Genomic DNA, 126051 nt, shown 5'->3' on the forward strand with positions numbered 1-126051 from the left:
CCCCACAATCCGGGTCCTCATTTTACCCACCTCGACCCTGAAATAAACATTTGGCCTTATGGCCATGCATTCCAAAGCCTGATTTGGCGTATTATTAGGGGATATTTTATTTTGGGGAAAACAGGGTAAAATACATATAGCATGTGAAATCCATAGAGTGAGCTTGACACTCTATAAGCAATCACTTTCTTCTTGTTCTCTCATTCTGATTGTCATTTGATCAAGTTCAGTCTTCCATTGTTTTCCTTGCTTACAGACACCTTACAGTTTAGAAAGTTCAGCATCAATCCTTAAAGAATTGGTTTTTTTATGCTTTACTTGGTTGTGAATCACCAAATAAAGGAGCTTCAAGAGTAATTAGAACAATGCAGAGCATTTGCATTAATTACATGGAAACCAACTTAAAATTGTTTAAATCTGTTCTGTATCTGGATATGTCAATATTTTTTAATATTTTCATTTGATTCTTATGGGAGAAAATGCGAGTTTATTTAACTCAGAATAAAAATCACTGTAATTAGAGCAGAATAACACCAAGGAACAAGATGAAACGTCATCGTATCTGTTCCTGAGATAGAAGAGATGAACAAGAGACACCAAGGAGATTTCAGGGCTCAATGGATTTGTTGGCATTTTATGTATGATTAAATTTAACTTTAAGGGGGGAAAACCCCATAATCCTAGGACTTTTATCTTTCTGTTTACATCGCTAGTTCTATTTAAACATCCAAAACATTACTTTGGATGGCAAGCCAATTTTCTTTGGCAATACCATGCTTCAGAATTTCTTAGAGGCAGGCAATGAGTGATATTGAAAGATGTGTATGGTTTTATCAAGGTTTTAATTTTAAACATTTTAAATTGTTTTTAATGTTTTTTTGTTGGAAGCTGCCACGAGTCCTTTGGGAGTTGGACGGCATAGAAGTTCGATTAATAATAATAATAATAATAATAATAATAATAATAATAATAATAATAATTTATTAGACTTGTATGCCGCCCCTCTTAGAAGACTCGGGGAGGCTCACAACATAAATAAATAAACAAACAAACAAACAAACAAGTAGGTAAGTAAGTAAGTAAGTAAGTAAGAATACCTGATTCCCAAATATTATACCATATTTCTGGAAACAGAATGAGAGATAAGAAATAGCAACATTCACCCCTTAACTGTGCAGAAAGATAGCTCTCAGCACATAGTAACGTAAGTCCAGTGCCAAAAATGCATCCTGTGTAAAACAATACTCTTATATCAACTATCTTGGTTGTAATAAATGATCAGGGCAGAAGATATCCAAAAAAACTATTGACCCTCAGAAAAGAAAACAGAGCCTCTTCTTTCAGTCTAATTTATTTAGACCACTCAGCGTATTTCCAACCTGCTTCTTTTAAACTTTGCACTTTGAGTAACTCTGTAACTAAATGGCCTTCTTATTAGGAATCACAGGCTTGTATAAACAAAACAAAGTCCAGAGAGGGGAGAAAATGTCATTAGGACTGAGCAAAGGCCCTTCGGCAGAAGCAACGATTATCAGGAAACACAGAGACATGAAGACGGTGGTTTGGTAGGCCTATATTTTTTTTTTTTTTTAAACCTGCTTGTGTTTGCTAGGCCATGGGATATATTCTAGGAGTGTTTCTGAGCAGGGTGCCTGGCTGGTTTCTTTTCACTGGAATCTTCCTGCCCGTAACTTTACTTCTGTTACTGCTCATTGCCTACTTCCGGATCAAGCTGAAAGAAGGTAAGTTAATCACTATTGCGGGAGTCTGCTAAGCGAGCAGCAATATCATAATATAGAAGGCTTGGCTATAAAATTAGATATAATTTAGGACCAAATAGTTCAAAGTGCCTGTTAGAAATGCTAAATGTCCACTATCTTATTTGTAGTTATGCTGAATACTCTCCAACATAGAGTAGCCGTTCTGATAGGGCATATATACAATGCCTTCTTATCTGACTGCTGGTACTGGTGATTGGAATTGATGGACCTTGGAAGAGAAGAGGTGAATTTTTTTTTAATCCATCCTCAAACCAGAGGTTGGACCAGATCTATAGAACCGGTAGCAACTTAGCGACCTGGGTTGCTGGAACCAGAAGTGACCCAGGCCTACCACGCCCCCGAGAAAATTCTCTTGCCGCCATAGATGCCGTCATCTTGTTTTTTTATACCCTATTTTCCCCCAAAATAAGACATCCCCTGATAATAAGCCCAATTGGGCTTTTGAGTGCATAGCAATAAGGCCAAGTTCAGGGTTCAAAAAAATTTAAGATGGAGTCTTATTTTGGGGAAAACGTGGTAGTACTGTGCATCTGCAGAGCGTCATTTGTGGGAAGTGACACATATACGCAAAACATGCACTTCCATCATAATGCAGACCGATGGGGAATGTAAGTAGAACCCAGCTCTGCCTCAAACTATATTTTTGAACCCTTCACTTCAAGTCCACTTTCTGTTTCGAGATCTACCATAAGAATTTGACTGTTGTATTTTTCTGTTTTTCTGAGAAGTGAAAGTCATTATTTCTCTTATTTATTTATTTCGAATCATCTTAGAAACCAGACTATCTCAGGGACCGCCTTCTGCTGCACGAATCCCAGCGACCACTTAGGTCCCACAGAGTGGGTCTTCTCCGGGTCCCATCAACTAAACAATGTCGCTTGGCGGGACCCAGGGGAAGAGCCTTCTCTGTGGCAGCCCCGGCCCTCTGGAACCAACTCCCCCCGGAGATTAGAATTGCTCCCACCCTCCTTGCCTTTCGTAAGCTTCTTAAAACCCACCTCTGCCGTCAGGCATGGGGGAATTGAGATACTCTTTCCCCCTAGGCCTTTACAATTTTATGCATGGTATGTCTGTATGTATGTTTGGTTTTACAATAAGGGTTTTTAACTGTTTTAATATTGGATTGTCATATGCTGTTTACTACTGTTGTTAGGCGCCCCGAGTCTACGGAGAGGGGCGGCATACAAATCCAATAAAATCAAATCAAAATCAAATCTTGGCCCCAAAAACCAAAAAGTAATCTAATCACAACTGTTCTCATTGTTTGAGATAGAAATAAGATAGATATAGTATAATTCTATTTAGCATAGGCATTGTGGAACTTTTATCTAAGCTGCCTCTGATGCACAATTTTTTTTTCTTTAATAAGTTAAATATTCAAATTAGTCCCTTATTTTATCAAAAGGGTTCTCTACTTAATTGTGTCTAATTGGCCTTCTTGGTACCTGTAAATGTTTTTATTCTTTTCAGTGAACAGGCAATTGTTTCTAGCTAATAATCCCACAGATGTTGTACTCCAGTATTATGCGAAATGCAGCAAATTGAGGAATTCGAAAAGAAAGCAAGATCATCGCTAAGAAGATGACAGTGTCTTTAGAGAATATCACTTTGGACGACAGGTTCAGCTTCAGCTATTTACTGGGAAAATTGAACTGCAGCTTACTGTTATTTAAAACCCGGCAAAGATATTCTGTTGATGTGGGATAAAAAAGAAACCATTATTTCAAATGACTTTTAGTTATTTTTCTTCTTCTGATGGGGCCACAGCTTTTTGAACCTAATTCAGAAAATAGCTTCATGTTCTCGGGGGCGGGGGAGGGGGAATAAACGTCTCTCACAAGATAGAAGCGTTCGAGTTTTATTCTGTTTTTCTGTATTTTGAAATATTTGCAATTGTGGCAAGAAATAGAAATAAATGAAATGTTTTTATACAGCATAAAGTGCTCTTATATTAAATGCTAAGAGATGACAATAAAAAAAATAAATACATCAAACACTGTTGCTTTCTTCTGTCTGATGCTTTAGTCTTTATTTTGCTTAGGTCTAAGGAATTGATTTTGGCTTTTGTTGCAAAGTACAGTATTGTCTTTCCTGGTTACATGGATTTTGTGGTGGAGCTTTTTAAGCACAAATACTTAGAAACATAGAAACAGAAACATAGAAGTCTGACGGCAGAAAAAGACCTCATGGTCCATCTAGTCTGCCCTTATACTGTTTTCTGTATTTTATCTTAGGATGGATATATGTTTATCCCAGGCATGTTTAAATTCAGTTACTGTGGATTTATCTACCACGTCTGCTGGAAGTTTGTTCCAAGGATCTACTACTCTTTCAGTAAAATAATATTTTCTCATGTTGCTTTTGATCTTTCCCCCAACTAACTTCAGATTGTGTCCCCTTGTTCTTGTGTTCACTTTCCTGTTAAAAACACTTCCCTCCTGGACTTTATTTAACCCTTTAACATATTTAAATGTTTCAATCATGTCCCCCCTTTTCCTTCTGTCCTCCAGACTATACAGATTGAGTTCATTAAGTCTTTCCTGATACGTTTTATGCTTAAAACTTCCATCATTTTTGTAGCCCGTCTTTGGACCCGTTCAATTTTGTCAATATCTTTTTGTAGGCGAGGTCTCCAGAACTGCACACAGTATTCCAAATGTGGTCTCACCAGCACTCTATATAGCGGGATCATAATCTCCCTCTTCCTGCTTGTTATACCTCTAGCTATGCAGCCAAGCATCCTACTTGCTTTCCCTACTGCCTGACTGCACTGTTCACCCATTTTGAGACTGTCTGAAATCACTACTTGCTGTCATTGGGGAAGAAAGCAAATATTTCTCCTCCAAATCAGTTCTTGCATCTCAGGTAGTTGTGACTCGGTTGGATACTTCTGATAAATAAGAAACTATACAAGCTCATGATTTACAGAATTATTGAATCTATATAAACTACAGAAAAGTTATGAGAGTCAATGTAACGTATTAGCCCAAAAATTGGAGTAGTAAGAAGTCTGGGTTTAAAATCTCATAAACTAGCAGCCAAAGGGACTATCGCATGATGAGAAGGGCAAGTCACAAACTGTTAACCCTGCTGTTCTGTTCGGGTCATATGTGACCCGAAGCCAAGTTTGAGTCCCTGTAAAAAAATTTCCCTGCATATCTGAAACTTGAAATTTCATGTAGGTTCATCATTTCAGGGGTTCTCTCTATGAGAATTTTTTTGGGGGGGTGGGGGGCTTAGTTTTTGCTGGGCAAAAAAAGTTACAAATCTTCTGTTCCCGGGTCACCCTGACCCGGACCGAAAACTCTTCATTTGCAGTGCTTATGTTTGGTCTTTTTGAAAGCTTTTTTCACTTGGAAAGTAGTCTGAACATTTCTGCACACAATGATATGAAAATTGAAATGAAAAAAGTAAATCTTATTGGTTTATTTTGCGGATATAATGCACGCCCCCCCCCCCCGTTTTTGTGAAATTTTTTTCAATTTATGGATAGTTTTGCTTGCAAAATGCATTCTATTTTACTAAAGTTGGTGTGGGATTGGTAGCTTGAACATTTCTGAATATAAGAAAAATATAAAGGAACTGAAAAAAATGATTCTTATTGGTTGCAACCATTTTCACTTTTTATTTTTTTATGCTCCAAATCCGAAATATTCTTTAAAATCTTAGGCATTCATTTACTCAATTTAACAATACTGATCATCAAAAAAATATTTGTGGGGGTGGGGGGAAATTTTTTTTCTGGGCAAAAAAAAAGTCACGTTTAGTCTGTTCGGGTCATATAGACCCGGACCAAAATGATTTTTTTTAGGTACTTGAATTTGGTCTTTTTGAAAACTTTTTCAACTGGAAAACTAGTTTGAACATTTATGAACATAATGATATGAAAATTGAACTGGAAAAATTGAGACTTATATTTTTATTTTGATCAAAAAGCCCCTCCCCCCATCCTTTTTAAATTTCGTGTCAATTTCTATTTTTTAAGGCTACAAATCCCTAAGGAATTTTCCCCCAAAAGGTTTGATATACTAAATTAAACATTTCTGAATATAAGAAAAATATAAATGAACTGAAAAAAATGGTTCTTATTGGTTTATTTTTGCCACAAAAGCCCCCCCCCCTCGGCCTTGCTGTGTGCCATTATTGTCACTGTTTATACATATTTGTCTAGAAATATTTGGAATATCCTTTTGAAAATCAACCACATTGTAGCCAGAGAACTAATTTTATGAAACAAATCCATTTTACTAAAAAAAAGTATGTAAGTTTGAAATTAACAGCATAATTTTTATATAAATTGAAATAATTGAGGCATACTTTATGTGCAAAATAAACCAATATGCATCAATTTTTCCAGTTCAATTTTCATATCATTATGTTCAGAAATGTTCAAGCTACCAATCCCACACCAACTTTAGTAAAATAGAATGTATTTTTCTAGCAAAACTATCCATAAAGTGAAGACTATTTAAAAAAAACGGGGGGGGCGTGCATTTCATCAACAAAATAAACCCATATGCATCAATTTTTCCAGTTCAATTTTCATATCATTATGTTCAGAAATGTTCAAGCTACCAATCCCATACCAACTTTAGTAAAATAGAATGTATTTTGCAGGCATAATTATCAATAAACCTAAAGAAAATTCACAAAAACGGGGGGGGAGGCATATTTATGTGCAAAATAAACCAATAAGGATTAATTTCTTCAGTTCAATTTTCATATCATTGTGTGCAGAAATGTTCAGACTACTTTCCAAGTGAAAAAAGTATTCAAATTGACCAAACATAAGCACTGCAAATGAAGAGTTTTTGGTCCGGGTCAGGGTGACCCGGGAACATAAGATTTGTTACTTTTCTTAAACAGAACAGCAGGGTTTTAAAAGGAGAAATTCTTGATTACTTTACATCAGGCATGTCAAACCGGCGGTCCGCAGGCTGGATACATTATGTAGAGGCCGCGCCCACCCCAGCCGCGCAAAGGCATAAAATGTCACGAAATACCATTTGATGCAAATGAATTTGACACCCGTGCTTTAATTGAAAGACTTACCGTTAGATAGGGTGAATGAAAGAGGCAGACAGAAGGGGCTTCAAAACAACAGCTACAAAACAACTACAAAACAATAACTATTTACAATCTTTTATAGAGAGTTGCCAGACAGTCTAACCCAGTGATGGCGAACCACAGGTGGCACATGGAGCCATATCTGCTGGCATGTGAGCCATTGCCCTAGCTGAGCTCCAATATGCATGTGTGTGCCACCCAGCAGATTTTTGGCTCACACAGAGGCTCTGGGAGGGTCTTTTTGGCTTCCAGAGAGCCTCCTGGGGGATGGAGGAAGGCGTCTTTACCCTCCCCCGGCTCCATGGAAGCCTTTGGAACTTGGAGAGGTAGAAACATTAGCCTACTGGGTCGACCAGAAGTTGGGAAAAAGGCTGTTTCCAGCCTCCAGAGGGCCTCTGGGGGGGCATTGAATTATGGGTGTGGGCATTTACGCATGCACGATAGCATGCACACATGTTCTTTCGGCACCCAAGGGGGAAAAGGTTCGCCATCACTAGTCTAGCCAATCAGCAATCAGTATTTTTCCTCCGGAATGGAGGACCTGACTGAAGACTATGTGCTTCAGTCTGAGAATGTAACACTTACTCCCAGAGGAAGTGGCTCACAAAAGCAACTCAGCTGCTAACCTTAACTTAAATTATGAGAACCAAGAAAATAATGGTCAATGGGTTTTACATTTTTTGCTAAATACATAACTAAGGGCACTAATTTTTCAAGCCAAAGCATCTGAAATTAAAAATAAGGGATTTCAACAGCAGGAGCATCCATAGGATCTACTACATTCATCAAAATGATGAAAGCCATTTTCTGCTGTCACCATACAAGCTGCTTCACTTTTCCCCATGTGACAACATGACAAAGTGTTCACACAGAAGCACTGTATCAGCATAGCATTGTTCTCATCATTTGCATACCATGCTTTGGTTGCCAGCAAGTAATAGTTAAGGCATCAGCAAGGAAGAGTTGGAATACAGTATGGATATGTAGAGAATCAGGGCCTATTTTTTTGTTTTAGAGCACAGGTATCAAACTCACAGTATCACATTACCATCATGTGACTTTTTGAGATTTTTTTTTCCTTCATGGGCATGGCCTGTATGTGATGCATCCCACCCGTGAGCTGCCAGTTTGACACACCTGTCTTAGGGGGAATTCTTACCAATCTTAAGTGGGCTTGCTTTCTAATCAGGGAATGTGTTGCTTAACCCAGTAAACTCAATAAACTCACATAAGGTAGACACCAAGACCTTTTTGCAGCTCAAGACCACCTCCAAGAGTTAACCTGAGATAAGAAGGCAGCCTACAAATTTTATAAATAAGTAAGTTACTACTAGCAAATATTGATGATGTTTTTCCCCATCATTTTGAGGATGTAGATACACAGAAATTCTGGTCTGAAAATAAACTTCATTTTTAAAAAGATACTTATTTGTTGTTATAGTTCGTTTTGTTTTGTTTTTAAAATCCAGTAATTACTGAAAAATAGGAAAAATGATTTTACCACCTTTGCATTATCATTCCAACAACTGCAGCTCTTAGATCCACAAAAATGTTACATTTATCACAAAACCGAACAAATGATGTATAGCCTTGAGGGTTTTTTTGAAAGACATCCTTTTCAATCTGGGTTATGGTCTGTCTTGGGATTGGCTAGCCTGATGGAATGATTTATTGTTGGAGAGAAAGGAGGAAGAAAGGTAATTTTATTCCACTCAATTGCTTTGTATCTCAGCAGCTTTTGATAGTGTATATTACACTATTTCCTGGACCACCTATGTGAGTTGGGAATTGTGAAAGAACTGTGCTAGATGGATTCCAATCCTATTTGAAAGGAAATTTTCAGAGAAGAGCATTTATTGACCGTGTTTCTGCTCCTTCAGATGCCACAATGCTCTATTTTACTCTCAGTGCAGTTTAATATCTACATGAAGTGTAAGGGAGCCAACATCATCAGTAGAATTCAGCAGTAGCATCCTATACACAGAATGTTTGGCATGTAAGTTGAACTATTTTGAAGCAAGAGCATTGGCTAACAATTAGCTACCAAACCAGGTTTACTTTGGGCATGTAAACAGTCTGAGACACTTTCCCTCCTCCCTAGAGTCCTACACAATCAGTAAGATTAACAACAGACAATCTGCTACATTTGCTGTGATTTACGGTCTACAATCTTGTAGTCTCTTGCCCTCTCTGTAGTAGTACCATCTGTATAGATTACTTTCCTTGGTATCTGTGAAGTGCTTATTACTATTTAATAATTTTAATTCTAGTATTTGTACATTGCTGTAAAACTAGAGATTACAGATTATTAAAATCCACCTAATCCACAAAATCTCATTTGAGTACTGTAAATGCAAGAATGCAGGACATAGGGTTACAGAATTTATCAAAGTAAATTCATGGTTCACTGCAGCCTGTTTTAAGCAATCAAAACACAGGCTATATCTCTGAGTGTGACTGGTTGGAAAACATTGGAATACAATTGATAATATACTAGAAAGCAAGATGGAGAAATAGAGGCCAATCAGTATGTGGACCAGTTCATGAATTATTGGTATCATATGTACATGTACATGTTAGACTAAAAAAAATAAAGGGGATAAATATTTGATAGGACAATTAAGAGATTTTAAAACATTTTGTTTTGTTTTATTGATAACAGCAAGTTTGTTTTGAAGGCAGCTCATGTCTGAATTTGAAAATAAAGCCAATGGATGTGCTAGAGCTAGAACATTTGGTTTTTCTTTGGAGGAGTCTTTACAATGAGTACGAAGCTACTGGGTTTTTTTTTCTTTTTACAAGAAATGCTTTTATTATAAACATACATAAACAAATATAAACAAAACATTATCAAAACATTGGACAATATGTGGCAGTCCTGTTTCTTATTTTCTATAATGATTTTTCTATATTACCATCATTTGATGTGTCTAATATTATATACATTTTATTTTACATAGGACTTACATCGGCATCTCTTTTATTCGTATATTCAACCAATCCTCTTTTCTTTCCCTATTTAAATTAGTTGACTATTTAATTGGTTGTCTTCATTTTATTTTTCGTTTTTCTCAACTTTCTAACCAAAGATAAAATTTATTCCAGCTTTGGTAACATTCCGACAAGAAGCTACTGTTAAGAACAATGTTTAGAGAAACCCATGGCTCAGAATAATGTAGGGCAGTGTTTCCCAACCTTGGCAACTTGAAGATATCTGGACTTCAACTCCCAGAATTCCCCAGCCAGCGGATGCTGGCTGGGGAATTCTGGGAGTTGAAGTCCAAATATCTTCAAGTTGCCAAGGTTGGGAAATACTGATGTAGAGTAAGAGAAGGACCCATACTGTCCCTGAACTTGTTTAACTTGCACTGATTGTAAGAACAGCAGTGTGGGCCAGCGGGATGTTTTCAATAGCAATAATCATAATAGGTAGGAGTAGTAGCACCAATAAGAGTGGGGAAGCGTGAGTAGTGACTAATAATATGTGAGAATGCTTATGTGTTTCGTCTAGGGCTCTGTGCTTGTTGTTGGCTCTTTTGTGCCTTGAGCACACCTAATTATGTATAGTGGTTTTTTTAAAAATCCTATGACAAAGTGGTGGCACTGGTGGTATATCCCAAAAGGAATGGGGTTGGGTGGGATAAACAAACCTTAGCTGAAAAAGGAAGTGAATTTGAACCTCGCAAGAGGCCAGACTTTACAGGCAACAATCCTGGCTGTGGAAACTCACTAGAGCAGTGGTTCTCAACCTGGGGGTCGGGACCCCTTTGGGGGTCGAACAACCATTTCACAGGGCTCGCCTAAGACTGTGGGAAAAGACAAATTTCCCATGGTGTTAGGAACTAAAGCTTATACAGTAGTACCTCTAGATACGAGCTGCTCCACATGCGAGTATTCCAAGATACGAGCCACAAGGGGAGAGAAATTTATTTTCAAGACCCGAGCTCAAATTCGGGATACGAGCCGAGCGTCCACTAGGTGGCGCAAGAATCCTTGCTTCTGGTTATCTCGGCAGGGAAAAACAAAGGCTAAAGGCATTTGTTCCAGATACAAGTTGTTCAACATACAAGCTCCCTTCTGGAACGAATTAAACTCGTATCTAGAGGTAGTATTGTATTCTGGTACCTTGGAATACATTTTTACAATCCGACCAATCAGGAGTTTAGCAAAGGTAAGTAGAACCTACTACTGCCCTAGAGTGTCCCTCTGACCTTCCTGCCAATCAGCCTAAAGCTCTGTTTGGAGAATTGGCGCTAGACTTATGGTTGGGGGTCACCACAACATGAGGAATTTTATTAAGGGGTCGCGGCATTAGAAAGATTGAGAACCACTGCACCAAACAGGAATTGAAAAAGAAGGTGCAGATTTTCCCATAATAATATTTTGATAGAGACAGGTATCTCTCCTAGCCAAAGAAAAGGCAGAGCAGGCAGAAAAGCAGCTGACCTCAGATATCGTTATAGAAATGTTGAGCCAACAGCAAGCAGAAAGACCGTTTTAAAAAGAAAGGTTTTGAAGGGAGTGTGGAAATACAGGATAGAATGGGAAGAGAGGGAGGCAAGGAGGGAAGAATGTCCAATCAGCAGGAGGGGGGCACATTGACCTCACCTCTAGGGCAGTAGTAGGTTCTACTTACCTTTGCTACTGGTTTGGGAATGGGAGGCATGTGGACACTTTGCGCGTGTGCAACGCTTCTGTGCATGTGTAGTGTTTTTTGATGATGTCCATGTGGGTGGGCAGAGCCTCCCGCCACCGCTACCGATTCGCCATATCAGGTCGAACTGGTAGCAATCCACCACTGCTCTAGGGTTTACAGAACATACAAAGAGGAGACATGGTCCCCAAGAACTCAAAATCCCTAGGTTTGATTATTTGTGTTATTCGATTTTTATGCCGCCCTTCTCCTTAGACTCAGGGCAGCTTACAACATGTTAGCAATACCACTTTTTAACAGAGCAAGCATATTGCCCCCACAATGCGGCTCCTCATTTCACCCATCTCGAAGGATGGAAGGCTGAGTGATGAGATTTGAACCACTGACCTACAGATCTATAGTCAGCTTCAGTGGCCTGCAGTACAGCACTCTACCTGCTGTGCCACCAAGGCTCATAACAGAAGAGGAAGACATTTATTTACTTATTTATTGGATTTATATGCTGCCCCTCTCCAAGGGGAAGCTTTGTCAAGTTACTACATCTTATAAATGGACTGTGAAAAAATGGTTGGCCAGATTAGCCCTATGTCAGTGATGGCGAATCTTTTTTACTTCGGGTGCCAAAAGAGCATGGGCGTGCACTATCATGCATGCGTGAGTGCCCACACCCATAATTCAATGCATGGGGAGGGCGAAAACTGCTTCCCCTGCCCCCTGGAGGCCCTCTGAAGTCCAGAAATGGCCTGTTTCCCAACTTCTGGTGGGCCTAGTAGGCTTGTGTTTTTCCCTCCACTGGATCCAAAGGCTTCCCTGGAGCTGGGGGAGGGTAAACACGCCCTCCCCCATCCTCCTGGAGGCTCTTTGGAAGCCAAAAACGCCCTCCCAGAGGTTCTGTGAAAGCCAAAAATCAGCTGGCCGGCACACACATGCACATTAAAGCTGATCTAGGGCAACAGCTCGCGTGCCAGCAGATATGGCTCCGCGTGCCACCTGTGGCACCCGTGCCATAGGTTTGCCATCTATGTTTATCAGGAAATGCTCTAAAGGGCTTTTAACAGTCTTTCAACCAGGGGAATAATGTATAGGATTACTTCTTGAATATGATGATCCAAGTACTATATAACTCCTTACACTTATAGACACAGAATTAGGAGCTACTTAGATAACTAAGAGGAAGGGATTCACCCATTGTGGGGAAGATGGGAACACCTAGGTAGGAAATACTTGAGGCCAGTGGAAGGAAGCAAAGAAAAAATGGAGAGAAGTCATTTTAGAACAGTTTCTAAAATGAGATTTTGAGTGCAAGACCGCCACCCAGAAACAGGCCAAAGGTCAGTAAAAGGATCAGATGAGGTTTGGAAGACATAGAAAGAATAAGAAAACCTGATTTAGAAAGTAGGAAGCATTAAGATCTGGAAAGGTAAAAGGCGAAAGGTCTAAAAGAAGCCTTTAGCCCTTACTCAAATGAAAGCAAGGGCTTTGCTAAAAGACACACACTGTGTGTGAAGCCAATATTGAAATGGCTGAATTTTAACCAACCTTTTGTCCTACAAATAGACATAGCTAACGGGCTTAGGCACAATGCTCACCATGAAGGGATTGGCAACTCTATAATTTATCGCTCAAAGAAGCTCCTCCCAAGAGAACAAAAATATAGCACCATTGAAAAAGAAGCTCGTGCATTAAAATGGGCAATCAATGTTCTACGTGTATATTTATGGGGTTGGGAAGTCATTGTAATACCCATCAAGCACTTTACTTGGCTGCAACAAATGAAATATACCAATTCAGAGTTAACCCAAATGTGACTCACATTACAACCTTGCCAATTCAATATTGTGTATCAAGATATGGACAGGAAAATGTCATTGCTGATTTGCTGCCATGGTGCGGGAAAGACATGGAAATAAATGGCAGCTCATGAAAAACACAGGGTTGATTTTTTTATTATTATTATTATTATTATTATTATTATTATTATTATTATTATTATTATTATTATTAAAAAAGATGAGGTGTGTGTCAGGGTGCTTAAACAATTTCTGTGCTGCTTCTGTCTCTTCTCATTAAGCCCCCTCCCCAGTGTCAGCACAACAGATGTCTAAAAAAGCTGTGTTGTGAAACAGCTGAGAATGTTGGGAAGAAGAGTTTGTGGGAAGAGACATTTTCTCTAGCAGTATTTGTAAGGTGTAGGAAGAACAGGAGAAGTGGAGACACCATTGGCGTCCTTCAGTCTCCCAAAATTATGGTATTGTGCTATATAGAGTTCCTAGAACAGCATCTAATGTAGCTCAAAAGGCCAATCCGAGTGGCAATCCCTTCCACACTCAGGGCATATTCATTCTGTCCCCAGCCCAGCCCCTAGATTTTGTTGGTTCCGAGGTTGTCTCTTTACTTCGAAAAGTGTCTCCTTGAAATGGAGAGAAGGCCATGCTGTGTCTTTAGCCTCCAAGCTGAACTCAGAGGTCAAGGTTTTCCAGCTGTTAATGCCCATTACCAAGGCCTTTAGATCTCTCTTACATATATATTTATATAGCAGCTGTGGTCTTCCTCTAATTCTCCAAAATAGCAGAAGTAGAGAAGAGTGAGTAGTATCAAGTAATATTATGTGCTTTGTCTAGGGGCTGATTGGTTGTTTGTGCCTTGAGCCCATCAAGCTAGGTATGGTTTAAAAGAACCTGACAGGAGGTTAGATACTAACGAAATGTGCAGAGTATGCTATTTTATTATGTGAAAATAAAAATGATTGCAGAAGAGCTCATTGTGAAAGTAAAAATGGGAAATGAAACATCTGAGCTGATGCTAAATAAAAAGACAACAAATATTAAACCAGCATGGTTAATGAATCCACAATGAAGAAAACAGATACTTGGGGGGGGGGGGTGTTCAGCAATAAAAATGGGTGTAAAACATTAAAAATGAGATTAGTCCTAGGGAAGGAAATAATTTACAAATTTAAACAAGATAATTGTTGTGGTTGGCTCTGGCCCAGCTCCTGCCCCAAGGAATGTGGAGGTGGATGCAGGGGAAAATCAACATGTCATAGGCCTGTTTTATTGCCGACAGAGGCAGATAGTGCAGTTTCCTCGGACGAAGAAGGTGGGAGTGATTTGGAAGAAGGGGGCTTGGCACACAGCCCAGGAAGCCAATCTCCATTATCTTCGGTCGATTCGGATGCGGAAGTCTTGGACCCACGCAGGCGCAGAGTTATGCGTAGAAGAGACCAATTGAGGACATATTACAGGAGATAAAGAGGCCACCTGTGTTTGGGTGGGGCTCTAGTAATTAGAGCTGCAGATAGAAATAGCAGTATACTGGTTTGGCCGTTGTGGAAGATTATCTGATCGCAGTTCTTCAGGACCGTGCCTTACTGTTTTCCGGACTTTGTTTCTTGATTTTTCACGCCTTTGAAACCAAAGCGGAGCAAAGTGTGTGTCTCCCTTCGTTGGAAGGAGGGCTGTGACGTTTCTTCACAGCTGCTAGCTAAGTACTTAAGGACTGATTAAGGAATTGTACAGTCTATAAAGTTGTTTTGGGACAAGTGCTCTTTGCAATACAAAAAGGGTGCTTTGTTTCTTTTGAATTTTGTGATAAAGAACATTGTTTTGAATTTTCAGACGTGTGTCTGAAATTTGTACCCTTGAATTTTCAAGAGGCTCATGCCAGAGAGCCCGGCAGAATAGTAATGAAGGCTAAGGACATTGCCATGACAACAAAAACCATTAATTAAAGCAATGGCTTTTGCAGTAGCCATATATGTTGAGTAATAAAATACCTGTCTTTAAATTATGGATTTTAGAGTCTGTTAAGTCAGTTGCAATGAAATGGGAGAAACATAAATATGTCCTGGATGAAATAAAAAATTGACTATTCGCTTAAGAGAATTATGAGCAAAGATATTTTGGTCATGTGACATGAGCAGGTGATCATTAAAAAATGATATTTTCTAAATATCCTTTGAGTGAAGCAAAAAAAGAGAAAGAAAATAGATAAAATTTGAGTGGACTAAAGACATTATTGGAATGTCATTGAAAAAGCTGTGTATCACATGGGACAGGGTGACATGATTGGCAATCACCAAGTTCTGTCTTAAAAGTTTATAACTCATAAACAAGCCATGTTCTTTCATTATTCCACTATTTCAATTTGTGGTTCTTAATTTTTTTTACAATTGCTCCCACCTATAATCTGAATTAATGTAGCCCACTTGTTTCAATCAACTAATAAATTCTTCATAGTTCTCCTTTAGTCACTAAGTTATTTTATTTATAAAAATAAGACCTTTCATGGAAAAAAATAGTATAAATACTACCTAACACTAACTGTAAAACATCAATACAGTATTTTCAACAGGTCCACTGCATGCTTGAGATCTGAGTATGGAAATCAGAAGTAGAGTGCCGCCAACATACTAGTAACATTTCAGTCCAAATCTTTTGGTTTAATGTACCTGCTGGAAAAAACAAGAACCACAAAAGAAGTTTAGGGAATCCAAATTATCAAAGGTGATAGAGGGGGCCACAACTCCATTTTGTCATTTCAAAGTGATTCTCTGAGAATCAGAAAAATGTTTTCTCTAAATATTAGAAAGAACAAAAGCAAAGCACTTGAGATATGTGTTTAAGTATGTAAGAATGTGTTCCCATGAAGCTTTTTTTTAACCCTGCTGTTGTGTTCGCATTTACTATATACACTTGTACTGTTTTGGGTGTAACTAAATGTAACAATCAGCATGTAGCAAAAAGTAAACAAAACGGAAAAAGCCCACATTCATAGTAAGAACTCTTTATATGATGAAAAGTCAGTTAATCACAAATTTCAGGTCCGCATGACAAATAATCTATAGGGTCTCAAATTTCATTTCGGGTCATATAGAGGTGAGAATAGGAGCAGGGTTAAACCCAACACAATATAAACATTAAGTTTGTTGACAGGTTTACATTATTTTAATGTCAAATATTAAAAGCAGAGAAACATTTAGAGAATAAAGAAACTTTATTTTATAACAGTATTATGCAAGCAAAATATCACTTAATACAACTTCAAGCTGCTATAAATTTAATATGGCATCTTAACTATACAGTTCGTATGGTGAACAATGAAGAAAAATTGATATAGTCAACAGGTTTTCATAGAGACCTCCTCAATAGCAGGCACCACTGACAATGGGCCTAAGGCCATACCCTTGGTTCCTTCTGGTCCTCAAAACCTGTTCCTATTATTAGGCAAGCTACTTAAACAATAACTGCTCAACAAATGTCAATTATAACAGGAGTTAATGAGTTTTTATTAGGGCTGGGCAGCACTTAAGATTTAAAGACAAAAAGGCACTTCAAAGAGTCCAAGAGAGAGAACATCTGCGGTGCTGGACTGCAACTCTTTAAGTGAGATATGTCTATTTCTGGAATCGCACAGACAAATCTATGGAAAAATCCTGCTTTGTTGAAAGAGTTGCAGAGAGATACTCTGCATGCTGTTTTCAGTGTGTGCTCTGAAACACTTTCTGCATTTGAATCAGAAGCGCTGCCAGCCCTGTGTTTTTTAGGCAAAGCAAGCTTTTTCTGTAGATGCATTTATATAATGGGAGTCATCTGAGATTTAGCATAGTAAGAGAAGAGCCTTAAGTTTTAAGCTGCCTAAATTTGCTGCAAGGACAGAGCAAAGTCCTTCCAATTCTGGAATGTTGCAGACCCCTATAGGTCTCTCTGAAGGGGACTGGCTGAGGAACAGTGAAGTGCAAACAAAAGGCTACTTGAACAGTGGTTGGTCAGTAGAAATGTTTTTTTAAATAACTAAAACATCGCTTCTATATGATATCAGCACCAATTCCCTCAAAAAATAGAAGATCATCCTAATAAACAGAATTGTTTTTTATATAGGAATCTATATAAAATCATACAGGTTTTCAGTTTACTTTCCCTGCCAAGCTATAAGAACATTTTGTATTTTTAAAAAATAAAAAGAATATTTTTCTTGTATTGTTTGATATTTATCTGAAAAAGTAAAATTTCTCCAGTTAAGTCTTTGAGACATTTTTGAAAAGGCTGTATCTAAATTAGTCAGGGTTCCTTTTCCCTGCATATTAAATCTGCTTAAGTAAACAGTGCTTACTAAATAGTTTGCTTACTTTAATGCAAACAAGAAATCTGTTATAAAAAAATAGCAGGGAATTGGAAAAAAAAATCTCTATACCTCATTAAAAAAATCCAAAAATGTTAAAAATTGGTTATAAAAACAAAGACATATATGAAAAACTGTAAGGTTGGTAATTCGGTCTAGAGAAGTTTGGTCCCTGTGGTGAGGCTTGGTGCATTCAGTGAAAGACTGGCTGGGACGTCAACTTGGAATTATTTAAATTCTTCATAGTCTCAAAGCATTCTTCATAAATCTAAAGAAGCAAGCAATTTAATACAATTATTTTATAAATCTTAAACTATATTGAAACATTTTTTACTAAATTGCCTTTTTTCTTCTTTTGAAAAGTTTTCCTTTCCAAGGCCTCAGGCTATATTTTTCCAATAAATTTCAGACTCTAATTGATCCAACCACCATTAAGCTGGAGATGGACAGAACCTGCTACTTTATTCTATAATTTATAAAAAGCAGTATTATACTTAGAGTGTAGAACCTAAAATCCAGCTATTCTTAAGTATCCTCTTTAGATAAACATAACTCCTACTTTTGGGAATATCTCCTGTTTGCTTTATTTATTTTTAAAATTATTTGCTGCCCATCTGGCTTCAAGTTATTAAAGCAATCGCTAGTCAAATTGTAAAATTCTTCTCATCACCAATATATCACAAAATACAATGTAGGATATAAAAATTAAAATCAATAGATGTAACATAATTTTAAGGTAGGCATGCCCAATTCTTTATGGCTTAAAGTCAGATACAAAGTCAAGTATTACATGTTACTACCTCTTCCCCACATCTGGGTAACTTTGGAAAAGTTATGGTGGAAACAGAGAGACTTGATTTCTGCCGATCTAGACCACAAATTGCTTTGAAATCCAAGAATCTCTCAAGATGCTATCATACTAATCCACAACTCTAAGGGCAAGAATGTAATACAGTGATCCCCCGGTTATTGCGTCCCCGACCATTGCGAACAGGCTAATTTGCGATTTTTCAACCCGGAAGTCAAAACACCATCTGCGCATGCGCGCCCTTTTTTTTTCTATGGGCACGCATGCGTAGATGGCGCCGGGCAGATCAGCTGCTGGGCAGCTTCCCTAGGTCTTCCCCCTCTTGGCGGGCATCAGCGAGGAGTTTCCCCACCGCCCACGCAAACTCCTCGCTGCTGCCGCTTCGCTCGGGCCGCTTCCCAGCTGAGTACTCAGCTGGGAAGCGGCCCCAGCGAACGGCTTGTCCGCAGCCTGCCTGCCCGCGTGCCCGCGCGCCCTTCTCCCGCCCACGCCGTTCGCTGGGGCCGCTTCCCAGCTGAGTACTCAGCTGGGAAGCGGCCCGAGCAAACGGCTTATCCGCAGCCTGCCTGCCCGCGCGCCCGCGGCTCGCGCGCCCTTCTCCCGCCCACGCCGTTTGCTGGGGCCGCTTCCCAGCTGAGTACTCAGCTGGGAAGCGGCCCCAGCGAACGGCTTGTCCGCAGCCTGCCTGCCCGTGCGCCCGCGGCTCACGCGCCCTTCTCCCGCCCACGCCGTTCGCTGGGGCCGCTTCCCAGCTGAGAATTCGCTTCAGGACTCAGCTGGGAAGCGGTGCAAGCGAGCGGGGTGGGCGGGCGAAGGGCGGGCGAGCGGCAGCAAGGAGTTTGCGTGGGCGGTGGGGAAACCCCAGCGCCGCTTCCCAGCTGAGTCCGGCTCCTCGCTAGCGCTGCGGAAGTAAAAATACCATCTGCGCATGCGCAGATGGTGTTTTTACTTCCGCAGCGCTACTTCGCGAAAACCCGATCATTGCTAGGGGTCCTGGAACGGAACCCTCGCAATGATCGGGGGATCACTGTAGATACTTCCCTGACATGCAAATATAGTTGTGACTTCAAGACAGGATCAAGAGCTATTTACTATCCTGTTTCCCCCCAAATAAGACATCCCCTGATAATAAGCCTAATTGGGTTTCTGAGTGCATGGCAATAAGGCCAAGTGCTTATTTCAGGGTTCAAAAAATATAAGACAGGGTCTTATTTTCGGGGAAACACGGTATTAATTTACAAAGTCCTAATTTATAAAGTCATTAATCAAAATAGATGCTTTGCCTCCATTATGCAGAAAATTGGTATTATCTACATTAAAATTCAAGTCTTGCAATTTAGAAAACACAGGGTTAGCATAAAGCTCCACATTTATATCAAGATCACTGATAACGCTGGAATACAGTATACTTTTCTTATGCTGTTCTAGGTTATGAGTATTCAGTTTGATATGTCAAAATTATTTGAAAATCCATATTGTTATTAATGTAACTAAAGCACATGCCATTTTAAAAAAGCATGTTGTTGAATGTAACAATGCAAAAAAAAATTACCACACTTCTGATTTTTTTCTAAAATGTTGAATACCATTTGGAGGTCAGTTCAAAAAGTTTACAAGCTGTGTGACAAATAGTAATATACAGGAAAACCTACCTACTTATGATTAAAAGGGTCTGTGTGGCTTTCATATGAAGGATAATGCTAAGAGCTGTGTTATTTAGGATGATGGTAAAAACATAATTCTTCACCAGATATTTGTTAATTATTCTAAGGATCATTTTAAACTGATTATTTTTACATTTTTTATATTTTCTTTTTTGCTGTGAATGTTGGAGTATTGTGATACATATAATGTGTCTACAACACACACATATATAGCTTAAGTAGGAAACAAAAAATACTATATGTTGGAACAGAAGATAGCATGAACAAATATTTAATATACCACCAGGTGGCATCATATACTCTGACAGTATTCTCAATAGACAGGTATCCTTTTTGACGTTTATTCATGTTTTGAAACGGCAAACTGCCTCCATATCTTGTCCCTTTTGTCTCTCCTGTACTGTTGTTTCCTGAACCATTCTTTTTTTTAAAAAAATTAATGGAAAAATAAAATTGCTGCAAAATCAGAATATCCGTCTACCTACCATAAAGAATATTCAAGTTGAGCTTTTCATATGACTAGTATCAACAATCAGCACTTCTAAAGCTATTATGAAGACATTATCTTACAAGCGTTGTACCAATGATTGCTGTATACATTATGGGCTGAAGATTCATACCTTAATGGCCTTCTTCTTCAACTTCACTCTCCTTATGCACCACTACTCTTGTTACAGACATATCAGGGTGCTGCTCTTTGGCTTCCTTAATGGCTTGTGCCAATGCCTGCAATGCCAGAAAAATAAACTAACTATGTAGCAAATTAAAATTAACAGAGTTTAATGTGTAATGGCTATCAAAGTTCTTAATGCTTACCTTCCTGTAACGATTTAAATTTAAATATTAAACTAAGTACTGTATATCATTCCCATAATAAAACAAACAACTGTAGAAGAAAAAAACTTTTAAAGGGTTATATTGAAAGTTATAAATACATTTACAAATTTGTTCAATGATATCAAATGTTTTAAAGTATTAAAATTTGTAGAAGCATTTTAAAGTACGATTTCTTTTTTATATTTTATTTGTAAAGAACTGAAGGGTACTCCATAGCGTATGTATACTAAAGCAATTGTTTTCTTCTGTTAGTTTCCAATATGCCTTATTCTAATGTTTATCTTATTTTTCCCTACTTGAGATGATCAACAATCTCTGACTAATGAAATACTGTTTAGCAAACAAATGGCAATCGAAAGTATTACTTTTTTTTTCTTGTTCATCATTTCTACTCTACAATTTTGTCCTTTGCTCTCCAATTTGTGCTAATGTGGTTAACTGCAGAATTTTGAAAATGTGTTCAAGAACACTTAGTAATTTTACTCTGAATTTTTACTTGTTGATGTGGAAAAGGTCAGCAATCTCCATATAAACCCTAACCCTAAACCAAAATTAATAACTGCTTTCTATTTATAGTTATCCTAAATTTCAGCTTTAAAAAATGCAAAAACAAACCTAAGGAACAGCACAAAGAAATATAAAAACAGATTTTCCCCCCTCTGCCTGACATTTCTTTAGCAGTAAGTTTTTCATAATGGAATGTTGGTCCTACCTGATACATCCATTCTCGTAGGTGTGGAGTTATCATCCAGGATGGGTTGATCTTGTCCTGGATGATAACTCCACCTACTATGGAGAATATATGGAAACAAAAAAAAATCCAACTATAAGAATAATTATTCCTTTTTAAAGGTCTATCATAGAAACAATGACCGGCATGCTACTGAAAAAAGCACCCATGTATTTTATACACACAAACAAACATTTATGGATTAAATTCATATAATTGCATAGGTCCCATTTAAGATTATTTTAGGAGGTCATAATTTTATAGACCCCTAAATAGAGATGATAATTTTAAATTTTATTAAAACATTCTGACTTTTTCAAATTCCCCATTTATTATTAAATAAATGGGAAATTTTGCAGGATATCATGGGAAAGATATCCCTCAAATCTAATGCTAAGCAGCTGTGCCATTTTATTTCAAGCTTCGAGGAGAGATGGAACTTGTCACATACATCCAAATCTCAGATTAATTTATTAGGAGGCCTTGATAAATTACCATTAAGAAATTAAAATTAAATCCTGGTTACATTTATTTATGAAGTGTTTAATAAGGACATGCTATGAGTTTAATGAACATTCATGATTTTTTTTTGCTTTTCTTTTATCTACAATAATACTTATACAATACAATATTTTTGTAAACAAAGCATTTTGCAAGTTAAATATTTTAACTATTGTTCATATTATCATATTCCAATATACTTATATGTACAGTGTTCCCTCGCTTTTCGCGGGGGATGCGTTCCAAGAATGCCCGCGAAAGTTGAATTTCCGCGAAGTAGAGATGCGGAAGTAAATACACTATTTTTGGCTATGAACAGTATCACAAGCCTTCCCTTAACACTTTAAACCTCTAATAGCAACCATTCAGATTATTACTCACCATGTTTATTTATTAAAGTTTATTAAAAAAAATATTTATTAAAGGCAGACGAAAGTTTGGCGATGACATATGATGTCATCAGGTGGGAAAAACCGTGGTATAGGGAAAAAACCCGCAAAATATTTTTTTATTAATATGTTTGAAAAACCGTGGTATAGACTTTCCGCGAAGTTCGAACCCGCGAAAATCGAGGGAACACTGTATTCTTAAATCTTCCTTTCCTCACTATATAATTCCCTCATTATAAGCATTCATTTTGTCTCACCTGATCATGATCAAGATCTGCATCTCCTGAGATAACTATCCGCTTTTCAATTCTTGTTTCTGACACACCACCTTTTACCATCTACAGGTTTCACCAAAAAAAGGTGAAAAATGTATAATGCTGTGAATTTACTTGACAAACATTGCAATGAAAAATATATTCAACAGAAATATATATGTGCAAAATTAGAAGAGCTACAACACAACACTTCAAATGCCATTGGAGTAAAGAGAAAAAAGGTAATGCATTGTCATTTCTAAATTAATATTCCTGCTAACTAGAACTGTTTCTGCTAGAAGTGCATTTATTGATAACTGCAATCATTCATAATCTCTCGTAAGCACACCCTCCTCTAAATGCATCATTTTAGGGGAAAATATGGCTAGAGAATTGTTAATGGTACAAAAAAGAAAATAATAACTGGAAACACCATTCTTAAAAAATATGTCCAGATGAAAAAGGGTTCGAAACCACTTTGATATTTTATGGGCCTATCATTTAAAAAACAGAATTCAAGATGCAAATTAAAAGAGTTCTTGCCTAGAAAATTTAATTGTGCCAAAATCAGGGCATCCAACACTTCACTGTTTTCATTAGCCAAATAAAAATAGGCTTCACAGATGAAGAGATAAAACTAGGTTTTTGCCACTATCCCATCAATTTGTGGCCATTTGTTTGATTGCTGGCTTCATTTGATTCATATTTTTTATCAAGGAGAGAGGAGGGAAGGGGAAACTCTTTCTGAGATGAAAACCCATAAAGGAGGGGCAGATTGGGCCTTTCTATTCCCTATGTCAGGTTAGAAAAAACTTTTCTTCTACCAGTTGCCTACCTTTTATTAAGTTATTTTGAAATTAACATTTTCTAGAAAATTCAGAACAATAAAATAGGAGGGAGGGGGGAGGCAAAAAAATTAATCTACTCTACTTTAAAATACTCAGCAAAGCTCCACCATTGCAGAGCTTTTGGAATATTCTTCTGTAAAATTCTTGATTGACTGCAACTTTTACAGTATTTTGTCAAGTGCTCTATGAGCATGGTAGCTCACATGGCTAGGATGCTGGGTTGGAGATTAGCAAGCCTGAGGTCAAGAGCTGTGTGCTGTTGTGGGGCAGATGAGCTCTTGTCTTTCGCTCCAGTTCCTGCCTGGGACCGGAAAGGAGCCTCCAATTGGGCATCCCCCAGACAATGGTGATGTCATTGGCTAGTACTTTCAACCCCACCTTCCTGCTTCTGATATGAGTGTGATGCAATTAACTTGCTCTGTGCTCATTAAATATTATTTCACTTTTTATTTTTGATACAGGTCCATACTTTTATTAAATTAATATATTATTTTGTATGTTACTTGAATAATTTTATTATGCAGTACCTATAAAAGTATTTGCTAAAATACTAAAAAAGCAAGAACTACACTGCTCAAAAAAATAAAGGGAACACTCAAATACCGCATCCTAGATCTGAATGAAATATTCTCACTGAATACAAAGTTCTGTACAAAGTTGAATGTGATGACAACAAAATGAAACTGATTGTCAATCAATGTTGCTGTGGACAGTTTGATTTCACAGAAGTTTGATTTACTTGGTTTGATTCTTTTGTTTAAGTATTCCCTTTATTTTTTTGAGCAGTACAGTGGTACCTCATCAAACGAACTTAATTGGTTCCAGGAGGAGGTTCGTAAGGTGAAAAGTTTGTAAGACGAAACAATGTTTCCCATAGGAATCAATGTAAAAGCAAATAGTGCGTGCAAATCCTTCAGGAAAATCCCAAACTTTAGAAGGGAGGCGAACAGAGGGCAGGGAGGAGCAGCTAAAGGGGGCGGGTGGAAGAAGCAAGGCTAGGCTAAAGGGTGAGTGGGAAGGAAGAAAGGCAAGGTGGGCACCCCTCCCTTTTCTTTCTTAAAAAGACACCCTTTCAATTCCTTTGCAAGCACCTTGTTCTCGGCGAAATTTTCCTACTCCAAGCAGCCCCTCCCTCCTCGCTTTTCTTTCTTAAAAAGACACCCTTTCAATTCCTTTGCAAGCACCTTGTTCTCAGCGAAATTTTCCTACTCCAAGCAGCCCCTCCCTCCTCGCTTTTCTTTCTTAAAAAGACACCCTTTCAATTCCTTTGCAAGCACCTTGTTCTCGGTGAAATTTTCCTACTCCAAGCAGCCCCTCCCTCCTCCCTTTTCTTTCTTAAAAAGACACCCTTTCAATTCCTTTGCAAGCACCTTCTTCTCGGCAAAATTTTCCTACTCCAAGCAGCCCCTCCCTTTTCTTTCTTCAAAAAAGGGGGAAAAAAGAAACCCCTTCATCCCAGCAGCAGCTGCTTGGGTTCGTAAGGTGAAAATAGTTCGGAAGAAGAGGCAAAAAAATCTTAAACACCGGGTTCGTATCTTGAAAAGTTCGTTAGAAGAGATGTTCGTAAGATGAGGTACCACTGTATATGTTTCTTAGCATGAAATAATATACAAAACTATAAGGAACCTTACAAAGCTAGTATTCATGCATGAGAAGCCAACTACAAAACCCATCTCTTAATCAAGCCAATTACTACTAAAATAAATATTCTTAAAGGAAGCATGAACGTATCAGAGTGAGCAAAAATGCTTATGTACATGATTACTTTGGCTTCATGCATTCTCTTCATGCATATTAAAGAACAAGAAGCTTCAAACTCTAAATTACCGATATTTCTTTTCTCCTACCTTAGTAATATGTGTGGTTGTGGTAGTAGAGACAGATTCTGATGTGATTGTCTGCGCACCCAACAACATACCAGCATCACCACCATCATCAAACTACATACACAAGAAAAGCACACACTGATTAAAAATGAAATAAAAGCATAAATTTATGATGTTTTTAAAGAAGAACCATTCTGGTAAGGAATCAAATGATGTCATCAACTAGATTGTATTCAAGCACAGTGTCTGCTTATATCCTGATTATGAAAGCAATGCCATTTCTTCTTTGTGGCCTGAGTAGTAAACAGTATGATCTTTGGATATGAAAATATATAATTCCAATCCTTTTCAATTTGCTGATGCCTAAGATATCAATATGTAGTTGATTTCTTTCATATTTCATTATGTTGAGCTTTCCCATGTTTGTGCTTCTTCTATTTTATGATTGCTCAATAATTCTCTTTGCAGAGAATTCAGGTATTATTTCCTGTTAGGCAAAATCAGTGATTGGGTATCCTGAAGACTTAAATCTATCAGTGTCAATGAACAACACAAATGCTCCAAAATACCATCAACAAATACTCTTGGCATATACTCTGGACATTTTTTGTGCATGGTTTACCAGGAACATCCCACCAATACCACTACCCACTACCACTACAATGAAACAGCATAGCAGGAACTTGAGGAATGATTCTATAGAAGAATTCAATTTATCCAAGGAACAGAACAATATTGTCTTGTGCTGAGGATATAGGAAGAAGGAAGTGTGTAATGGCATTAGAATTGTAAAGACATAGTGGTTACAGGGCTTCCGGACAGGGCAGTAACTTACTTATATTGCAAATGTACTCATATTGCAAGTGCATCCTAAGGCACCGTGTATGGAAGAAATCAGTAAATGTGATGTAATGTATTCTGTCATCTATATAGAATCAAAAGCAATTATTTCAAACATTTGGGAAGCATATGGAAAGAAAGCCATGATTGTTGTGATCACGATTGTTGTGATTCTTATCTTCTTAAATTCTTATCTCGATAGGCAGCATGATCACTTTCATTAAATGTAGCTATTTTAATTTAAACATCTGTACCTGAGGAGATTCATAGGTGATCGTTTTAGTCTCTGTCTGAACAATTGGGACTTCTTTGGTGGATATTTCAGTTCTTTGTGAAGCATCTGAAATTGTCACCATCTCAGTTTTAATAAGTGGAGGCTAGTGTTCAGAAAATAAAGAAGACTATATTGAAAAGTCATGAAAAAGTGAGGTATACAGTATATATAGACTACAATCAAGTTTAACATGAGAAAATAATGGCTATGGTAAAGATATCTTCATTTTTTTAAAGTCAAATCGTAATACCGGGGGCCAATCCTGACAAACAATAGCATCAATAACCTGCCTATAAAGTTCATTTTCAAACTATATTAGTAGATATTCCATTCTGTATTAATGGATAATGTTAACTTGTTAAGGAAAAAAGATGTCCAAGTCCTTTAAATATCCAAGTCCAAAAATATTTTAAACAAGTATGAAGAACAGAATAAATCAGGTATTGTTCAGTTTCTCAATATACCAGTGATGCCTGATTAAGGAATGGTCAAGTAAAATCTACTAAAGATAACGCTCAGTTATGAATCTATGCTGTTTAATCCCTGCCCCTCCATATACTCAGATTTAGCTAATTGCCACTATTATTTTTTTGACAAGAATGCTCACTAAACCTTTCATGTGCGATGGAATACTTTAGTTGTTTTACTCCCACTATAATTTGACTGTATATTTTGGACTGAGAAAACTTAGATTTATCATCTATCATAATGTCTTTATGGATCTGCCTATATGATATAAAATAATGAGGAGTGTAATTTCAAACAGCAATAATCTAATAATTATCACATCCAATTATACTTTATGAAGCACAAGTATCCATGTATAAATGAAGTTATATTGTGCCAAGCTCTAAACAGTAACTTTTCACAAAGATTTTGTGTTTTAAGAGATAATTGTCATTATAAAGCTTCATATTTTGTCTTGAAAGATTAATCAGCTAAATGCTTGAAGACTCATAAAGCATGCAAACAGAAGAGGAACATGAGAAACTTAAAAAATAAAAATGATATAATCCCAAACAAATTCCTTTTGAGAAATGAAAATTTTGACTCTCCCAATATGCAATACTATGAAATCTGAATAAGATAGAGAAGAAGAAAGGCAGAAATATTTGACCCTATGATGAAGACACCTCTGGGGTCACTTCCTCTTCTACCATTTACCTCTGAGCAACAAATTAATTGTGGTGAAACATCAATGTCAATATGCAATGCTTCTCCATTTAGTTTGGGTAGATCTTCCTCCTTTTCTTCTTTCAGGCCTTCATCATCCAATCTTCTTAACTTTGTATTTTCTGATGTGTTTATGGAAGCTTCATTTGTTTGGACCAGATCTTCAGTCAACTGCTTGTGCTCAACTGCTATTTGATTCAGACTGACTTCTTCTGAAAAGTTAACACAAACTTCTGTGGTTGAACTCTGTTCGTCTTCTTTGGTAATTTCATTTTCTTCCAATTCTTCTTTTATAGTATCTTGTATAATCGGCTGGTGTGGCTGATACTCTCCTACTTCATCTTCACTCTCACTACTGCTGCTATTGGATGACAGTGATGAAGAGTCTTTTTTTGCTAGATGCTCCAGCTTCTGACTTTCCCCACTACCACAGACAAATGGCATTTTCCCCCTGTTGGTATCATCTGTGACTATTGTTTCTGCTATCCCAACCTCTGCCTGCTTCTTCTCCACTATGTCCAGAGTCTCATGAGAACTCTGCACAAAACAAATGGGTGAGAAAAAACAAAAAGTAGAACATATGAATAAACAAAATAACGAACATAAAACTAAAGGATAGGTGGGTCAGGTCATATAAGGAGCAAGGATGACTTGCAATTGTTAAATGAAAAAACACAACAATAACAAACAAATAAAAGACAAAAGAAGATTTTGAAATGTAAAAGCTCAATGGACTACGACAATATATTAGAACCTTAATAGTCCTGCTGGTTCCAATGGAAGGCTCTTCCGTTTGGAAAGAAAATTTCTGTGAAACAAAAAAGCAATTGGAAGAGATATAAATATCTTTTTGACACTCGACTGACACAAACATCTGACTTTACATTTTACAACAGTACAGAGGGACTGACTATACACTCATACATTTATGGGGTAATATTGTTAGATTACAAACAAGAACATTGAAAATATATTTTTTTAAAATGGGCTGGTGATCCTGCCAGGTCTTTATTATGGATTATGTTAAACACCAATATGAAATCTCTCTCTCTCACACATATACACACACACACACACACACACACACACACACACACACTCACATAGTGGTATTAAAATACTATTTCTCTCATAAATAACAAAAGCCACCATCCAAGCTAATGCTAACCAGTACAGACTTCCTTCAATCAAATCATAAATTTTATACATGTACATGCAGCACTAGTTTGTAGTTAACTGATAGAGACTTCTGATTATCCTGCTACACCTTCCAAAATATTCATATTTCAGTGAAGACTTCCTAAGTTATTATAATGTAGGAACTATAGAGCTATAGAGCTCTAAAGAAATGTGAAATTTGTCCGTAACAATATTACATCAGGTGAAGGAGTTTATTTAATCATGGAAGTATAAAACAATATGACTAGAACATAATAATGATTACTTGCTATATAGATACTGGCATTAACTGTTAACATTTAGCATCTTTTATGACTTATGGCCAAGGTCCTACGGTATAGACAAATTAATTAACAGAGCTTAAAGCTAAATGATAGAGATATGAGCAAACAGGAAAATGTTTGTTTTGTTCAATTAACTCTAGCACAGCATGTGTGACATAATAGGAAAATTTGGTTTTAGCAATTATAAAGTTTGATGTAATTGACATTTATGGGTTTTTTCAAGGCATTATATGTATGTGTATTTATCTATGTATACACACAAATAGTTAAAAAGAATTTTTAAGATCTACCTCCAAGATTTCTGGTAAAATACTTTTACCTTACTATTTTTTGCTCTACAAAACATACTGCATTTAGTATTTCATTAGATATTGATTAAAAATAATAATTTAAGTAGTCTGCTCATCTATTCTCAATACATTTGGGGAGGTATCTCTGAAATAGCACTGATGGAAAAGGCCCACCATGCAATGTTTTCAGCATATTTTGGTTCCCATTGAACATTTAGGCTTTTCAATGTAATTTCAGCTTACATTTTTTAAAAAAATATATGATTGGACATTGAATTTATTGGACGTAAGCATTTATCTGACATGTTAAAAATTGCCCATCCACCCATCCACAACTCTGTGTTTTGATTTGGGAAAAGGAAATGTGTAAGAGCACCTCAGGTAATAGCTGAGAGATGGAGGAGGCAGAGAGTTTTTCAGTAGGTACATTATCTTTCCCAACAGCGCCCTCTGCTGTCCACGAGAAAGCTGAAGTGAAGGCAGATGTCATGCTAGTGGAAAACCCCTCTTTACTAAATAAAATGGATGCTATCTCCTCTTCTAGGCTCTAGACAAGTTAGAAAGTGGAAATCAACAAATTAACACTAGAAGACAGGAGTGAGCTGAAAGAAAGAAAAAGACAAAGAAACACAGGGAATAAAAGGGAAAAGTCATGCAAGAAGAGAAATACATAGAATGGTATAATCAAATGTGTTTTCTTAAAACTAGAAATTATTTTACTTCTATGACAAAAAAAATATTTTATAGTTAATTCAGTCTTTGCTATTGCTTTTAATCCTCTTCTATTTTTAAAAATATAAATTGCAAATTAATGTTCATTAAAATTTGATCACATTTTTAATTCCCACCCTCTACATATTAGTTGAATTTGTTTAATAAATTTACTGTCATTGTAATATTAATACTACAGGTAAGAGAAGGTTCAATTATGAATGTGTGCAAAATCAGTATGAACCAGATTATTTGAATAGTCCTTGAAAGAAATAAAATTATAGCTTCTTTCTTACAATGGGGAAGTAAACCTACAATTTTCTCTAAAAATATTTAAGTACTACAAGCTCTAACTTCATTTTCTTTTCTTTTTTTGAAAAATATTTTTATTTTTATTTTCCTACAGACATTTTCACATATTTATCATCTCATTTCTCATTTCATTCTTTTACAAAATCTTTATGCACAATTCTACATTTATCTTATTGCTTTATTAATTCAAAGTTGATTTTTTTGCCATCCTCCCTTCCCATTTCATCTTCCTTCTTACCTTTCTTTCAACTTTCTCTTTCTAAACCTACTTCCCCTCCCTTTCTCCTTCCTCTCTTCCCTACTTCCCTTCCTGCCCTCTCCTCACTCTCTTCTCCCATCTGCTCTTCTTTCTTCCTCCTTTTTCTTTCTTCTTACTCCTCTCTTCCCTTCCTTCTTCCTTTGCTGTACTTTCTCCATTTTTCTGGTATGGTATTCCAGCAACCTTAAATTCTTTTACACACTTACATTTTTTCATATTTTATTGCATACATATTCCTTTAATCTATTTCTTTTATCTTTAATCTCTCTCTCTCTCTCTCTCTTTCCCTCTCCCTCCCTCTCTCTCTCTCTCACTCACATACACACTTTATACCAATAGCAATGATAAAATTCAGGAAAATAATTTATCAATGCTGTTTATTTGTTTGTATTTTATGCTGTCCATCTCCCCTATAAGCTGACTCTGGGAAGTCTACAAATAAAAATAATGAACATAATAAAACAGTAAAACTACATAGATTAAGGTTTTAAAAATATACTGAAACAAAAACTAAGAGATAGACAGTAGCATAAGAAACTGAAATAACAATATTGTCTAACTACATATAACATAACATTCATGTACATAGAATAAGGCAAGAGAAGAGAAGAGAATTAGAAGTAGATCCTTCAGTTTATAAACTTTATAGAGTTTAAGTAAACTAAGTAAATCCCCAGCTGCTGTGTCCTAGAGGTGGAGCTCTTGCCTCACAATCAAAAACTTGTGAGTTCAATCCTAGGTAGAGGCAGATGTAGGATCTCTTGCTTGGGCAGAGAGTTGGACTAGATGACCTGCAAGATCTCTTCCAATTCTCTTAATCTGTTAAAATATTTTAATTTTAATACTCCATATCAATTCTAGCCTATATAAATGAAAATGTATATGAAGATTAACACTAGTATAGTTATCTCAGTAAATGGGTGCCATTAAGTAAACTACTACAATATTAGAATTATATTGACTTTCTGCTCAGTAATTTGGTATATACCTAGATGAGGAAATATAGAACGTTATTAAGGAAACCCAAAATTATTCCATCACATATATTCTATCACATATGCTGTGCTAGGCAATAGTGGATGAAAATGCTTTTTAGAATACCAAAGATAGTTCATCAAAGGCTCTGAGTTTAGGGATAAAATAAATATTATTCTATCACTGTGCTGGAAATAGTTTGTTAAAGTTTAAGTTGAATATCTACTTAGGAAATTGCTATCCGCAGCTGGGGGGGGGGGGGAGACAAGACATAGAACAATTAAGTACAGTAAGAACAACAGATAACAGGGCCCCAGATGCTTGACAGTATAGGAATAAAAGATAATTTCTTTGCCGCTTCGTTTACCATTCCTTTGTGCTCTTCTGTCAACCAATAGACCTTTTACATTAATTCCTATTCCACTGAAGGCATATTCCCATTGGTCTTAGCGTACATTCATTGTGGGAAGTTTGTATTCTTTTTTCCAAAACAACACGGAAGAAGAGTGTCAAAAGGTTTACAAAGTATTAACTCATGAGGTAGCGTACCTCTCAGAAACACAGGCATTGAAATGTATTCAACTTTTGTATTCAAAATCCACAGAAAAGTGTCCAGCAAAATACCGGCATAACATTGAAAAAACAGTATCTAATTAAAGAAAACTAATATGAGAAGTTAAATGCTACTTTTCCCAGAATATTCAAGATATGAATGATCAATCTCCCTATGTATAGATTCTCATTTACACTCTACCAACACATCAAACTTATTTTATAAATTTATAACATTGCACTAATATAGTTTACAGAAAAATGACAAAAAGACTCCAAGTATCCCAGTGCTTATCTATTTTAAAATGAAGTCCTGGTGAAATTAAGAGGACAACCCCAAAGTCAACAATTTCAGGACTTCAATGTTCATACAGATTAAAACTGTATTAGAAAAGCACTATAAAAATATTTGGTTCAAAATTAAAATTCCACTAATCTATACTGAAGTTGGTAGCAATCTCCAACAAGAATCTCTAAATGCCAACTTTAAAAGGATATATCTATTTCAAAGTACCCTTCTAAGTTGGTATCCTTTTTTTCTATACAATTGTTAACTATGATCCCTAATTGAATAGTAACGGTATTATACTAAAGTTCTTGAGATACCCTTAATGTTATTATGCTTCAAGATCTTCTAATATTATAAATCTCCAATATTCTAACTACATTCTTCAGCAATTTTAAACATATTAGTTTGTGAGATGGAGAGAAAATATTGTAAGTGATGCTTATCTCCTAGTTTACTTTTTCTGATAGATTGTGTCCTGCCATTCAACAAAGTTACTTAAAAACTTTGAAGGAATGTGATTAGAACTGCACTATTACTCTAATGAGTTATGACCAATATCTTCAACTCTGGTTCCCTTACAACTTGTGAACAAAGCAAAACATGCACACAAAGTTAATAAGTATTAGCTGCAAATAAATCTCACATTATCAATCTTATTTTTCTTATTAATATGAAATAATACATATTGCTTATTATGGAATGCTGACAAGGGTCTTTAATGACATACCCCTTGTGCTTGTAGAGTTAGAGGTGTAATACGCCGTTTTTCCCATTCATTGGGGCGTGGTTCAGGAGTGGATTCCATAAAATTGCGCTTGAGTTCACTAATGCTAGCCTGATGCTTCAGTAATTCATCCTGAGTCTTATCCAGGTCCTACCAATGTGTAATGTAAAAAAAGCAGGGAATTCATACAACAAAGACATTTTTTTTAAAAAAACACCATGAAAAGTGCCTAGCGTTTGAAAATATGACAGTTTATCAATTAAAAATAATCATTTATAGTTTTTTCAGGAAAATAAATAGGTTGTTTTTATTTCCATTATGTTGAAAATCATGTAATACAGATATTTAAAAAGAAAAAGAAAAGTGTGGTGTTGCCGTACTGCTAGCATGTTTTAAAGCTTTTATACACCATGATGTAACCTGCTGCAAAACTGGTGAAATGTAGCCTGGATTCCCAGGAGGAGGGACTGCATTCCAGGGAACCAAGATACAGTGGAGTTAAGAGAGTTTGGTTGAGAGAAAGAGGGTCAAGACAGGTCTTCCTTAGAAGTTCTCAGTATATCTTTAATAAAGCAAATAGTAAGTTGAGAAAATTTATGCCTATATGTGAGGAACTCACATATACAAGAAACTCTTAAAAGTAACCCTACTTGTCTTTCTTGGATTTTGGAACCTGACAAAAACACAATAACTTGGGCAGGTGGCTGCCAGAGGCTTTGTTACCTGCTAGAAAGAAAGAAATTCTACAACTATGAGAAACTGATGTTTATGAAACAAATGAATTGCTGTAGTGAATCTGCAAATTATAAGCTTTCCTTACAAGTATTACCTTGTAATTATAATGGCCTTTGTTATAAATTATAGAATCAGATAATTCATTTTTACATCAGCAAAGCATGCATCACATCCATCCCTAAGAAGGGGACTGGGAATTAGAGTAGCTTGGCTTAGCTATCAGAATAAGAACCAGAATATGCTCTTGCTACAGCAGGATCTTTATCAATGATTTGCATTTATTTGCATTGATACAGTCCACTATAGAAAAAAAGTAAAATAATTCATTTGGAAATATTTTGCTGAGATTATTTTCCATTATTGTTTTTTTAACAGAACAAACTATAGCACGGAAAACAGACGACTTTTTCATCCACCTATTAAGCTTTCAAGTATAAACCTGACTTCTGCAGTTCCTTCTAAATGTTATGTCATTGTTAATGACACATGAAAGGGGAAGGACAAAAGCTACCCTGCAATTAATCTGCAAATTAATTTATAATGAAATAGTAATTTATAATGAAATAAAATAGTACGAAATTGGGCTGATTAATTTAATTAAATCAAGAAATAACAATTTGTTCTTTTATATTATCCTTGTGGCGATAAAGCTAAGAGGATACAAAGTAGAGAAGACTGAGAAAACTAATATACTATATATGTTAAGAAAAAAAGAAAAACAGATTCAGGATTATGCCAGTGAAAGAAAACATTAAAACAGGAAGTAGGGAAAATATTTTCCCATAGTTTTGGGGAAACTAGATGCTTTGTATTTTTGTTTGTATAAACAAAAGCCTTATTTGACAAGATTCAAGCATAGCAATCTATGACAAGATAAACTATATAAATACAAAAATTTCAGGGGATAATTGAAATTTTAATGTGAATCTAAAAATGGACATCAATTTGAATTTATTACAACTTGTCTCAATATAATTTTTTTTAAAAAATAATAATTTTAAGACTAGGCACTTTTCTTGGATTTGTTCAATGCAATGTTATGCAATAATCTCAACAATGTTTTGTTAAAGTTACTCCAATATGTATTAAATTATCAGAAGCTGCCAGAAAGCAACAGAACATGTTAGTAAGGTTACTGTAAATCTACAGGCCTATACATTATATATCTACCTATCTCTGAAATATCCTAAATTTAATATTGGAAATAGCCCTATCTGGATGATACATTTTATTTAATTTACAAATTATTTTGCCAAAATAATCTACACCCCCAATTTCATCTTCAAACCCTTGGCAATCGGTACCTCTTGGTATCACAAAAATGAATTGATAGCATTATAAAATTAAACTTACAATGTTTTTAAAAGTTCGGTGTATTGACCAGAAATCTTAGGAAGAGAACTCAGAATTTCTGTTCTAACTTGAAAGCCACATTTTCTCTGTTCTTATACTTCCAGTCAGGTGTAGGAAGTGTTGTAACAAATTAAAAGTTCTTGGTGGTGCCTCTATAAAGTGACAGACATTTCTAAAAAGTCCTATTTCTTTTAAGTCTTAACATCTAAACAGGGCCATGTTCCACTTCCCCTGCAGAGTATTTTTATCAGCTGAAAATGTAGTTCATTTTACAGAATCACCAAAATAGAACATGCGTGTTCAACTTGAACATCTCCATGCATTTCATGCATTGTGCCCAGAGCAGCCTGCAAGTGATTTCCCATCTCGTGCAGCCTAGCAGCCCATGAGAACAGAAAGAACTCCTTTAATTATACAGACCTCCAACATTAAATTGCTATGTCTGACATAAATATTTTCCCCATTTACTCTCAAGGAATAAATCTGTAAAATTAAAGCACATACACACACATAAAAGAAAACAAGGGGTGGGGGGAAAGCCCATGGTCATAAAAAAGGCCAAAAAAGGTGCTTAAAAATTCAATAAACAGGGCTTTGAAATTAAATACAGAAGGGCATCATGCAAACTTAAAAACTATAGAAGTTTCAAACACTAATAATGCAGTCAGCAACCTTGTGAATTTTGTCCTCTTCCATTTCCATCTATGTAGTGGAATCACCCAGAGATCAGCAAAAAAGGAGAATTAGAGGAAGCTTCTGGAGCATAACAGTGTCTTTAATTGAAAATATTGCAAACAACTTAACCTATTTACAAATATTGCTCAGTGCATTAAACCATTAGTCATCTATCTACAGCATTGTAACAATGGCTGAAATGGAAATTCTGTCATTCTACAGACAAAACTCTGTATTAGTAGATTTAAAGAAGGTGTAAAAACATAATAGTTTGAAAAAAGATTTTTTTGAGTTTGGAACTTTCTGGGCTATTTTAATTACAATATAATTAGAATAAAATCTGCTGTCTATGCTCAGGAAAATGGTCTTTCAGGATTTTCTTTGTTTTGTTAAAAATATTTGCAATCAACAGAGATCATTCAAAGAACACAGCATGGTCCAAATAAAATTAATAAATTAATTGTAATTACTTTTGATTGGTACATATATAAAATTCCAGTTAAGATTTAAACTTGCAGCTCTCCCACCCATCATACATTTCAATGAGTTATCTTCAAGAATTACTATCTATTACTATTAAAACCTATTTATTTAGATATGTGCAAAATGTTTCAAATTCAAACTACTTTAGCATGGTGTAGCTGCCCATTTTTTAAAGCATGAAGCTGATTGTTGCACTGAATTTTAAAAGTGTTTTAAATGCTGGGTATATTTCCAAAATGGTTGAAATAGACAGTCTGCCTCTTCATAATTGGGTTTTCAAGTCGTTCTGAATCTGAAACATTTTGCCTAGTCTTTGCATAAGCCAATAATGCAAATTTGTAACTGGTTGGCAGTCCTTTACAGGAGAAGCACAAACCATCTTTAGATGCAATTGATCTGCATTATTGCAGTAGATGATGAGACTGAAAATACACAAATACACAGCTCACTCATATTAATACCGATGGATGGTTTGTTGTTAAGCATTGGATAATTTCTTTCCTTGCCACAATCAACGGAGGACATCTGGAACCTCTTGTTAACCTATAGCATTTTGCCTTCTAAAAATCTGGTAGTTATCCTGAACAGACTCTAAATCAGTTAGACTAACACTAACAATATTTGTTTGATTTTGTATGACCCATGTTGGAGACGTTGGAGTGAAGCCAATGTAAACACCAGAGCAGAGGTGGCATAGGTATGGCCCTTATGAAATAGTATCACTTATGAAACAGTATTGAAATATAATGCCAAATACAACTAATGACAAGTTATCTTCAGCAAGATTAGCATGTTTAACATTTGTCCATATCAAAGATTGTGTGTGAGTGTTTACGTGCATGCTCTCTTCAATAAAGTTAAATTCCCTTAAAGCCCCCACCCCCACCCCCGAAATATTGTTTCACATTCTGATTAGCATTGAAATGTAATTCCAACATAGGGCCTTCTTTAAATGTACTATATACAAAATTCAAGACTATTCTTTTGATTCTTTTTCTGGCCCAAGAGTTATATTTGATATGAGTGGGCCACAATATGCAATAAAGGATAGATTCATGATTATTAACATTTAATTAAATGTAAGCATATTTAGTAAGTTGGCTTTTCAATGGGTTTAATAAGTTCTAATAAGCTTCTAGAGTTTTGGAAAACTAGGAAGCCACGATTAAAGTTTCAAAAGTCAGATGCAGCTTTGCCATGATATGACAAAAAGAAAATCAGAATTAGGTATTGAATTACTGACCTGTGACCCCTGTTGAACAATTTCCCAAATCAGGTTTTAAAATTGTTTATGTACAACAAAGTTTCACAGAACTTGTTTTGAAGTTGGTCTGCATCGGCAAACCCTAACTAAGACTGTGGTTTATTATGAATGAAAATAAATGTTTCCAGCCTCCTCTTATATCTGCGCTACAGGAAGGGATAGCACACAAACGTGTATAAAGCCTTGTTCGAATCATAATACACAACCGCTTATTGTTACATTTGAACAAAGCCTTTTGAGCATTTAACAAAACGAGACACTAGTATCCAAAAGAAAGAGGCAGAAATATCCAACAGAAATAATGAGAAAAGAACACATATTAAAGGAAACCAGTTCAATTATTTTTCATATGACTAAGGAATGCTAAACAATTTACAAAATATTATGTCTAAAGGCCAGTTGTTTGTTTCATCTTTGGGAATGCCTTGATCTAATCCATTTTGGAAAAGATATTCCACAAGAATAGCATCAAAGTGCATAGATTTGTATGGACTTGTTTGCTACAAGCATGAAGGAAAGCTTCAATGTAAAAAAGGTTTACTTAATTCCTGGGTATGCAATCTGAGGCCCTCTAGTAGCCAAATTTTACTAGCCTAATATTGCATTTCTGAAATCTGGTAGCCAGCTTTTGGCAGCACAATTTTTGATTTATGAGAGTCTAAACATACCAGGAAACAGGTAGCTTGTGTTCCAAAACTTCTCTAAGAATAGTGTCGAGTAAACCATGCTGTTTATCTACTTTTTAATATCGCAGAATTTATATAGATGGTTATGTATCAATGGATGGTACTACACGCACCTTGGCCTCATTCTAGCAATATAGATTACCTCTGAACATATATTAGCAAAGTTATATACAAAAGACAATTAGTCAACAAAGTTACACACCTTCTCTTCCTTTGCTTTGTCTGTTAGAGTAGCGCCATTAAAAACATGAAGAGAAGTTGCTTTAGGCTCCAGGTTGCAACATAACAGAAGGATAGGAAGGGACAATGTGAATGAAAAAGGAACTGATTATAAAATAAGGAGAAATGACACAAATAATGCAAAAGAAAGGAAGAAATGAGAGAGAAGTACCAGAAAGATAATCCTGAACACGAAGTGGGGGAAAGGAGATGTACATTTCTGTAAAACTAGGAAAGCCAGCACAGCTATCCTTAAGAAACCGTTGCACGAAAACTAAAGAAAACCATTTTCTCAAACTAAATATTGTAGATACAGGATCTTCATTTTCAGTAATTTTATCAGCTTCTCTGTCTTTTTCTCTGTCAAGCAAAAAAGAGCCCCCTCCCATGAGTTACAAGCTAGTAGCTTGTAAATGATTTATCTTCATTTCTATTACATTCTGAGTTTTCAGCCACAGGTTTACTAAGGTTACTATAATCTAAAATATCTAAAAGCATGTCCATTTCATGAATATCAATTAAGTTTGAGGAACAGGATAAAAGGGAATGAATGAAAGGTGAAAACTGATGCATAAATGCATAAAATACAGAGTGAAGGGGGAGAGGAGAAAAGCAAATTGGGAAGAGTATAGCGGTAGAGAAAATCTAATCTTAGATACAGACATGACCATAATACAAAGGTGTATTTGTAAGCAGAGGAGAGTGTGGAGAAGGGGGCAGGGAGAAATTTATTAGTGAGAATGTTTACTCAAAAATAGGATAAGCAGTACTGTTAGACTATGAATGTATAAACATTTATAAAGCCCCATTTGTTATCTAATTAAACAACATACAATCCAAATATTTGGATTATGTCATCTCAAACAGCTTTTTGTTGTCTGTGAAGAGCAGTGTAAATGGAAACAGACAGACATTCAAAGCTTTAGCAGAAGGGAAGACAGCAGTACAAGGACACACAATGCTTCTAATTATAGATCTAAAAAAAATTCCAGATTTTAAGTCACTCTTATAAAGCAGTTAAATATTTAGAATTGTGAATGTTTATTCATTAAAGGACACACATTTACTATTCCAACAGTTACTCAATGGTTTGGAACCCTTAGAGGTAGATCATAATCTGATCTCATGTTATGCCAGTCAGTCCACACCTTCTCTTACATAGGGTGGTAAATTATAAAAACAGGCATAGAAGTTGAAATTAGAATATACGGTAACTACAACTTAAATAGCATTCCAATTTAATGTTACATCTACAAAATAGACTGTTTTCAACAATCATACCTTTCCGTCTTCTAACTGTGCCATTTTAGCAATGTCTCCATCCACACTTCTGCCTTCTGAGTCTTTTAACTTGTACTGCCCAGCGGTTTCAAAGGCAGCAGCAACAGAAAAGTCCTTTAGCAGACTCTGGTCTACAATTCCTACTGGAGCTGCAAACATATATTTTTTAAAAATCTATTAATTTTCAGATGAATTTTGACTTGCTTCCTTTAAAAACAAACAAGCATTCCACCAGGATAAGTGGGTACATCAGGTTCCAACTCTCTGGTGGTGAAAAACAACTATAGGGGGTCATATTTTTTATAAACCTGGTTAGGGTTAAACTAGTGATTAACCCTCACTCTGGGCTTTACTCTTCATTTGGCCTGTGCCTCAACAATGCAGCTATCATACTACAAATCTGATATAGAAATTAAAATTTGTATACTTCTTTTTACCCACATAGAAATATAGAAACATAGAAGTCTGACGGCAGAAAAAGACCTCATGGTCCATCTAGTCTGCCCTTATACTATTTTCTGTATTTTATCTTAGGATGGATATATGTTTATCCCAGGAATGTTTAAATTCAGTTACTGTGGATTTATCTACCACGTCTACTGGAAGTTTGTTCCAAGGATCTACTACTCTTTCAGTAATTGCCATCAATGAAATAAGTTTATCCATGGGGGGTGGGGTAGAGTTTATTATTTTAGGGGACTATGATACCATGTAGTTTGGGAAAATATGCTATGTCAATTAAGTTTTACAAAGAATTAAAACACAGGAAAACAGAATTACACTAAAATTGCAATAATGTTTGACTACAAGAATATAAATATCACTAGATGCATGTTATATAGGTAAAATATAAAAACAAACTATATTTATCACAATAAAGCATGTTATAGTTGCAGTATTTATAACGTGTACTTCTGCATATTTGTGCATATGCATGCATGAAAACTGCTCTATAAATTAATATTACATAAGCTTTTAATTTACTGCTGAATGTTCTAGTCCATGTGTAATGTTCCTCATTTAAATGGCAGCTTATAAACTATCTATGGTATGTCAATCCATACGTAGAACAAAAATCAGTTAGCCAGGGACATGATCGAAACATTTAAATATATTAAAGGGTTAAATAAGGTCCAGGAGGGAAGTGTTTTTAATAGGAAAGTGAACACAAGAACAAGGGGACACAATCTGAAGTTAGTTGGGGGAAAGATCAAAAGCAACATGAGAAAATATTATTTTACTGAAAGAGTAGTAGATCCTTGGAACAAACTTCCAGCAGACGTGGTAGATAAATCCACAGTAACTGAATTTAAACATGCCTGGGATAAACATATATCCATCCTAAGATAAAATACAGAAAATAGTATAAGGGCAGACTAGATGGACCAGGAGGTCTTTTTCTGCCGTCAGACTTCTATGTTTCTGTTTCTAATTTTGAATTGGTCAATCCACCTTTTTGAATTTGGATCAGCTAATTAGTTGTAAGTAAACTATGGACAAATAGTTCAACATCTACCGCTCTGCAAGAGAAACTAGCAGCAACCCCTATGAAACAATTCAATACATTCTTAAAATCTTATTCAATCTATTATATACTGAAAAAAGTAGCATTTCTACTGAAAAAGTAACATTTCTACATTAAAAAACAGGTTCAGCAGGATTTCTCTCTTAAAAAACAGGTTTGGCAAGACCTATGAAAAATGGACTTACTACATGAAAGCTAAAGATGAACAGAGTTACCACTATTCCAATGTATAAGATTTTATAAGTAATAAATAAGAAAATCACTAGCTTCTGTCCAGCTCTTACCACCATCAAGACTCCTGGAAATTCGTTTGCTTGAGGTCCGTTCAAAGAATGGGGCAGGTCTATCTATGAGATTGCTAGCCTGGCGGGTTTGTGCTTGGGTGCGTCCACTGTAACGGAACTTGGAGCCCAGTGTCAGAAATTTGGCTTTTGGAGGCTGTTCTGGTGATACAAGCCTACAATCACGAAAAAATGAACAAGGTCATTTCCAGACTGTAAACATAGTACCGTATATACTCGAGTATAAGCCGACCCGAGTATAAGCCGAGGCACCAATTTTTGCCACAAAAACTGGGAAAACGTATTGACCCGAGTATAAGCCGAGGTTAGAAAATGCAGTGGCTACTGGTAACTTATAAAAATGGAAAACAATAAAATTACATTAATTGAGACATGTTTTAGAATATTTATTTTAAAGAAAACCAGTAAACTAGCTCTGTAAATTTAAAAGAGGGTAAACAAATTAACAATATTAACAATAAATTAAAAAGTAAAAAAAGTAGCTCGATCAGGAACAAAGCTAAAACCTAAGAGTTAAAATCCTTCAAAACTGGATTCCTTCTCATCATTAATTGGATTTACATTATTGTTCTGTTTTTATATATGCTGTGAGCTACCCTGAGTCCTTGGAGAGGGATTGCATACAAATCCAATTAAATAAATAAACAAACAAACAAACAAACAAATAAGTGTATCCAAAGAAGAGCTTCAGCATTAGCTGCTGTGAGGTTATCAGCATAGAAAACCAAATAGATAGATAGATAGATAGATAGATAGATAGATAGATAGATAGATAGATAGATAGATAGATAGATAGATATAGATAGAAAGATAGATAGACAGACAGACAGACAGAAAAATAGATAGATAGATAGATAGATAGAAATAGATAGATAGATAGATAGATAGATAGATAGATATAGATAGAAAGATAGACAGACAGACAGACAGACAGACAGACAGAAAAATAGATAGATAGATAGATAGATAGATAGATAGATAGATAGATAGATAGATAGATAGATAGAAATAGATACAGATAGATAGATAGATAGATAGATATAGATAGAAAGATAGATAGACAGACAGACAGACAGATAGAAAAATAGATAGATAGATAGATAGATAGATAGATAGATAGAAATAGATACAGATAGATAGAAAGAAAAATAGTTAGATAGAAAAATAGATAGATAGAAATAGATACAGATAGATAGATAGATAGATAGATAGATAGACAGATAGATATAAAGATAGACAGACAGATAGAAAAATAGATAGATAGATAGATAGATAGATAGATAGATAGATAGATAGATAGATAGATAGAAAGAAATAGATACAGATAGATAGATAGATAGATAGAAAAATAGATAGATAGAAAAATAGATAGATAGAAAGATAGACAGATAGAAAAAGAATTCCTGTCTAGCTCTGCCTCATAACACATTATTAGATCCTATCCAAGCAAGGACAGCAACTACCACAAAATACCATTTTTTAAACAGTTTAAATCCTTTCAAAGGAGGGGGAGGAGAATCTGACAGCAGGGGGCCTTTTTAATCCGACTCACCATTGCAAATGGCTGCCTTCTTTGCTTGAGCTAGGGAGAGGAACTACGGCGTGCCAGAGGGGACAAAAGCTGGTGCCTCCTCGCTCTGGCTCAAGCAATGGCGCCCTCGTGTGGTGACCCGAGTATAAGCCGAGGCTGTGTTTTTCAGCCCATTTTGGGGGCTAAAAAACTCGGCTTATACTCGAGTATATACGGTACTTCTTTTTTTAACAAATTATATATTTCTAGGAATTAAAAAAATCTGTACATTTCTGAAAATATTCTCTTCTTTAATATCGTCTTTTGTCCATATGTCATATTTTATTTTTTATGGCAAGAAGGATGTCATTTTATTATAAAGTTCCTGCCAAAAATTGTATTCATCTGCTAGAGCAAGATTTTAAATCCTTTTAAACCATGGAATGATAGGAAAGGAAAACAACGAAAGAAAATACTGGAACCGCACATCAAGACAAAGCTATAGGGAAAAAACTGGCAGCATCTGAGTGAATTTCTCTCCTTAAGTTTCTTATAGAATCCATAAAGTTTTTGTGGAAGTCTAGAGTTACATGATACATAATTTAAAAAACCTTGTACTAAAGCAGTATCTTTCAAACTTGGCAAGTTTAAGATATATGGACTTTAGCTCCCAGAATTCCCCAGCCAATATGCTAGAGTATTATGATACAGAGACAAAAATATTTTCCAATTGCAATCTTCATATTTTAGAACAGGGTATGAAATTCAAGGCCTGAGGCCCAGATCCAGCCCACAGGTTGTTTAGATCTGGCCTGTGGGGCCACTCTGGAAACAGCAAAGAACCAACCTGAAGTGCCTCTTTTAGTGAAAATGGAGCTTAGGAGGTTCCGTTTTTGCTGGCAGAGGGTTGCAAGAGACTATCACAGCCAAAACAGCTCACAAGGGCCGCAGGTGGCACTCCGAACTCCATTTTCACTGGCAGAGGGTTACAGGGGGCTGTTGCAGCTGAAACGGAGCTCGGGAGCCCATTTTTTCTGGCAGAGCACTCTGGCCACCACAGGCGCTCCCGACACAAGTGACGTCGAGCTGGTCCCTCCCAACCTGGCCATGCCTATCCTGGCCTTCTAAGGTCAAACATAATGCAGCCCTCAATGAAATTGAGTTTGTCAACCTTATTTTAGAGAATAGACTGAGTATTCATACAGTTTCTTTTCTATCACATTCCCTATTGTTCTATATTCAATTTATTGTTCCTAGCAAGAATCCTAGGACTTACGGTAAGTATAATACAGTGGTACCTCTACTTAAGAACGCCTCTACTTAAGAACTTTTCTAGATAAGAGCCGGGTGTTCAAGATTTTTTTTGCCTCTTCTTAAGAACCATTTTCTACTTAAGAACCTAGCCTGGAAAAATTTCCCAGGAAATTTGAGAGTGGCACGAAGGCCGGGCCAGTTTCCTGCCATTCCCCCTTTAATCCCAGCCACCTCTGGCTTTTCTGGGCTGCCAGAGGAGCCTTTCGGTGGTGCTTAAGGATGCTTTGGCAATCCAGAGTGAACGGAGTGTTTTCCTTTCTCTGGGCGCTTGGAGAGGGAATAAACCACTTAGTGACTCCCTCTCACTGCCTCCCACACACCCGGCGCGAGATTGCCTCCCAGATCATCTGGGCACGGAAAGGCAAAAGGGGGCGCTTCGCCCCGGCTGAATAAACTCGTCTTCAGCCAAACCGAGGAGTCACCAGAGTGAAGGAAAGGCGTTGGCTACAAAAAGAGTGAGCGAGAGAAGAGAGGAGCCCTCCAGCATGGGAAGGAAGCAGGTAGCAGCAGCAGCCTTTCGGTTAAAGGAGCGGGAGGTCCCCATCTTTCGCCCACCTGGGTTTCTCTCTCTGGCGCAGTGTATGGGAGGTAGCCTCGCACCTGGTGTATGTGAGGCGTGTGCTCCTCCTCGCCACCTGAGCCCCTCTTTTTTTTAAAGCCTTAAAGTTTTGGATTTTTTTATTCACCTCACCTCACCTTCTTCCTTCTGCAGCGACTGTCCTCCTCCTCTTCTTCCTCCTCCTCCTCCCACCCAAATTCCGAGCTTTTATTTCTTTCCTAATAGGTTTGCCTGCATTATTTGCTTTTACAGATTCCTATGGGAAAAATTGCTTCTACTTACAAACTTTTCTACTTAAGAACCTGGTCATGGAACAAACTAAGTTCTTAAGTAGAGGTAGCACTGTAAAAGGCTTTTAGTATTACAGAGAAAATAAGTTTTAGAAGGTCTGTATTTAAATGTATAACAGGTAATCCATGAGAGAAGAAAAGAGGCAAACTCTAACCCTAACTATCATGAAGGAAGTTGACACTCTTGGATTAAGCCGCTTACACATTAATGATAGTTGGAACTGCTAGGTATTCTTTTGCATGCCAGCTCCTCAGAAGCTCACCATGAAATACATCATTCGTTAAAAGACATAATATGAATTATTTATTTCAAAGACACCCAATGAAATGAAACAAATGCCAGTAATAAAACAGTATTCTTTTTATTTCCCCCTGCTCAGAGACTGCTCTTAACTAGTGGTACAACATTCAAGGAGCACATGAAGATGAAAGTTGTCTTAATATCTATCTATCTATCTATCTATCTATCTATCTATCATCTATCTATCTATCTATCTATCTATCTATCTATCTATCTATCTATCTATCTATCTATCTATTTATTGGATTTGTATGCCGCCCCTCTCCGTGATTATTATAGTTTACATGCTGCTTCGTTTTGGAAGACTATGAGGCTTATAAAAATCAAGAATACGATTGTAATGAATCTAATGGCCACCATTTGCAGACAACATGATCTTACTAGTCTAAAAATGCATTTCTGAAGGATCATTTTGTTATGGCTCCCCATTAATGTAATAAGAATGTTTTCATTCAAATATCTTGGGAGTAAGTCATTCTGAAAGAGGAGGATCACTGCTAAATACACTTGAGCCTGGGCTCCCTGAAGATGCCCCTCCCTCCATGGCAGAACTATCAAAGAAGTCCACTCTCCCACCTTGCACTAAGTGACCATATTCAATTCAGAGAAGGCAGCTGCGGGGGGTATCCCAGCCCTGAGCCATTTCAGATTTAAAGGCGACAACCACCACCTTAACTGGTAGCAATAATAGTGTTATATGGGAAAACCTTAGAGCAGACATAATTACACTAGCTGAAACTTCAAGGATGATCTTTAGAGGTAATCCCATGAAAAACACATTGCAATAATCCTCTGCTGTGAAGTGACACATGCATGAGTGACCGTGAGTAAACCTCTTGTTTCAAGAAAGACCACAACTGGCATTCATTATAACTCTGAGATTGTGACAATTTGGGTGGGCAACAAGCTTCAGCTAAACCCTAGCAAGACTAAGTGGTTTCTGGGCCCTTAGTTTCTGTAGGTTTACCATTTTTGAAGTTGGATGTGTTGCACTACCCCAAGCACACCTTGTAAGCGGTTCAGATATCTTCACCGGCTCAAGGTTGACTCAGCTGTCCATCCTTCTGGGGTGGGTAAAATAAGGACCCGGATTGTGGGGGCAATATGCTGGCTCTGTTAAAAAGTGCTATTGTTAACATGTTGTAAGCCTCCCTGAGTCTAAGCAGAAGGGCAGCATACAAATTGAATGAATGAATGAATGAATGAAAAAATAAATAAATAAGTGGAGTTGTCCTTAAAAAATATTCAGACGCGTCAGTGCATATTAAGCCTGAGCTGCATTGGGTGCCAGTCTGTTTCTAACTTCAACTTAAGGTGCTGGTTATAAAGATCTAAATGGCATGGGGCTGGGTTATTTTTGAGATTGCTTCTACCTATCCCATCAGGGCAAACAGAAAGGGCAGATTATGGCTCCCATTGATTAAGGAATATCATCTGACAGAATTCTGTAGGAGAGCCTTTTCTGCCACAGTGCCTGTCTTTTGGAATATATTTCCCTGGCTGGCCTCAACCTTGTTTACCTTTTGAAATGGTCTAAAAATATGGTTGTGTCAATGGGCTGGGATCTGGTTATAGTTTGGAGATCACTAGTTAGTTAGTTAGTTAGTTAGTTAGTTAGTTAGTTAGTTAGTTAGTTAGTTAGTTAGTTAGTTAGTTAGTTAGTTAGCTAGTTAGTTAGTTAGCTAGTTAGTTAGCTAGTTAGCTAGTTAGTTTGTTTATTTATTTGAGTTGAAAGGGATCTTGCAGGTCATCAAGTCCAACCCCCTGCTTCAGCAGTAAATCCTACAGCACCCCAGCCAAATGACAGTCCAATCTCATCTTGAAAATGTCCAAAGTTGGGGAGTTCACAACCTCCGCTGGCAGGTCGTTCCACTGGTTGATCGCTCTGACCGTCAGGAAGTTCTTCCTTATTTCTAGGTTGAATCTCTCCTTGGTCAGCTTCCAACCATTGTTCCTCGTCTGGCCCTCTGGTGCCCTGGAAAACAGTGTGACCCCCCTCCTCTCTGTGGCAACCCCTCAAGTACCTGTAGACTGCCTGGCCCTTCTTTTCTCTAGGCTACCCATGTCCAGTTCCAGCAATCTCTCTTCATAAATCTTAGTTTCTAGTCCCCTAATCATTTTGGTTGCTCTTTTCTCCACCTTCTCCAGAGTTTCTATGTCTCTTTTGAAATGTGGTGACCACACAGTTGTTTATATTGATTGATCCATAAATTATACTTGCCTGCTTTCTGGGTTTTCAGTTTCAATGTTGGTTTTAATTGGGCTTTTTATTTTATTTTATTTTATCAGAATTTGATTTGATTGGTCTGACATTTGTAATATAGGTTTCTGTTTTTTTACTGCTATTTTCCTGAATGTTACTGATTGTGTTCTTTGGTTGTTTTTAACTGTGGGAACTGAGTCACAAATGTGAGATGGGTGGCTTTACAAACTGAATAAATAAATCCTTTTTCGTTGTTACTGTTTTATGTGAACCTCACTATTAGAAATGAACAGTAATACAAACTCCAATAAATAAATGACAAACTAAATGAATATAACCTATAGTATCCCATACACAGTGGCTCAGGATGCAATCTCTCCCCATTCTTCACTAAGAACCAGCTACTCAGAAAGCATGTTAATCACCAAAGACCAGTGCCCCTCCAACTGGCTGTTGGTACAAAAGATCAACATGGTCCATGGTTTTGAATGTCACACAGAGGTCAAGAAAGATCAATATAATTTTACAACTTGTTTCTTTATTGTCAAATATCAAAAAGAGCAACAAGTGCTGTTTTGGTTGTCCACTTGGGCCTGATTCCTAACTAAATAGGATCCAGATAAGCCATTTCATCCAAAGTTGTAACTGACAGTTGTCAACAGTTTTATGAAATAGTTGCATTAGATGATGATTATTCATCACCTCTTTCAAAATGGAGGGCATATACCACTACTTATATCCAATTTCTATCAGTTCCATGACTGCTTTCACCAACCTAGTAGACCAAGGAACTAACCAACAGATGGCAAAGCTAACAATGCAGATGACACTGCCTTATTTTCTTAACAGTCATATGTTGAAAACAATTCAGATAATTCCAGAAATAAACCTGTTACCTCAGCTGGATTTGCCCAGCTGGTGTCCAACTCCAAGTTAATATGAGTGATTTTATATTCCAAATGCTTAGTTAAGTCAGAGCAATGGCCTAGTAGATCATTTTCCAATTTTATTTTTTCTAAAAGAAACTATGAATTTAATACTGTTAAATCAAGATTTGAACTTAGTTGGATTTTCTGCATAATGGCATCAGTTGTAAGAAAGCAATATAAAATAGTAGGGGACCTAAAATAATTGGCATTGTTAGAAATATGCTTTTGTTCCTATTTGGGGTAAAAATTAAAAAAATGCTTGGGTGTTTCTTTATATAAGATGTTCAATGTGAAAATGTCACTAAAAATATTTTTAAAAATCACTACAGAAAAACTGGAAATTTTAAAGACATTAATTTGCAATTCATTAACCAACAAAGAACACTGTTCAGTAAAAAAAAAATCAAAGTGTAATTTGGTGCTTCAGAATTAAATTTGGTACAACTGAATCAGACACAATTATTAGTGGCTTTAATAAGTGCCTGGCATCTCTACAAGTGAGAGTAGCTTTTCCTAGGACATTCCATTGATATCTCTGATCCCATCAGCAGCCTTATCCATCTTTGCTTGCTAATCATTACCTCAAGAAAATCATTTTTACATCATCTAGGAAAAAATAAGTTTATTTAGGGCTATGAAATCTTCACAGGTTCTGTAGCACAACTCTCAGCAGTCCCTGCCAGCTAAATATGTATGATGAAAATTGTAATTCAATAGTATCTAATGTTAGAAAACCAAGATTTCTGCCCTAATATATTGTAGCAGGCTCCTGTTATGAACATTTATTTATGTATTGTCTGGAAAGCAGTTTCTATGGGTAGATTGCATACTAGTGTTAGAAAGCTTATTCCTCATATTAATTATCTTCAAGGGGGAGGGGGAGGTTAGAACTGACATACAAATTTCTAAGGGTTATAATCCAAAGCATTAGTCAGTCACTAGATTGAATACAGATAGTCCTCACCAATTACCATGTTCAGTGACTGAAATTACAATGGTACTGAAAAAAAAGAACTTCAGGACGAATGCCTATACTGTATTTGCAATCTGTGCAGCATCCCTCATTCATGCGACCACCATTGCGTTCAGTGCTATCCTGTGCTTGACTTATTTTTTCCTCTTTGCAGAGCAAAGATTGACAGGACAGGATTACAACAGACTAAGCAGGCACGCACTGAAAGCAATGTACTGGTTTGGCAGTTGTGAACATGTCACAATTCCCCATAATGTGCCGGCTTATTCTCTTATGATCCCTTACTCCAACCTCTCTGATCCATAAGAGGGAGAAGGAAAAATCCATCAATTTCTACAGGCAATCTCACCCATGCCTGACCTGTTCCTCCCTTGCAAAGCAGAGATTGGAGAGTGGGAAATAAATCAAAGTATGCAAAATATGCTGGCATAAGTGCACCACTTCCAATGTGAATTCCCCTCTTGTAGTTCCTTACCCTCCAAAGAAAGCAAATACAAACATTTATTGATTTCTTGCTAATTATCCCATTGCTGGGGTGAGCATTCAAAGGATGGGGGGATGGTTAGGGAGCAAACAAAAACTGAAAGTGTGAAACTGATTAGTCTGATCAGTTTTGTGAAAGTTCTCCCAGAATCTCTAGGAGTGACCTCCAATTTGAAAGGCAAATGAAAGCACAATCCAAACACATGATTTCCCTCTTAGCGACCCCTTTAAAACCTCCAAAAGAGCATCAATTTCTCCTCCATACCAAGTCATTCCTTGCAGAGCCTTACTACTTTCCAATAAAAGATTACTAATGTTTCCAAATAGAAACATCATTTCTGACAAATTTCAAGACTGTCAATGCTATAATTAAAATGGTGATGCTAAAAGATATTAATACAGTGATCCCTCGATTTTCGCAATCTCGATCTTCGCGAAACGCTATATCGCGATTTTTCCCACCCGATGACGTCATTCTCTTCCTTTCTCATCTTCCTTTCTCTCTCTCTTTCTCTATCTTGCTTCTTCCTCTCTCACACTCTCTTCCTCCCTCTCTCATCTCTTTCTTTCCTTCTCTCTCTTTCTCTATCTCTCCCCCTCTTGCTCTCGAGCGGCGGGCGGCGGACGGGCGAGCGGCGGGTGGGCAGCAGCGAGGAGGCGAAGATCGGGGTTTCCCCTTTGCGTGGGCGGCGGGGAAGACCCAGGGAAGGTTTCTTCGGCCGCCCAGCAGCTGATCTGCTCGGCAGCGCCGCAGCAGCGAGGAGCCGAAGATCGGGGTTTCCCCTTTGCGTGGGTGGCGGGGAAACCCCGATCTTCGGCTCCTCGCTGCTGCGGCGCTGCCAAGCAGATCAGCTGCTGGGCGGCCGAAGAAACCTTCCCTGGGTCTTCCCCACCGCCCACGCAAAGGGGAAACCCCGATCTTCGCCTCCTCGCTGCTGTGGCGCTGCCGAGCAGATCAGCTGCTGGGCGGCCGAAGAAACCTTCCCTGGGTCTTCCCCGCCGCCCACGCAAACTCCACCATCTGCGCATGCATGGCCATGGAAAAAGGGTATGCATGCGCAGATGGTGTTTTTACTTCCGCACCACTATATCGCGAAAAATCGAGTATCGCGAGGGGTCTTGGAACATAACCCTCGCGATACTCGAGGGATCACTGTATATGACAATACATTTTGTGGAGTTCATTCTCCTTTTTTCTACTGTTAACAGTTCTTCGTTTTCAGTCTTCCACTCTAATAAAACTATGTTGATTTCTGGATTATGCTTGTATAAGAATAGCACTAATGTTTTCAAGGTCCCAGTATTTTCTGCCATCCTGAGCAGGCTTTTTAATACAACAGAATGAGACTTTAATCAACAAAATGCACAAATGCAGATATTGAGTTTTATTTGCACACAGTTGTGAGTAGCACTATTCCATTTTTCTCCCCAGTGAAATCATTTTCAGGAATGAATGAAAACTGAGCCGCATATATCGATAGGCATGCTCTTTCAGATAACCTTGTCTTAAACCACTTAAGGTCTTAGAGGCTAAAACCAGCTCCTTAAATTAGAATGAAAACAACCTAACACCTGTAGAACAGATGTAGCAAATAAGCTTAACATGACCACTTAGCTTCTACAAACATATGTGTTACATTTTGTGCTTGGGAGTTCTTGATCATATATAAGGGCAGTCTTCCATAAATTCTATAATCAAACCCCAATTATTTAAATTGCAAGCAGGCTATAGAATGTATTTGTGAATGACTTCAATTATAAATTAAAAATAAAAGTAAACTGGACAAACTAGCATTTTTAGGTAAGAAAAACAAATATCAGGTAAAATTGAATTCCCAGTAGAAGGAAAAAGAAGCCTGGAATAAATCTAGTTCTTGAATCCAATAATTTGTCTGCTGAAGCTTTCACTGGAAAGCAAAAAGTAGACGTGGTTTCAAGGTCAAAAAGCCAATGAACAGTAGCAGCACTTTCTGTCTGCAGAGAAAAGTGGAGTAAGGCAGTGTTGTTTCAATTCAAAATTCTTTCTATAGCAAATTGCTCTCTAACAAAATATTCTATAATACCATAGATAGTTGTTATCAATATGTTACAGATTGCCTAGCATAAACATTTTGCAAACAACCATGATGGAGCCCACTGTATCATATTATAGTTACTCAAGAAATAATCAACTTATCATTTATTGTATCATAACAATATTTTAAGATAAAAATCCAGCATATAGCTTGAGTAAAAAAGCTAAGGGCCTTTTGTTTTGTTATTTTACATTGTGAACACCAAGTCATGATAAACCAAGGGAATAAATTAGGACCAATTCAAACTGCATATGGGGGACACACAACTAAAGGTAATTATCAGGAATGTATATTTTTGTCACAGGCTAAAAGGAAGCTCATTTATCGAAATATATTTTCATATTTAAAACTTTTCCTCAAAAACATAAAAGCCATGGAAATCCCATAACCCACTAATTAAAATATGAAAGTTTTACCTATAAAAAGTATGATGCTCCACACAAACCTTCCATAATCGTTTTGCAGCCCTATGATTTGGCAGCTTAAAGCCAATAGTACTCTCAAACTGTTCCAGCTGAAAAAAATTAATACAGATTAATAGAATTTTTGAAAACCATTTGTGCTAGCTAACTATTTAGACCTCATTTTCAATATTATATTTCATATTATGATTCATTGTTATTATTGCCCTCATTTAAAGATACTAATGGTTATGAGGGGGAGGGGGAAACACTCCTCCCCAGTCCTTATAAATAAGTTTTCGATGCCTTTACTGGGTGGTTCTCTGGGATCCTACTGACAAGTTTTCATACATTGCTTTCCTTCAATAAGCAGTATAAGCATTGTAAAAAAAAATGTTTGAGTTCCATATGCAAACTAAATTTTATTTTAAAAAAATAAAGATTACAGCTCCAATTGTATATACTGCATCTATCTGACTAAATCAGTGGGAATTAATTTTTGTTAGCATTTGATTTCATTTATTCTTAAAGTAAATGAAATAACTTTCAGTCACTTGGTGCAGAGGTTAAGGTCTGGTGTAGAAAAAAGGAAAGTTTGGCCCTGGTGACTTTGGGCCACTCACCTACTCTTAGTCCAATCCACCTCACACAGTTGTGAGGAAAAGAGGCAAGAGTATTGGGTATGTTCACTGCCTTCAGTTAAATATAAAAAGCATCATCATCACCATCATCTCTTAGAATGCAATTTAATTAACAACTCAAAACCAGAGGCTCAAATACCTCACTCAGAGACTACAATTCAAACATAATGTAAACAGGTAATCCTAGAGTTATGAATGTAATTGATCCTGCCAGTAGTTACAAATCTTGTTGCTACCGATTCGGACACGCACTCCTGCGCATGCACAGAAGCGTCCAGGGTGGATGGCCAGAGCCTCCCACTGCTGGAGCCTGCTCATTCCATTTATAACCCGAGGATTCATGGGATTCCTCTTAAACAAGATCATTCCCTCCTTTCACCCACTCATTCACTAATTGAATGTGAGGTTCATTATGTGTACATGAGGTATTTCAAGATGAGGAAGGCCATGGGGGGCCACCTGCGTAAGATCACCCAGGGCCTCCCCGACCCACTGAAAACCTAATGCTCCCCACAATTGCTTTCTCCCCCTCCCCAACCTGCCATGCTTGTTATCTTGTGAAGATCTAGCAAGTAGTCGCCTTGGAGGTTGCCAGCTGAAATAGAGCTTCTGAGGGTTGGATCTGCCCACCAGAGACTCAATTTTGGCCTGCAATGGGCCAGGGGAAGCCTGCAGAGGACTGAATGGAGTGTCAGAGGGCTAGATCTGCCCTTCAGAAGCTCCATTTCGGCCGGCAACATGCTGGATGAATGTTGCAGAGCTTCTGCAGCTGTTCATATAGATGAACAACTGCCATGGTGCTGCAACATTCATAGTTTGGGTCTTTTGTTTGAAATGCTAGGGAATGCTTATCACGTAAGTTCGAACGTTCCCTAAGGGAATGGTCATAACCTGGGGATTACCTGTACAATGACTAACTAAACACTTTCTGGGAAGGCTTTTCCATAACATGTAACATACAGAAAAGCTATTTCTGAACAAGATAAAATTGCTGTAAAGTAGGAGCTGGTCTGACATAATTAAGAATGAAAATGATAGTGTCTCTATTTCCTATTCTAGTTAATGTTCAGGAAAAAACATGCATTCATTTTTGCATAATTAAGCTTTGCACTGATTTAATGAGCTGCATATAGTACACATCTGGGTAAGTATCAAAAAACAAGTCTACAATTGATTAGATTCCATACTAATTTATTTGTAGGACAATTGGTTTGAATTGGAATCTTTTTTGCATTTGGAATCTTTTTAATTGTTTACGAATTATTAGTGAGCACCAAATGCTTTAAAAACATGCCTTACTGTTCATTACTTTTGGATCCAAATTGGTGTATGATTCTGAAATATTAAGAAACAAGAAAACAAAATACTGTAGAAATATCAAAGTGTTGGAGAATACAACACTTTAGACATATTCAATATAGAGAACATCTGAGGAAGGCCATGCACTAGCTGAACGAAGCCTTTGAGTAGTTATGACTGTTTTGCACTATGGCTCTTCAACAGATCTCGTATGATTGTTAAAAAAAACACATCAGTTTACCAGGCACATACATATCACGCTATGAACTACTAAACTACCTGACAAGTGTTCATACAATTTCTGACATGTATATCACCATATTCATGTACTTACTTCAGTTGGTCTGATTTTAATATAGAAATTACTGCGTTTATAAGAAATCTTCAAAATTTTGGGCCATGCAAAACGATTTATTCGAAGTTTATCTTTGTAAATGAGTAGCCCATTGGCACAAACTCCCAACATGATGTCCACACCTTCAGAATCCTATCAAATTAAGAATGAAAGCAATTTCAACCTGATTACAGTAGGAATGCACATAGGCAGGCAGGCAATGAGGCAGCAGGAGTAGAGATTATCTTAAAAGACATGGAAATTGAGCTAAGCAACAATACTGAATCTAAGAAAATACTTCAGAAGTGGACAAATAGACAGTTCATAATGAAGGAAATATTGTAAAATTATAAGACATTGCCTTCTTATATAAAGTTAGATATACTAACTGAATGTTAAAAGAGAACACAGAAGAAAGAAAACCATCATATGAATGGAAATAAAACACATTTTTAAAAAGTTTTAATGATCAATAATCCACAATATATTGTTTAATTCATTCAATTTGCAATACTGTATGCAATATTGTACTTAATATTTTTAGTCATTAAATATCTAAATATTTGGCTAGTAGTTTTTCTATTAGTAGAGGAGACCTATCCTGCTTTAAAATTAAAACATGGGAGAATTTTTACAATAAATATTTACAATAAAGTATTTTATAGATCAAATTTTGAGGGGGAAAGCAAACATATATACACTCTTATGTGCTCAATGTTTATTTATTTATTTCAATTGGAAGGGACTTGTAGGTCATCTAGTCCAATCCTCTGCTCAAGCAACGTTGAGTACAATACTTTCTCTGTGGAATTTTCATTCATCCCACCTACTTTTCCAGATAATTTTGGAACGCCCATTGCCTCCATTGTACTAACTGCAGCAATATGCTTACAACAATAAGAAAAAGTTCCTAGTTGTGAAATTGCCAGCATGATAATCTTTCGTTAATACAGTTCAGAATGGTTCTTTAAATGTACTGGGTGAATAGCAGCTTGGCAGTTTCACAGATATCCCTTTAGGGCAAAGTGCTCAGATTTTTTTTTTTCTTTTTCAAATGGCAATGGGATAATAAAAGTTCTGGATACTTAGACTGGCAATTTGCTTTCTTTGCTGGGTAAGGAGAGGATGAAATAGGCATTTTGCCATTCCAGGATTTTCAATGACTTGTTGGAGAAGGGTGATTCAGTAGAACTTTCTTCAGTTAGAAAAAAACACTGACTAAAATATTGGCTCCCCTATCTGATCTCAAAATTCCAAAATCTGTAATAGTAAATGTACTATTTACTACTTGCATAGATGATTTACAGAATCTGAGACTAGAAATGGTGTTATATGAAAATAGTATCACTTCTCCCTTCTCACCTGCCACTTACTACAGAAGCAGCAGCACTGAGGAAAAGTAATTTCCCCCCAATAGTATCATCATGGAAGAAGCATCAATTCTGCATTTGCTTGTATATGTTGATGGAGAGAATATATAAGGGAGAATGCGGCAAGAGAATGGTGTTCAGAAAACACAGCTCTTGATTAAAATAAGTCTAAACAAGCATGAAATGACATATATGCAATAAAAATGTTAAAAATATCTACTATGGATTTCAAATTATTCTCCAAATATCCCTGTCTTTCAAGCAGGAAAAATACAGTATCTCAAGGACTACATCTCTGATACAGGATGTATTTACACTGATTCGCACATCTGTCAGGAATTCTACTTCCCATATTCTAATCAAATCCCCCTTCAGATTGATTGGGCACCAGCAACAACACTCATACAGTACAATAGGTATTTTTAAGTAGATGAATCTACTACATTTTCTAAATAAAATTTCATTTTCTATAGAAATGTTGACTAATAATACCTTAGCATGATGTAAATCCACTCCATACATGGATAGCCGCTTGGCATTTTCTATGAATTGGGAATCTGCCTGTGCTGGAGTCAAACCTCTGCAAATATTTAGAAAATAAATATTAAAAAAATCAATATTATGTTGTGTTCTTATTAATATATCAAAACATAGCCCTTGCTACTCAGACCATGGTCTAGCCAAGTCAGTTCTTGTTTCTAGATATGGCCAGTTTTTGCAAGGGGTAGCACTGCTTTGAATTCCATCCATTTTAAACATCTCCAACATTCATGCTAAAGGAGAGTCCAATTTCAAATATAATCGCTTCCAGTCTTTGCATTTGTTAAAACTATCAAAACATACTGGAGTAGAAACATACTTGGCACAGGCATGCCAGAAAAAAGTGTTACATCAATATCTGATAATTGGTTACCAACATTTTGATCATTTTAAAAGCTGAAACAATAAACGGAAATGCCCTGGTGTTTTTAGAACAGCTACTATTTAAGCAAGGAAAAAAGAACCGAAGTTACTCTTTGGGGATTCAAACGTTATTATCTCTCAAGATGAAGAAAAACAGGGCTACTGCTTTTATGAAAATCCAAATGAAGTAATAAAGATGTTTGTCTCAAACAGTACTCCCTGCATTATTGAACATCTTTTTTGTACTGTTGAGCTTCAAAAACGGGGAAGGAAATCTCTAGTTTCTAGTCATCTTTCTTTTAAAATGTATAAATAGTACTCAGCAATAATTTCATAATCATATGGAAGCTGAAAAATATCTTGCATTTTCAGGTTCCGGTGTTCCTATGAACTTTTTCCCTTATGTTTTAATGTTATGCTTATCTTGCAAATTAAAACCTTGTTACCACTGGTTCTTAATTGCAGACTTGCCCTCTGGGAAACATTATGGCAGTGGTGGCAAATCTATGGCACACGTGTCACAGGTGGCATGTGAAGCCAAATCTGAGGGCACGCGAGGCATTGCCCTATGTCAGCTCCAGTGCATATGCTGATTTTTGGCCTTCTTTTTTGGCCGTTTTCACACTCCGTAGGCTTTAAGAAAGCCTCCTGAAATCTGGGGATGGCAAAAAACAGCCCTACCAGAAGTCGGAGGCTTCAGTGCGGCATGTGCATGTTTAGGCAACGCAGTGCTTGTGCAAATGCGCACGGAGGGAAGGCATTGCATTGTGGGTATGGGCGCCCGAGCCAAAAAAGGTTCACCATCACTGTATTATGGGATCTTTCATCCAAAACTTTATTCTAACGTTCATTTCCTTCTCTCGCCTTGTTTTTAATTCTTCAGTAAATGATTGAAGTTTATTATTTTCAACATCTTTTTCTTTCTTATTTATTTCTATGCTATTAATAACAATCTCTTGATTAATTTACCTATTTATGAGAGTGGTATGGTAATATTACATAATGCCTGACTAGAGCCTAGGGTTATATATTTTGTTTTTAATTGTATGAGCATTATCTGCCACAAGCAAACAAAAATGCACACAAATCAATTACTTGGAACATGACGCACCTGTGTGTCTTGTGTAATTCTACTACTTTATCCTCCAACTCTTTTGTCTGGTTAGGTGCAAAGCGGAATTCCTGCATGTAACCACTATCATGCTCCTCAGGATCAAAGTCACCTAGTTCAGCTTGTAAAGTATATGAACCAAGCAGAGCATGGGTCACAAAAGAGCATGGTAGACGTCCAGAAGCAATATCCTGACGAAGCTGCAAACAAAGGAAGTACCTAGGAAAAAGAACAATAATAATTGTCTGACAAATTTTATTTCTTTGTTTCCTTTTTATCCTATTCCCGTCATTACTTTATATGTAATTCAGGTCAGTGAACATTCATAATACTCTTTCCTTTAATTTCCCCCACAAAAGCTTAATATTTTCTCTATTTTTAACACTTTAAAAATCTACATCAAAAGCAATCTGCAAACAGAGAAATTATTTATTACAAAAAGGTTATATTTAAATAACCCCCTAAGATAAAATACAGGAAATAGTACGGTATAAGGGCAGACTAGATGGACCATGAGGTCTTTTTCTGCCGTCAATCTTCTTTGTTTCTATGCAACTTCAAAAAAGCCTTCCAAATACAGCTTATTTCTCATATAAAGCTGGAAATTATATTATCAGTGAAGTCTTAGTGCAATTTTTCTGACTACTAGTTTTTAAACTTTTTAATACACACACACACAGAGGCACACACACACACACACACACACAAAGGCACACACAAACTTAACCATAACCATAGAAATGTTAGAATTACAATAGTGTTTATTTATTTATTTATTTATTATTTAGATTTGTATGCCGCCCCTCTCCGCAGACTCGGGGTGGCTCACAACAAAGTGAGCCTAGGTAATGGTCTGTTTTGAATATCTGCAGTGGATTCAATATTGTTGCATTTCTGCTTTAACTTGTTCTTCTTTTTTCAATAAAAACATTGCCATTAAATCAAATACTGAAAAAAGCAATAGCAGATAATAGCTTTTTAAAAATTTGGCCATTTTCTTTAGGCTTATGAATAATATTTTACAGATTTTCCAAGAAGACCTAAATAATGTAGGATTTCCATTCAATAAGGCTTAACAGCATACCTGGTGATTTCTTCTGTTAATTGTGAAGGGTCAGGTGGGTAAAACTTCACATTAAAGGTGAACTGCCATGGCAAATCTACATTTAACACATTCCCCAGAGAATACATGGGAGAAAAAAAATGAAAACATTCAAAGTAAACATTATTTTTATCCACAAATAGGAAAAATGTAGACATTAAGGATGGGAGTGAAACTCTTTTTTAAGAAACTGTTTTGTTTATATTGTAAAATTATTAATATGCTAGATTTTAAATTGTTTTGCCTATATTATTTGAGATTAATGTATCACCCTGTGTCTGAGATCTGCACAGAATCCTTGTATTTACTCTCAATTATTTTGCATGAAATTTAAGCCATGTGAAATCTTCATTTTTATTGCTGCAATTTATTTAAAACACTGAATTGTTTTGAAGTCCGATTTCCATTTCCTTAATTTCTTGCATCCTGGTACTGTATATAGCTTTTTTATTAATAGATTAATATATATCAATAGATATATAATTATATAAGTAGTGCTGATATTTTCATAATTCTAAATGTACATTCTAAATGTTTTAAAGTTATTTACATAATGGGAATCACCAACAGTATGAAAATTTCCTTTTGAATTTTTGGGAGTGTATGAAAAAGCATCAGATGTGATTTATGAAAATTAACTTATTGTCCTGGCACCTCTGCAAATTCCTTTAACTCCTCCTTAGTATAGCTGTCTGAGTCAGAATGTTTGAGAGTCCAAATCATATAATCTGAAAATAGATTTAAAAGCTATGTCTTACCTCCCATTTTCATCCTACAAATCTGATTACTGGATGTAAATGCTATTGCCAACACTTCTATGGCTTTGTTGGATAATAAAGGGAATAAAGAGTAACACTGTTGGTACCTCTTAAATTTGTAATGGGATCTGAATCATTACTATTAAGTCTTATATGAACTTTGGTTGGTCCATAAATATATATTTAAACAATACAAATTTGTTTAATCAATGTATTAAAATGTATTTACAAAGAATCAAAACTTTTATTATATCTAAATAAAAAATAGCTAGGGAAGATTAATTTTACTCCTGTACACTGCATGTTTAAAGAAATGAAATGGACATATATGATGTCAAATCCTGTAAATATTTGCCCAACTTAAGGATCAAAATTATATTAGACAGATGCTTCTAAGACTCTAATAAAGGATCCCCTTGGTGCAAAGTATTGCATAAAAATAAAAATTCAGGTATTAAAATTTCTTTAAATTCTTTATAAAAACTCCCGACAATCCATCAGGGCTAAGTGAAATAGAAAAAGGAGATTCCATAAATTGGATGTTTTCTGGAACCAATTCTGAGAATGGTAGCCTATTTCAATATTTATTTTTATTGGTGACTGATTATTTGAGGAATTATTAATATATGTATTATTATTTTTTAAAAGAAATATACATCCATATTGTGTGTGAACAGAGTTGGTTCTAGGAATCATTCAAATTAACCCAATTCACAATAACAGTATTAATAAACAGTATTAATAAACTCTATCATTATTTATCAAATTTAAATAATCCTCATTATATTGTTCAAACATGCATAAGCAAGAAATGCTTATGTATTTATCCTCATCTTTATCTCTATCTTCATCTATGTCTTCTTTGTTCAATCAAAACACTTCTCTATTATATATGAACAAATCTGACTAGGTATCATTCATATTGATCCGATTCATGCTAAGATTGTTAATAATCTCTATCGCATTTATATAATCCTCATTATATTATTTAAACATATATAAAAGGAGAGTGCCTAGCATCATATCTTCTCCTCTTAAAGTGCTCGGATTCTTATCCATTTTTAAAATATTAATCCAATTCACAATAGCAAAATTTGTAATCTATATCACATTTAACAAATTTAGGTAATTCTCATCAAATTGTTCAAAATTGCTCAGCAAAATGCTCTACTATCATCCCCATGCCGAAGAAGCCCTCCATCAATAAACTGAATGACTTCAGACCAATTACTCTAATATCTGTAGTTATGAAAACCTTTGACAAGCTAGTGATGTCTCACTTGAAAACTATCACGGATTCACTGTTAGACCCCCTGCAATTTGTATACTGAGCAAATAGATCAACAGATGTTGCTGTTAATGTGGGACTGCACTACATCCTGCAACATCTTGAATCTCCAAAGATCTACACTAGGGTTCTCTTTGTAGACTTTAGTTCAGCATTCAACACCATCATACTGGACATTCTTCTAACTAAACTCAATCAGCTAGCGGTACCTGAACATAGTTGTAAGTGATCACAAGCTTCCTAACAGGAAGCAGCAGGTGAATCTAGGCGAAATCACATGAGATATACCCCCTGCCCCAAGCCTCTGTACTCTCACCATTTCTTTCTATATACCAATGACTGCATCTCAAACGATCCATCAGTAAAACTACTGAGCTTTCCAGATGATACAACAGTGATTGGTCTCATTTGAGACAACGATGAAACCGCATACAGATGGCAGGTTGAACTAGCTTTGTGGTGCAACCAGAACTATCTGAAACTGAACACATTCAAAACCGTAGAAATGTTGGTAGACTTTAGGAGAAACCCTCCCATCCTACCACCTATTACAATACTAGACAACACAGTATCAACAGTAGGGGCCTTCAAATTTCTAGGTTCTGTCATATCTCAAGAGCTAGAATGTTCACCTAACATCAAAAAACATCATTTAAAAAAATACAACAAACAATGTTCTTTCTGTGCCAACTCAGGAAGCTCAAACTGCCCAAGGAGCTGCTGATACAGTTCTACAGAGGAATCACTGAGTCTGTCATCTGCACTTCTATAACAGACTTCAGAAGATAATCAGAACTGCAGAAAAACAATTGCTGCCAACCTGCCCTCCATTGAGGACCTGCACGAGTCAAAAAGAAGGCTGTGAAAATATTTACTGACTCTTCGCATCCTAGACATAAACTGTTTCAACTCATATCCTCAAAATGACGCTATAGAACACTGCACACCAAGACAACTAGACACAACAGGTTTTTCCCAAATGTCATCATTCTGCTAAACAAATTTCCTCAACACTGTCAAACTATTTACTAAGTCTGCCCTACTATTACTACTAGATTTTTCTCATAATTCCTATCACCCATCTCCTCCCACTTATGACTGTATTTCTGTAATTCGTTGCTTGTGTCCTGTAAATTTTTTATGTACACTGAGATCATATGCACCAAAGACAAATTCCTATTCTAAAAATGCCTAACTCCTCATCTTAGAGATAACTAACAATGTTAGCGCAAATTAGATCAATATGAATGATACCTAGTTAAATTTGTTCATATAGTAGAGAAATGTTTAGATTGAACAAGGAAGATACAGATTAAGATAGAGACAAAGATGAGGAGTTAGGCATTTTTAGAATAGAATAGAATTCTCTATTGGCCAAGTGTGATTGGACACACTAGGAATTTGTCTTTGGTGCATATGATCTCAATGTACATAAAAATTTTACATTTGTCAACAATCATGAGGTACAACACTTAATGATTGTTATGGGGTCAAATAAGCAATCAGGAAACAATCAATATTAATAAAAATCTTAAGGACACAAGCAACGAATTACAGAAATACAGTCACAAGTGGGAGGAGATGGGTGATAGGAATTATGAGAAAAATCTAGTAGTAATAGTAGGGCAGACTTATTGATCTAATTTGCACTAACATTGTTAGTTATCTCTATCACGTTAATCAATTTTTTGTAATCCTCATTATATTATTTAAACAAACATAAAATAAAAATGCCTAACATCTGTAAACTTCTAATCTTTTTATTATTTTTATTCATTCTATAAACAATTTATGTTCTACTATTTCCCCTGTCTAATTTAATTTCTGCCTTTACAATCAGGCTACTTTAATATTTAAAGGGCAATTTTTCTACCCATTATCTCTTCTCCTCTTTAGTGCTTCTATTCTTATTCATTTTTTAATTTGTCTCCCATACTCTTCTTTATCTCTATCTTCATCAATCTCTTTTTTGTTCAATCTAAATACTTCTGCCAGTACAATCTTGTGCTGCCAATTCTCCAGGTTATCTGCCATATCACAATCTCCTTATCAAAGGTATCTTCCTGTCTCTCCAATAGTTGATTTGTCTGTTTTATTTTCTTCCTTTGTCAGCTGCTTGGTCAATTCTATTTTTTTGCTCCAGTCCTTGCTTTAAAAAGTTTAAACTGTTAACTTATACCTTTGGTTTTTACCAAGGGCATATGGGAGGACACTGTAGTTGAAGGTCATCTCTAAAACAGAATAGGAGTCATTATCAGACATGGAAACTATTGCTAATGATTAAAGGAAGCCAATTTCATTCACTTCTCTCTCCCCCTTTCTATGTTTTAATGCCTATTTTTATTTTTCTAAATTGTACATGTTTCATTATTTTTCAGTAATATTTGTTCTGATGATGCAAATACTTTAAAAATATTTGATTGATCTAAAGTACTCTATTGACAATGAACTATATAGATGCAGAACGATGAATTGTTAAAATTCCGGAGCTGCTATACAAGCAAATAATAAAAACAGGTGGCACTCATTTGCAGTGCTTCTGTTCCAGATGAACAACAGTGGATAATGAGGCTGTGAAACAAGTACTATAAACATACACAAAAGCCTTTTCATTATTTTCCACATGCATAAATATACAAGGTAATAGGCAACTTGACCAGTATGTTGTAATTACAAGAGTTACAAAGGAGAAATTTTTCTTGCATTCTTTATATGACAATCAAAATAGGGTTAACAGACATTGTACTACTAATACCAGATTAGATTATGCAGTTTTACCAAATGAGCTTTGGAATATTGTGACAGACTGATAAAGTATTTGCATCTGTTCACTTTTCAAAAGCCTGATTTTTCTAGGAACTTTTTTAACAGATGACTTGGAAAATTCATCAGAACCTAAGACATGATAAAGATTTAATTTAACTCTTCTTGTTCTAGAAACATCTAGCTCATTTAACACTGTACACCCTAAAGATTTCTAACAATCTTAATCTTAATATGCTTATAAATACAATAAATACAGTATTGTAAACTTCTGAAATTTTTATTATATTAATTTGTGGCTTTATTATAAATGTTTTATTTAAAATGCAACATTACATAAGAAAGCTTGACAAAAATTAAGTGTCCAACCTCAGCCTTAAAGCATCTGTTTTTTTGTATTTAGGCAATGAAAACAAACAAAAAGGATTTCAGCTCCATTTTTACACCCCATCAAAGAAATTGCCTACCCTCCATTCATAGAGGGGAGCTGAAATCCAAATCCAATGCGTGGAAGAGAACTCGTTCAGCTCCATTTCTGCACCCTACCGAAAGAGTTCGGCTCCTATGAGATGAGAAGGATTTTGGGGAGAATCCAGCAAGAAAGATTGCAAATGATGATCACACGATTGTGCAGTGCTTAGCAATCAATTGTAAGAACAGGTTGCCAAGCATCTAGATCACAATCACATGGGGGTTATTGATGGAAGATTATGTGACAACCAGAAATACTTGAGGTCATTGTAATTCCAAATTATATATCAAGGACTACCAACTGTGTGACAATAAGAGGTATGAGCACTTACTGCGAATTTGCTTCTTGATTTCCTTTGAAGTATCAAGCCAATTCTAAAAAAAGAAACGACACATGAAAAATATAATATTTAATATGTGTTTTATAGTGTATCAATAATTGATTCATTCAAAATCAGTATATAATACTGAGAACCTTTCATCTATCTACAGTGATACCGGGATGAGGTTCTTAAGGTGAAAAGTTTGTAACACGAAACAATGTTTTCCATAGGAATCAATGGAAAAGTGATTAATGCATGCAAGCCCAACATTCACCCCTTTTGCCAGCCAAAGTGCCCATTTTTGCGCTGCTGGGATTCCCCTGAGGCTCCCCTCCATGGGAAACTCCACCTCTGGACTTCCGTTGCCAGCGAAGCACCTGTTTTTGCGCTGCTGGGATTCCCCTGCACGGAAAACACGGAAAAAACACGGAAGTCTGGAGGTGGGGTTTCCCATAGAGGGGAGCATCAGGGGAATCCCAGCAGCAGAAAAACGGGTGCTTCGCTGGCAACAGAAGTCTGGAGGCGGGGCATCCCAGAGGCGGCGGTGGGTTTGTAAGGTGAAAATAGTTTGTAAGAAGAGGCAAAAAAATCTTAAACCCCGGGGTTGTATCTTGAAAAGTTTGTATGATGAGGCGATTGTAAGTCGAGGTATCACTGTATTTCTAAACTGCCTCAAACACTGAAAAAAGTTTAGGCTTTACATGTTAGGATTTAAACAGCCAAAGAAGTAATAAAATAGAAAAACTGAGAGTAATAGATGGCCCAACATCCTGGAAATTCACCAACTGAAACTATTGTTAACAATAAGTAATAAACTGCCAGTAACTTGATGAACCCCTCCTATCTCTGTTGTAAGAATCACACTTCCACAGTTTTAAAAATCTCAACAGCTTCTGAGTAATCTTAACGGGAAGCACCATTATAAAACATTTTACAGGATTCGAGCATGAAATGATAAATGTATGCGTTAGTCATCACATCGAGGTTTGACTACTGCAATGCTCTCTACACGAAGCTACCTTTGAAGAGTGTTCAGAAACTGCAAATTTTGCAGAACATAGCCATACGAGCAGTCATGGGCCTGCCTAGGCATGCCCATGTTCTATGGCACTCCGCGGACTGCATTGGTTGCCAATTGGTTTCCCGATGCAATTCAAAGTGTTGGTTATGACCTACAAAGCCCTACAGGCGGGACCTCCTTCTGCCATATGAGTCCCAGCAACCAGTTAGGTCCCACAGAGTTGGCCTTCTCCAGGTCCCGTCAACAAGACAATGTTGTTTGGCCTAGGGGGGAATGCCTTCTATGGGGGCCCTGGCCCTCTGGAATCAGCTCCCCCCAGGCAAGGGCCTTCCGCAAGAGTCTGAAGACCCATCTATGCCGCCAGGCTTGGGGCCATTAGATAGAAACATAGAAACATAGAAGTCTGACGGCAGAAAAAGACCTCATGGTCCATCTAGTCTGCCCTTATACTATTTTCTGTATTTTATCTTAGGATGGATATATGTTTATCCCAGGCATGTTTAAATTCAGTTACTGTGGATTTATCTACCACATCTGCTGGAAGTTTGTTCCAAGGATCTACTACTCTTTCAGTAAAATAATATTTTCTCATGTTGCTTTTGATCTTTCCCCCAACTAACTTCAGATTGTGTCCCCTTGTTCTTGTGTTCACTTTCCTATTAAAAACACTTCCCTCCTGGACCTTATTTAACCCTTTAATATATTTAAATGTTTCGATCATGTCCCCCCTTTTCCTTCTGTCCTCCAGACTGTACAGATTGAGTTCATTAAGTCTTTCCTGATACGTTTTATGCTTAAGACCTTCCACCATTCTTGTAGCCCGTCTTTGGACCCGTTCAATTTTGTCAATATCTTTTTGTAGGTGAGGTCTCCAGAACTGAACACAGTATTCCAAATGTGGTCTTACCAGCATTCTATATAGCGGGATCATAATCTCCCTCTTCCTGCTTGTTATACCTCTAGCTATGCAGCCAACCATCCTACTTGCTTTCCCTACCACCTGACTGCACTGTTCACCCATTTTGAGACTGTCAGAAATCACTACCCCTAAATCCTTTTCTTTTGAAGTATTTGCCAACACTGAACTGCCAATACAATACTCAGATTGAGGATTCCTTTTCCCCATTGCATTATTTTACATTTGGAAACATTAAACTGCAGTTTCCATTGCTTAGACCATTTATCTAGTAAAGCTAAATCATTTACCATATTACAGACGCCTCCAGGAATATCAACCCTATTGCACACTTTAGAGTCATCGGCAAATAGGCAAACCTTCCCTACCAAACCTTCCCCTATGTCACTCATAAATATATTAAAAAGAATAGGACCCAGAACAGATCCTTGTGGCACACCGCTTGTAACCTGACTCTGCTCAGAATACTCGCCATTAACAATAACTCTCTGATGTCTACGCTTCAGCCAGCTGCAAATCCATTGAACTATCCAGGGATTAAGTCCAATCTTCACTAATTTATCTATCTATAGATTCTATCTATAGATTCTAGCCCTCTGACCGACAAATGTATTGTAAGTTAGTTGATTGAATGGGAATGAGAGGTTTTTAATGGTCTTAGGTTTTTAGATTAATTTATTTAAGCTAATCGGATTTAGGATGCTATATTGTTCCTTTATATGTTGTAAGACGCCCCGAGTCGGAGAGGGGTGGCATATAAATACAATCAATCAATCAATCAATCAATCAATCAATCCATACACACACACACACACATATTGTGAGAATGGCCTGCCAAGAATACAATTGTCACACAAGGTAAGTTTCTTCAAAGGCCTTCCTAGCCATTACCATCATTTGGTAAGAGATTCGTATTGCCCCCACCCTTCTCACCTTCCACAAGTCTTCATCTATGCCGCCAGGCTTGGGTCCACTAGACTCTAGCCCCCAGGCCGATAAATGTGTGGAGAGTAAGTTGACCGAAAGGGAATGACTGTCTTTTTATGACTTTCTATTTTACATTATAAATTTAAATTAATTGGATTTAGGACATTATATATTGTTCCATTTTATGTTGTAAGCCACCCCAAGTCCTCGGAGAGGGGCAGCATAAAAGTTAAATAAATAAATAAATAAATAAATTTACTCTCTGGGCTAGGATCTGAGAATCCAGGAGGGCTCCCAAAGAGATTGTGATTTAAATTGAATTACATCAATATTGTTTTTTACTTTACATTAATTTCTTATTCATTTTTTAAAAATCCAATTTTCATAAACTTCTATGTTTATTAATGGTAGGCTCTGAGTATTATTCAAAATAGTTGTCTCTCATTCTGCAAAAGTAAAAGATTTCTATCTGCTATACAATTATAAAATGTTTCTGAAACTAATAAGATAACAGTCGCACAACTGACTATATTGTTCAAATTCTGTCACTGTAATTTTTGGGTGAGAAGCAGTTCTTTGAAATATGGTCTTAACTAAGTCATAGACTGATGAGGCAATTTTAAACATACATGCGGACAGAGGTTTCTATAGGATCTAATACTTCCATCATTTCGACTTACTTAAGATTTTCATGTTGATGAAAACCATGTTGTGCTGATGCTTTTTTGCTGTCCCCTCTTTGCCAGTGTGATTTAGATATGAATATGGAATAAATTTTATCTTTATCTCAAGTTGCTGAGCAAGAAAAATGACTTTTGCTCTTTCCTCAGAATAAGATATGCACATCAAAGATAGAAACAAGGAGACAACTTTGCAAACCAGTTGGAAAACTCAGAGACTGATGTTCTCTGTGCCTATATTAATTGACAATGTGAAATTATTTGCTTTTTTACTAAAGACTATAAAACGAAAACAAAGATAGGTCTCATATTTTCCTGTCTGCGGCTTTCTCTCTAGCTTTGGATTACTAGTAGCTAGCTGTTTGTTTACAAACTCTTTCTTATTCATGCATCAATGTCTTTTCATGAGCAAGTTAAAGGGATAAAAATGTTTTTTTTAACAAAAAGAACACAAAGACCTCGAGTGTCTATAACAATTTTTCAAAAATATTAGATTTTATGGTCATAAAAGTTAATGCAATTGCTTTTTCAAATATGCAGCTATGAAAGAATTTCCTTTTAGATTAGATTGCCCTCTACTGTTTTCCTCCTTATTTTTCTACAGATATTGTTTTTTCTGTGCTAATTCATGAAAATAACAGTTCCAGACTTAGTCGTATAAATGTTCTGATGTCCAGTTTCTCTTAAACATAGAACGCCAATTAAAATTAGACTAAAATACATTTAATCCTTTATAAAGCACAAAATCTAGTTTTCAACAATTAATTATTCATGTATAAGATACTTTTTTTCTATGAAAAACCTTTGATACACATTTATTTTCTTGAAAATAAATAAAAATACCGTTTTATTGCCTTCTGTATACTAGTAAAATGCTCATACCGTCTACTTTCTAAGACTGTACAAGCTTAAAGGAATCCGCCCATCATGATAACTTGTTTTCCCAGGTACTGGGATAGACTAGCTCAGGGACAGGCAAAGTTGGCTCTTCTATGACATGTGAACTTCAATTCCCAGAATTCCTGAGCTAGCATGATTGGCTCAAGAATTCTGGGAGTTGAAGTCCACAAGTCATAAAAAAGCCAACTTTGCCTACCCTTGGACTAGCTAATCACAGGAAGAGTTCAACCTCTGGCAAATTTGAGCCACTTCGTTGGCAAAGTACTGTGAAAAACTGTCAAGCCTGCCAAGTGGAAAATAATGCTCCCCCAAACTGGGAGATGTCACCTTAACAATCCAATCAGGCAACAGTTCATCAACAGCTACAGTTACTATCACAATATAGGTCTAAACCTGAATTTGTATTCAGTTAGATTTACTGTCACTTTGTCTCTTGGAGCTCCTTAATAAACCAAGGAGACAATCAGAATTAACAAGAAAGAGAGGCTACTTAGAAGCAAATTCATTAAAAATTCCTGTATCCAGTGATTCATTATAAAAGCAACAGAACTGGCTGTCAAATTGTTGAGATATTACCTAAATATCTTCGGAAATCTCTCTAGATCCACTTGAGGCAGTCAATTGTGTTAGATAACTATGCCCCTTGGAAGGCATAGTTAACAGTCAATTTTATTTGCACCAGGAAATCACCTGACTACAGCAAAAAGGCTCAAGGTAATTAATAACCTTTTTATCCAGATTGTTAATTATCTGCTCTTAAATGAAGACAAGATCTAGTATATGACCATTTACATACATTGGGGTATTATATTTACAAAAGACCCAGCATACAACCATTTACAAATATCGGGTGGAAATTACAAGTGGCCACTATTGCATTTCCAAATTTCTGAGCCTTCTTGGAAGCCTAGAATGAGGTCACCCAACAAATAATATGAGAGCAATACTGGCCCTAAGACTTGATCTATAAGCTCAGCAAGAGATCCTATCAAGCAATTTTTGTCTTCTTTAAGGAAACAAAGACATAATAAAGTTCTTCTAACATCATTTTTGCAGTCAAAAACTTATGAGAAATGGGATCACATCTTTTGACATACCGTATTTTTCGCTCCATAAGACGCAGTTTTTTTCCTCCCAAAGTAGGATGAAAAATCAGCCTCGTCTTATGGAGCGAAGATGCAGGCAGGGAGGGGGGGAGGCTGCGAATTCGGAAGCGCCATCCCGCCGGCTGGCTGGCTAGCTGCTGCCTGGCCCACCGTTCCCCGTAAGCTACGCCCGTGAGCAGGCGTGCACCCCCAAATACACCCGAGCGCCCTTTTCCACGGGCGCATGCTCCCCATCCCCCTGCCAGCCCGCGGGGAGGTGAGCGGGGGCGGGGAGGTGTGGCAATAGGAGTAAAGGGAGCCGCGGCCGCCCCTGCCTCCCCACGGTGCCTCCGGCCAAATGCGCCCCTGGCTTCTCCACGCTGCCCTATTGCCCGCCCGAACCGCCTCCTCTGCCACCTCCTGCGTTTGGGCGCGATCTGCCTCCTCTCCTCTGCTGCCTCCTCCTGCCTTGGGGCGCAATCTGCCCCCTCTCCAACGTCGCTGCCTTCTGCCTTGGGGCGCGATTCGCCCCCTCTCCTCCTCCGCCGCCCCCTGCCTTGGGTGAGCAATCCGGGAGTCCGGGACAGGGTGGCTTTACGCCACGAAGAGAAAACGGCCGACTTTTCCCTGCTGCCGGAGCCGTTTCCTCTTCATGGCGCAAAGCCACACAGTCCCGGACTCCGGGATTGCTCGCCCAAGGCAGGAAGCGGTGGAGGAGGAGAGGGGGCGGATCACGCCCCAAGGCAGAAGGCGGCGGCGGCGGAGGAGAGGGGGCGAATCGCGCCCCAAGGCAGAAGGCAGCCATCTGCCCAGACAGAAAGGAAACAAGAGAGAGAAAGTGAGAAGAAGAGAGAGAAAGAGGGGGGAGAGAGAGAAAGAGAGAGGGGGAGAGAGAGAAAGAGAGGGAGAGGGAGAAAGAGAGTGGGAGAGGGGGGAGAGATAGCAAGAGAGGGAGAGAGAGAAAGAGAGAGGGAGAGGGGGGAGAGAGAGGGAGAGGGGGGAGAGATAGCAAGAGAGAGAGAGAAAGAGAGAGGGAAAGGGGGAGAGAGGGGGGAGAGAAAGAGAGAGGGAGGGAGAGAGAGGAGATAAAGAAAGAGGAGAGAGAGAAAGGAAGAGAAAGAAAGAAAGAGGGATAGAGAGAGAGTGAGAGATGCTCAGTGAGCCTTTCTTTGAAGTTGCCTTTCTTTCTTTCTTTCTTTCCTTCTTTCTTTTTCTCTCTTGCTCTCTTGCTCTTTCATTCTTTTTTCTTTCTCTTGCTTTCTTTCTCTCCTTCCTTCCCTCATTCCATTTCTTTCATTCCCCCTCTCTATTTTTATTTCTCTTTCATTTTCTTTCTTTCTCTCTTTCTTGCTTTCTTTCTTGCTCTTTTTCTTTCTCTCTTTTACCTTCCCTTCCTCTATTTCTTCTTTTCTTTCTCCTTCCTACCTTCTTCCCTCCCTCCCTTCAGTCCTTCCTCTCTTACTCTCCCCTTTCATAAGTTTCCTTGCTTCCTTCCTCTGTTCCTGTCCCTTCCCCCTTTCTTTCTTTCTTTCCTTCCTTCCTTTCCTCCCTCCATTTCTTGCTTTCCTTTTCCTTCCTCCCTTCCTCCCTTCTTCCCTCCCTCACTCCCTTCTTTCACTCCTTCCTCTCTTCCTCTCCCCTTTTTGGCTCAAAATATTTTTTTTCTATTTTCCTCCTCTAAAATCTAGGTGCGTCTTATCAGCAGGTGCGTCTTATAGAGCGAAAAATACGGTATATAGCAATGGCAGGAGCAGACTCCTAAACAGAGCAGAGTGTAAGCGTAAGAGTCCTCTGTATGGCATAAACTACAGGGCTAGAACTGTACAGATCAAATCATTGCCTCTGTCTATTGCACAAATCACCGCTTAACCAAACTGAACTCCCATACTTCAGGAAAACACGAAAGCTATTTCTTATGTCTCATCTTCTGTTAAATGAAATGATATATTTCTGCGTACGCCCCATAAGACAAGATCATCAGTGAGTGTAACATTCTAATTAATTGTTCAAACAATGTTGATATTATTTATTGCAAATGTATTTATAAATAAAAGTGAAATTGGAGTCCAGTTGCTTTCAGTCATCATTCTCTCCTTCAGCTGATCACATCCATACACCCAATCCCCAGGCCATGGATCAGTACTGGTGTGTGGCTTGTTAGAAACAGGGCAACACAGATGGAGGTGAATGGCAGGCAAATGAGCAAAACTGGATCTGCATTTACAGCCGCATGACCACCTCAGATCACCAGATACTGGATTCTCATAGAACCGCAAACCCTACTGTAAACTGTGCATGTATTTTAGATTGTGTGCTCCTCCTTCTCCCTGCCCCTATGGAAAAATTGCTCAGTTCAAAAATATGACAGCAAGAAATAGCATTATTGAGTAACTCCCTTTTCTGCTCAGAAATTTAGACTCCGGACTATAAAAGACAATATTCAGTAATAAATTTCCATATATTACAAAAGTTCTTACACATTTAATACATACTTTCTGATCTGTATGGTCTTGGAATAGCAAGCCAAAATAGTCCCTTTCCAGGAGGTTAAGATGCTCACACACTTTGTCAATCAACACCTGTCCTTTTGCTTTTTTCTAGGAAAAAATAGAATACAGTAAATCAATGAAACATATAATATAAGGTTAATTTTATTTTAAAACACAGCAATACCAAAGAAAACTACTCTGTATTTGTTATCAATGGTTTCAATTTGCTATTTCAGAAGGTAAATCAAAAGTAAATAAATGTTTCATAGTCTATATCCAACTCATAGGAAAGTGCTAATTAAAACCAATGGAGTTGGCTAACTGAAATTTAAATTTTAAGTTTTTGATATTTCCATGTGACACAATGTCAGAAAAAACTATTACTGTTTTAAATAATTGGGGCAGCAAAAGTACACACACAGACAGATAACATTTCAAAAGGTTTGTTCTTAGGTTTGTTATTTTTTCTGCATCAAATATTGTACATAATTTTATTAGTAGTAAATTAATAATTAGTACTATTAAATAGTAATCTTTATTAATATTAATGAAATGCAGCATGATATATAATAACACTGGGTATAAACATCCAGAAAATCTAGGGCACTCAAAAACCTCTACGGTAGTTTGATTTGAATTAATAAATGAGAACAGACAACTGGCCTTTCTGACTTTTCAAGATTTGTTGAAACATTGAAATAGTGTCTGCTATTGGCAGAATTCAAGAGGTGCAGTATGGTGCCTTTCATTTTCAAGTCCTACATCCTTATTTGGCTATTTATGGCATTTAAAAAGCAACTATAATGTGACATTTCTGAGACCTGGCAACTGAAAGGCATTTCTGCAATTGCTTATCACGCAGATTTCAGTAGACGCCACTGCAATTCCAGAGAAGTCCCTTTGAGTGCCTATGTGTAGGCTCTTGCAACACTAAAGTTATTGTGCCTGACAGTCAAAGACAGAAAGCTCTAAACTGAACGAATTATCTATGCCGTTGAGCTATGTGCTACACAGTAGTTGTGAGAAACACTGTACAAATACAAAGGACAAGGGAGAAAAGGTATGCAATAAAACTACCAAGCTCAATAAAAGCATTGTTTGTTGTCCAAAAGAAATCAAAGCACATTCATACCAAACTGAACTGCTCAATTTATATTCGGCATTTACAATTTTAACTGGATCATTCAGTTTTATATCTCATCAGCTGAAATGCAAGGAATAATGCAAATAAACCTGCTGCAACGCAAACTATTTCTAATGATATACTTAGGTACAATTGGGTGTGTATGTAGTTTTGTAACTTGTATTTACTGGTCAAGAGATTTTACTTGTCGCCTTATATGTTCAATTTATCATTTAAGCAGGACTTCAAAGTGTAGTAATGAATAAATCCAAGAAATTAAATAACCTAGTCTAAATATGTGGAAAATTCCAGTTTAGATTTGTATTTTAAAAAGTCATCCATGTGCCAAACATAGGATTATTTTCTTATGTAAAAAAGAATGAAATATTTTTGGCTATAAAGTTAGCTATCACACAACCACGTCACTCATGTACTGTTGTTATTATTATTATTATTATGCTTCCTACTCAATTTACAGTTGCTAAATCTTCAATGTCCAGAAGATCGTCATAGTGTACATAACCAGTTAAATCTTGTACGTATTCTTATTTTGTTTCTGGTGCTACATTTTTGCCTTCCAAATAATATTTAAGATTATTGTAGTAAGTAAAAACCTGAATATTTTCCATTTCACTATAAATATAATTTTGCCAAATGACTCTCAGCATTTAAAATAATGCTGAGATCCATTAAAATCCAATTAGCCACCCACTTTTACTTAATATGATTACTCAAACTTAGATTTCAAAAACATCATTTTACCTGGCAGGTTACCATTCAAAAACTCTTAAATGAGCAAAAATTATATAACGTACATGCATTACATGACCATTATAATCTTGGGTAGTATTTAGTTAATAGTATTTTGTTAAAGGTGCAAATTAAAAAAAATTGTTGAAGATTTTGTTAGAACAATCCAAAGAAAATGTACTCGTGCTGAGAAAATATTGATCTTAAATCTATCATCCATCATTTAAAATCTGATTTATAAGAAAATATTTAAATAAATAAATTATATTTGACATTGTGGATTAGTAACACGGACTAGCAAATTGACAATATTTAGCGGGAAAATGGCATAAATTGAATTCTAACTGTTGGAAGCTTCTCTAACTATTGGAAGCTTCTCAGTTGAATTTTGTATTAAAAGATCAATGAGAAAAACTGTCAGAACGGATATTTTATATATAGCTTTAGTGTATCTCAAGTTTATTTTGAAAACAAAATAAATATGTTATTTAATTTTATGTTATTATAGCAAGGTTTCTAAATTTCACACTATATATTCATGATTGCCAAATCTTTTTACAGAAAGTGCAGTTTGAGACAAGAAAAATATTTGGACTAATTTAAACAGAGTTTATAAGTTTTAAACTATAAATAAAATATTTTATTTTAGCATTTTGCTGGAACATAATGAAATTGACTCAACTTTCATGTTTAAAAACATGCTTGATATAGCTTATTATGGCCAGGAAATCACTTGGAAATTGTAAGACATATGGTACTTGCGTATTTAATTTTTTATAAGATAGCAAGTGCAGACTTGCACTTCAATCAAGCAAACTACAAAATCCTTGAAACAGTTATGTCATGCCCAATACACTTCAGTTGTTCAGACGTGCATAAAATATAGCCATGCAGTCATATTTAAATGTCCTTGTCATAACATTTTAATTAGAACAGAATGCCCCTGTGTAGAACGCTCTAATGAAAACTGCATTTGTTTCGGAAAGATTTTTTATATGTTGGCTGCCTACATCTCATTATGGCATTCTTTAGACTTCATAAATAGTTATATGATTGAGTGCTTAAAATGAACTATAATAAAGCTTGTATATAATCTCAAACATATATTTAGATATTTTAATTCAATGAATAAAAAGTGCAGTTACTGGATTTAGTATTTTCTACTTATTAACAAATAATATACCTTATGTTCTACTAAATTGGAAATAACCAAGAATATAGGGCAATGAAAATATTAAGTGTTAACATTTATTCCTCTTTCATAAGGCTGAAAGTAATTCGTCTATAAGAAGGAAGCAAGGACAGAGAAGTTGGAAATAGTCTGAAACATATTTGTGAAGATGCAGCATTCTTGTATGTATATACAGCGGTACCTCTACTTAAGAATTTAATGTATTTCCTGACTAGGTTCTTAAGTAAAAAAGTTTGTAAGTAGAAGCAATTTTTCCCATAGGAATCAATGTAAAAGCAAATAATGCATGCAAACTCATTAGGAAAGAAATAAAAGCTCGTAATTTGGGTGGGAGGAGGAGGAGGAAGAGGAGGAGGACAGTCACTGCCGAAGGAAGAAGGTGAGGTGAGGTGAATCAAAAAAATTCAAAAGTTTAAGGCTTAAAAGAAAAAAAGAGGGACTCTGCGGTGGCGAGAAGCATGTGACTCCCGTAGACCCTGCGTGAGGCTGCACTGTGCCAGAGAGAGAAACCCATGCGGGTGAGAGGGGAAAACCTCCTGCTGCTACCTGCTTCCTCTTCCTTCCTCTCCTCTCGCTCGCTTTGTAGCCGCTGCCTTTCCTTCACTGTGGTGACTCCTCGGTTTGGCTGAAGTCGAGTTGATCCGGCCAGGATGAAGCCTTTCCACGCGCAGACACTCCGGGAGGCAACTTCGCACCGGGTAAATGGGAGGCAGCGCGAGGGAGTCACCACAGTGAAGTGGTTTCTTCCTCTCCAAGCGCCCAGGGAAAGGAAAATAGGCGTTGATTGCTTACCTGAACGCCTCTTCTCGTATGATGAGCGGATACAGCAGTCACGTGGGTTGCTCCTGTCCAATCCGATGGGACTGAGCCTAGTGTTTTAAAAGCCTGCTGGATCCGCCCCTTCCCCAGAATTCGCGAATCCGTAGACTTAGGCTCAGATGTGAAGGCTCAATAATGTTCAACTCTCATGATTAGAAGGAAAGGCAGGTTAAGGTATAGTCATAGAAGACAACATAAAAGGGAGGGAAGTGTACCCGCTCATCGTACGAGAAGAGGCGTTCAGGTAAGCAATCAACGCCTATTCTCCGTACTGAAAGAGCGGGTCCAGCAGTCACGTGGGACATACCCAATAGATAAGCCCCTAGGGTGGGATTAGTTCGCTATCGTGAGAGATAACGGATTGGAGTACCCTTCTGCCGAAGGCAGCATCCGCTGAAGCGTAAGAATCAATCTTGTAATGCCTTATGAAGGAGTTTGGCGAGGCCCAAGTGGCTGCTTTGCAGACTTCTTCCAAAGGGGCTTGAGTCGCCCAAGCGGCAGACATGGCAGCACTTCTGGTGGAATGCGCTGTAATATTCCTTGGAATGGAGAGGGAAGCTGACTCATAGGCCTTTGAGATGGTCCCTCTAATCCAACGGCCTATTACTGTTGAGGACACTTTGGATCCCATGGATCTGGGATGGCATCGGACCAGAATATCTCCGAGACCGCCTTCTGCCGCACGAATCCCAGCGACCGATTAGGTCCCACAGAGTGGGCCTCCTCCAGGTCCCGTCAACTAAACAATGTCGGTTGGCGGGCCCCAGGGGGAGAGCCTTCTCTGTGGCGGCACCGACTCTCTGGAACCAACTCCCCCCGGAGATCAGAACTGCCCCTACTCTTCCTGCCTTCCGTAAACTCCTCAAAACCCACCTTTGCCGTCAGGCATGGGGGAACTAAACATCTCCCCCTGGGCACATTTAATTTATACATGGTATGCCTGTGTGTGTGTCTGTTAGTATATGGGGTTTTTTAAATCTTTAAATATTTTAATTAATTGAATTATTTATGATTTGTTTTACACTTGCTGTGAGCCGCCCCGAGTCTTCGGAGAGGGGCGGCATACAAATCCTAATAATAAATAAATAAATAAATAAAGAGTGCTTCAGACCTCCAAATGGGTCTTGTGCGTTGAATATATATTCTCAGCGCTCTGGTGAGATCCAGAGTGTGCCATCTAACTGCAAGGGGATGGTTCTGTTTAAGACAGAAGGAAGGTAAGACAACATCCTGGGATCTGTGGAACATGGAGCTGACCTTGGGTAGAAAGGTGGGGTCCAGGCGCAGAACCACCTTGTCCGGATGGAACTGGCAGAGGTCCTGTCTGATTGAAAGAGCTGCCAACTCAGATATGCGTCGGGCGGATGTAATCGCCACCAGGAATGCTACCTTAAAGGATAGGTACCTGAAGGACGCTGATTTCAGGGGTTCGTAGGGTGCCTGAGTAAGGGAATGGAGAACCCGTGGCAAGTCCCAGGAAGGATATCTGTGGACCTTAGAAGGTCTGAGGTTAGAAATTCCTCTGAGAAATTCTTGGATTTCCGGGAAGGAACGGAGTGGTTGCCTGCGAGGCCCTGCCAAGACAGAAGAAATAGCTGCCAGGTGGCGACGGATGGTGCTGGCTGAAAGGCCTTGATGAAATCCTTTCATGAGGAAGGCGATTATCCTGTGAATGGGAAGGCACAGGGGAGATAAATCCTCTTGTGAGCACCATTGGTGAAATTTGGACCAAGTATGGTCGTAAATTCTATTGGTAGACCCCCTTCTGGCCTTTAGGATGATTTCCACTGTGTCTGGGTCGTACCCTCACAGGTCTAGATCTCGCCGGATAATAGCCAGGCGGTGAGGTGGAACCACTCCAGATCTGGATGAAGCGAGGCACCTTGCTGCAACATATCCTCCGAAACGGGGAGTCGCCAGGGGTCCTGGGCGGACAGATGTTGGAGGTCCGCGAACCAGGGCCCGCGAGGCCAGTGAGGGGCTATCAGGATTATCCGGGCCCTCTCTAGAATGATCTTGTGGATCACGTCTGGGAGAATTGGAATTGGAGGGAAGGCATACAGTAGACCTGGAGGCCAAGGAATCCTGAGAGCATTGGTTGCCTCTGCTCCTGGGGATGGAAACCTGGAGATGAAACGAGGGAGCTGAGCGTTGGCCTCGGTCGCAAACAGGTCTAGCAATGGGTGACCGAACCTGAGGCATATTTGCTGGAACAAGGTCTGATGGAGACTCCACTCTCCTGGATCTAGAGTCGATCCTGAGAGCCAGTCCGCTTGGACGTTGAGGACTCCCGATATGTGGTCGGCTAGTAGCGACTGGAGATGTCTCTCCGCCCAAAGACCTAATTTCAGGGCCTCCCTCATGAGGGCCTTGGACCTGGTGCCTCCCTGTCTGCAAATGTGACTTTTTGTGGCTATGTTGTCCGTAAGGATCAGGACATGCTGGTTGATGAGGTGAGGTTTGAAATGTTTGAGGGCCAGAGAAACAGCTCTCAATTCTAGCCAATTGATGGGCCTGGAAGCTTCCTCCGCTGACCACGTGCCCTGGGCTATTAGGCCTTGGGCATGGGCTCCCCAGCCCGATAGGCTGGCATCTGTGGTGACAACAAACTGGTCCGGGCACCTGAAGGGAGATCCCTTGTCCAGAGCTGGAGAAGTCCACAACTTGAGGGATCTGAGTATTGCGGATGGAATAGAGAGGCGACGAGTCGAGTTGCTGTTCCCCGATCTCTGGAATGGTAACAGAAGCCATTGTAACTCCCTGGCATGAAGACGAGCCCAGGGAACAATACCAATGCACGACACCATCTTCCCCAGTAGAGAAGATAGGGTGACGATGGAGGCTGTTCTTTGAGATTGAATATGGGAAATAAGCTCCAATATGCTTTGTTTTCTCTCAGAAGAGAGGAAGACCTGGGAAATTTCTGAGTTAATGATGGTTCCCAGATGTAAAATGGAGGTAGATGGCCGGAGATGGCTCTTACTGAAATTGATGGAGAAACCATGGGAACAGACATGGTGAGAGATCTGCAGCTACTCCCTCTTTAGAATTTCCATGAATTAAAATGTCATCTAAATAACATAAAATATGAATGGGCGTGGCACGGATATGTGCCGCCAGGGTTCCCAAGAGCTTGGTAAAGACTCTAGGAGCTGAGGAAAGCCCGAAGGGCATAGCCTTATACTGGTAGTGCCTGCCCTGGAAGGCGAAACGCAAAAATTTCCTATGACATTTGGCAATGGGAATATGGAGGTAGGCTTCCGTGAGATCCAATGAGACCATAAAGTCCCCAGGATGAAGGGCGGCTAAGATGGACGATAAGGAATGCATTTTAAATTTCCTATATTTGATGAATTGGTTCAGGTTTTTGAGGTCCAAAATGTCTCTCCAGCCTCCAGAGGTCTTAGGGACCATGAAGAGGATAGAGTAGAAGCCCAAACCTCTCTAGAGAGAGGGAACCGGTTGAATAGCTTTAATAGACAACAAGTGAGAAATAGCTTTCTCCATTCGAATACGAGATGGGGAAGAACTGGGAGAGGGACAAGAAATAAAACGTTTGGGGGGGGAAGAAATGAACTCTAAACGGAGACCCCTTTCTACAGTGTCAATGACCCAGGGGTCCTTACAGGAGCGGCGCCATCTGGTGGAGAACCAAGCCAGGCGTCCGCCTATGGGAAAGGAAGGAAACTCACCATCTGGGTTTTTTGGAAGCCCTGGTCGAAGAGGATCCTCTTTGGTAGCGGGATCCTCTACCTCTGGTGATCCTAGATTGGGATCGAAATCGAGCGGAATACTGACCTGGATTTCTTTGAAAGGCGAACCCCTGATCCTGTTGACGACTTGGGCGTCGAAAGGACTGCGGTTTAGTGGCCTTCTTGGTGGTAGGCCCTAAAACCTTCTTCTTGTCCGTGGTCTCTGTAAGGAGAGGGTCCAGAAGGTCTCCGAAGAGATCGCGTTTCAATGGACCAATGGCCAATTGCCACTTTTGTCTTACTCCCGCCTGCCGAGGGCGAAGCCATAAGAGTCTCCTGGCCGTTATAGAGGCCGCTACTGACCTGGCTGCAAACCTGGAAGATTGCAGTGTAGCATCTGCTACATATTGGGCGGCTGCGAAGATCTTGTTGGAATCCTGTTGGCCTCGTAGGTCATCGGGAGGTATATGTTGTTGGAGTTGACGAAGCCACAAGAGCATAGCTCTGGAAAAGAATGATGCTGCTGCAGCACTTTTAATGGCCCATGTGTCTGCGAAGAAACATCTCTTGAGCATTTGCTCAAGAAGCTTGTCCTCTGGACGGAGGACCTCCTCTGCTTCGCCAGGCATGGCTGCTGCATAGTGGAAGGTTTTGACCGGTTCATCTGGTTTTGGGCAGGCTAGGAGCTCTTCATACGAAGGAGAGAGCTTGTATAACTTTTTATCCTTGGAAGTGGGGTTAAGACCAGAAGCTGGATGGTCCCACTGCTTAAGCAAGGCATCCTTGAACAATTTTGGCATAGGAATTACCTCATTATCTTCCTGTTCTTCCATGAAGTAAGGTAGATTTTCCTCCGGAGGGTCTGTGGAAGGAATAGACTGCTTTTCTTGCCCGGCTAAACCCATGGATACTCTTGCCTTGAGAAGGAGAGATTTGAAAAGTTGAAAGGGAAAAATGGCAGCCGGGGCTGGAATCTTAATTTGAGATTCCTCATCTTCCGACAGACGTTGAAAGGGATCATCATCCTCTTCTACGGCCACGTCCTCATTCTCTTCCTGGGAAGAATCCGAATCCTCATTGATTGGAGCTCTGAAGGAAGAAGGGGAGCTCACGGGACAGGAGGAGCATGGAGGGGGATGAGACAGAGAGGGCCCATTGATGGCTGAGAGTTTGGCATCAATGGCCTTAGACAATACTGAAAAGATAGATTGAAACTCCAGAGGTAGGGTAGAAATATCAGCAGGAAGGGTAGAAGAATCCCTGAAGGCCTGAGAAGTTTCTGGCTGGGAGGAATCTTCTGTAACATCTGGCTCCTCTGGACCTAAGCCCCATAGGTTAGGTTGGGGTCTGTTTAGGTTTGGATCATCCAGAGATAGCACAGTGACGCCAGAGAGAGGCAGGTTAGAGGCCTCTAGAGGGTCTGGGTTCATGTGCACTTGGGCCTGCACTTTTAAACGTTTGGCTGATTTTTCATGAATTTTTTGTAGGGCTAGGTCCCTTCTCTTCTCAGCCCTGGTGGACTTGGCCAAGGAATGGGCTCCTGAAGAAGAGGAGGAAGAGGCCTGGGGGATACTAATAATTTCATCGCCAGAAGGCCTAACCTCTCTGGGACCTTTAGTTGTGCCTCTCTTGGGAAAAGAAGTCATAGTCTGAACAGATTACAGAAGGCAAGACTTGAGCCAAAAAAACAAATTGGTGGGAGAAGTTTGAAATTTAGCTTTCCCAAGAGGAGGGGGACCCTGCTCCTAGGCCCAGGAGCTACTGCGACTTAAGGGCAATCTGGACGGAACCAGAGTTCGTGTCCCTAAATGCAGCGTGGCAGGCCTCACTAAACTTAAATTAAAGTAACCAAGGCACACTGGTTGGAGGCGATGCCGGTGGAGAAACGGGCCTGAGGAACTCACAGCTTACTACAGGGTCAGGCGGTGGACTGAAAAACACTGAATGGATGACCAAAAAGGGCAAACCGAAAGTGCGCAATTAATGGGTGCGAGGGCCTTCGCGCCAAAACAAACCGCTCCGTTTGAAACACGGAGGGTAACTAAGTCCAGGAGACTCTCAAGGGAGCTTGAAAATGTCTCACACCGCAGGAGGTAAAAAAGCCCTTAGAATTACAATGGCTTGCCTGACAAAAAAACCTCCAAGCCGAGAGGAATTAAGGACAATTCCAAGCCGGCGGCAGCTGTAGCAGGCGGAGGGGGAAAAAACCGCGGGAGCTGCGCTGCAGACTTCTCCCCTAGATCCGAGCCCAGTACGGCTGGTAACAATGCAGGCAAGCTCTAAACGAAGGAAAAAATCTTACTTTTATTTTGAAGAGAAGCAATCGAAGGGAAGGTGTTTTGAGAGGAACGAGCCTTCACGAGACCCGCTGGATGCGGGACTGAGCGAATTCTGGGGAAGGGGCGGATCCAGCAGGCTTTTAAAACACTAGGCTCAGTCCCATCGGATTGGACAGGAGCAACCCATGTGACTGCTGGACCCGCTCTTTCAGTATGGAGAACACTCTGTTCGCTCTGGGCTGCCAAAGCCTCCTTAAGCGCCACCGAAAGGCTCCTCTGGCAGCCCAGAAAAGGCCGAGAAGGCCGAGATTAAAGGGGGAATGACAGGAAACTGGCCAGGCCTTCATGCCGCTCTCACATTTCCTGGGAAATATTTCTGGGCTCAGGTTAAGTAGAAAATGGTTCTTAAGAAGAGGCAAAAAAATCTTGAACACCCAGTTCTTATCTAGAAAAGTTCTTAAATAGAGTAAAGGTTACAAGGCATGTAGTTCTCACGGGGAATGTTCATGGGGGAAGTTATTACTATTGTGTAGCAGAAAGCCAGTAGAAGAGAACAAGCAGTGCCATTGATCAGTAGATCATTGACTGCCTTTGTGGTGAAGGTTAGAGATTATCATCCTCATTCTGTTTCCCTCCAAGTGCGAAGTAATACACTACCTGAATGCTATAAGGTCATGAATGCTGCTATGATGGGTGCCCAAGATTTGTGCACAATAGGTGCCAAGATTTTTCTCGACAACTGCAGTTTTGAATTTTGGGGGCTGAAGGAGAATAGGCGTTGATTGCTTACCTGAACGCCTCTTCTCGTACGGTGAGCGGGTACAGCAGTCACATGGGTTGCTCATGTCCAATCCGGTGGAACTGAGCCTAGTGTTAAAAAAGCTTGCCGGATCCGCCCCTTCCCCAGAATTCGCGAATCCATAGACTAGGCTCAGCTGTGAAGCTCTGTAGTGTTCAACTCTTATTGTTAGAGGAAGAAAGGTTATAGGAAGGTAAAGAAGACACATACAAGGGCGGGAAGTGACTGCTGTACCCGCTCACCGTACGAGAAGAGGCGTTCAGGTAAGCAATCAACGCCTATTCTCCGTACTGAAGGAGCGGGTCCAGCAGTCACATGGGACATACCCAATAGATGGTCCCTAGGGTGGGATTAGATTGCTATCGTGTGAGATAACGGATTGGAGTACCCTTCTGCCGAAGGCAGCGTCCGCTGAAGCGTAAGAATCAATCTTGTAGTGCCTGATGAAGGAATTTGGCGAGGCCCAAGTGGCTGCTTTGCAGACCTCCTCCAACGGGGCTTGAGTCGCCCAAGCGGCCGAGGTGGCTGCGCTCCTGGTGGAATGTGCTGTGATGTTCCTTGGAACTGAGAGGGAGGCCGACTCATAGGCCTTAGATATAGTCCCTCTGATCCAACGGCCTATTACTGTTGAAGACACTTTGGTACCCATGACTCTGGGGTGATAGGCTATAAAAAGTGCTTCTGACCTCCGAAAGGGTCCTGTGCGTTGGATATAGATTCTCAGCGCTCTAATGAGATCCAGGGTGTGCCATCTAATTGCCAAGGGATGGTCTCGTTGGAGGCAGAAGGAAGGTAGGACAATATCCTGAGATCTGTGGAACATGGAACTGACCTTGAGTAAGAAGGTAGGGTCCAGTCGCAAGACTACCTTGTCCTGATGAAATTGACAAAGGTCCTGCCTGATTGAGAGGGCAGCCAGCTCCGAAATGCGTCGGGCAGAGGTAATAGCCACCAGGAATGCTACTTTAAAGGATAGGTACCTGAGGGATGCCGATTTTAGGGGTTCGTATGGTGCCTGCGTTAGGGAATGGAGAACCCGTGGCAAATCCCAGGATGGATACCTGTGAACCTTGGAAGGTCTGAGGTTGGCTATGCCCTTGAGGAATTCCTGAACTTCTGGGAAGGATCGGAGAGGCTGTCTGCGGGGGCCCCCTAGGACAGATGAAATGGCTGCCAGATGGCGCCGGAGGGTGCTGGTGGAAAGTCCTTTATGGAAACCTTGCATAAGGAAGGAAATGATTCTGTGTATGGGAATGCACAGGGGAGAGAGGCCTTCCTGTAGACACCACTGGTGAAACTTGGACCACGTGTGGTCGTAGATTCGATTGGTCGAACCCCTTCTGGCCTTTAAAATGACCTCCACTGTATCGGGGTCGTGACCACGCAGTTCTAAGTCTCTCCTGATAACAGCCAGGCGGTGAGGTGGAACCACTCCGGATCTGGATGGAATGAGGCCCCCTGCCGCAGCATATCCCCCGAAACGGGGAGTCGCCAAGGGTCCTGGACGGACAACTGTTGGAGATCCGCGAACCAGGGCCGGCGGGGCCAATGAGGGGCGATTAAGATTACTCGGGCCCTCTCGGTGAGGACCTTGTGAATCACATCCGGGAGAATTGGAATTGGAGGGAATGCGTAAAGTAGGCCTGGAGGCCATGGGCTCCGAAGGGCATTGATTGCTTCCGCTCCCGGGGATGGAAATCTGGAAAAGAAGCGAGGGAGTTGGGCGTTCGCATTGGTCGCGAAGAGATCCAGAACTGGTAGGCCGAATCTGAGGCTGATTTGGTGGAACAGGTCTTGATTGAGGTTCCACTCTCCTGGGTCTATCGTTGCTTGAGATAGCCAATCCGCCTGGACGTTGAGGCTCCCCGAGATGTGGTCGGCTAGGAGCGACCGAAGATGTTTTTCCGCCCAAAGGCCTAATTTGAGGGCCTCCCTCATGAGGGCCTTGGATCTCGTGCCCCCCTGTCTGCAGATATGGCTTTTTGTGGCAATGTTGTCGGTGAGAATGAGAACGTGCCGGTTGGGGATGCGAGGAGAGAAATGCTTCAGAGCCAGGGAAATGGCTCTTAACTCTAGCCAATTGATTGGCTTGGAAGCTTCCTCCGGGGACCACGTGCCCTGGGCTATCATCCCCTGGGCGTGGGCGCCCCATCCCGATAGACTGGCATCTGTGGTGATGACAAATTGATCCGGGCACCTGAACGGGGATCCTTTGTCCATGGCCGGAGACTTCCACCACTTGAAGGATCTGCGAACAATTGGTGGGATGGCAATGCGACGATTTGAGTTGCTGTGCCCCGATCTCTGAAAGGGTAATAGGAGCCACTGAAGTTCCCTAGCATGAAGGCGAGCCCAGGGAATGATGCCTATGCATGACACCATCTTCCCCAAAAGGGAAGACAGGGTTACTATGGATACTGAAGGTTTAGATAAAATGCAAGAAATTAACTCCCCTATACTGAATTTTCTCTCGGGAGAGAGAAAAACCTGGGAGGATTCTGAATTAATAATGGATCCCAGGTGTAGGATGGATGTGGAAGGTTGGAGATGACTTTTATCAAAGTTGATGGAAAATCCATGGTCCTGAAGGACTGACATGGTGATAGAAAGGTCCGTCTTCACTTTCTCTAGGGAGTTCCCATGAATCAAAATATCATCAAGATAACATAAAATGTGAATGGGAGACGCCCGGATATAGGCCGCCAGTGACCCCAAGAGCTTTGTAAAGACCCGAGGGGCCGAGGAAAGGCCAAAAGGCATCGCCCTATACTGGAAATGCCTGCCTTGAAAGGAGAAACGTAAAAATTTTCTGTGGCATTTGGCTATAGGAATGTGGAGGTAGGCCTCAGTGAGGTCTAAAGAGACCATGAAATCTCCCGTGTGGATGGCGGCCAAAATAGATGCTAAGGAGTGCATCTTAAACTTCCTATATTTGATGAATAGGTTAAGCTTCTTTAAATCCAAAATAGCTCTCCAACCTCCGGAGGATTTTGGAACCATAAATAGGATGGAATAAAAACCTAGACCCTTCTGACCGGAGGGAACCGGTTGAATGGCTCTGATGGACAATAAGTGAGAAATGGCCTCCTCCATACGGTTACAATCTGAGGAGGACCTGGGAGAAGGGCAGGAAATAAAACGTTTCGGGGGGGGAGAAATAAATTCTAAAAGAAGGCCTGTTTGAACAGTGTCAATGACCCAGGGGTCCTTGGAGGTGAGACGCCAATTAGAGGCGAAATGGGCTAGACGACCACCTATGGGAATTGAGGAAAAATTACCATCTAGGTTTCTTTGAAGCCCTGTTAGAGGACGCTCCCCTTTGGAAGCGAAAACCTCTGCCCCTGGAGTTCCTACCTTGGGAACGAAAGCGGGGGGAATACTGACCTGGAGATCTCTGATAGGAAGCCGCTTGATCTTGCTGACGCCCTGGGCGACGAAAGGACTGCGTTTTGGTAGCCTTTTTGGTGGTTGGCCCCAAAACTTTCTTCTTGTCCGTGGTTTCCGTGAGGAGTGGATCCAGAAGATCACCGAAAAGAAGGTCGCGCTTTAAGGGTCCCAGGGATAACTGCCACTTCTGGCGTACTCCCGCTTGCCAAGGGCGAATCCATAGGAGTCTTCTTGCCGTGGTAGAAGCTGCAATAGACTTAGCAGAAAATCTAGTAGATTGTAAAGTGGCATCAGCCACGTACTGGGCAGCTGCAAAGACCTTGTTGAAGTCTTGTTGACCTCTCAAGTCATCGGGAGGAATATGCTGTTGAAGTTGGCGAAGCCACAGAAGCATGGCTCTGGAGAAAAAGGAAGCCGCTGCAGAACTTTTAATGGCCCAGGAATCTGCGGTGAATCCTCTTTTGAGCATTTGTTCAATCCGCTTGTCCTCTGGGCGGAGGACTTCCTCTGCTTCGCCTGGCACAGCAGCCGCCGAGTGAAGGATCTTGACAGGATCATCCGGTTTAGGAAAGGATAGGAGCTCCTCATAGGAAGAGGAGAGTTTGTACAATTTTCTGTCCTTGGTTGAGGGATTAAGCCCAGAGGCTGGGAAATCCCACTGCTTAAGTAAGGCATCTTTAAACAATTTAGGCATAGGAATTACCTCGTTATCCTCCTGTTCCTCTGTGAAGTAAGGTAAATTCTCCTCCGGGGGATCAGTGGATGTGGAGGCCTGTTTCTCCTGGGCCGCCAATCCCGTAGAAATTCTAGCTTTGAGGAGAAGAGATTTGAACAATTGAGAAGGAAAAATAGTAATTGGAGAAGGAACCTTTATTTGGGATTCCTCATCATCTGAGAGGCCTTGAAAGGGATCCTCATCCTCCTCCATATCCTCATATTCGTCCTGAGAGGAATCTGAATCATCCTGAATCGGAGCTCTAACCGCTGGGGAAGAACCCAAGGGGCGGGAGGGACGAGGAGGAGGAGGAGGTAAGGGAAGCTCATTGATGGTAGAAAATTTAGCATCAATGGCCTTGGACAACACAGAAAAAATAGATTGGAATTCAGGAGGTAAACTAGAAATATCAGCAGGAATGGCAGAAGAATCCCTGAAGGCCTGGGAGGATCCTGGCTGGGGGGAATCTTCAATAATATCTGGTTCCTCTGGACCTATTCCCCATAGGTTAGGTTGGGGTCTGTCTAGGTTTGGCTCATCCAGAGATAACACAGGGACCCCAGAAGGAGGCAGACTAGAAGCCTCTGGGGGGTCTTGACTACTGAGTACTTGGGCCTGTACTTTCAAACGCTTTGCTGATTTGTCATGGATTCTTTGTAGGGCTAGGTCCCTTCTCTTCTCAGCCCTGGTGACCTTGGTCGAGGGGCGGGCCCCTGAAGAAGAGGAGGTCGAGGCCTGGGGGATACTGGTAATCTCATCGCCTGTAGGCCTGGCCTCTCTGGGACCTTTAGTTGTGCCTCTCTTGGGAAAAGTAGCCATAGTCTGACAATTAACAGAAGACCAGGCTGAGCCAAATAACTGAATAATTAGGGAGAAGATTTCAAGGACTTCCCAAGAGGAATGGATCCTGCTCCGAGGCCTCGGAGCTGCTGAGACTTGAGGGCAATCTGGGCAAACCCAGAGTTCGTGTCCCCAAATACAGCGTGGCCAGCCTCCCTAAACTTAAATTAAAGTAAACCAAGGCACTCTGGTTGGAGGCTTAGCCGGTGGAGAATTAAGCCTGAGCGTCCCAAAGCCCACTCCGGGATCCACGCGGTGGACTGAGGCCTACGCGGCTGGCAGGAGGCCAACACGAGAGGCCTAAATTTAAAAAGGGCGCGAAGGCCTTCGCGCCGAAAAATCGCTCCGTAATAGAATTCTTAAAGGGGAAGCGATCGACTAAGTCCAGGAGACTAGAAACAAGCGTCTCACTCCGCAGGAGGTATTTCTTAAGCCCTTTTACAATAATACAATAATGAATCAATGAATCAATACTTGCACCAAGACCTCCAGGCCAAAGGATTAAAGGAATCCACAAGCGGCAGCGGGGATCGTAAACGGCAAAACCGCCGGGGGAAAACGAAACCGCAACTTCTCCCAAGGAAAAAAGCCGAGCCACAAACGGCTGGCGCTATTAGTGCAAGTAAATAAATAAGGATAAAGCAATTCTTACTACTTTGAAGGAAAAGATCGAAGGGAAGGTGTTAGAATGTTGAACGAGCTATCACAATACAACCGCAGGATATGCGAACTGAGCGAATTCTGGGGAAGGGGCGGATCCGGCAAGCTTTTTTAACACTAGGCTCAGTTCCACCGGATTGGACATGAGCAACCCATGTGACTGCTGGACCCGCTCCTTCAGTACGGAGAATGGGTATGGCACCACTGCATTGATCGATGTTTGCTCTCTGGAATATGGTAATAAGCCCAAGTTTCATCTCCTGTCACTATACAGTTGAGAAAAGCCTCACCTTCAATCTTGAAACAGTCAAGAAATTCTTGGGCAGCACTGACTCTGCCAATTTTGTGCACTTCAGTAAGCATCTTGGGCACCCGTCACAGCAGCGTTCATGTCCTTAGCATTCCCGGAGCGTGTTACAGTGTGCACTTTGCACTTGGAGGGAAACAGAATGGGGACACTCAACTCTACCCTTCACCACAACGGCAGTCGATGATCTACTGGCCACTGGCATTGCTCTTTCTCTTCCACTGGCTTCCCGCTACACGATAGTAATACCAACTTCCCTTGCAAACATTCCCTGTGAGAGCTATGTTGGAACTGGACCAGAACCACCTTGGAGGAGTGGAGAGGAAGTGGGTCACCATTGGTGCCCTGAGAGGGGTGGCAAGCCCCCCCCCCCATAGAAGCTGACATAGAGCCCTCTATGTCGGCAGCGCTGGAAAACGGCTTCAAAATGCCATCCACAGCAGCCACAAGTGGTCTGTTTGACTTGGTTGAAGATCAGAGGAGATAACCTGGGAAGGAAAATATAAGAGCGTGCTGGAGAGTGAGAAGGCAGTAAACAGAAGCTGGTGATGTTTTTTTATTGATAGAAGTTAAATGAATTAGTGGTTCTCAACCTTTCTAATGCCGCAACTGCAGCAGTTCCTCATGTTGTGGTGACCCGCAACCCTAAATCTAGTGCCAGTTTTCCCAACAGAGGTTTAAGCTGATTGGCAGGAAGGTCAGAGGGACACCCTCATTGTAAACGCCTGATTGGTCGGATTGTAAAAATATGTTCCAAGCACCAGAATAGAAGCTTTAGTTCCTAGCACTATGGGAAATTTGTCTTTTCCCATGGTCTTAGGTGATCCCGTGAAACTGTTGTTCAACCCCCCAAAGGAGTCCCAACCCCCAGGTTGAGAACCACTGGTTTAAAAAGGTTCTAAAGGGGAACAAAGAACAGGAAATTTTAAAAAGCAGTTATCTAGCCCACAGATAATCCTAGAGAAATCAGAAAAGAAGACGTGAAATTGAACTGATGCTTAAGCTCTGAGGATTTGGAACTTTGTTAAAATTGAAATGGTTGTTTAATAGTTTGGCAAAGAGTTTTTTTCTTCTTTTCAAGGAAAATATTTTTCTTGATAGAACTGAGTAAAAATATATATCAATATTACCGCAAGGGTACCATCTACAAATTGGAGGAATAATTGCAATGGTGGCAAACTTTCATGGATGTTTTCAACAGGGGAACTTTTCTGATATCTACTGTGCAAGGAGCAATTTGTTATTCTACTGAAAGACAACTTAGATCTGTTTGAATTAGACTGAACTTTTAAGATACTTCATTGTGGAAAAGAATAAAAGATTGGGACTGTGGAAGCAGACATCTGCTAACATAGAAACATAGAAACATAGAAGACTGACGGCAGAAAAAGACCCCATGGTCCATCTAGTCTGCCCTTTTACTATTTCCTGTATTTTATCTTACAATGGATATATGTTTATCCCAGGCATGTTTAAATTCGGTTACTGTGGATTTACCAACCACGTCTGCTGGAAGTTTGTTCCAAGGATCTACTACTCTTTCAGTAAAATAATACTTTCTCATGTTGCCTTTGATCTTTCCCCCAACTAACTTCAGATTGTGTCCCCTTGTTCTTGTGTTCACTTTCCTGTTAAAAACACTTCCCTCCTGAACCCTATTTAACCCTTTAACATATTTAAATGTTTCGATCATGTCCCCCCTTTTCCTTCTGTCTTCCAGACTATACAGATTGAGTTCATTAAGTCTTTCCTGATATGTTTTATACTTCAGACCTTCCACCATTCTTGTAGCCCGTCTTTGGACCCGTTCAATTTTGTCAATATCTTTTTGTAGGTGAGGTCTCCAGAACTGAACACAGTACTCCAAATGTGGTCTCACCAGCGCTCTATATAAGGGGATCACAATCTCCCTCTTCCTGCTTGTTATACCTCTAGCTATGCAGCCAAGCATCCTACTTGCCTTTCCTACCGCCCGACCACACTGCTCACCCATTTTGAGACTGTCAGAAATCACTACCCCTAAATCCTTCTCTTCTGAAGTTTTTGCTAACACAGAACTGCCAATGCAATACTCAGATTTAGGATTCCTTTTCCCCAAGTGCATTATTTTACATTTGGAAACATTAAACTGCAGTTTCCATTGCTTTGACCATTTATCTAGTAACGCTAAATCATTTACCATATTACAGACCCCTCCAGGAATATCAACCCTATTGCACACTTTAGAGTCATCGGCAAATAGGCAAACCTTCCCTACCAAACCTTCCCCTATGTCACTCACAAACATATTAAAAAGAATAGGACCCAGAACAGACCCTTGTGGCACACCGCTTGTAACCTGTCTCTGCTCAGAATACTCGCCATTAACAATAACTCTCTGATGTCTATGCTTCAGCCAGCTTGAAATCCACTGAACTATCCAGGGATTAAGTCCAATCTTCACTAATTTATCTATCAGCTCTTTATGTGGAACCGTATCAAAGGCTTTGCTGAAGTCCAGATAGGCAATATCCACGGCACCACCTTGATCCAACACCTTTGTGACATAGTCAAAGAACTCAATGAGATTAGTCTGACACGATTTGCCTTCAGTAAAGCCATGCTGATTTGGGTCCAATAAGTTATTGTTTTTTAGATGCTGATTTATCCTCTTTTTGAGTAGAGTCTCCATCATTTTAACTACAACTGATGTCAAGCTAACTGGCCTGTAGTTTCCAGCTTCTTCTCTACTGCCCTTCTTGTGGATAGGCACAACACTGGCCATTCTCCAATCCTCAGGAACATCTCCTGTTAACAGGGATTGGTTAAACAAATCAGTCAGGGGGGTAGCAATGACAGATCTGAGTTCTTTAAGAACTCTGGGATGGATGCCATCTGGACCCATTGCCTTATTTATCTTTAATCTTTCAAGTTCTTCTAAGACATCGGCTTCTAAGATCACTGGAGCTGAATCCGTACAGCTGGAAGCAATGCTATATCCCTCTATAGTATTATTTTGTAAGGTGTCTTTTGAGAAAACTGAACAGAAGTAGCTATTGAAATGGTCAGCGATCTCCTTATTCCCATCAATGCATGTATTATTCCCGGTACTAAGCTTTGTGATGCTGCAGTTTTTCTTCTTCCTATCACTAATATATCTGAAGAAGGTTTTATCCCCCTTCTTTACAGATTTTGCTATTTCTTCCTCTTTTGAGGCTTTAGCAGCATATATTATCTGTTTCGCCTCCTTCTGTCTCATTTTATACACCTCTCTATCAGCTATACTTCCAGACTCTTTATACCTCCTATAGGCAGCCTTTTTTTCATTGACTATAGCCCTTACATCATTGCTAAACCATAGCGGTTTCTTCTTCCTTTTACCTTTAGTTACTTGCTTTACATAAAGTCTTGTGGCTTTTAAGATGGCCTTTTTTAATACAGTCCACTGGGTGCTCGCTCCTGCCATTTTATCCCTCCCCTTTAATTCATTATTTAAATATTCCCCCATTGCATTAAAATTTGTTTTTCTGAAATCCAATACTTTGGTTGCAGCTGGACTTTGTAACACTAAGGAATTCCTAATATTGATGACATGGAGATAAGTAATTATGAAGAATTGGTGGTGTTTTTAAAAGACCTTCATAGGGAAATAAAAGACACAAAAGATGTCCTATGGGTTTTTAGAGACTTTTTTGAACTGATAATTGGAAAGGAAAGGGAAAAAGAACTAAAGAACAACAATGATTTTAAGGAATTTAATATCATCTCTAATGATGAAAACAAAAAACAAGAAGATAAGGAAGGAAAGATGAACTCAGAAAGGAATGAATGCTTTAATGACAAAATAAAAGAGGGCATTATAAACAAACAAATTGATGACTATATTGCAGTTCATGATGGTTTTGCTGGGTTTTACAGTAAACAAATGAAAATGGAGAGGAAAATATTGGCATTGAATGAAACAAATAAAAAAGGGGGTAACATTGAGGAGAGAGGGAAAATTGAAGGTAGAATTGGGCAAATATTATTTTTTAAAAGGAAGGAAAAGGCTTGGGAGAAAAGAAAATGGGGTTATAAACGCAAAAAGAAGAAAAGGAGGAAAAAGAGTTAGGAAAAGTGGGATGGAAACATGAAAATGGAAGATTTAATAAAAAAGAAAGAATGGGTTCTCTTTTTTCTTCCTCCTTTTTTATTTGTTATCTTATAACATTATTATGATATATGAATAGTTATTAATTAATTTATTTATTTATTATTTAGATTTGTATGCCGCCCCTTTCCGCAGACTTTAGTTGAAAGATTGGCTGTTCTAAATGAAGTTTCAAATTTAATTGATGAAAGAAAGTATAATTTTAAAGCCAGTATTGTTGTATAAGTTGGTTATAATGTCAATGATTATAAATTTGACAATTCAATCAAATTAATGAACTAACCATAAGATGATTGTATATATTTTCTATTTTCTTTTTCACTTTATTTTAGATTTTAGGATATAAAACATTGTTAATCTTTTATTTTATAGTAAATAGATGTACTTCTAACTAAGGAAATTTACAATACAATTGTTGGAAGTAAGCATAAATTGCACAGTCAATGGGTTCACATACTGTATAAATTTTTCCTGATAAAAGATTTGAATAATCTATAAATGTTAGTAAACCACAATGTAAGAATTATGATGATATTGATGTAAATTAAGATACAAAAGAACAGTATTATTGTTAATATGAGACCACAAGATAAGGTGAAAGTTACATTTCGATTTTTTATTGGGTGTATAGAAATGGTTGGAGGGGGATTAAAGATGATATTAAAGGAGAGGGAGCAATGAGGACCAAAATTAAGAAGCACAAGAAATAACAATTAGCTGTGTAACCTAGCTATAGCAACAAATCTGGAACAAAATTGAATTGGTTGGTGGTAATCCCAGGAGACAAAACTAGAATAAGGAGGTAGCACAAGTTAAAATACATGTACCGAAAGTCAAGATTTAAATATATTAGATAGAAGATTTTGAAAAAAGAGGGATGATTGCGATGAGTAAGAGCTAGAGAAACTGGTAAAAATGTTCCTCTATATAAAATAGAAAACTACTAAACTATATAAAAATGTACTGCTGACATGAGATTCATTATAAACCTTTATTCTGATTTTAATAAATTAATAAATTCAAGTACATACCTATGTCTAGAAGCTGTTTTATACATTGCATATGAGCATCTTCTATAAAAATGAATGTCAAACTCAAATGAAAGAACTGATTATTAATAAGTTGTACCATATAATAAACATTTGGATTTCAAAGATAATTGCTAATCTTCTCCAAAAAATATAGTTTAACATTCAAAACAGGTTCAGCGCCAAAGATATTGATGGTACCTGATGTAATACTGGGTTTCAAAGAGATCTGGAAAGAAAATTATAGTCCTGCCACTTTAACATCTGCTTCATGCAACTTGACAGAAGTGGTAATCAAAGAAAAAATAAATAGGTTCATAGAAGAATAAGCTTTGTTGAAGAAAAATCAGCATAAACAAATCTTAATTCAGCAACCTTTCAGAGTTTTCTAAGAAAACAATAAGACCTCAATGGAGGTGGCCCTGCTGTTATACTTGGATTTTCAAAATGTCTTTAACAAACTTCTTCATCAATGGTTCTGAAACTTAGTGGTCATAGGATAAGAAGAAATACTTTTTATGGATTGCTAATTGGATAAAAATACAAAAGACCAACTAAATGGGTAACTTTTTAATAGAAGGACATAAGATTCTTGGAGCCAGTGATTTTTAAGATGCTGGCTTATGAATAAATGACAAATGGGGTATTTATCATGAGTTAAATGCTACCAATCTCTGGATAATATTAAGCAGTCTGGGGTCATAAGAACCAAGTGATTGTGAAAAAAAATTGGTAAATGTTTATCAATGACAAGTACAGTTTAAGTAAACAAAGTAATGCACACTTGGATGTAAATTCATATATGAGGACTGAACTGTTTATAAGTAACCAGAAAAAAATGCTTTGGAGGTTACAATGGATGGCTAAATTAATTCTGTTGACAACTGTTACAAAGAAACATTCCATGCTATGGATCATTAGGAAGAACACAGAAAATTAAAATCCCAACACCCAAATGATTTTATATAAATCTACTGTGTACTTATATTTTATATAAATCTACTTTGCACTGGGATGCTATATATCAGGTGGCACACAGAGCCATATCTGCTGGCACACGAGCTGTTGGCCTATCTCAGCTCCAGCTGATTTTCAGCTCGCACGGAGACTCTGGGAGGGCATTTTCGGTTTGTGGAGGGCCTCCAGGGGGATGGGAGAGGGCGTTTTTACCCTTCCCAGGCTCCAGGGAAATCTCTGGAGCCTAGGGAGGGTGAAAAATGGGCCTACTTGTCCCGCTAGAAGTTGGGAAACAGGCTGTTTCTGGCCTCCAGAGGGCCTCCGGGAGGGCAGGGAGGCAATTTTCACCCTCCCCAAGTAGGGTGTGGGCCCTCACGCTTTTGGCACGCAAGGGAAAAAAGCTTCACCATCACTGCTATATATTATTAACATATAACACATTACACATTTTTGTCCTCATTTCTATAAAAGTATTGCACTTACTTCCTCTTAAGAGAGAGAAAAAATAAAGTTCAATAGCTTACCTCAAGGTCACAACTGTATTCTGTGCCATCCAAAAGCACAACTTTAGCCTGTACTATCCTGATCTTCTTAGGAGTTTTTTGAGGCATGTTTTCTACTTTGATTTCACTTGTTTGCACCTCTTTTGTCTCTCTTTTCCGATCTTCTGTGTTTTCAGTAGCTTCAGAAATAATTTCTTTGTCTTCTTTATCAGACTATGCAAGGAAATGTATATTACCATACCATAATATTATAGTTAGAGAATTTAAATTTAATTAAATGCATCCACAGGTGCACCCACCCACCCACACTTCAAATCACAATAGCAAATAATCATTAAGCTATACATCTCTCTCTCTCTCTACATGGGGCTACCTTTGAAGAATGTTCGGAAACTACAGATCGTGCAAAATGCAGCCACGGGAGCGGACATGGGCCTCCCTAGGTATGCCCATGTTTCTCCAGCACTCCGCAAGCTGCATTGGCTGCCGATTGATTTCCGAACGCAATTGGTTATGACCTATAACATGGCATCAGACCAGATTACTTATGGGACCACCTTCTGCCATATGAGCCCGTTCAGATCCCAGAGTCGGCCTTCTCCAGGTCCCATCAACTATACAATGTCACTATACAACGTCACTTGATTAGGGGAAGCCTAGGGGAAGAGCCTTCTCTGTGGGGTCCTGGCCCTCTGAAACTAGCTCCCCACAGAGATTCATACTGCCCCCACCCTCCTCGCCTTCCGCAAGAACTTGAAGACCCATTTGTGCCAATAGGCTTGGGGCCATTAGATATTAGCCCCTGGTCGATGAATGGAAAGCATGCTTGATTGTATTTTTAACAATGATTTACAATCAACTTAGGGAAAAAACCCTCATAACAAAGAAATTGTATGACAGTATGTTTTAATCTATGCTGTACGAGATCTATGGAGCCCTTAGATAACCCAGACGTGAAACTGCAGGTCAACTAGCAATTGTTCCTTCAGACTACCAATCTCAGAGAACTAATCTCTAGGACACTTAGTTAGCCTATTATGTTGAGACCTTGTCTTATCCAACTATTAGAAAAATAATTATTTATTATGTTGGAAGGCAAACAGAAGCAAAGGTATTACAAGTGGAAATACACACTTTAGTTTGTTCACTTGAAAATAATATCTAGTCACAAGTCTAGTTACATTTTGTCTTTCCTCATCATTTTTCACCTTTGCCAGAATCGGAATCATTGAATACTGTATGCAAAAAATAAATACATTTCCTTTTTTAGGAATAAAAAACCTTATCTATATTGCTAGCCTATTCTGCTTCAAGCAGCCATTATGTGCAGGCACAAATAGCTCATGAATGTAAAAGACTTTACAATAAAGGGAGTCATAAATGTTACTACCTATAACATATACTGCATCATCTAAGCAAGTTACTTAACATCTGTTTTTATATGTTTAAAAAATAAATTATATAAGTTAGGAAGACCTGAACAGTGCAAAATTGGCTGTGGAGGGAAGGGGAGGACCTGAGCAATAAAAATTACAAGGAGAAAAAGCAATGATGATGCAACCTGAATGTGTTTTTCATTGTTGTAATTACTTTGCAGATTAAAGGTTGTGGGAAACTGAATCATATTAATACATTACTATGAGAAAGAAACTGATTGAGGAGTAACTAATAACACTCGACTCAAAACCCTTTTTATTTTCCTGTTTTACAGTGCTGATTATAGACACCTGATCTAGGCAGGTAGAAAGAAACTTTTTCTGAATTTTTTCATAGTTAAACATATTTGAAAAATGAAACAATCTTTATCAGGTTTGAAATTTTAAAATGTATCCGAAGTTACAATGTTTGGTGAAACAAAACCTAAAAAGCATTTTACTTATCTACCCAAATCCTGGAGAAAATTTACCTAAATGGTCTCTAAAAGTGACAGCAACTTGATGGCAACACAGATAGTTTTTGCTTAACCGCCATAACTGGAATCTCGGTCATCGAAAGAATCATTCATTAAGCAAGATGTCACTTGACCACTTCACTCATTAGCCAAAATCTCAGCATATTCAGTTGAAGTTATTAAGCAATTTTGTGGGTTTTTAAGTAGAAACGGTCTCAGATAAGAATCATGGATTGCCTCTCATTTCTGGGGAATGGTTGAAAAAGGCCCATCCCGAAATCCAAGGAAGATTTTGGCACAGAACATTTGCAGTATGCAACATTTACAGCCAGCCGCTAGAAACAAGAGGGAGTTCTTTTGTCTTGGGGCTGTCTGAAAAAGATCTATCCTGAAATCCAAGCAGGATTTTGACATGCCTTGTGCTGCAAACTCCTTGGATTTCAGGACAGACTATTTTCAGACAGCCTCCAGAAACCAATGGAGAGACCGGTCATCAACCTACCCAAAACCCGGCAACATTGCACAGTATTACTCATCGTACTGTTTCTTATTTAAAGGTAAAGCTTTCCCCTGTCCAGTCATGTCTGACTTTGGGGACAGTGCTCATCTCTATTTCCTAGCCAAGGAAGGCAGCCTTCTCTGAAGACATTTCCAGGGTCATGTGACTATATGCCAAAGGCGCATTGAACATGGCACTTGGGTCTCAAACCAGGACTGTCAGCTGACAAGCTCACTTTAACTGCTGAGCCATTACAACATTACAAGTTTCTTATTTAACCATCAGCAAACAAGAAAAATCTGTATTCTAGTTAAAGATTAGGTAAATTTCAAGGCCTTTTAAAATAGTACAATAGCTAGGTTTTGCTGAATCTGTAACAATATTATAATATTTGGTTAGGCAGAATGAACAGTATGATTCACTGTCAAATCAAAATTACACCTCAGAATGAATGGTATTAATTCATAGTAACAAAAGAAAATGCAACTTAACAGTAACCACAACAATGCTGATGCCACTAAAGTGTGATTCCTAAAGTTTGTTTTGTTTTTTCTAGAATGTACCTGTGACTCAACATGTTTTTCTTCTTTATCGCCACCCACTTCAGCTTCTTGAAGATTTTCAGAAATGTCCTCTAATTTTCCTTTAGATTGAGCTTCTTCTTCTGAAAGATGACATTCTCCTTCCTCCACTGCTGTCTCTTCTTCTGATGCCAGATGCTCTCTTTTCTTGGTTTCATCTTTGGGTTCTGATATGCTGTATGATTTTTGTTTCCTAAGCCAGGGGGGGATAAACCGAGAAATTCCCTTTCCACCTGAGCTTTTAGGGCTCTTTTCCGTAGCTGCAGTTGGAAGGACAGGAGAACCTCCTTCTATTTGTTTCTGATCTTCTTGACTTTCTGGGGCATCTCCAGCATTTTCACTTCCTGTGTTAGTCCTCAGATTCTCAGATTCTTTTACTTCACTATCTGAACCACCTTCAGTTGTCATTATCACTGGTTGCCCTACAAAAAACAATATAATTTTCTTTGTTTAGAACATTTTTAAACATATGACTTTTCAATCAATTGAATTCCAATCAACTAATATAGGCTTCTCGATAAATACAATATCAAAAGTTCAATCACTTTGGTAAAAATGCAAAAAATGTATTGCAAAGTACTAGCATGATGTATAGGTAATGAAAGTTGATAATAAAATGCAGAAAGTAGTTAGCCATGCATACACATGTATATTTCACATTTTAAAAGATTAATATAAAATGTGTCATCGGATGCACCAGTTTTTTAATCCCTACAAATATTAGAAGCTGTTTATATGCATTTCCTCAAATACTGTTTAAGTAACATATTTCATTCTTCCACCTGGATCATCCTTACTAGGAAAAATGTTAACTGAACTCAGTGGAACTAATTTCCAAGTAGACATGTATAGAATTATTACTAGCAGTGGATTCTAAAAGGCATATACTATGGGTTGCTTTCAATTTAAATATTATTACAGTTAATATAATTATACAGTTAAAATAAATCCAATAAATAAATAATCAAAATTACAAAATGACACAAAATATTAAAATATTGGAAATATTAAAGGGGATCCTTAAAGTATGGAGCCATAAATTCGTAATCAAAAATCAACTTTAACCATTAAGGTGTCTACTTCTATGGACAGACCATATCTAAAGGATGTCAATGAAGGAATGACAGATGTGGAATAAAATAAGATGTAATGATGCATTTAGCATCTTAGAAATTCACTACATTTTAGTAAAAATGCTGATGTATCACTATACCACTTTTTGCAGCTCTAACCTACAGAGTATATCATTTCAAAATGATCATTCTAGAATAGAATGACAGAGTTGGAAGGGAACTTGGAGGACATTTAGTCCAGCCCCCCTGTTGAGGCAGGAAACCCTACACTACTTCAAAGAATTATCCAGTCCTCTATTATATCATAAATATATATGAAATAAACTTGTTTCAATTTATCTAATTTCAAAAGAAAACATGAAACAAAACAATTAACCATGGCATATCTAGTTACCAGACAAATCTACTGTTACTTCAGTTACTGAAATTTACGCAAATCTGTTCTCATTATATAAATATTCTTAATCTATAGTATGTACAAACTCAAAAGAACTAGTTTTTCTAGAAGCAACAGTTCCACCAGCCAAGGAATACTGGCTGGCAGACTAGAAAACATGTCTTCTCTGACAGCCCTTGGCCTCTGGAACATCCTCACTTGAGAACTGACTATGACCCTGACCTTTTGAAATCCAGTTGTAAATCAAAGTATTCAAGTGATGATTGTGGTCATTAAGTGAATCACTATGCTGTTAAGCAAACAGCATAGCTGTTAAGAAATCCCATTTTTCTGAATGGGATTTTTGCTGGAAACTGATAAAGAAGTGGACCAAAAAACCTCACAAATTGTGGTTATAAAGGTGAGCCATTTGCTAAGTCCTCAAAATGTAGTTACATGATTATGGTGGCGTAAACATTTTTCAATGGCCGAAACCGCAGAGAGATTATACACTATGCTAGGTCTTCAAGATAATCCAGTACAGTAATTGCATACTGATAATCCTTGACCTATGACTATTCATTCAGCAGCTGTTTAAGTTGCAGCAGTACTGAATGAAGGAATTTACAACTGATCTCTAAAGTTGCAGCCACTGCAATACATGATCAAAATTTGGGCCCTTGGCAACCCGTCACCATTACTGACCACAGTGGGGTTTCAATTCCCCCTCCTATCTTATCTCTATGTCCTTTTAGACATCTTGCACAGCAGCACTCCTTGGTAGGGTTGGGGCTGAATTAGTGTCAGGTAGCTGCCACTGACTGTACTTCATCCTCATACTGCCACTGAGAAATACCGTTTCAAGCCAGCCAGCACAAAATGCGATTTTCCCCTGACATCCAGGCCCTGCCACAGCCTGCAGAGATCAAAATAGCAATTCTGTGTATATAATAATAATAATATATTAGATTTGTATGCACCCCCTCTCCGGAGACTCGGGGCAGCTCACGACAACAATAAAAACAATATACGTACAAATCTAATAATTAAAACTATGACTAAAACCCATTATCTTAAAAAATAATCAATATTACACAATCATAAACACACATAACTATTAATGGTCAGAAGGGGGGGCATGTACTAATTGCCCCAAGCCTGGCTACATAGATAGGTCTTAAGCAGTGGTTTTCAACCTTTCTAATGCCGTAACCCCTTAATACAGTTCCTCATGTTGTGGTGCCCCCCAACCATAAGTCTAGCGCCAATTCTCCCATCAGAGCTTTAAGCTAATTGGCAAGAAGGTCAAAGGAACACCCCCACTGTAAACACCCTGATTGGTCGGATTGTAAAAATAGGTTCCAAGGCTCCAGAATAGAAGCTTTAGTTCCTAAAACCATGGGAAATTTGTCTTTTCCCATGGTCTTGGTCATTTGACCCCCAAAGGGGTCCTGGCCCCCAGATTGAGAACCACTGGTCTTAAGGCTCTTGCGTAAGGCGAAGAGGGTGGGGGCAGTTCGAATCTCTGGAGGGAGCTGATTCCAGAGGGCTGGGGCCGCCACAGAGAAGGTTCTTCCCCTACACCCCACCAGACGACATTGTCTGGTCGACGGGACCTGGAGAACACCAACTCTGTGGGACCTGATTGGCCACTGGGATTTATGCGGCAGAATACTGACATAAAGTGAGTGGGTATGATCTAACTGAGTATAAAACAGCACTCTAAAACAGCAGTCCCCAACTTTTTGGTCACCGGGGACTGGTTCGGTGGAGAGAGGTTTTTCCATGGACTGAAGGGCAAGTGGTTTTGAGTACTGACAGCATCCCACGGATGGGGTTTCACCCGGTTTCTGGCATACCACAACCTAGTGCGGGTCCATGGACTGGAGATTAGGGATCCCTGATCTAAAACATATCATGACCCTAATTAAACATGTGATCCTTTTCCTGATAAATGATGTAAAGTTATTCAACAAATGAAAAAGATATGGCTGCAAAAACATTTTCAGACTCTTTTGTGGTATTTCTCTGTGCAACATAGTCAAAAGAAGAAAGCAGACTTAAAGGAATGGATTACATATTCTACCCAGGAATCCCCTAATTCTGGTCAAATTCTCGTGGACAATAAAATGAAGAAATTATTGTATCATAAAATGATTCAAGTAAAAAACATATTTCTAAGATAAAATATCTTAAAATATCTCAAGGAGGCAATTTTGTGGAATGGAAGATTTTTTAAAAAAGTTAATATACTTTATTTTTCTGGAAAAAAACAGGATTTCACTTAGCAATAATGAATTATGTTAATTTTAAAGACAACAAGACAAGATGTCACTTTTGCATTTTAGTGCTTTCCCTGTGATTATTCATACATAGAAATCTAATATCTACTGCATACATTTCTCTCTGGTATATAAAAATAGAGATAACCAAACAGTAAATCTTCCAATTCAGATTATTAATGTCTAGTTAGCATAGGAAAAAAAACTCTTACTCCATACTAATTTTATACACACACACACACACACAAAAAAATGGTTATTTCATTTTAGGTATAATTGACAATTATACTTAAAAGCACAAAAACAGCTGAAAAAAACTTATTACGTCAGAAAACTCAAAGAAGAAATGCCAATCCTTCAAATACTTTATGTTAAAATACACTACTCAAATTTGAAGAATACAAAATCTAATATATTGTCATCTAGGGTTTTTGGTAGATACAACTGGTCTGAATTTTTGATTATTCAACAACAATAGAAACACATGTTCATAATATTCAGTAATATTTTCCTACTTGAAAAATTATTTCAGCCATTGATTTATTTGGTAGATACAATTCGCAGACCAGGAATGGATACAATAATCATTATTCCCAGAGTAAAGGGAAAGCCTGCCTCCAAAGCAACTACAGACCAAGAAAATACAGTATATGTACATATATATGAGCCGAAATTGTATGTACTGTACTATGTATATAAATAAACATATGCAATGCAACTATGTTACCATTGAGAAAATCCCAATATGTCCCTACTTACTTCTGAATTTAAGTGAACAGATATAGTGACTGAAAGAAAAACTAAAAACATCCCTGAACTGAATGAACTTAAGGTCAAAAAGAAGTGGGAAATGACTCAGCAAATCCATTTGCTCTGGTATTTTCCTCATGCCAGATTCAACAGCTACTTTCATAAGGCAACATTAAGTTTCTTTGTACTTCAGATTTGTCATGACAGACAAATGAAGTTTCTCAGTAAATAAGGAGAAGGAGTACACAATTATGTTGCCTTTAGCAAGCCTTTGCTGGTGGCTAGAAAAAATTTATTTGCTACAGTTGGATAATATGAGGTGTTAATAAATTTAACAGAATGATTTATGAATGTGAGTGTTTCCTGGAGAAAGGGATAAATTGGAAAACAAACAGAATTTCAGTATGACAAAGCAGTGGGCCAAAATATGATTCAGATGAAACCTATCAAAATTATTTAAGAATTGCTAATATACACTGCTCAAAAAAATAAAGGGAACACTTAAACAACACAATATAACTCCAAGTAAATCAAACTTCTGTGAAATCAAACTGTCCATTTAAGAAGCAACACTGATTGACAATCAATTTCACATGCTGTTGTGCACATTCAACTTTGTACAGAACAAAGTATTCAATGAGAATATTTCATTCATTCAGATCTAGGATGTGTTATTTGCGTGTTCCCTTTCTTTTTTTGAGAAGTATATTTTTGTAATGATAAATAACCTGGACAAAGATTTTCAATCATTTAAAATAAATCACAAACCAGTAACAAAATAAGAGAATATAAAGATCAAAACGAGATTCTTGTTTAATTTATCAAGCACTGCCATTTAATCTACATTACAGGTAGTCCTGGACTTACAACAGTTCATTTAGTGATCATTTGAAGATACAATGGCTTTGAAAAAAGTGACTTATGACCTTTTTTCGCACTTACCACCATTGCTGCATAACTATAGTAATATGATCAAAATTCAGATCTTTGCAACTGGCTCATATTTCTGACAGTTGCATTGTCCAGGGGTCATGTGATCACCTTTTGTGACCTTCTGATAAGCAAAGCCAGATTCAGTTAACAACCATGCTACTATCTTTAACAACTGCAGTGATTCACTTTACAACTGCAGCAAAACATAGAAAAAAACATAAGTTTTACATTTATAATATAAATGCATATAAAGCAATTTCTCAAACACAACAGAAGAAAATAATAGAAAAACATTTTTTAAAATATGTCTTGTACTAAAACAAATCAAAGATGCATCTGATCATTATATCCATTTTGTCCTACCCTAGACAATGAGGTGTTAAACCTGTTGTCATAAGCTTCTTTACCAGCTAGTCATTCTGAATAAAAACATCACTGTAAAGAATTAGTGGAATCCAGGTTGGAAACACAACAGAGAGAGGACAACTGAAAAAAGTGTTTAAATGTACTTTCATATCATCTAGGATATTAAAAAGAAAAAATATTAAATTGGAGATTTAGTTAGGTTATTTATGTCTTCAAGATTAATTTATGTTTCCTGGATGGGTAATAAAATAATTTAAGTTAAGAAAAAAATAACAAAGCTTTAGACTTGCTAACTATAAACTGTCAAGTAAGATATTTTAACCTGAGTCAGAAAATAAAATCTAGATGGTCAACATAAAGACTAATGTTGATGGCTAGGAAAAATTTCATCAGTCATCTAGGCAGGAATAGAACAGAACAGAATAGAACAGAATAAAATAGGCAGGAAACAGACTGATTAAAATCTCAAACATACCATAAAATATGGATGTATGGATATTATCTATGGATAATATCCAGACATCCAAAATATTATCTATGGATCCTAATGGATTTGAGATTTTGTTACATAAAGCATTTGGTAAGCATAATTTCTACTAAATTAGATCCCCCCCAAAAAAGTTAATGACTATATACAGTATATTATTCATAATCCTACACACCATCCCACAGGAATGAGAAACTTTTAGTTCTATAAATGGTATTTAGCCAAACCCTTACTGTCTGAGGCACAATCAGCATTCAGAGCAGTGTTTCTCAACCTCAGCAACTTGAAGATGTGTGCATTTCAATCCCCAGAATTCTCAAGTCTACACATCTTCAAGTTGCCAAGGTTGAGAAACATTGGGTTAACATACTAAGAGTTGAAACGGTAACATTCGAACTGCCACAGATTTCCCACCATTGAAGTAAATATTACGATAAGTCTTAGAATAACAAAAACTAAAAATATGGTGCAGTGCTATGGTGTTGCACTATCTCTCTGCATATGTTTAAATGCACAACCTCCCCCTTCTCCAGAAGCCAAACCTTCTGTATCTTCTAAAGCACAACTGTTGAAGGATTTTAACATTCCCCAAATTTAGTCCAAATTTTCAATGTTTCCCAATCTGTTTCCTTCTCTTGCTCTACTACAACTCCCATGACGGCTAGCCAGCATGGCTGATGGCCAACACAGCTGCAAGGCAAAAAGGCTGAAAGAATGTGAGGTCAAACTCAAACTCAGAGGAGACTGTGGTGGTGAATTAAAATTCTGACTGAAAGGTCAAGAACAATCCATTATGTTTAACATGAGATATGACTAGAAAAGTACTTCATAGTTTGATTTATGGTAACTCTTGCATATTGTGTACAACCTACACAGGCACTTTATGTTCAGGTACAAAATAAGAGGACTAGAGAAAGGACACCATGTTTTTTTCAATGTGAAAAATGCAAATTTCATAACACTACTGTGTTAAAACTGAACTTGTGTGGGGGATGTGTCAAAATACCAGTTCTTAGAAAACAAACCCCCGTTCACCATTTTTATAGACTACCTTTTCTTAACCATTTTTAAAAATGACCCCAATGGCTCAGGGGTGGGTTCTGGATCCTTTTGCTGCTGGTTTGTGCAGGGTCGCGCCATGCATGTGCAGCAATCAAAAAATAGCTTCTGCGCATGCGCAGAAATAAAATCCAAGATGGCAGCACCCACAACAGAACTGGCTCTGTGACATCATCGCTAAGTTACTAACGGTTCTAAAGAACTGGTTAGAACCAGTAGGAACCAACCTCTGCAATGGCTGGGTTATTCATTAAGCAAAGAAACAAAATGGTTTACAATTCACAATAACTGAAGTCATACTATACATTAAGCCAAAACCAAGCAAACTCCATTACTGCTTAATTTGAAGCATGAACCACAGATTACATGTTTTCAAGAAATAGAATGCAGGCTGATATATTTCATTATACTGTATACAGTATATAAAAAGTACAATTTTGAGGAATATACATACATTTTGAGAAATTTATATTTTGAGAGAACAACCTCAAAACAGATCTATACTAGTCTCCCTTCATTTTCATTTCAGCAAAAATGTGTCGCGCACACACACACACACACAAACATATAATGTTTTATATCTAAAACAGTGGTTGTGGATATATGCCTTAAGATTAAAAACTGCTGTGATTTAGTATTTACAGAAATAGAACCATTAGTTAGAAAATCAAAATAAACTCAGAATTACTTTGTTGAAAATCTGGAAGACAATACCAATTTTTTTTAAAAGAGTTGTGGTTTATATGCTGATTACAACAAGAACATTTATATAACATAATAGGAAGCAGGGAATTTTATCCTTAGATTAATGGTGTAAGCTGCTTTACTATACTTCAATGGCAGAAAAATCAACCCATCTGTTACATTTTCAAATAATCTAAAGGATGTTTTTGAGATATGGGAAGATATTTTTACCAGACAAAATACTATAACACAAATTGCCTGTTTGTTATACTTCTATGGAATCATATATATTATATTATTTCTAAAAGATTCTGAAGTTGATAGATAATATTTATAATTATGTAGTATTGCTACTGTACAACCTCTCTGCTTTGTGGCTGCTCTTCATTTGAGTTCCTCAACTATGTATCAGATTTGGCAGTGCAATTTCACAGGCTTATAGTCCTGGAAGATTTTGACTTGCATTCCCCGAGAGTAGAGCCTGAAGTGGCTTAGGAGTTCATGCCCACCATGACAGCTATAGACCAATCCCAGGTCATCCAGAGTCTCACGTGGATCAATGGCCAAGGACCTGATCTGGTCCTCTTCTTGCAGCAGTGGCAACATGATCTGGAGTTGGGGGAACTCCCTCTAGCTCCTTTATCATGGTCATATCATGTCCTGGTAACCCTAAAATTCAGCCCCTGGTGACTGAAGAGTTCTCAAAACAACTAGGGTTGTTCCTGATGGTCTGCTGCATAGTCTGACTGAGGCCTTAGTCATCACATGTAATGAGAAGGCAGTTTTGGTTTTTGATCAGATTGTGCTCATGCAACCTCTTTCTTCCTATGGAATCTGTCACTCTGTAGTTTGTGGAAAAGCTGAGAAAAAAGAAATGAGAGAATATATACCTAGACTATCACTGGAGGTCAATGAACGATGAATTTGTACAAATACCAGTGACAAACACTCTCTTAAGATGTTGCTAGGGGCTGCAACTGTGGCAAAGCGCACTTATTTTTCAATCCATGCTGTGTTTGAGAATTGAGGCTATCTTGTTCCAGGTGACTTGAGCCCTTCTAGGTAAGGGGTATCTAGAGATTTGTCTGCAAGGCTGTACAGAGGAAATTTCAGTGCATCAGTTGGACAAAATTGCTCAAATTCATTCCCAGTTAGATAGCAGCCTTTGGGCAGGTCTAAAGGAGGTGCCTGGAGATAGTCTTGTTCTCTTTTCTGAGCACCTTTTGAATCTGCTGGACATGAAGAAGATAAGAAGGCCCTTATGAGAACCAAGCTCAGGCACATGTCAAGGAGGTTTCTCTCCCTCTAAAAGAAGCTATCGCTTGCTTCCACTATACAAATGGTGTCCAACCTTCTTTTTTAGGGAAGATTATGGAGGTGACAGTTATGCAGCAATTTCAACAGATCCTTGATGCAGTGATTTATATGGACCTCTTCCGGTCAGGTTTTAGGCCAAGACATGGGACAAAAATGGCAATGATTGTACTTTTGGATGATTTCTGGCAGGAGAAGAATGGGGGAGGGTAATGCGTCCATTCTGGCTTTATTTGATCTCTTGGTGGATTTCAGTATCATTGACCAGGGTAATCTTCTGGGTTAGTACCAAGAATTGAGAATGGGTGCAACTGCATTGTGCTCATTCTATTCTTTCCTACAGGGCTTTCCTTCCTACCAATTGGTATTGACCATCCTTCATTTGTGGGGTGCCACAAAGACCAGTGCTGTTTCCATTCCTGTTAAATATCAACATGAAAACACAGGAGGACAATATAATCTATTGCCAGAGGGTATCTGATAGTTTTTTCTGATGTTTTCAGTGGATTGATGGTATTTTTAAAAGAAATATATAAAATCTAGTTTTAAACTAAGTATATTACTTGCTGTTACAATACTAACCCAGCTGAGGAATGCTGATCAGGTTTTCTTTTTAATTTTCCAAAGCAACATTTTTTGGGAATCTGCTTGAAAATTACTTTAACTAAAAGTGTAGTATTGTACAACATAAATATTGTGAGTACAGAAATTCACTTTTTTTTAACCAAAAGACCTCCCAAGATCACATTACACTAACCAGTTTACATGAAGGCTATTTTAAATCTTAACTATAGCACAGGAATAAAATTTCTCAGAGGATGCATCAGTATTGCTGAAAAATAGGAACTCGTCTGAACTTAGCTTCCAATAACATTTAGGGCATTTCTAAAGCCTTGCAAGACAGACAGAAACTTCCATCTCTGATCAGGTGCCGAATAAATGGTGATGCCGCCCTGCAGATTTCTTCAATCTGTTGCTTTAGATTTAATTTTGTCAGCTGCTCTCTTACAAGCTGACCTAGGTTTAACAACTCCCTTGTTGGCATGCTCCAGAGAGGCTGGGGAACACCCATTGATGCCATTCCTGTCATTAGAGGCACACACTGCCATTTTGGAGCTCAACTGACAAGAAAAAGTGGAGTATGGCCTGAGATAAGGCAGGGACTCCAATAGGTGGTTGCAAGGGCTGGAGCACTAATGAAGTTAGCTCGCTCACAATGCCAGGAATTTAAAAGGCACACCAAGAATCTGTTTTCCCTGGATGGGACTTCGGCAAGAGCTGTCACTTTAAATTAGTCAGCACAACGACAGCGGCTCAAATAAGGAGTCCAGCCCGAAGCCTTCCAATGCAGTTGGACATGTTAAATAGCTCCATGGGTCAGCAGCTTTTCCAGGCAACCTGGATTGGCCAGCACGTTCCACATGAGGCTCACTGAGAGACTTCTGATCTGATCAGCACGGAGGAGGGCTCCGGTAGCGGGAAAGCAACGGGAAGCTCCTGTTAAATTCTGCTAGCTGTCAAAAGCCACAATTACAATAGAAAGCTGTTATTTTTGCTCTGGGAGTCCAAGAATGGAGTTTTTGATGTCCAGTTGTCCAGACACCATCTCTCTAGAGCTAGACTGAGTCAAAAACTGGAGCCAAGGAGAGAGGCAATGGGGTATGGCTTCAATTATGACTCAGTCTCTGGGCAAGGTATCCTGCTGTCAGTTAGGAGAACACACTGATCACTCTTGTCGATGATATGTAGTAGGCATTAGATAATAACACTAGTATTCTCGTAATCCTATTGAATGCCTGTGGCTTTTGGTTTCAGTGTTTATGGCACCCACCTGAACAGATTTTAGAAACTGGAAATGAAGTATCAATTTCCAATGTTTCCATTTCTTCGTAATAAGGAGGTCCCAGTCAATGGTAATTTGGGTGAAAAGATCATGTCCTAAAGGATACATGGTTCTTAAAACCCTCACTCCTCCTATTCAACTTGGAAGCAACTTTGAAGATAATTTTTCTCTTTGAAGTAACTGCCTGGGATCTGGGGTAGGGATGGAAGAATCACTATACAGTATTCCTTGGAGAGGGGCAGCATAGAAATCTAATTAATAAATAATAAATAAATATGCATGATATTTACATGTACATCTCAATTCCAGGATGAATAGGAGATCCAATAAAAGCCCTAATTGGAAGCCTCAGGGTGAGAAAGAACAGGATCAGGTTTAATTCCAGAAAACAGTGTGACTCTGGGTGTAGAAAACATTCCAGTTCCAGATATAATAAATCCTTGCTTCTGGATCACATTTCCTCATGAGGTGATGGTTTGTAATTTGAGAGTTTTCTAACTCACAGTTCATACTCAAAGAGCAAGTAGCAGGTGTGGCTAAGAAGCTTTTGCACAGCTACATCTGGTGCATCAATAATGACCATTCTTGTGATTTCAGGACCTTATTTCCAGCTATGCCTTAATTAACTCATATTTAGCAAGTTATTGCACATATGGTTGCCTTTTAAGAGTATCCAGAAACTTCAAATGGTCAAGAATTCAGATACTGGTGTTGTGGTAGGAACTTCTACATGTTTACATTATGAACTATTTCTGGATACAATTGAAAGTGATAGTTGCCACCCCTTAAAAGCTCCATTTTTTAAAAAAAAAGATAGGTTCCCTCCAGGTCGCTTATGTTAAAGACTAATCAGGGGCTATGTATTCTCCCTGCAGCTCTCATTCATTGGAGCAATGTACCTCTCAAGATCAAATCCCATGCTATTATCAGCATTCCAACTGACATCTAAGTTTAAATCAGAGTCCAAGGCAATTATTCCTCAAAGTTCCAATTGATTCTCACAGCCATCTTGGCACGTCTCTGGGGAAAGCCAGATCTGATTTCCCCAGGATTTCTACTTTCAGGTTAAAGTTCATTCTCCTGTCCCACACTACAAGTTCATCACATGGACCACTTATCTTCTGCCACCAGGTCCGTACAAGCCCATCTTCTTCCCGTCCGGTGCTGACAAAAGATGATATTGAAAGGAATTTATTTTGTCTGTCTCTAACTCCTCATGCAACTGCCCTCCCCTCTTTCCACAGCAAGAAACATTCCAAAAGAACATAGCATAATGTGGCAGGACAAAACCTCCAAACATTCTGGCTTCAGCCTGGCAGCTATTGGGTTTTAGGGCAGTTATCAAGAGAATTCTGGAAAAGGAACGTTGAATAATGGGCCTCCATTAGGTATTGGCATGATGCTGGATTGTTCCTCTATGACTATATTACTATAATTGCAATTACCATAGCAAATTATGTTGTTCATTTTGTTTTTAACATTATTATAGGAGTGTTAGCCAAACAGATTTCTTCAGAATTGGAGCAGCATATAAACCTAGGAAATAAATATGTCTACATCAATCACCCGATCAATTAAATTATCAATTCTGTCAAATGGGAGATAGCCTGCAATAGTCTGGCATTACTTATTTGTGACTAGCCCATATTGGCTATTGTTCATTACTATCCAAGTGTTTATTAACATGCTCCTTAATCTGCTCAAAAACCTTGCATAGCACAGAAATCAAGCTGACAGGTCTGCAATTTTCTGTCCCTTCCATTTTTTGCACATGTGAAGATTTGTTTTCCTCCAGTCCCTTGGAATATTGTCAATTCTCCATTAGCTCTTAACCAGTACAAATAGCAATAGCATTTAGACTTATCCTCTCTAAGTGGTTTACAGAGTCAGCAGCATAGATGCTGGTTCTGTGCTAACGTCTGCTATCACCGCAGATGGGGGCTGCAGCCAAGACACTTGCTCCTGGAGAGGAAAGTTATGACAAATCTAGACAGCATACTAAAAAGCAGAGACATCACCCTACCAACAAAAGTGTGTATAGTCAAGGCTATTGTTTTGAATACAGCTCATCTGTCTGAAACCCACACTGCATTTTGGACATAATCACTCTAGAAAATGTCCAGAGATACTTTACTAGAAGAACCTTCCACTCCTCTACTCGCAACAGAATACCCTACGCAACTAGACTTACAATCCTAGGTTTAGAAAGCTTAGAACTACATCACATTAAACACAGCCTGAGCATAGCCGCCCCGAGTCTACAGAGAAGGGCAGCATACAAATCTAATAAATAATAGCCCATAAAATCATCTGCTACAACGTCCTTCCTATCAACAACTACTTCAGCTTCAACTACAACAATACACGAACACACAACAAATACAAACTTAAAGTAACCCGCTATAAACTCGATTTCAGGAAATATGACTTTACTGAGTAGTTGGCGCATGGAACTTGCAACCTGACTCTGTACTATCATCACCTAACACTCAAAACTTTACCCTTAGACTATCCACTGTTGACCTTTCCTGATTCCTAAGATGTCAGTAAGGGGTGTGCATAAGTGCATCAGCGTGCCTTCCGTCGCCTGTCCTAATGTTTTCTCTTACTAGTATGGCTGTGAAAGTTGGACCATAAGAAAGGCTGAGTGCCAAAGAATTGAGGCCTTTGAATCATGGTGCTGGAGAAGACTCCTGCGAGTCCCTTGGACTGCAAGGAGATCAAACCGTTCAGTCCTAGAGTAGATCAACCCTGACTGTTCTTTAGAAGGCCAGATCCTGAAAATGAAACTCAAATGAGAAGGAATGACTCAGTGGAGATGAGCCTAATGCTGGGAAAGATTGAGGGCAAAAGAAGGGGACATACCCAGTTTATTTAAATACACAGTAGCTTATATCTATGTGTTCCACTAATGTGCACTGTCATCAGTTTCAAAATTTGCTGAATAAAGAAAAAGAATCACAATATGTTAGTAGCATATCTCAAGTTTTTTTTTAAAAGCTACTTACGCAAGACAAAGGAAACAAACCATCAACAGGAAACAAAAGAACAGCCTTCTGATTCTACAGCACTATGCTGAAAAGTATGATGCTGCCATTTGGAATACATATGAAAAGGCAAAGGTTAGATTGCAGGCCTACTACTAGGTTTCCTGAAAATCAGATTCAATATACTTCAAATTATATTTTTTTTAAATCCCTAACATTGCTTTGTGCATGTACTGTATAAAGATAACTGGTAACAGATTTCTCAATTATCTTTCCTTAGAAGATACTTCAAGCAATGCAACATGTGAATTTACAGTGACATAACAAGACATCTCTTCCACTTTCACCCATCCATAGCCTAAATCGTCTCCAGGTGATTTCTCTAGATATCAAAAACAATGTGGAATGTTATTCTAGCAGAACACTGCCATGTAAATAGAAGAGCATACCTGAAATAGAATAACTTCAAATTAAAATACCAAGGTTTACATTTCCTTCTCAATTCCAAAATAACACATGATGTTAGACTACTTACTTTTGTAGCACACAACCTATTGGAGTTAGCCACCTGAGTCCCTAATTTGAAGCAATGGAGATGTGCTTAAATCTATTTGAAGAGACTATGATAAGTGACCAATGAATGAGTTGATACAATATCCATGAGGCAGAAGAATATTAACATTTAAAGCCACATTTTTGTTTTAACACTATTTTAAAATAACTTGATTCATGGGAAGAGATGGATTGAATGAATCTTTGTTATATTTAATATCAATAATTTATTTAACCAAAGTGAAAAGTAATTCAAGTTTATCCATATAAATAGGTAGTTGTTAAGTTCACTCATTGAAAAAAGTACTACATGGCAAAAATATTTGGCCCATGCATTATTATTTATTCCTAATTTAACAAAAATAGAAAGTAGCTGATAAAAAATATCAGATAATCAGATGTCATAGCAGAAGCATGCAATTTATAGTATTAAGGTCAAATGTCATGAGTTCAACTTTGAACTTATCATTGGAGCAACTTGGTCCAATTTTACCAGAAGCAGCTCAATATTTCAACTTCATAATGTTTTGTATCTATACCTCTAATTTGAAATCTGCTTCTCTGTGGCCTCATATATGGAAAGGGCTGTGTTTCCCAATACTATAAACAAATTGAAACATGTCTAAGGTTTTAGAAATGTTAGCATTCTATATGATTTTGTAATTGGTATTATACAGTATTTAATATATTCTAAGATATACTGTTATATAAAATTATTCTGTAAATTATTTTAAATATTTGTACAGCATATCACATAATTACAGTATTTTTCAGAGTATAAGATGAATCTTTGCCCCCCTAAAAGAGGGTGAAAATGTCAGTGCCTCTTATACGACAAATACAGCCATTTTTGCTGTCTTGAAACCCTACCCCGTGTCCTATTTTTGCAAAAAAAATGGGCCCGTTTTTCACAAAAATGGGGTGGAAAGAGAGTCTGGAAAGCTTGCAGAGAGCTCCTGGGTGCTGGGGGAATGGCAAAAATGCCTTCGTTTTTGCAAAAAAATGGGCCATTTTTTACCCAAATGGGCCGGGATTTTTTTTGTTTTTGTTTTGCAAAAATGGAGTACATAAAGGGTCTGGGAAGCCTGCAGAGAACTCCTAGGGACTGGAGGAAGGCAAAATTGCCCCCATTTTTGTGGGGAAAAACGGGTGAAAAACGGCCCATTTTTTAGAAAAACGGAGGAGGGGTTGCCTTCTAATTACCTCATCTAGCATAACTGGAGGAGAAATTCTGAGAGTTGAAGTCCACTAGTCTTAAAGCTGTCAAGTTTGAAGTTTGTAAAAAGGGTACTTGGTTGTAAAAAGTATTCTGTTACACTGATACTTTATTAAATAATATATTACTACATCATTTGGTTCAGAATACTTTTTTCCTTGTTTTCCACCTCTAAAATCTAGAAATGTCTTATACTACGGCGCGTCTTATATTCCAAAAAATGCAGTAATAGCAACAGGTTAAACAAGATTGGATTTGTAGATGTATTGCTTGTTGTGAGCTGACCCGAGTCCAGAGAGGGGTGGCATACAAATCCTATTATTATTATTATTATTATTATTATTATTATTATTATTATTATTATTATTTCTATAAAAGTGTGAAGACTTTCTGTAAATCACTTAGAGTGGGCTGTAAGGCACTGTAAAGCAGTATGTAAGTATAAAATGCTATTGCTATAAACATGGAAACTATTCATGCAACGTTCATGTAGAAAAGTTCTTATGAAAAGATACCAGATGTTCATTAACTATCTTAAAGATGCCACTATAAATGCCTCACTAATATCAGAACAGACTGCATTCCATGTGCAAAATATAAAAAGGCCCATCTGAAGTTTTTGCAAGATGGCACTGTGGTTCTCAGCACATGAATGCTAGCCATTTTCTTCTCAAACTAGAAGAATCAAAGCCATGTCTCCTAAAGCATAAATGAACCAAACTTCCCCTGGATTTTAAAAAGAAACATGCCATTTCAGTAAAGTTTAATAAAAAGAACAATATGACTTTAAATATGTTTATTTCAGAATTACGCCTACACATAATTCTACACGCATGCTTATAAGGGAGGCATCCTTTTTCGCTCTTTACACTTTCCATTGTCTTTGTGTATAAACAGGGAAAGCAAGACAATTAAAGCAAACAGTCTCAAAAGGAGTGGCATGTTATTCCTCCTTTTCAAACAATGGAAGATAATGTGTTTACTTTTCCTAACCTGGCACACAATCATACATCCCAAATCAGGTAATTACTTCAAATACTTTTGATAGTCCAATCATAACCAAATCCCACCTCACCCACATTTGTAGACCTAGGTGAATGTTTTAGTGGTTTTGTTGAAGATACAGGTAGAAGACTAGAAGAACAATGTCAGGGAGCAATCTTCAAGGAGAAAATATATGTGGTCAGGAAGAGTGGACACTGACTTGATGGCACGTAATCAATATGTTGCAGATCTTGAAGGAAATTTAGTACTATAAAATTTAGAAATAATTCCTAGAAATACACTCTTTTATGAGAGAGATTAACAAAAATCTTTATAAATTAGAGATATTTTTGCTGTTTATATGTACAGCTTGTGCCACATCTGGACATTATTACTTTGCAGAAAATTGGAAATATTATTTCAAAATTTGCATTAATTGAAATACATTTGTCAATTTTTCTCTGTTCTATTATCTAGTTTCATCTTCCTACTGTATGTTTGCTAAATTTCAACCAATTCCCAGGAGAGGGGATAAAATTGCTCATAATTATTGTTGCACAAGTTGCTTATGTTCGAAAGTTATTACCATGATTGTTTAATAATCAAATCATTTCACCTCAAAACAATTTTGGAATCATTTTACTAAAATCGTAGTTTTATTTCCAGTATATTCTAAGCTTATTCCAAAAAGTACTGATCAACAACTTGAACTAAATTTCAAATCACCAAATAAACTATACTGAGATAACATATTCATTAAAATAATTGAAAGTTTACAAAGCAATTGTACGCTCAAAGGTTGGAAACTTTTCATTGGACAAGATGGACAAAAATGCAGAAAAAAGGGTGTGGCAAAGGAATATAGTGATCAAACTACATCTGTACCATTCTTACATGACATATCCTACATATATATATTAGGCCTTTTTCAGGACAGAAGATTGATTTAAATTACAGAAAAATATTCTCAAATCTTTCTGAAAAAAGGAAAACAATAAAGACAAAATCCTTTGTATCATACTTGTACCTCTTAGAGTACTTTACAATAGAAGGTATTAGTTCAGTTTATCCTTTGAGATTCAAAACTGAAGCCAATCTAGAGAGAGCTCTGTTGAAATAAAAGAAAGCTGTTATCTATATTTCCACCATCCTTAATAGTTCCCTAGCCACTTTCTCTCATTTTCATCAACAAACTATCCAGAAACAATGCTTCCCGGTAACATTATAAGATAAACAAGTCCTTAGCTTTCCTATTCCATCCATTCCATACCATACAATAGCCTAGCCTGGAATATCCCGCAGGAATGAAAAACAATTAGTTGAGTAAGATTAAAAGATGGAACATAATATTCATAGGTCTTCACTCTTCAAATACAAAGCTAACATCTTCATCAGGTTAAGCCTGACTCTTGGTGACTTCAGTCTTCTCCATCTCACCTACTCTATATTCTCCATCTCTCCTACTGTAAACCAGAATTATCACTTTAACTTTTAATGCAGAGATTGTGCATATAATCCTGAGTGATAATTTATCTATGTACATGTCCTCATACTGATTCAGATTTATGTTAGCATAATGTAATACCAAATGTGTCCTCCTAATATTCATTTTTAAATTTCATAAATTAAATTTAGGATTTTTACATTCACCACTTCTTTGGAGAGAAGAACAAAGTCTTTTTTTTCCTTTTGTCCTATATAATGTCACCCTCTCAGTATTTAGATTAACAGGACAAAAAGAAAAAGCTTGCAATCTTCATATAAAAATATCATATGAGTGCTATGGTGGGTTTGAGAGTTTTAAAGTGACTCCTTGATGCATAATTGTGAAGATGGTAGATGTAGAATTGGAGAGGCCCAAATTAAAGCACACCTTCACCCAAAGCATTCTGGATAAATTTTCTCAGTCCAATTTATCTCATAGGATTTCGGTTGTGAGAAAAACCAGGGGGAGAGAGCATTACCTACTGTACATTGTGTTGGACTGCTGCACACTAGATAGGGTATAAACCTCACAAATACTGCAGTGTTTTCCAAAACTGTAAGAATCATAATCCTCTTTCAATAATTTTGATACCATTCATATGTTAGCTGCATTCATAATACTCCTGCTTTCCCTCTTAAACAATTTTTTATGGTGATCTTGCCCGTGCTGCCACCATCACCAAATGAACTACAGCAGCTGTCTCCAATGTGTAAAAACAGAGTTTTTGACAGATCTCCCCCCTTTCCATTTGCAGCGGCTTCCCTAATAAAGTTAGGGAGATTTTGTGGGCGAACTTCCAAAAAAGTGTCACCGCTGCTCATTCTCACACTTGCCCCAGGGTGCACTTTGGATGTTGGACACACACAAACCCACACACACACAGCACGGTGTGTAAAAAAGGAGGGAGATTTCAACAAACACCAGCTCCAAGATGCAGCTTAACTAAAGGAAGTTTCCCACAGCAACTTTCTTTTTCTTTCTGCCCCTCTCCCCCTTTTCCTTTCTTTCTCAATTTCCCCTTTTCTTTCTTTCTCCCGCTCTCTCTCCCTTTTTCTTTCTCCCTCCCTCCTTTTTTCTTTCTCCCTCCCCCTCCCTTTTTATTTCTTTCTTTTTTCCCCTCTCTCCCTTTTTCTTCCACTCTCCCTCCCTCCTTTTTTCTTTCTCTCTCCCACTTTTCTTTCTTTTTTCCTCCCCCTCCCTTTTTTCTTTCTCCCGATCTCTCTCTTTTTCTCCCTCCCTCCATTTTTCTTTCTCTCTCTCTCCCTCCCTCCTTTTTTTCTTTGTCCCCCTCCCCCCTTTTCTTTCTCCCTCCCCCTCCTTTTTTCTTTCTCTCTCCCTCTCCCCCTTTTCTTTCTTCCTCCCCCTCCCTTTTTCTTTCTTTCTCCAGCTCTCTCTCCCCTTTTCTTTCTTTCTCTCTCTCTCCCTCCCTCTTTTTTCTTTCTCCCTCTCCCCCCTTTTCTTTCTTTCTCCCTCTCCCTCCCTTTTTCTTTCTCCCTCCCTCCCTCCTTTTTTCTTTCTCCCTCTCACCCTTTTTCTTTCTTTCTCCCTTCCTCCCTTTCTTTTCCTCTCTCCCTCTCTCGCTCCTTTTTTCTTTCTCACTCTCTCCTTCCCTTTTTCTTTCGTTCCCCCTCTCTCTATCCAACTTTCTTTTTCTTTCTCTTTTTCTCTCTTTCTTCCTTCCTTGCAACTGGCAGTGAAGGCGCCGCTCCAACCTCAGCGCGAAAGAAACGTCTCCGGCCCATCGGGCGCATCTCTTTTACCATCTCACTCCACCGACCGCGGCGCAACTAATCCGTCGACAGCTGGAACCTGGCTCGGCCCCGAAAGTTGCGTCCGATCGACCGACCGTGCCCCTCTCGCTAGTTACCGCGACCCCCTTCTTCTTCCCCCCAAACCCACGCAGAGAAAGAAAACGGATTTCCCTGAGACCGAGCGGACCGGCGCCTTCTGCCTCTCCCTCATCCCGGACTGACTTTCGCGGAGGCGGAGGCGGCACCGATTCAAACTACATCACCAATCCGGCCCAGAGGACGAGGCGGCGGCTGGCGGCGGCGGAAAAAAAGCACCTCCTGGCCGAAGCAGTAACCGCCTCCCGGGGGAGCAGAACCGACAGACCTCCACTCACCTCCGGCGTCCGACGAAAGAAGAAGAAGGAAGGGGAAACCCAGCTCCTTCGGCGCTGCTCCGCCTCCCCCCTTTGCTCGGTCGGTGCCCCGCTTGCTTGCCTCACACGCCTCCCCCAGCTCCGAGCCCCGCGCTCAGCCCGCCAAACAGGCACCACTCGCTCCGGCTACCAACGCGCGCTGAAGTGCTCCCCCTACCTGCCTTCCCTCCAGTTCGTCCCCGCGCGCCGTCTCCCTCAGTCTGACTCAAAATTGAAATTCCCTGGCCGGGGCCGTCAGCCCCACCCCGGCCCTTAAACTGCCTCCGCCTGGAACCCCGCCCTCTTGGCGCCTCTAAGCCAATCAAGGGCCCAAGACAGCTCTCGACCCCGCCTATACCCTTTGGAGGGGGGATTCCCTGGCCCGTCAATCACAAGCATGGCCAATTGCCTGCCTCCTTCCCTCGTGCTTTTTTTCCCCCTAAGCCACGCCCAGCCATCGCCAGACTTGGAAGTTTTGAAGAACCGCGCCTTCGGGCCCCGCGGGGCGCGCGACATCTTCGCGTCAATGTTTTCTTGCTCTGGGGGCGAGAAATGTAAAGGGAGTGGGCGGGGAAAGGAGAATAAGCTGCCCTAAATGAATTGGGGAATTTAAAACGTTTTAGCGTTTCCTTTTTTTTTTTTTGGTCACGTGTTGCAATTTTAGGCGGGAGGCAAATCCGGGATGCAGTGTGATAACTTGAGTTTTCTTTGGTCGGGAGGAGTTTTTAATGTCGCTTATGTCATCCATCATGTCCCCATAGGCTAAAAACGCAGCCACGCGAGATACTTGTACCAAATGGGGACCAAGCGTAATCTTTGTTAGCTCACTTAATCATTAAATGTTATACCTCATGATTTTTGACAAATGCATATTGTACACGGAGAGCACATGCACCAAAGACAAATTCCTTGTGCGTCCAATCACACGTGGCCAACAAAGAATTATATTAATATTTTTAGTTTTATTTGTTCCGAGGTGCCATCCCAATTGCTAGGATTGAAAATAAATCCCAAAATTCAAAAAAGAAAAATTAGATTAAAATTAAATTTAATACAATAATGACCCATATTTTATGAGCTGCCCATTCTGGGCTCTGATATCTTAAAATCCAGGCAATAAATAAGATACCTTTTACTGACACTTTTTTTCCTTTTGCTGTGAACGCACTGCGAACACATAAAAAAATTAAGTGCTTTTCTGAATAAAAGGAAAGTTGGGACTTGCTATATTTCTAAGGTAAAGGAGGTTGGGCAGTGAGTCTTATTAACTATCTCCAAGACCACCTTCTGCCGCATGAATCCCAGCGACCGGTGAAGTCCCAGAGTTGGTCTCCTTAGGGTCCTGTCGACCAAACAATGTCGCTTGGCAGGACCTAGGGAAAGAGCCTTCTCTGTGGGGGGCCCGGCCATCTGGAATCAGCTCCCCCCAGAGATTCGCACTGCCCCCATCCTCCTTGCCTTCCGAAAGAGTTTAAAAACTCATCTTTGCTGCCAGGCCTGGGGTTACTAGATCTCCCTGACCAACAAATGTTTTTAGTGTGATTGTTGAATGAATGTTAATGGAAGTTTTTTTAAAAATTAGAATTTTAAGGATTGTTTTTTATGCATATTAATTGGATTGGTCTACTATTGTCTTTTTGTGTATGCTGTGAGCCGCTCCGAGTCCTCAGAGAGAGGTGGCATACAAATCCAATTAAACTTGAAACTAATATGACGTTTGGATGAACTACACCAATCTCTGATGGGTGCAGTCAGGGAACGCAGGATTCTCCATTTTGAATTCAAGGACATAGCCCTATGTAGAATAGGGTGAAATAGCCCAGTTCTGTGGGGATCAGAGCATGTCCCCTGAACAACTTTGTCCAAACCAGGCCACAAAGTGACTCACCAATTGGAGCTGAGTAAAGGTACCATAGTTGCATCAATGATCAAAGTTACAGGCATTGGGAGGATGGGGGTGGAATGCCACCCTATCATACTGCTGGAGTCCTACAAGTCTTTGGTAGGAATTATTTGAACCCATTTCTCACACAGATTCCTTTCATTTCTGGTCACTAATTTAGGACTTCCATAGAATCCACAGATTGGCTACAATGAAAATAAACTTTGACTAATAAACAATTAACAGATAAACATATCTTCAGCAAACTGATATACTCACCTCTGAATGACAAGTACGTAAGTATCAAATAGATGTTAGGTAACAAAGGACCTAGAGCCAGGGTTTGAATCATCTCACTCTGGAATGACTGACGCTCAGCTTCCCAATTTCTAAAATTTCATCCGGTGCCCTGCTCCCTTCATATTCCAATAAAATCTATCAAATGTAGGCAGAGAGGTACCTGCCAAATTGTTGGGAAAATCCCCAAGTCCACCTGGATTTTATTTATCCATTTATTCATTCTTTCTTTCATTCAATTTATACTTATAATTATTTATATCATAAATTTTAAAAAACAATTTACTGCTCAAGGTGACTTATCTTTCATAGTATTTACATCTATGCTCTTTTGCAAAATCTTTGAAGTATATACTGGCCCAATATTTGACATTTAGTTTTTGCTTAGTGTAAATGTATAAGTATATAGATACACAGCTACTTGCTTTTCACATACCTAAAGGATTAAAATAATAAATAATGTATTTAATAAAATAATAAATAATGTATCACCCAAAATGATGAGATAAATTGATGTGAAGTTGGGAGACTAAAAGAAATTCAGTTGCATATATTTTTAACACAAAAGAGTTTAACTTTACCTCCTAAAGTTATGTACAGTACTCCCCTGCAAAAATGTATTCAGTGTAATACATTTCCTTTTGATATTACAAAACTCTTAAGTGCTAGCACCATGTTCATGGATGTGGGATAATGATTGATGCAGTCCAACATCTGGCAGGATAAGGTTGCCTGTGGCCTTAAAAAAATCAACATAATCCATTTATATTAAAATGGGGATTTGTCACACACCAGTTAAGAATTAATTCAGTTTCATTTTACCTGATGGGCCTTCCAAAATGTCATTTCTCATACCCATTTTCAAACTGAATAGCATGATACCTCCTATGGTGCTTAGCACAGTAATTCTTAGTCAATCAAACCATTGCTGTATTGGAACCATGGAAGAGCACAGCAATTACTTCTCAACAGTGTACTTCTTGGCAAGATTTGCACTTGCAGTTGAGTCAACACAGCTTATGTGTTTTCTCCACATTTCTGTTTTCCCTAGGGTTTAGAAAATCTCAGAAAGAATGGGAAGAATGTTCTCCAACACTGACCCAGAAGCAGCAGCACCAACTGCTGCCTTTAAAGATGAAGCGCCCAAGATGCATAGGAGACATGCAATCCAGTTCCTCTTTCACTCTCACGCTACAATGGCTTTTAATGATTTTAATGACACTAGCCTCAACAGGTTTAATTATCACCGTGTTATAAACAACTGAAGCTACAAGCCCCTTCTCTCAATTAAACCTCCCAAGCATATTGTCACTAGCAAGATGTTTTCCTGGACAAGACAAAGCCAAACAGAAAAGGAAGCATTTTGCAGGTCTCTTCTCCATTTTTCTTTAACCAGTTTTATTTATTTTATTATTATTTTATTTATTTTGTCCAATACACAATGAGGGTTTTAGTGGGTATATATCTATATACACATAGTAAAATACATGATGAAGGTTATAGAGGAGATACTCATAGTAAAATATATCTAAGAAATAATAGAAAAGAAGGTATAGTAATAGAACATATCAATGAAAGAATAGAAGAAGAGATATAGGAATAGAAGAAAGGTATAGGAGATATAGGAGAGCAATAGGACAGGGGACGGAAGGCACTCTAGTGTACTTGTACTCGCCCCTCACTGACCTCTTAGGAATCTGGATAGGTCAACCGTAGATAATCTAGGGGTAAAGTGTTGGGGGATTGGGGATGACACTATGGAGTCCGGTAATGAGTTCCACGCTTCGACAACTCGATTACCGAAGTCATATTTTTTACAGTCAAGTTTGGAGCGGTTAATATTAAGTTTAAATCTGTTGTGTGCTCTTGTGTTGTTGTGGTTGAAGCTGAAGTAGTCGCCGACAGGCAGGATGTTGCAGCATATGATCTTATGGGCAATACTTAGATCTTGTTTAAGGTGTCTTAGTTCTAAACTTCTCTCAATTAAACCTCCCAAGCATATTGTCACTAGCAAAGATGTTTTCCTGGACAAGACAAAGTCAAACAAAAAAGGAAGCATTTTGCAGGCCTCTTCTCCATTTTTCTTTAACCAGTTGTCTTAATCATCGGAGAAACATGGTATCTAACACTCCTTCCATTGCATGCACAGATTTTGAGTTCATTATGATACTTGTCATGTTTTTAAAGCCATTTGTCTTGGCTGAAAATGTGACCCCCTGACACAGGCTTGTATAAAGGGGAAAGAAAAACCTCGGCAGAAAGTAAACAGTCTAGCTGTCAGCAATGTTGGTTTAAACAACAATGCTGTCTCCTTGCTCCGTCATGCTTTTCACTTATGCTTTGACAAAGAGGAATTTATGAGTTTTAAGCAAGCTTTTGAGAGACGCTGCTTCCTTACAGCCTTCACTGCCAAAAATTAAACTGGAGTTCCATAAAAAGTTTAAACAGTTTCATTCATTCTGGGGGTTCCAAATGGGGTTAATGATCAGGATCTTAAACTAGAAATTTTTAGCTATTGTTTGCCGCTTCTTTCTATTTTTTCTTCATTTTAAAAATGTTGGTAATGACACAACAGTTTGGATTTTAATAACTGCATTTTTGTGTTTCCATAGAATAAAAAGGCATGGGAGGGAATTAGTAAAAACTAACTGTGGCATAAATTCATACATTTCTCAAGATGATCTATTTAGAGAAAAAAAGGAACTTAAAACAACTACCCTTCTGAGAACATTTTTCTTAAGACAAACATTGGTTTCTAATACCAATTCAACTACTAATGCTGTTTGGTGGAATGGCAGTTAAAATGTCTCACAAGTACAGGAATCCCTCGTTTTTCGCTGGGGATGTGTTCCAAGACCACCCGTGATAAACGAATTTCCGTGAAGTAGAGGTAATATATATTTTTATGTATTTAACGAGTATTTGGACTTTTAAAATCCATCCTTTGCATTAAACTGACTACAGACCAGTTGCTCTAACATCTGTAGTTATGAAAACCTTTGAAAGGCTAGTGATGTTCCACTTGAAAACCATCACGGATCCATTGTTAGACCCCCTGCAATTTGCATACCGAGCAAATAGATCAACAGATGATGCTGTTAATATGGCTCTACACTACATCCTTCAACATCTTGAATCTCCAATGACCTACGCTAGGGTCCTCTTTGTGGACTTCAGTTCAGCATTCAATACCATCATACCGGACATTCTCTTAACCAAATTAAATCAGCTAGCAGTACCTGAACACACTTGTAAGTGGATCACAAGCTTCCTAACAGACAGGAAGCAGCAGGTGAAGCTAGGAAAAATCACATCAGATACATGTCCAATTAGCACAGGTGCTCCCCAAGGCTGTGTACTCTCACCACTTCTCTCTATACACTAATGACTGCATCTCAAATGATCCATTTGTTAAACTACTGAAGTTTGCAGATGATACAACAGTGATCGGACTCATTCGAGACAATGATGAATCCGCATACAGACAGGAAGTTGAACAACTATCCTTGTGGTGTGACCAGAACAATCTAGAACTGAACACACTCAAAACCGTAGAAATGGTGGTAGACTTTAAGAGAAACCCTTCCACCTCTCACAATACTAGACAACACAGTATCAACAGTAGAGACCTTCAAATTTCTAGGTTCTATCATATCTCAAGACCTAAAATGGTCACCTAACATCAAAAACATCATCAAAAAAGCACAACAAAGAATGTTCTTTCTGCGCCAGCTCAGGAAGCTCAAACTGCCCAAGGAGCTGCTGATACAGTTCTACAGAGGAATCATTGAGTCTGTCATCTGCACCTCTATAACTGTCTGGTTTGGTGCTGCAACCCAACAGGATCGACACGGACTTCAGAGGATAATCAGAACTGCAGAAAAAACAATTGCTGCCAACCTG

General features: G+C 38.4%; 1 protein-coding gene across 23 annotated transcripts; it reads right to left on the reverse strand.

The window, feature by feature from the left end:
• Positions 1–16478: 16478 nt before the first annotated feature.
• Positions 16479–120271, reverse strand: EPB41L2 (erythrocyte membrane protein band 4.1 like 2). 23 transcript variants are annotated; one of them, XM_070733499.1, is made up of 23 exons: positions 120152–120259; positions 99417–99856; positions 96485–96676; positions 73287–73391; positions 65275–65317; positions 59645–59720; positions 58561–58779; positions 57039–57126; positions 55177–55329; positions 52918–53015; positions 41847–42019; positions 40038–40186; positions 38740–38805; positions 36102–36131; positions 33345–33491; positions 29896–30066; positions 28521–28574; positions 27758–28303; positions 26574–26696; positions 25501–25593; positions 22809–22889; positions 20715–20820; positions 16479–17890 (listed from the first exon to the last, which is right to left on the reverse strand). In XM_070733499.1, exons 2-22 carry the CDS (start codon positions 99840–99842, stop codon positions 20716–20718), a joined length of 3138 nt encoding a protein of 1045 aa, XP_070589600.1. In that variant the 5' UTR covers positions 99843–99856; positions 120152–120259; the 3' UTR covers positions 16479–17890; position 20715. The 23 variants fall into 23 exon arrangements, with proteins under 23 accessions (XP_070589600.1, XP_070589599.1, XP_070589622.1 ...); XM_070733498.1 differs by having other exon boundaries at positions 120148–120230; XM_070733521.1 differs by lacking the exon at positions 120152–120259 and adding an exon at positions 119952–120045.
• Between the last annotated feature and the right edge of the window lie 5780 nt (positions 120272–126051).

The sequence above is a fragment of the Erythrolamprus reginae genome, chromosome 1 (genome assembly GCF_031021105.1).
Source record: "Erythrolamprus reginae isolate rEryReg1 chromosome 1, rEryReg1.hap1, whole genome shotgun sequence".
Lineage (NCBI taxonomy): Eukaryota > Metazoa > Chordata > Lepidosauria > Squamata > Dipsadidae > Erythrolamprus > Erythrolamprus reginae.

Bases quoted from the DNA above. Each gene is read 5' to 3' on its own strand.
- EPB41L2 (XM_070733499.1), bottom strand. From the start codon at position 99,842: ATGACAACTGAAGGTGGTTCAGATAGTGAAGTAAAAGAATCTGAGAAT. The intron at 57,127-58,560 runs GTGCGTCATGTT...AAATATTTGCAG, and splicing joins GAATTACACAAGACACACAG to AGGTTTGACTCCAGCACAGG. The intron at 30,067-33,344 runs GTATGTCATTAA...TAACTTGTCTAG, and splicing joins TAACTCTACAAGCACAAGGG to AGCCTAGAAGAGGAGATAGC.